The sequence below is a fragment of the Trematomus bernacchii genome, unplaced genomic scaffold, assembly GCF_902827165.1.
Source record: "Trematomus bernacchii unplaced genomic scaffold, fTreBer1.1, whole genome shotgun sequence".
In the NCBI taxonomy this organism is placed as follows: Eukaryota; Metazoa; Chordata; class Actinopteri; order Perciformes; family Nototheniidae; genus Trematomus; species Trematomus bernacchii.
Genome location: NW_022987714.1, coordinates 4,223,099 through 4,367,277, shown reverse-complemented (window position 1 = coordinate 4,367,277; position 144,179 = coordinate 4,223,099). Strand labels below are relative to the sequence as shown.

The 144,179-nt window shown below is 41.0% G+C and overlaps 4 protein-coding genes across 10 annotated transcripts; 3 read left to right on the top strand and 1 right to left on the bottom strand.

Annotated features, from left to right (window-relative positions):
- The first annotated feature begins 3,810 nt into the window (after nucleotides 1-3,810).
- synm (synemin, intermediate filament protein) lies at nucleotides 3,811-12,611 on the top strand. Its single transcript, XM_034141773.1, has 4 exons — nucleotides 3,811-4,718; nucleotides 5,837-5,961; nucleotides 8,368-8,447; nucleotides 8,683-12,611. Exons 1-4 carry the CDS (start codon nucleotides 3,924-3,926, stop codon nucleotides 10,707-10,709), a joined length of 3,027 nt encoding a protein of 1,008 aa, XP_033997664.1. The 5' UTR covers nucleotides 3,811-3,923; the 3' UTR covers nucleotides 10,710-12,611.
- ttc23 (tetratricopeptide repeat domain 23) lies at nucleotides 10,748-21,966 on the bottom strand. Its single transcript, XM_034141774.1, has 11 exons — nucleotides 21,579-21,966; nucleotides 21,148-21,325; nucleotides 20,518-20,641; nucleotides 20,008-20,164; nucleotides 19,788-19,913; nucleotides 15,773-15,944; nucleotides 15,538-15,643; nucleotides 15,068-15,195; nucleotides 14,774-14,923; nucleotides 13,101-13,183; nucleotides 10,748-12,952 (listed from the first exon to the last, which is right to left on the bottom strand). Exons 1-11 carry the CDS (start codon nucleotides 21,635-21,637, stop codon nucleotides 12,841-12,843), a joined length of 1,395 nt encoding a protein of 464 aa, XP_033997665.1. The 5' UTR covers nucleotides 21,638-21,966; the 3' UTR covers nucleotides 10,748-12,840.
- A 23,190-nt stretch (nucleotides 21,967-45,156) lies between these two features.
- On the top strand, nucleotides 45,157-104,805 carry mef2aa (myocyte enhancer factor 2aa). 6 transcript variants are annotated; one of them, XM_034141301.1, is made up of 11 exons: nucleotides 47,901-48,050; nucleotides 50,432-50,559; nucleotides 65,634-65,848; nucleotides 72,988-73,191; nucleotides 87,278-87,412; nucleotides 88,805-89,018; nucleotides 97,676-97,860; nucleotides 99,267-99,290; nucleotides 100,604-100,724; nucleotides 100,880-101,003; nucleotides 101,199-104,805. In XM_034141301.1, the coding sequence occupies exons 3-11, from the start codon at nucleotides 65,795-65,797 to the stop codon at nucleotides 101,539-101,541; spliced, it is 1,404 nt and encodes a 467-aa protein (XP_033997192.1). In that variant the 5' UTR covers nucleotides 47,901-48,050; nucleotides 50,432-50,559; nucleotides 65,634-65,794; the 3' UTR covers nucleotides 101,542-104,805. The 6 variants fall into 6 exon arrangements, with proteins under 6 accessions (XP_033997193.1, XP_033997192.1, XP_033997191.1 ...); XM_034141302.1 differs by lacking the exons at nucleotides 47,901-48,050; nucleotides 50,432-50,559 and adding an exon at nucleotides 45,157-45,372; XM_034141300.1 differs by lacking the exon at nucleotides 50,432-50,559.
- A 4,374-nt stretch (nucleotides 104,806-109,179) lies between these two features.
- mctp2a (multiple C2 domains, transmembrane 2a) lies at nucleotides 109,180-140,130 on the top strand. Of its 2 annotated transcripts, none has more exons than XM_034141586.1 (23): nucleotides 109,180-109,300; nucleotides 109,785-110,804; nucleotides 111,630-111,692; nucleotides 111,772-111,880; nucleotides 114,163-114,305; nucleotides 114,416-114,492; nucleotides 114,599-114,713; nucleotides 114,811-114,834; nucleotides 117,180-117,353; nucleotides 118,027-118,157; nucleotides 118,264-118,450; nucleotides 118,644-118,737; nucleotides 118,834-118,936; nucleotides 119,043-119,145; nucleotides 119,250-119,351; nucleotides 119,463-119,537; nucleotides 119,813-119,932; nucleotides 129,687-129,806; nucleotides 130,882-130,923; nucleotides 135,597-135,706; nucleotides 135,807-135,916; nucleotides 137,085-137,182; nucleotides 139,313-140,130. In XM_034141586.1, the coding sequence occupies exons 2-23, from the start codon at nucleotides 109,797-109,799 to the stop codon at nucleotides 139,370-139,372; spliced, it is 3,168 nt and encodes a 1,055-aa protein (XP_033997477.1). In that variant the 5' UTR covers nucleotides 109,180-109,300; nucleotides 109,785-109,796; the 3' UTR covers nucleotides 139,373-140,130. The 2 variants fall into 2 exon arrangements, with proteins under 2 accessions (XP_033997477.1, XP_033997476.1); XM_034141585.1 differs by having other exon boundaries at nucleotides 117,177-117,353.
- Nucleotides 140,131-144,179: the final 4,049 nt, after the last annotated feature.

Sequence of the window (144,179 nt, the reverse complement as noted above, 5' to 3'; positions counted from 1 at the left end):
AAAACACATTTGCTGTTTACCTGTAGCATGAAATGCTGCAAGGTTACAGCACCTCCTAAACATCCAGATTACAATTTTAAAACGTATATTTGGTTATGTATATGCCGCAGTGCTCTGAATGTAACGAGGAACTTTCCTGTACGCAAAACCACCTTTGTAGAGATGGCAGCAACATACACGTTTGTTCCTTCATTTCTAAATCAATGTACAATTTCAATCATTTATCAGTACATATCATGCCCCGCCCCCCCCCTGAACTCTGTTTACTAACACCATCACTTCCCCTGTCCAACTATATCTGCTCTGGAGATAGATCATTTCTACGTCTTGTGTTTTTTCTATCGTTAGGAAGTAAACTCAACACGCCTTTTCAGAACTATTTGTAGTGCTACTAACACTAATGCTGCTGTTTAAAACAACTCAGTGGATCTTATATTGTCATTAAAAATGTTGAGTGTGATGGTGGCAAAGAAGCTTTTACATCTCAAAACTTCTCATTAAAACTTCAGCTCTGCTTCCTCTCACATGGAGAATGGTGTCTCGGTGCAAGGGCTATGGGCTTGAGACAATTGAAGATTCAGGCTGAAAATATGACCCAAAAGCAATACAATTGAATTGTTCTTCTAAGTTGTTATTGAGCACTATATCTGTGCATGATTGAAGTGAATCAAGAAGTGAACCATATTTCTGATTGCTGCTGAATATCACTTTGGTACTGATATCACCACTTGCAAGCAGGCAGCTTGTGTAGTTACTTAACATATCTGTGCATTTATGTTCTTTCCATTCAGATTTATGTAATGATAAAATACAAACGTTTCAGTTCTGGGAGTAGGCATTACATTGACCTGGCGTGTGATGAATTACTGTTAAATAAATAGTTACGATTAGATCATAACTACAGCATTTAAATATACAAGTGGACGTGTAAAGAACAGGGAGTTTGTGTAGATTACGGGTAGTAATGGTACAGAGTAAACAATAGGATTAGGAAGTTAGGATAGGCCTTAGTTTACAGCTTCATACTAGCTGCTTTTTTGCATTACCAGATTTCAATGTAAACATACAGAAGCTAAAAAAAAAACATTAATAAACTTTAACTTTCATTCTCCTGAATGTTCTTCATGTAAACCTGAGGTTTATGAAGGATGCATAGGTGCATTCAAACTGCAATAATAAGTTTGAGGGTTATCATTATCATGCCTCTTTTTTTATGATTTGCATTCCTATACCTTCTGAGGGGGCCTTGGTTTAATGCTCTTATTTTATTACAATACTTTCACTAAATCTTTGTTCATTACCTGATCGGGGGAAAAAATAATCAAAAAACGTCACCAGACTGTCTTTTTTCAAGCTCTGTATCTGAGGCCTCAAGGTTTTTTCACACCTATAACTGAGATGGGGTATTTTTGACATGCCATCTCCAAATGTGTATCTGAGAATTTCTTGTATTTTCTTTTTTTTTCTGAAATTTTGAATAAATAAATGAATGAGAACTTTTACTGTTTTTTCTATTTAATTAATCCATGGCCACATTTTCTAAACAACATGGTTCAGCAATACAGTGTCTGTTTGTGGTGTGTAATGTCTTTATGACAAGATCATCAACATGCTGTTAACGCCTGCTTAATGAAGTCTGCATTCATCATCTCTTTATGCAGTTTCTGAAGGGGGCTCCAGCTGGTCCAGCATGGAATAAATGAGGGTCTGCAGCAGAGGAAGTAGTTGAGGTCAGGCTGCCAGATGAGGGTACATGGATGAGGGCTGCCCTCCTCTGACCGTGATACAGCGAACAGTGAAGTTAGATTGAATATCTCACAGACATTCCCTCTGTAGTTTCACAGACCACTGCAGCCAGAGGATGGTTAGTTCCCACAGGGTTTCATTTGTAAAAAATACAATAAAAAATAAGTCTCTGGTTCAGTTTAGTAATACTATATGTTAAAGATGGGAGTTAGTAGGTCACATGGAAGCTATTGAAAATACATTAGTATTTATAATTAACAAAATGTGTATCCATTACACAGGTGTTTATAGTTGAGCTAACGAGCTATGAAGAGATCAAAAGGAAATTTCAAAACGTGAAGCATGTCAAGGAAGTTGAGTATCTGAAGTGTAATTTTTGTGTACTTTCGGGTTAATAATGTGGCCTTTTTGGCAGTTTAACTAAAAGTGTGCGGCTGCTGCTGTGAGGAAATATCAGCCTGAAATTACAATGGGTTTTAATGGAGACATGTTGAACGTTTTTGTCACTTCATGCCCTCAAGAGGCATTTTGTTTAATTATTTTTGCTTAATTATTTGTCATTTTTCAAGCTACGAGATGTTTTCCTACGTTTGTCATGAAAAATTATGTCTCATGAATGTAGGGTTTAGGAATTATGGCAGTTTAAAAAAAATATATGAAGGCAAATTTCAAGATTTCCTACCCTCGAGCTGTGACATCACGCACTCTGCCTTAACGAGCTGCGCAATGTTAAAGTTAAAATGTTAATAATGTGATGAATTATGGGATGTATCTCTGGAATTAAGTTATGAATGATAAAAGTAATAGCCATCGATTCCCGACCGAGCTGAACGTTTTGATGTTTGAACGGAGTTTCTGCGATGTTGAATGTGGGAGGAGAAGACGGACAAAATAATTGGATGGAATAATAAGAATTTTGTCCGTAGCATAGTTGGAATGCTGTATCAGCATTCCCACTAAATAACATCCGTCCCTCCTTGTCTGAACTCTTTGGCGACCGCCTTCATGTTAACGATTGAGACAGTTTCTCACCTAATCCAACCAACTTCAAGCTCTTAAATAAAGATTATAAATGGTAGGCTAAGTATTTATGTCCCACAATAGTTATAAGACAAACCGGTAGTTTTCTGTTTTGTTTTTTATTACCTGGACTGCTTTCCAATTTGGGTTCACTAAAAACTGTCGAAAAGGTCCAAAGCCTTAATATTAGGGGATGAACAATCTAAATGAACGCCGGTTTGAAAACTTCGTGTAATCATGAGCAAACTTTTACTATTGTACCTGTAACCACCACGATTTCTTCTCGACTCATAATAACGCAGTGAGGTTGACAAAGTCAATAAGCAGAATATTTGCTACGCACTTCAGCACACTGAAAAACATCAGGGTTAAATTTAGCCTCTGCAGTTCACCTTTATGTCCGCTTGGGGGAGCTGTTTCCCGGAAAATAAACGGTGAAAAGTCTATGTGGAAGTGATGCATTCAGGGTCCTCCAGTTAGTTCTAACATCCAATTTACTGGTACCTAGTAGTCCCACGTTTAGCCAGATAATAAGACTGAACTGTCGTTGTTTTTCGACATTTAAATAACAGAACAAACATAGGCCTAGGTTTTATTAATGAGTTATTTCATAAACACAATTACTGAAAAATCATTGGTGTGTTAATTTTATTAAATGTTCACCAATATAATGCAGTTTTGAAGATAGAACATCATGAATCGCCAACATAGATATAAAACAATATATTTATTTCACATTTCAGAAAGCATAACAACTATAGGACTACAATACAACAAATGTATTTTCCATTTAATTAAATTAGACTATGTTTAATTTCCTCTTCGTATTATTTTAATTAAATTGTTCAGCATCCAGCCAGTCTCAACGATGTTTTCCCAACATTCTTGGTTATACTCATAGACTGTATATATAAAGGTTATACTGTAACAAGTATAATATTTCCGACAGCACTCAAACTCAGCATAACATCTGCCAGGGAAACGGACGCGCTCGGGGCGATCCTGAGGGAGGACACGCCCTCCTCCTGCACTTGTCAAAGGGCACTGATCGCAAAGTACATCACAGTGCACAAAGACGCTCACGCAAATGACACCGGGACACTTTGAGTAATATACAAACAGGACTTTAAACTCACTTTTTACTAATTACCAAAATTATGCCTTTTAAGAGAACTTTCGAGAGCGAGAAACACCAGCTGCAGGAGCTCAACAGCAGACTTTTCCAGTATCTCTCTCGAACGAAGCAGCTGGAGCAGGAAAATGTGCATCTTATTACTGAAATAAACAAACTGAGACAAGCAAAGACGACAGAATTGGAGCCCAAGTGCAAGGGCGAGATGCGGGATCTGAGGAGAATGGTGGAGCAGCTGTCGTTTGAAAAGTCCCAGGCTGAGATGGAGAGGGAGAAGCTATGGCGGGAGTTGCAGATGGTCCAGTCCCTGTGCAGCGAGCAGACTGGGGTGTGCAGGGACATCAGTGGCGAGCTGAAAGGCTGCGAGAAGGAGCTCCAGCACGCGCACAAGATCAACGTTGAACTCCAGCAGCGTTTGTGTCAACTAGAAAATGAGAGTAAAGGCTTGGAAGAAGTGCAGAGAAAGGAAAAGGTCCATCTGCGGCGTCAGGTGGACTCCCGCATGGTGCCCATCATCACGCAAACTTACCGCGGGCCTCCTGCAGCCACCATGGAGGAGGTGCAGGAGTATGCCCGCAGTCTGTCCGAAGGATGGATGGAGACCTTTGATATGTACCAGATGAAGGTGGAGGAGATGGAGCAGTCCATTAAAGAGGACCAGGAGAGGATGAGTGGTCTGCAGAGGGAGAAGATGATGTATGCCTCTGAGTTGGACAAATTACGCAGAGAGGGCGAAAAACAAGGGAAGATTCAGTTCCATCTTGAAGAAGAGCTGATGCACATGCAGGAGAAATTCAGGGTGGACTTCAGTGAATATCAGGTGAGGAAAGGTCAAACAGGCTAACAAAAGGGCAGCCCATATTCATATTACTGAGAGATTTGAGTGAAACCAAAGATTAGGAGATTTATTTTCTATTTTAAGAAGTCCCAAAATACATATAGATGTGATAGAACTATTAAATAATCAGACATATCTCCACTGAGCCATGGGAGAGGGGGAGGGTACTCCCTCCTGTCCCTGCCACACCCACTGTGCTTAAAGATGCAGCTGTCAGAGGCTGCTGCAAATGATCACCCTGTTTCTTAAGAATAAACACATTAAACAGCAATAGTTATATCAAGGCTTATATTTCTAACCTAAAATATATCATACCTCTGCCTTCAGCCTGTCCTGAAAGTATAATTAAATGTATGGCTTTGATTTAAATGTAATCCCCCCACCCTTATACATAATGACATAGTCAACATTACGTGGTGCCTGCCCAGTCTGTGTTCCTTTAACTGTTGAAAGCACGGTTGATCTCACGTGCAACATTTGACCTCAGTATAAAAGGATTGTAAAGCTTGAATATTTTACCTCCCTAGTACTTTATAGGTGCTAGATTACTCCAGCCACTTAAACCAATTAGCTTTCAGACTGACAAATCCGTTTTAGCCTCCTATAGATGGAGCACTAAGCAGGTCCGTGAATTACAAATGAACACATGGGTCATACATTTCTCCAGTTACAGCTCTGTGGTAACATTAAAAGTGAAAATGACATCCTTTGATTGATTTAAAATGTTCATGGACAAATGACAGAAGCAATAACTGGGTTAGGTGGTCCAAGTTTGTTGTGCAGTATGCTAGTGAGATCAGACCTAATTTTGACGATAACATTCAGCCAGTTTGCTTTATTTTGGCATTAGAATACAATTTTAAAAAAGTGGGGACTCAGAAACACAGATTTTCAAGTTGGCACAGTTTAGGCTGCAGTAAAATAAAATGTAGTCACAAACTTTGGTGGTCAGTGGTTAACAAGGCAGCACACTTACAGTAGTTTATAGTTAAATTACAGGGATAAACAAAACAGTATATAATACCCAATGGACAGACCACAGATTTGTAAAAGCAGCATGAAAACTTGAACTATGATTTTCTTCCCCTTTCCCCCTTCAGATGATTATTGAGCAGTTGGAGCATGACAGGAATTTGATGGCTGACACTATTGCAGAAAAGATGCGAGACCACCAGAACCTTCTGCAGGTCAGGATGGACCTGGGCATGGAGGTGGCTTCCTACAGGTAATACGCTCATGTGTTTTGTCTTATTTTTTACATTTGTATTTGTTATAGTAGGGAAAATTGTTAGGGCTGCTGAGATTGAACAATTAGTCATCAAAATAAATCTCAAACTATGTAAATAATTCATTAGTAGGTTTTAGTTTATGTTAAGAAAGGAAAATTCCAACATCTCTGATTTCAGCTTTTAAGATGTAAATATTGTCTGGTTTCTTTAATCCCAAAACATAATTAAAAAAAAACAATCAATCAATTGAAACAATTATATTTTGTTGTGTTTCTTGTATATATTTGCACATATATTCATTATTCATTTATTGTCATATATTCATCCGTTTTTGTCTACCAGACTGCTATTTTTATATAATTATTGTTTTGCCTTTTTTAAATATGTTTTAAATATTTTTCGTATGCATACACATTATATGTATATATTTTTTATATATTTTAATCTTTGGGATGGTGGGAAACGACACTTCGGTCTCCCTGTTTGTACGACACACTCAGAGATATTGAAGTTGACCTTGACAATAGCATTGACTGCATTCTGTTCAAGGGTCACAGTAAATAGGGACAGTGTGACAGGACCCTAAAACTCAAGCTGCTAAATGGAATTCAGCCCTCTTTATTTGTATTATTTATACAAGTGCTTTATTATAGATTCTGGAAATTAAATGTACTTTAAAGTGTGAGTATGAAAACCAAGCAAGCCCCCTCAGAAATGTTTTGTTTCAGTAGTTTTCTTTTTCCTTTTGTAAATTAAGAAATAACTAGTATATGAATAGTTACATCCTCCTTTTTAGTGATATTTCCATGCTTTTAAGAAGAGATTACTTAGTTTGACCAGCTGCCACTACTTGAAGTCAATCTTAGCTTAATTAGTGATTTCATTAAACACAAATAGAAAACGGCTGCCTGCGTCCGGCTGACCTTGGCACTAAGTAATCTGAACTTTACTTAGATAAACTGTAGTAGCTCTGACATTTTACAAATAGTTCCATGAGCTAACCATACAATTAATAAGTTGTTAAAAATGTCTCTCGTTTAAGTTTTAAAGTGGACCTATCATGCTATATTTGAATAATATATTGTAGGGCCATACCTATATAAGGTATATTTATACGTTTTATTTTTCAAAATACCAAACAGGCATTTTAGCCATGCCTCATTTCGCTCTATTTTGCTCTCCTCCACCCTGTCACGGCAACCTCTCATTCCCCTGATAGGTCAGCTCCTCCGTCCTGACGTCAGAGAAATGTTCAAATCTGGATCAGTCTGTATCAGATCTGTTGCAGCCCCGTTTTTAGAGATTTGGGTATGGAGGAAAAGAGAGAGGGTTGTGTTTTCTGACACTTGGTGAGTTCCCTGGAACACCGGGGACACATATTCATGTATAAAAGATGTACAAAAGTGCATTTTGCATGATAGGTCCCGTTTAAGTGTTTATTATGGGTTATTTATATCTGGCATTTTAAATCCTGTCTAGCCTTCTACTCCTAACACAGCCCAGTCACAGCGGGTCACATACTAACAGACAATTTTTACTTAAAGTTATTTATAAACAGTTTAAGCACCATAATGTAACATTCAGTAATTATGTAATTTAGCGCCCCTACAGTTTTAGAGTGCAATGTATTTATACACCGCTGTCGTTGTCCATTCACCCGCTACGGTTCTCGTATGTCACTGGCGCCAACTACTCCCCCATTCACACACAAATACATCATGACCTCTTACCTGATATTGTAAGACATCTTTACACGTTTGAATCCTTTTTCAGGAAACTACAATGCTAACAGTATTGAGCCATTCCCCACGTAGTGCTTAGGACTATCTGCTCCACTCTGTCTCTTTGTGGCAGACGATATGCAGGCAAACATGGTTTGTTATGAATTTTTGGAATAGACAGAATGTTTTCTCAGAGACGAGGCAGCGGTATGTGTTTTTGTGTGTGTCACAATTCGATTCGTGGGGAAGTGTGGACAGCCCCCGTTGTACTGTTATTTTTAGGTCAGTCTTTCGGAAGGTGGTCTCCGGAGAGGTTGTTCCTTTTCAAGGCACGTTGGTTTGCTGTTTTACATTTTTTTGAGGCATAGCCAAGGATAGGTAAGCTGCTAAAGCTAATTATTACAAGGTCTTTATCACATGACATTGGCTCTTTATGATTTTGATGATTACCACCCTATATGGCCAGGTCCTGGGTACTGTCTTGTAAGCCTGTTGCGTTTAGTTTGAGGGGGCTGAGATGGCAGATCTGAATGATGTACACCGTCTCGTGAGGTATTTGTCTTTGATCTTTTAAATACTATATTGGGTAAAAAATGTTGAATAGGAGGATAACCAGAGATACTGTATATAATGTCTTATTTACCCTCGTCTTTAAATATGTTTATTTTATTGTTTGTTCAGGGCTCTCCTGGAAGGTGAGAGAATGGATCTGCAAGACACTCATAGGAGGGTGACTCAACAGCAGCGAGAAAGAATAATAGGTAACGTATTTATTGTTGTTACATGTTGCTCACTTAACCTTATTGTCTAGAAATAGTTTGACATTTTAGCAATATACTCTTGCTAATAATTACATGAGAAGATCAATACCACTCTCACATGAGATTGGTTTGGATCTTCTTATCTCTTACCAAGAAAGCAAATAAGCGTATTTCCTAAATTGTCAAAGTATTCCTTTAAGTATCTACCTAAATATTCATTCATTTTCTGTCTCAGATATAAGGATGCCTGCCCAGCCCTACACTCAAAGAGCTTCCACCTCAACCAGCAGACAACATATAAATACCAGGTACACACCGCCAACTTCAAACCTGACAAGATCTCCTCTGCCTTCCTCTGGATCCACGAGTCCCTCCAGGGTCATTCCTATTTCAGTTGCAGCCAGAGCTCGGCATCAGAGTCCTGCATCTAGAAGGGACATGATCTCATTCACCAAATCTCGGGCTTCCACCCCTGCGACCACGACCACCTCTGTCACCAAAGATAAACCGACAAGCCAGAGTGAATACCAAATTAAACGACATGTCCAGAAAACAGAAGCAGAGGAAAACACTGATAAAATCAAAAAGATAGAGGATCAAGCCAGTCACAAGACTTCCTCTTCTACTGATACCAGATCAGTGAGAGTGGTGTCCCCGCAAATGATGAGCCTGAGCAAGACAACTGAGGCAGAAACCAAAAAGCAAGTGTCAGATGAAAAAGAGAAAGATGATGTGAATGAAGGGTATTTCAAAGACGAATGGAAAACAGTGTCTACAATTGTCCCTAGTGTGAGAAAGATTTTCAATTCTGTGTCTGTAGAGGAGATTATTGAGAAGGCGATGAGACCAGAAGGTTTGGAAGCTAGGGTTAGCTCCCCTGGAGAATCCAAGGTAAGGTACCATGTGGAGAAAACTGAGCAGGAAGATGGAACAACTAAGACACAGATTGTGTTGGAGTCCAAAATGGAAGAAGAGCTTGATTTGTCCGAGGACTCTGTACTGGAGGATTTACTGAGCCAAGGGGTTATGAAGGTGTCACTGGAAGATATCAAGGACACAGCAACAGGAAGCATGATCCAGAACTTGCTAAGTGGCCTGCAGGCAAGTGGAAACTTGGAAAATAAGTCTGTCAATGTGGAAATCATTGAGGAACCGGTGGAGTCTTACAATGATGAGGATCTTGAGTTTGAGTCGAGATCTACTTTTTATGAGCCCTCCTCAACATATTTTCAAATTGAAGAGCTAGAAAATATCCCTCATGAGGCTCAAGTTCAGAGAAGTGACCGTGAGGAGGTGACAGATCACTTCAAAGGTGGATTCGATGTCCGGGAGGTTTCTAGACAGAGTGAATCTTCATATTTCTCCCATGAAGAGCCAGATGAGTACTTTGTCTCCACACCAGATGATAATCTTTCTGAAATCGACGACGGTGGTGGCATCACCTCATATGGACATTATGGTATGGTAGATGACCTGTCAGATGAGAGGTATTATCAGGACGAAGGTCTTCCATCCAAAAGAGTGATTGTAGAGGAAAGTGACGAATACAAGTTCATGTCAGATGATCACTCATTTGTCAAGGATAGTTTTCCAGAGTGCATCATTGAAGAGGAGGTTTGCGTCTCCCCTGTAGTGCAGGAGTCAATGTTGGAGTTCCTGAGGGAGGACTCTTTGGAGCCCAGAGAGCAGCTAAAGGGAGCTCTGGAGAAGCTACAAAGCTCAGTGTCAGGTCCGCTGAAGGAGGAGTTGGCTTTCCTCTCAAAAGTGAATAGCGATGGTTCACAGAATGTGGAAGTCAAAAAGGTCACACAGTCAAGTGACAACGGCAACATGACTATAGTTGCAGAGCTCAACGTCTCGCAAAGTCTGGAAGACTCTGGGCTGCTGGAGGCAGAAGGTGATATGTCTGAAGAGCAGATCATGGCAGTGCTCAGATCTTCTAACCCGGGACTTGAGAAAGCCTTCCAGGGGGGGGCAAGAGGGGGATACAGCTTTAGAGTCTCCAAAGAAGAGGATGTTGTGACTGGTGAAGAGTTTGAAGGCTTTACTAGCGAAGGAGGCTTTTCATCTGAAGTCACTGAGAAACACATCAAACTGGGCCCATCAGAAAAGTCCTTCACCTTCCAGATGGACGTAGAGGGCAGCCATGCTGAGGCCACCTCAGAGCAGGAGCTGCTCTCTCAGGCCGTGCACAGCCCGGTGAAGATCTCTCATCAGAAAAGAGTTGCAACTGTCTACCTTGAAAGCCCGACAGATGATTAACAAACTAAGTGCTTACCAATGCTACTATTTAAAGTGCAGCGGTTGTTTTAACACAGCAGTCCACACACATAGCATTAATGCAGACACTATAATAATGATCTAAGGCTTTGCAGTTAAACATATATCCGATTGATTTTGGTGAGCTCTTATACTGATTAATTTCAATTATTTAGTAACAATGGCCGGACTTACACATGTTTTTATGGTAATACATTTTGCAATATTACTATAAAAAAACAGCATGGGGACTTAAATGGGCTGGTTTACGTTTGTTATAACATTCAACCATGCTGTTAAATACTGATCCTCTTCCGCATTGATATTTGTTAACAGTTAATACAGAATGCCGTTTATTATCAAAGATGTTCATTTATTCTCTCTAGATTTCTATATTTTTGTACTGACCCTTGCTGCACATCTTAAACTGCCCATTCTGCAGTTTACAACTCCCCACATCAAGCCAACAAAATGTTGGAGTTCTGAGTTGCTGTGAACTGTTTGCTGATTGAAGCTTTAATTCTTTTCTTTTTTACTTTGGCTCGGCTGCCAAATAAAATGGTTTTAGTATACTGCATCCTGGAACACAGTCGTTTGTTTTGAAGCAGTGGTCAGTGACGTGTACAGCATATAGTGAATGGTATATAGTGTTGAAAAAAAGAGGGTAACTTGTCTTAAGAAACTTTGCAAGTCTGAAAGCTGCGATTGAAGTGTGTTGTATGTAAATGTGACACTTAAAAGTGTCTTTGAATTAAATAACTCAGTTATTTTAAGAAGATTTAGCTTTACTCACAACTAATGGCAAATGTTGACTAATTAGAAAAAAAATGTTGCCTAATATACAACCAAAGCCTAGTTACATTATCAATGTAATCTTTGTGGAATGGGTTTGTGAAATGTGTCTTTACATGGTGTGTGTCAGTATCTTACATTACAACAGCAAACATGTAGTTAGGGAGCTGGGAACTTATAATGGCAAATCATACCATTTAGATTAGAACACTAAAATAGGGTTGTCAATTTTAGAAGGAAATACTAAGATGAAAGGACGGAGTAAAAGAAATGTAATTAATTCAAAGGAAACAGTGATAGTGTTGAACCTATAATCACATGTAGTTTGATGTACAGTATGTCTTGTCTGGACGCCTTTTGGCTCGTAAGCATTCGTTGGCGTCACAGTGTTGACAGGAAGGATTCACCTTTGCTCGTGCATACGTGTGTCCATGACCGTGAGTGACTATTTTTGGATCAGCAGCTTAGCGGCATTGACTGCTCATTAGATTTTGTTGTGCTGCGTACTAGTTGCAGAGGCAGAAATGGTCCACTATGATTACAGTTTAGTCGTGCACATTTGTCTAAGTGTCTGCAAAATGTACACTTTGTAACTATTTAGTAATTTCTTCACAGATTGGCTTCTTGGCACTATCATGTTAAAGAAATGTGCAAAAACACAAAGTTAAGCATGAATGCTTAATAATTAGAAATACTGTACTAAATACTATGAAACTTCAATTAAAAAGACTTGCATTTAAGTGCCCAGAGACAGCATATTTCCATACATTTTGCAAACTGCAGTAATTGAAATAAAATATGTACATCAGTGCACTTAACTTGTGGCTTGATTAGGAATATTTGCAAGGTTACTGTGCATCTATGTACAAAGTGTAATCTGGATAATGTGCCATTTCTTTGTATTAAAATGTTTTACATCAGCATACAGAACATGTATTGATATATAAAGAATGTTTAATGAGTCAAATGTTCAATATATGTTAGTCAAACATCATTGCTTTTATTGACATAATGATTTATATTTAACAATTGGCATTATTGCTTATTGGTGAAAAAGGTTGCAGCCCTTATTTGGAAATTGATTAACACAATTAAAATCTATTGTGAGTATGATTTCTGAGTGTGGGTATTTCTTCAAAGCTTACTTATATCACCAATGTTACTCAATATCACGTTATTCCAGTAGATATATCAAGTCACTAAAGCTCATTTTCAACATTGGTAGCTGCCTGTGTTATTATATACAGTAAAAGCAAGACAAACTTTTTAAATACAAATATCAGTAGACAAATATCCGTTCCAAACCTGCATTGTTCTGACAAAATAATCAACTATTTACATTTTAGGAGTCAGACATTGAGTGTCCATCATTGCCAGCGGATGGTGCAACTGACTGTGTCTGATTTGTTTTCCTTCTACCTCGCCTCTTCTGTCTCTCAGCCACCTCTGGGGCCCTGCAGAACATACATCAACATACTGAAACATGTGTCTGTTATTTCAATGCATTCCTCTAACCTACTGTAAAAGCATTCTCTTATTGTAAAATCAGTTAATAGGAAATGTATCACATGATTTAAACTCTAAATATTTCAGAAGATTTACCGGGCCAGCATGTCCACAGCTTTTTGTGTAGCTTTTGTCTTCTTGTGCTGAGAACCGTACAACAAACTCTGGATCTCCAGGCACTGAAATTTGAAATAAAAACAGTTACGACAGCAGATTAAGTGCTCAGTGGAAGTTCAGAAGTGAAACTCATACTTGAAGGGACTTAACACTTCCTTCCTAGCAACATTTAAATACACCAAACACCCCAAAATAACTACTGTTGCAGCCAAAGGTTTAGATAACACCTGTGCTGACACTCAACATGAGGGGGATCTGATAGATTTAGGAATCACCAACCCATGAACCTGAGGAAATTAACTCAACAACTTTAAGACTCACTATAAATCATTTTCCTCCTACTTTCTTCTGATCCAATCAAATACGAGGAAACTCAAGAACTTCTAATCTCTATGACATCAGAAAATATTGCGTTATTTAACAGAACTCAGAAAAGTTAATCACGAACACAGGCATTTAATAACATTGCGCTCAAATAATTGTGCAATGGACTTTAAAAAAGCCTGCTTGTCATTTCGCCATTTACCATAAATAACAAGATGTGAAGACAGTTTTATTAAAAATATGGAAAGAGAAAAGTTTCTCTCTTCACCAGGCAAAGTGAAAACACTCAGTAACCTGGAACAGATCCATTTGGCCTCCTGAATGTTTTTGCTGTTGCTAAGGTTGATGTAATGGAAGGTCTTTTTTTCTCCAAAGCACTACAGTTGAAGGGGAATATGTGAAGTGCGTGTCTGTGTGTGTGTGTGCCATTGTTCGCTGTGTTTTTTTAGTTGATCATATGTTCTGTATTTGCTGTACGAGCCAGGTTTCCTTTGGAAAAACAAAGTTTCTTAATCAGAGTGCAGATGGTTTCATGTTGACATATCTGCTCTGCGTCATGGTGCTTCAGAAAGGTTAGCAACATGGTGGGGTGTAGAGAGAGTCCTGATATACCCTGTCCAAGACCCCCCTGCACTGTCGTCTTAGATGTCAAAACAAAACAACATAGCAACCAGGCCCCTTTTACTTAGAGGCATGTTGTTACTAGTATCAAGAAACCCCCATTTACTGGTGTATTTTAGTATATTTGATGAGCGGCAGAACTGAGCTCATATGGAAAACATGTGCAGTGCTACAGTATGTGAAAAACAAAAAACACATTACATAAGGAATAAAGTAACAGAGGAGATACATGGTGAAAGGCTGCTGTGTTTTCAGTGCATGTGTGTTGAAATACATAGGAATGTCACTTTTGTTTCAAAGGACATAATGCCATGCCCTCACTAATTGGGGTCAGTGTCCCTTTAATTGACAGCAGTTAGCAAACAGCCAAAAGTTGTGTTGCCCATCTGTCCGTCTCTATCCAGACCGAGGAAACACAAAGTCCCTGTGTGTGATATTTTACACCAGAGACAGCAGCTCTGCACACTGCACTCTTCCAAGATTAGAACACCACTGATAGCACTGAGCTTCAGGGAGGACGTTAGAAATAGCTCATTTCAATATGACCGGGACTCTTTGTGAGTATATTTTGAACTGGCCTCTCACTGGTTTAGATGGACACACCTGCTGGGACAATGTCATGTTACCCCATGCAGTATTTATAATATGCACTTACAGGTTGTATCCAAGGCTAACATTAGTTTTTATGTTATGTAATTTGATATTACCTTTGTCATGGTCCTATGGGCCTGCTTCACCCTGCCCTCACTCATCTCCACACTTCCTATCAGCTGAAGGGTGTCTGCTACCTCAGCACTCAGATCACCAAAAGTAGATCTCTTTGTCGCAAGAGAAGCTCTCTGGATCTCCACACATCTCTGAAATGGTACATTGAAAATAGGTTAATCATCACTTTCCGGGTTAGCAGGTGGAATACATACCCTGACCTTAATACACTTTCCATTGTGTGGCTCTTTAAACATAGAGGTGTAATTGTAAGTGTGTGTATGATTGTGTGTAACCTCTTGCTGGTCACTGAGGAGGAGGAAACGACAGAAATCATCCTGGGCCGTGAGAAAGGCAGGATCCTGAGGGCCTGCACAGTGTTTGTACGCACTTAGACTCTGCTCAAAGTAGAGACCTGCAGAGTCTGAAACATCATAGGGAAGAACATGCAAAGTATGCAGGTTAACTTCAATGGTAGCAATATTTGAGAGAATAAATGAAAATATAATACTGCCATAGAATCCATGCAACAGGATTTTTTTTTAAATAGATTTTGTTACTTTTGAGATGCTTCACATTGCTACCATTAGCCAAGAAACAGTTGAAATGGGTAAATCATAATGACTTGAATGAACCTGGGTATGTGTTAAATGAGGCTATTATAAGTCGGGTTTCCTTAACATCAGCTTAAAGAATGTCACATAAGGGAAGACTAATTAACCCCTTGTTGCATATTGCCCAGGCCTACTGTTGAGCATAAACTCACCATTGTGACGGGGCTCTGCTGCAGCAGAAAGGAGGAGAGCCAGGCTGTGGCAGATCTGAGCCCCCTCCAGCTCCTCTGGGCTGTGACTCATAGCAATGGCATGAGCCTAGCAGAAACACCCACATGAAAAAAGATATCACATATCACCAAATAAGAGGTGTTGGAACATTACCTAACAACAAGAATTCTTCCTCTGTTTATATACATTGTGCTGTTTGAGTGATATGCCCCTTGCCTTGGAGAGATGCTCTATGGCTCGGTCCAAATGACCTTTGTCCTGTTCGATGGCAGCCATGTCCCTGTAGACGGAACATGTCTTCTCTGGCTTACCACAGTCCTTCAGCACTTGCAGAGACTTCTCACACTGCCTTAATGCATCCTCTGGTCTGTTCTGTCTCCTATAGACCCTATAGAGCAGAATGGACATACAAATGGAATGACTGTCAGATACTGAAAGACAAACACAATGACAGTGACCAGTTCAGCCCACTATAAAAGGCAGGAGGGCAGAGTTACGATAGATAAGGTACTCTTCAAGTAGTTAGACTGCATTCCTGTGTTTGAAAACACCTGCTCTGCCAAAGTGTACTTGACTGTTACACAGAAACATTACATATGCTATTTACAACACTCTGTATTTATTATTTAGTGTACAGTATATACCCACAAGCCTTTTACTTCATTATCCCAAGCCTGTTTTATATTATAACAAGTAACGGCTTGAGCTTCAGCCAAAACAGGGCTCTGCAGAGTGGTGAAGGCTTTTGGCTGATGGCTGCATTTGAAGCCTGTTGTACTGCAGACTATAAAAGGGAAAGCTTGCACATTGACCTTTTAATTGTATCCTTATATGTGTCTCTAACAGTCTCAACTAGTTCTTAACACCCTTACTTTACCTACATCTTCTCGGACTCTGACAAACAGCTCCTGCAGTGTTTAGAGTCTCAATGTCCAAATAAGGGGATGGGAACCACTAAAGCAAATCTGAAGATGAGAGCATGGTCCTTAATGGGACAACGGTTGCTCAGAGTTCTACATCTATAACAAGATCTGTTAGAACAACATGTTTTGAGTCTACAGAGTATCATGGTGAGAGAGGATGAGATGATGGCTGCAAGGACTCTGGATAGCATCAGGCTACTCTACTAACAGCTCAAACCATCTAATGGACTCTCACTCTGGATAGCATCAGGCTACTCTACTAACAGCTCAAACCATCTAATGGACTCTTAAATGTAATGTATCTCTCCAGTTGTGGGGGTGGTCTTTCTCAAAGGGCACACCACTCACTAAGTACAATCTCTAGCTACATTGTTGTCACACTGCAGAACAGGAAACCCCCTTCTCACAAATGTTTCTCCTGACATGCAAACTCCACTGAGTATAGTTGTATGTATTATCTGAATGGCTTATATGGGTTGCATGCAATTAGATTTAATTTTGTATCCAGCAGGCCCAGTACTGAGTGCATGCAGTATATTGAAGCTGGGCAGCCTACATGGGAACCTAAAGTCTAAGCTCGACCCTATGATGTCATGCTCACATCCCAAGCCCACATGAATCTGGGTATTCATGGGTAAATGTTTAAATGTCAGCAGCACAGGGTACACAAACACTGTGATGGCTCATTACTGAACATTTTCCATGAATCCATGATTATCCTAACATGCTATGATGGATGTCAGGACTCAGGAGTGCCCCACCTATATGTATTCATAGGGCAGTGCACTTGGGATCCTTTTTGGGCAGCACTGATGGCTGAATCGGAGCTGCATTAAACAATGGCTTCAGTCCTGCCATTCTGCCTGCATGGACAAACGGAGACAATCCCCCTCTATCCTCTCATTCACTTTGCATCCTTACGCATTTCCTGGCAGGAGGGGAATATGCCACATCCCACTGAAAATCTACTAAGAGTCAACAGGGCAGTGAATTCATATAATAGGGATTTGTACACGTGTTGCCAAGCTAGCCACACTGTTTTGTAAAAGTTTCCAGGACATAGTTGACGTAAGTTGCTCAGGGCTTTCACTGGGAAAAATCATACTGTAAGGCCAAGCCGAAGTAAAAAACAGAGAGACAGCTTGCTCCAAAAACAAATCTCTGTGGTATGCTGATGTGGTTAAAGGACTATAGAGAATATATGAAATAAAAAACTACCTGTTCAGTCTGGGGTAGTTACTGTCAATCACGCCATTTAAACCCCTGCTGGTTTTATTTCACCCACCTAATCAGAAACAATTGTAGAACTGAAGAAAAAAATACCTTTTTGGAAAGAATACAAGCAGATACTGGATCTCAAGCATAAGAATACCTCTGGAGTTTGGCTATTCTGTGTGTTAAAACCGTGTCTGTGAATCGTGGCAATGGCATACATTAACAGCAATGCAACAGCTTAAACAGAAACATTGGCACAAAGTTGGTTAACATAGAGTGTATTTCAATTTAAAGGATGTACGATAATTTAGGGTGGAGAGATTATTGGAAGATTTCCTTTATTTATCACTCTAAACATGTTTAATTCAATTAAAACTGTCAAGTGAGATGTAGATTTATGATAGCAGTTAGAAAGAGTTGAAGAGAATGACAACACAAAGAAACAAACACACAGACATACAAACACACACTCAACAGATCTAAACCTAACAATACATATTCCATCTGCAGCACCTTGAGTGTGAATCTAAAACTGAACTGGATGTTTGGACGAGGATCTATAGCAGAGTTGAGTTGGCTTTGGTAGGAACATTCCCCTCCATCACAACAGTGTTGACTGACGGAGCTTTAGACGCATGCCAAATTCTTAGTCATCCCCCAACAAAAGAGATTTAGCAAGCTTACACACCAGCCAGAGTTTGCACATTTTTTCAATTACACACATTATGTAAACAAACTATGACTCTCTGAAACAGAACAAGATGGCATAATTTACAAATTCCTATTTGTGTAGCTCACCTCAGCTGCTGATAGGGTTTGTTTACTCTAAATGCTACAGGAGTAATGCCCCAGTTTACCTAGCAACAGCATTTTCAAAACAATGGATCCTACTTACAAAGCTTACCTGTAAGATGGGGCCCCTGTATAAACACTGTCCTTACCACTGTTTTTGCTTGGATACTTGTTAAACAGTCTGAAAACATTGTTCTCCTCACAAAAAGAATAACTCTGACATTTAAGGTCATAGGGCTTTATAGCACAGTCATTGTAAGCTAATAAAATGTTTTATTTTTTGAGATAGGACTGTATTTTCAGTTTGACAGGTTTTGCAATTTCACAAAGGTTATAGTTACTATATATAACTTTCACATACAAGGCTTAACAGGATACAAATACATTCATGGGGTGACCTTAACCCAGGTAAGGTTATACTTAATTTCCTGGCCTAATTTTACACCCACAGTGATCTAAACTGCCAAGTGGCTGCTATTTTTATTTGCCAGGCTAAACAGTCTCTGAACAGATCACCAGCCTGTCCCACACTTGAGGTAAAGGTGTCCTCACCATGATCCACTAAGTCTTTAATCTTCTCCTGAGCATGTAGTATTACCCTTGAGACCTCTGTTGTCAATACCACAACTAGGTTACAAATGCATTTGTAAAATGGTGGACACAAATCAATAATATTGTAATGGTACTCGGTGTGAGGTAAACAAAGCAGCTTACATTTAACTGAGAATTTAAGGGCTATAGAAAAGATCAACCAGTCAACCAGACTGTTAATGCAATATCCAAGAGGGGTATGTGTGGTGAGGGGAGTTAATAATTAAAGAGGGAGAGAAAGGAAAAAAGGAAGAAAGAATAAGGAGAAATGCTTTTATAAAAGAGTGCCTCTAGTTGAGCAGTGACTGGCTGAGTGGATATGCAGAAACGTCTCCACCCAGCATCAACACACCCACGCTGACTGCTGAGTAGAATGGACAACCACAAGGGGAAATCCTGACTTTTAAATAATGTTGTTTTCACTAGCATGACTTAGTGAGGAAATAATACAAAAACCACGTAAAAGGTTGATTTTTTTGCAAAATACAGGAATGTGTCGCCATCTTGTGGCCATATTTAAAAGTAAAATGCTGCATTTGAGAATTATGAGTTTGTTATGAATCCCCTCTGTAGATATCAAGTTGTTTGGCTCAGCTTCTATTACATACAATAGGATGCAATGCATCTTTTAATCTAAAATTATCACTTTTCTATTTTTGCAAGATATCTGCTCGTCAGAAAAAGCTGAAATAAATGTAATGCTACTGTACCTGGATAGACCAGTGGAGATGTCCAGCTCAGTCCTCATCTTCTCTTCCTGGTTGATGCCACCCTGTGGATGAAGCTCCTCAAGAACTTGTTCTGCCTCAAGAAAAGAGGATTGTGCCTCCTCGAGAGTTGAAAAGAGTCAAGGAATTATTTCGTTTTATCCTGATATGATACTTCAGTCAATCGCATACATTATTGTAAAACCCTTCAGGGCAAGGATATTTGACTGTCAGCAGTGAAGCGCCTCCCTGAATGAGGTGTATGTTCAGAAGACACAGGAGAACCTCATGCTTTTCACCTCTGCCAGAGGAGATGGAGGAGCAGAAAGGAAGCAGATCTCTGGCCAGGGCCGAGTGCTCCTGGGCCTGCAGTCCCCAGCCTGAGGGAACAAAGCAACCATAAGGGATTGTAAATTGAACAGCATGCAAACTCTAAATCTCAACATTATCCACAATTAGCTAACATTAGATGGTCATATGAAACATGACTCATGTTTTACCCAACTCAATATAAAGCATGGGCATCTAAATAGATTCATAAGTCTGGTGTGATGTGTGTCATCTTGAAAAATGGTCTCCTATTTTGCCTTTTCAACCCAATATGTGTGGCACCTGTCTAAGGTAATATAGCAGGCGTATCTGCTGTTGTGTATCTGTATTAAGTGACAACTCTTTGAAAATCAATTTCATAATAAAACGTTAAATGTAGGCCTACTAACAGTATTAAAATTACCGTTGAATTGGAAATATGCTTGAGCCAGTCTGGCATGGGCCTGGGCTAGTTTCAGATGTCCATCCCCATAAACCAGCCTAGTCAAAGCCACACAACGCACCAGGTCCTGTATGCAAGCATCAAACTGAACAGATACAGTAAAACAACTGTTAATAAGCATCAAATCACTTCAATCACTGCATTTGAAACTATTTAAAAATATTTCTCTGTATCAAACATATTTTCAATTTTCAATCAAATCAATTTAAAAGTCAAGCTCAATATCAATATCAATATCAACTGTGAGTGCCGGTTGATGCATACGAGTATCCTGTTTTGTTGTTGTTTTGTTTCCCAGTTACATGTTGCCCCTAAACATCTTAATTATGTTAACTGCAAGTCCTTATCCTGGTTTTAAAAAACGTGAAACTCTGATAGAAACCAAGATGCTGCTAAATGTTTACATCTTAACCACCTTTCTGTTCATTCTCTACTGATAAATAAAATAATGCCTCATACACACTTGCACATACTGTATTTGGCCAGAAACACCTGGATACTTGTATTGTTGAATTGTTGTTGAATAATCAGGTTTCCCTTTGAAGAATGCCGGTGTGTGGTATAATTGACCCATTACTGTACTGTACCCACCTCTTGGTTGTCTTCACAGGCCTGAGCTCGTCTGTTGAAGTGTTTGAGCTTTTCTTCAGGTGCCATCATAATAAATTCCTTCTTAGCATATCCTGTTTGTGATGCGTTCAACACATCTGAGTAACAGGAAGGAGATGCATTCACCCCCCTGCTGGTGCTTCCCATGCTTTCAGGGGATCTACAAGTTTGGTCAGGTACAAATACAATACATTATTCAAAAGATGGACGAAAATGTGTGGGACACCGATGTGTATGGAATGAAAGCGGGGTCATGAAGCCCACAAAGTAACCCTCAACTAATTCATTCAGAAAAGCCTTACTGTTTTGGACTTGTTTGGAAGTAAGAAGCTAACGTTAGCCTACCATCAACATTTACCAGTGGTCATCAACAGAAGCACAAACGTTAGCTTAGCTAAGAAGAGATCACTTACTCAGCTGGAGACTCGAAGGAGTTGGGTCTTGTTTTTGTCATTGCGTTATAATCAGCCATATTTCACAACAATCGACGTAACGTTACCGCGCCATCAGCCGTTTGTGTATTTTCCGGTTTTTTGTTTCCTTGGTTACACTCTCTTTATACATCCATGGCTACATCGGCTAGCGTCAGTAGCGTGATTTACTGCAGCTGCTCTGCCACTTTAAATGTTTCATTATCATAGCATTAAAATGGTTGTGGCTAAAATAACCGAAAACACAATTTAAACCTACCTTACCTTACACTATGGTGCCTAAAAAGCAACTCTAAAAACATGTCACTAACACACAACAGACTGTGCTGAAGTGCCCGAGCACATTGAGGAAGTGGGGTGCGTTCAATAACCCTGCTCAACAATATAGTGATCTTTACGGTATGATACAAAATTATGACAAGAGTACTTAAACCGAGCTTGTTTCTGCTCGTGTTTAGCCCAGTGGTGTTTTAACTATTTATAATGCACAGAGGGGGGAAAAAAAAAAAGTGGCAATGACATTTTAACTTGTAAAAAAAGAATAGACGAATGAATTAAGTCAGAGTTGTTTTCATCTCATTAAGAGTGTTGTACAATTAATGGGAGAATCTTAAAATGTTTAGAACATATGTACATTGCAGTGTGATGCTACCTCCACCAGATGTCAGTATAGTTACACAATAGTAGTCGTCCCATATATGCTATAGATTTACAGTTGTGCTAGAGGGAGTATTACAATATTGTTGTGCTCTTCTAAGAAGTGTTGGCTTGGACTTGGCCTCTCCTAAAGGCATGCTCACTTCAAAGTGTTAAACTGGAAATATGTAAACCCCAGGGCCAATATTCTTTTATTAGTTTTATCCAAACTGCATCCTCAGCATTTATCAGATTACTTTTTGATGTTTTCTCAGTCTTCTGAAGATCTTGCTTATTTTTAGCTATCTGTAATTTTGTCATCTACACATGCCTATAGACTTACTAATAGTGAAACGTCTTAACAAGTATTTTATGATGTGATCAAAAGCATCATCATGAATAGAAGAAAGACTTGCAGCGCAGTGAATCAGAATATATAGAAACTAGTATCTGTGTCGTTATTGGTTAATATACTGCATAGAATTGACAATGTTAACAATGACCTTAAAGTAGTTGAAAGTCAGTTGCTAATAGCTCATTAGTTTTAATGGGTGGGTGCTAAATGGAGTGAAGTCACAGTAGTGCGCCCGGTTGAGGGGTGCCACTCAGGCAAATAATAAACAATAAACTTGAAAGATGTTCCTCTATGGTTTTATAACCTTTTGTAAAACAGCACAATTTCCTACATTAAAACAAAAATATTTGTGCTACTCTGAACACAGCCAGAGATAAAAAACATAATGTTATTTGCTAACAGGATATCCTTTGTCCAAATCCCCTGCAAATAAAACAGATTAAGAATTCTACAGAACACAATCCTTTCTCTTCTTTTTATTTATTTTATAACAAGCAGTTTAAAATGTATTTCAGTGCTGTACCATGATCCTCCATTTAATAATGAGAATCCAATTTTGTAGGAGTAGATTTAAATTGCTAGTGTTGAGGGGGATCAAGCACTGTAAGGTTTTTCCAGAATTGAAACAAATATATCTTTAAAAATACAAATAAAGAATTCCTATGTTTCACATAATTCTGCACTTTCATAGACATACTACATACCGATAGCAAGAAGAGGAAATGTACATTTCCTTGTGAAAATATCCTTTCTCACATCAGTGCCCAAAACCCATGCCAAGTAAACACGAAGTAAGGTCTCTGTGGCTGCTTTGAGAAATTGGTCTCTGGAGAGAGTTTTTTAGGTTAATTTATTCTTTATCGGGCTGGCAGTGTGTGTACTGTCACCACTTTTAAACTCAGGGCAGGGCACATTTTGTGTGCAAGACTGCCTAAGATAACTTCTTATGGCTCCTTGGGATGGCTGCTGCCGGTTGATTCTGGCAGGCCATGAGACAACCCGTTTATTTGTTTGTTTGTCCCGTGAGTTTCTGGCTGGCCGTTCAGGGCTCTGTTTGGCCCCAGTCCCTGTTGGGCTTCTATTCCTGAAGCCCAAGTGGCTCTTAATGAAGCTGGTAGGGTTGGCATGGTCCCTCAGCAAACCCAGGCCTGATCAGACCCTTCTTCTTCTGCCTTGGCAGCCACACTCCATTTGCTCCCTCTGGCTTCCTAATTTAGTAACGGTGGGTAAAAATATGCGCTAACGAACAAGGTCTGGTATGTCAGGCTGGCGTCCAGAGAAGAGGGAGAGAGGGGAGGGGGTGAGGAGACGAGGATGCGTGTGTGTGTGCTGTTTTCACAGCAGGCACCCAGTGACAGGGGTATAGTCACTCAGACCTCTCTGACATCTGTGTGTTTGCGAATATGTGTAGACATTCAAGGGAGTGTGTGGGGGTGGACGATGAGAGGTGGAGGGTGAGCACTTAACATTTTCTAACTCTTGCCAAACTCTGTTCAAACACCTCTAATCATTCTTCTGTTTTATTCCAACCAATGAGGCAGCGAGGTAAATGCTATAAAGTGCAAATGGACACATTTTCATGAGTCACATTTTCAGTGAAAGTTAAAATCGAATGGCCTCCCGCACACTGTCTGTGAGTCTGGCATAAGGAGGCTAGTATCTGTAAGTGACATGCTTTTAGAGTTGTATTCTAGGCACCATAGCGTATCACGGAAGGTGGTGTTTGTGGTTATATTTAGCCTAACTGTTAAATCGTCTCAATGAAACATTTAAGTGGAAGAGCAGCAGCAGTTGGTCAGGCTAGCATACGCAGTTTTCCAATATCCCCTCCATAGACCAGCACACATTTTTTTAAATAACTTTTGGATTGATGTGTTGTTTCATTATTTAGACATTGCATTATGTACATTACAATTGTGTTTATACAGACCCATAAACTGAGCAATAATTCAAATCTTTTGTTGTTTTGGGAGTGATTTTTGGCTGGTGTATATCCTCCAACAATATAACATGCTTTTTCTTTTCAACTCTTTTTAATTATTCAGGATGACCCATCCAATGTATGAGCACTGCACCAAATGCTTTCTGGATAAGAGCTTCAGAGAATCCAGATCATATTCCAGGTATTATTAAAAAAACTATGAAACCTATAAACTGTAACCCCTCTGTGAACATTTTGGCTTTTATGCATATGGTTTGAACCTGATGTATTGCTCGCGTCTTCAAGGGGATTCTGGAACTGAAGGGCAACCCTTTTACATGCGAGCCACAGAGCTTCCTGGTTCAACTCTGTATACTGTAGGTTTAGCTACAAATCATGCAGGCAGCGGAAGAAAAACATGTTTTTAATGTATGTTTACCCTTTAGACCTCAGACTTCCAAAGTTCTCCATTTTCCATGGACCTGCTCCAACAAACATCAACAGTGAATAACTTTATTGAGGCCATTTCCGTGAAAAGATACAGAAGTGGTGCCAGTGAATTTAGTTGTTATCATACAATGGCTCTAAAAATGTTATTTAGAAAAAAATAGTTTTCTTACTAAGATGATAGGCCTGCCTAGAAATGATAAAGTGTTTGCTTTAAAAAAAATCTTTTTAATAATATTATCTTAATAAGTGTTTTTATTTATGGTTTTATATCTTAAAGCACCCACTTCCAAGGCCTGTACTTGCAATTACTCCATTTTCATCTGTCAGGACACTCGACCATAGAATTCTGCCCTCAAGCACTTTAACACTTGCCCTTCCTGTTCACAGTTTAAGAGGCTCATGGCAACACTGTCAACTTCGCTTGTAAACCAAAGGCTTTAGATGAAAACAGAAAACCTCCTTGTCTGTTGCAAGGCAGTAAGAGAAGCTTTAAAAAAACTGAATAACAGCCATGTACTCTTACTGTTTCTTTACATCAACTAATCAAACAAGTAATAATCACATGATTAATTACAAAAACTGTGTCTGGCATCGAGTTGCACAGAGACTTCAGGTGAATTCCCTGAACTTTTGCCAAAACAGTGTGGTCACAGACAGGCTGGGTAACAGACCACACTTTCGACATGCAGCTTGATTCCGCCACCAGTTTATACATCGGCCTTACCTGATAAGAAATTAAAAGATATGTACAACACAATTTACATTTTCATTTTTTTATCTAATAGCCATGCATCATTATGTACATTATATAATTCATATTGTTTCAGATTGATAGGAGTCTTAATAAGTTAATAGAGCATATCATACAGTTGTAAAACTATCTCCATGGAGCTATTTTAGCAATTATAGAGAGACCATTTGTGTGTTTGATTGGGAAAATATAGTCCACTTAGTTGAAGGCTAACAAGGCAATTGAGACTAGATATTATTACTTCTTAATGAACAACTCTACCGAGCTAAATGCTTTACGTGTTAATACAGGACTGTTCCAGTGTTGCATAACAGGAAAACAGTTTAATGATGCTCTTCTCCAATAAACAAACTAACTCTGCCCTTTTTGGAGTGGTTTTAGCTTGACAAATATGTCACAGTTATTTGTTGAAACCACGAAGTAGCATCTACCTTTTTATACAGCTGTCCCCACTTCCTGTGCTAGTTAACCCACACACACCCACCCCCTAGCAATGAACACCAGTCATGCTGAGTAGGAACAGAAAGAGTAGAATATTCTATGTTAAACATTTTTATAGTCTCTAAGATAAATACAAAAAATAGCTATTTATCCCAGCTACTGGAGCTGTTCTGGAGTTAATACCTGTATGGTGCTCTGTAATACAGTGCATATATTTGCAAATCGAATCCCACATTTTGTGAGAATTGGCACAATTAAAGCTTAGTTGCACAAGTTGTTAACCACTTTAACAGTTGTAAGAGTTGTTCTATCCTGAATCGCAGAGAATATGCCAATGTCTTCACAGCTGCTGCACTTCAGATAAAGCATGTTATTCCCACATCGAATAAGAAATGTGTTTCAGTAGCGTAATCAATGTATTTGTGCAAGTAATGCCGCTGTAAAGAAGTAGAAACAAAGCTAGGCACTTAAGCCAGGCCCCCCTTCCTTTGAACTGACTGAAGCTGTCCACAGCAGAGACATGATAGCACCGTGCTATACGATAAGCTCTCTTTCCATGCAGCAGCATCCTTCCATGCCAGCGCTTTGTTTAATAGTTGCGTATTCAAATGTGAATTGTTCTCTGCTATGGCAAAGACTAAGAATGGATAAACTTGTGTTTATCCTTACCCAAACCGTGGCCTGATTTGAAGCATATGCAGAAAACAAATCTACTATTGTTTCACCACTAAATCTTCTTCTCTCCTTTCTATTCAATGTCAAAATCAAAGATTACTGAAAGCTTTGGAGGTGATATTGCCATTCTTTGTTAAGACAATGATGCACTAAACCAATAACTGTGTTTTGTGTGCTGACAGCGTGTACGTTCCTTTATAATTGCAGTTTTAGCAGCACTGTGACAGGGAGATATGTGTATGGGGGAGTTTCATCTTATTCCAATGGCCCTGCAATCAAGCTTTAGCTGCTCAAACATGGATCAGCAGGGGTTTGTCTGTATCTCTGCGGCCTCAAAACCAACACACTCTCTCTCACTCACACACACACACACACACACACACACACACACACACACACACACACACACACACACACACACACACACACACACACACACACACACACACACACACACACACACACACACACACACACTAGGCACAAGACAGCATTGCCAGGACATCCCTCTGTCCTCAGTGCACTGTGGTCTAGCCTTTTACTCCCATCACTTTGTTCTATCTAGTGGAAACATCTGCAAGTTGCCCATTTGCTCAATCAAAGTGCTGCCAGCAATTCATGGTTAATTGAGCTTATGCTACGGAAGGGACCAGAACAAACACCTTTACCTCATTTCCTAACTACATGTGTAAAATGTATGGCAAGTGTCCAGTTATGAACTTGATTTTTCTTCCATCTCACTTTATGTAACCTAAAATCCTTGATACACATTTAATGTGCGATGAGTCAGCTAGCTATACTTCAGAGGACTTTTTCCTGATATCGTAATGAGAAAACTTTTTTTTTTTTTAAGCAGGATCCTAAATTGATGCCTTCTGCTTAAAGCTGAAATGAATAACTCACACTAAAGACTTGACCAAACCACATATTTAAACCCCGCCCCCATAAAAATACTTCTAAAAGGAATAGAGGAACATCAAAAGGGGAGTTTTGTCACTTAGCTTTGACTGTGAATGTGAATGAGAGGCTAAATGTCTTCCTGTGGTTCTCTGACCTTTGTGGCTCCTCTGCTGACTTGGTTCAGATAAGTGCAGGTTGTGTGATGCAGTGGTATCAATAATGGAAGAAAGGCAACCCCCTCCCCCTGGCTGCTATGTGGGTCAGAGGAGGCTCTCGGTGGATGGGAGAGATTGATGAAGAGCACCAGGGAGAGCGTCGGAGCAACTACCTCACAGCGGTGCAACCCAAGCTGCTCCCCGTGCATTTGTTCCGAGGCCCCCCTCCTGAGCTGCACTGCCTGACGCTCTTTAAATGACCTTCAAATTAGCCTTATATTTCAGGGCTCCAAACCCCTTCAGGGTCCTTACTGGAAGGATGGTGGGTCTTGTTCTCACTCTCTTTCTCCACGTTTTCTTTCATTATCCTCCTGTTGACCACATATAGAGTAGAAAACAACAGAAAAGTGGCTTTGTGACTCAAAGGTGACTGATTTTCACTCCTGTTGTGTCTCTGATGTAATAAGACAACTGAGCTGTTATATGTCCCTGTTTGTGTAATTGCACACAAACAAACCCACACACACACACACACACACACACACATACACACACATACACACACACATCAAAACACACAGGATTTACAATCTTCCATTATAGCTTCTCTATCAAACATACCTTCGACATTCATGCTCATTGCAGTACCTGCAAACGATGATACATGGGGTGTTTTGAGAGGTTTGTGAGTGTGATGGTGGATGGGAGTCACAGTGGGATACTTCTGCCACAGAACAACACTCTGTCAAGCCAGCCATCCATCACTACAGCTGTGGTTTATGTACACACAGCAGGTTACGCTGGCCCTCTGTCCAGACCTGATGCAGGGCTCTTGATTATCCATTTGCATTAAGAGAAACACCCCTCGCTAATGGAACCAAATGACTCGGACGGTGTAATTTGTAACATGATGCTTTGCTTGTCATGGGTTTCAAGGCTTTGATTTATGATTGTTTTCTGAAGCTTTCAGGATGATTTGCTCACAATTTTGGTTTACAATGGTCAGACAAATGCATATCTCTCTACACCTGTAACATACTATTAAGGGTGAAGAAGCTAATTGCAAACTCACCTCAACAAATTGGCCACAATCTACAGCTAATGATAGAAAAAACATTTGTGTGATCACTCTGAAACTGTTAGTTGAGGCTTAGCTAAATGTACGTCTTAGCTGTGCGCACACTGCCTAGCAGCCTTAAAGGTGACCTTATACAGTACAGGCATATGTTGCATCCTGTTGGGAAAAGCTTTGACTTTTGTTTCATTTTTATTCCACCGAGGTGAAACCTTACCTCCAAGAAGACAATACACCTCCACACTGCATTTTAAATGGGATTTGCTGCACAAGTGGCAATTTGTCATAGAGAGCTTTTAACATCCTTTTTTTTTAACTGACCTTGTGAAGAATAGGGCATGGAAACTTTTAACTCGCCAAATAGAGATAATGCAGTGATTGTGCAGCAATTGTGCCCTCATTAGAAAACATTACTGCGTTTTTAAATAATAATAGATATTCCTTTTTATAATTTGTTTTTCTGATTTAACTGAAAAGTCAGAGAATTCCAAATTCAGAGCAATTTCTTTTCTTTCCAAGTTCCCTCTTGCTTGCTTTTGATGCTACGCTAAACATTCAGAGTTCATTCTAGAGCTATCGTGATGGAAAATCGACAGACGGGATTGTAACTCACAGGCAGCGAGAGAGTTAGAGAGCAAACATCAAGAGGAATCAAGTTTGAAAACATAATAAGTCATCGTGTTAGCTTTGTGAAGTAAAAGAGATGGTGTGAAATAGGCAAAAGGACAGCCAGAGGTGGGGCATGACTGATGGCTGGGTAGGATGGGGGGCTTGTTGCTCCAGAAGGGCAAACCTGACCTGATTGATTGGCTAGTGTTTGAGAAAGGCCCCGATGCCCATTTGCTTATGATGCTGGAATGCTCTGGTAGCATTTTGTAGAAGGGGAAAAAGACAAATGACGAAAAGCAGCCAATGTAAGATGTAAAACTATTGATTGTGAATTATAGTTTTGGCACTTTCATGGGACATAATGCAATATGGCAAATAAATGTTGTACTGTTCACAGAGAGGGAAATATTGTTGAGAAATATATACAAATTTGAAATGATGGATATGAGGAAAAGTTACAGATGTGTTATGAGTCAGTCGTACGTGCAGTGTTTGAAACACTACAAGTAAGGCTGGTCTACAGTCATGCAAGCAGCTGAGCTCTGTGTGACACAGATGCTCACATCAGCATGTGAACAATTGCAAAGTGGAGCTGTTTAATGTTTACCATACTAGTGGTACTAAAACTAATAACAAAAAAAAAGTGCAACACTTTAGCTGAATATGGTATCGGACAAATGTAAACAACATTTTTACCTGATGATGGTGTCAAGTGAAAAGGTTATGGATCAAAGTCATTATAATTTATCCTGCGGTTAAAATAATGTCACAGCAATCCACCAAATAGTTTTCAATGAGTCACAAAAAGATAAACGTTAACCTGCTGGTGGCGCTAGATATAAATTCAGTGGGTCACCAAAGGCAGTAGGATTCATCATCTGGGGATCATGAATGTCTCCTCGTAGCATCCATGTGATGCTGTTGAGACATTTCAGTCAGGAACAAAGTGGTGGACCAACCGGCCAATAGACAGTCTGACATAACTATAACTAGAGCCATGCCGCCAACATGACCAACAACCTTTATTTTTTTGTGTATTAAGCTTTGGATTTATCTTTTCTGCTTAATTTTTCTCAAGCTGCACTCCGTCATTACAGTATTATAATGAGAGGCTCAGCATTAAACTTCAAATCTAATCTCTCCAGTCTCTTGTCTCTCCTAAATAGTGTATGGCTTTGTTCCATGAACTACAACAGAGAGAAACACTTACTTTTGGAATGTGCTTCACTGAAGAGCTTTTCTCCATCTGGATAGTGGGATTGCTCTTTCCTGACTATCTAATATCTATCCAGAGAGGTTATTACAGAGAGAGGGATATCATGGTGCTTTATCCACAGACATGGTATAAAAACAATCATGGAAATGTACTGAACACTCTGTAAGAACATAGCCAGCTGTTTGGCTGTTTTAAAGGAGGAAAGAGGATACATGCTGCTTCCACGTTGCACTTTTCCTCTGCTTTTGCCTCTTTGAACTTACTTCAAACATTAGTCAGTGTGTGTTTAGTGTCATGCCAGCCATGTGGATGGCATATGCTAACATTGCAATGGGCTGGCTGGTTAAAGGTGTGTGTGTGCGGTGACCACTAGGTCTTGGTTATGTCTCTGAGGTGTAACTTTGATGTCAGGTGTTGGATGCCAATGGTTGAAAGGCGATGACTGAGGTAAACGTGTGCATGGAAACAATTCAGACGCAAGCAGTGTACAACAGTAGCCACATTAAAGGCCCCTTTGTGGGGCTCTGCTACCTTGCAGATGGTCAGCTTCCCTCATCCATTAAATAATAACAAAGCTCCAATCCCTCCCCGGGCCAGATGTGCTGAAGGTGCGACGCTAAATGGAAACAAATCAGCTAGACCTTACTCTTTAATTGAGCACTGGAGTGTTTATTTTCTTGAGACTGTCATAATAGACTGCAAAATTCCCATAAAACTCAACAGTGAGGGCAGATTAGCCCATTTAGCACCTCTAGACACTATTTTCCACATGAGACGAGTCTTAAGTGCAGTTCTGCTGGTGGCAAGACTTCCACACGGGACCGGCCACATCTTTAGTCACTCCTTATTTCTGCTCTGTGATCTTGCACTTAGAGGCACCCCTTGTAAAAGCAGCAGTCGCGGGGAGGTCGCCCTGACATCTTTATCATAATTGCCCTAAATACCCCCATTAGAGAAGCTAGCCAGTATCCTCAATAACACTAGTCATCCCTGGTAGCACTGGTGCATCTAATTGCCTGGGCCTTTTTGAAAGATTGCCTGACATCAGCACGGCTCCCTGTGGGCTGGCCCTCTTCATTCCCTGCCCAGCAAAGCATATCGTTATCGCAGCCAGTGAAGAGACCCGGCCTCCCTGCTCCTGGATAATTAACTGTCTGGCTTAACTGCATAATGGAAAAAAGGAACATTGGAGGTATGGTAGTTATTCAAGCAGGCCTTGGAGAGCAGAAGTATAAGACAATACTGGGGTCATCCATGTTCACCATTTTTCAGTGGGACGGGTAATAATGTAGAAGGATAGGAAGTCATATTCTAGGCTGGTGATGGGGGATTGGTTTCATATGATAATTAGGCCCATATGCTAATTACTGAGAAGCTTGATGAATTCTTTCAGCCCGGCTCTCCACTCCAGTGCTGGCTCTCATATCAGCTGTCCCCAACGTCCCCCACTTCAAAGGCTTAAACCTTTTTTACATAGAACTACATTCACTCTTTCTGCTTCACAATAACAGTCCCTATCAGTGTGTACCCCCCGCCAAAAACAAAGAAAAAGACAAGAGCGGCAACAGCAGGAGGGAAAGTAAAGGGGCGGCTGACAATGTTTGACATTTACAAGTCTCTTAGTGAAATGCATGATGCACATCCCTGTGAGTGCGTGTGCGATAGTGTAATTAGAACATGGCAGGCATGTGTTTGTCTTTGTGTTGTTGTATGGTGGAGGTATCAAGGACAAGTGCATTAATGAGCACCTGGAGAGGAACAGCTTGTGTCTCCTGGTTAGTGTGACCGCGAGCAGGGCGCAGACTCCTTCACTGACTCGGATGACGTGACTGATGGAGGGGGAGGTTTCTGTCAGATCTGGGGCACTCCCAGGAGCTGCAGTTTGTCTCCGCTGACAACAATGCTCACCAAAGGGGCTCCCACCCCACACATCAGCTGGAAAGGCGAAAGAAGATGTTGTCCTTCCCTCTGTTCTTAAAGTCCTACAGCTCAACAACATATGTATTTTCTTTGAAATGTGCATCTTCTCTTGTCCTTTTTATTCTCTAAAAGTATGACAAGTACAGCTAAAGTGACTAATTGTCAACATAAATACACATAACTTGCTACTGTATGTGTTCGTGACAAAGGATGTTTTATGAATGTAAAATGATCTAATCTAAACATTTTAAAATCTAGATTTCATTATAAAAAGCTCCTATCAAATCTATTCAAACACAGAAACATAACATGACATAACATTTTTGTTCTCATGACTTTATCATCAACACTAATTGTGCTTAGTTTTTCAGCAGTAAGAGTCAAACCCTGTGAAAAGTCTGGTCAAATAAGGATGAAATAAATATCTCCCGAATGTCATATTGATATTTTATGAATGGCAAAGGAACAAAGAACAAAGAACAAAGAATGATATCCTCAGTTATATATGGATTAAACAGGATGCATATGGAGAAAGCAGCTGGAGTTTGGCATTACTTTAAAGTGTGCTGAGAGACCACGTCCAGCCCACATTGATAACAAATAATCATTCACATACAGTACAGAGCCATCCATACCAATTAACAGTCATAACACTGTGTTTGTGCTGTGACATTGATACTAACCGTCTTATTAGATTTGCTGTGTGGCATTACATTGCACTACCAATAGAATTACATTTGGACTTCTAACTGCATTATATTCACTCAAGTGTCTCCCATCCTCATCAATGCACAACACAACCATGCGTTGTCTTGTTCCCAGCAGTAGCTCTGATAAAAATCACAAAAATGTACAAGTATGCGGAGCAGTATACAACCAGGGCTTAATGCATACCCCATTTAGAGCCCTTGTAGTTCTAAAACTAACTTTCATTAAACCCCCATGTTTGATGCATCTTTAATTATACTTATTGCCCCGGAAAAAGTAGTTGATGATCATATTCCACCATCTTCATCAGCAGATAGAGAATGTATTTTGTATACTTTGAGTGTCTTACATTTCATGAAAACTGGGCAACTCGATCTGCTAAAGAAGATCATATGATGATTGAAATGTCCAGAACATCTTATATTGGACCTTCTCATAGTAACAGTGTTTAGTCAACTACAAAATGTTTTCTCTAATTTGTGTGCTGTTATGGTACAGTAGTTGGCATGAGGAATAATGAGAGACACGTTAAAGTTAACAAGTTACATTCAGTGATGGGTTTTCCAGATTTCAGTCTGCTGGTGACAGAGCTGCTTGTTTTACAAGTACTGTACCATGGCCCCTCTACACCAGCTTAAAACACACGATAATCATCAAAGTAAAGCATCTCTTCCACTGTTAGGGAAAATAAAGCTCGGAAATTTGTGGCAGCATACCACGCAGTTTTTCTCTTCTCTGTGACTTCTTATTTCCTGCTTTTATCCATCACACTTGGCTTTGGTGAACTAAACACTAGACAGGAAGAAAGAGCTCAAGGTGTAGAGATTGGGCTCTGTTTTAACCAGAGACAGGCCTTTTTGAAGTATGTTTTCCATCCACTCAGACTTACTTAGAGGTTGGTAGTATGGTGTTTGAAATGTGCTCAACTGAAACTGGAGGTAGTACTAAATGTATGCTAAGGTTGTCCACAGACTTGATTAGGTTATTGATACAATGCTCCCTTCTAGCAGTTTCTTTATCCCCAGCCGAGCCCATGGGGACATTTGTGCTTGTGTTACAGCTGCCCATGTTTACCATCCTCCACCTCAGGCTCTTTCCACTGAGAGAAAGATGCTGGCTAGGGTGTAACTCAGCAAATCCCACCTGGATGTGGCATTTGTGACAAACAACCTAGGGGCATGGCTGCCATCCTTTCTCTTTGCACTCCCGGGCCCTGGTGCTCCTCCTCAAGCCCCCTCAACATTGCTTGTAAGCTAATCAAACAACCTCTCATTTGTGTCTTGATTAGTGCCATATAAATTGCTGTTGTCTCCCAAGTATCTTTAACATGTGACATGTTTGTGTTACTGCATGCTATCTTTTCCCTCTCTTTCACACACATGCACTCTTCATCAACGTGATAGCACATGAGGGGGAAGATATAGTTATTCAGGGAATTATCTGCCTCATTGGTGCCATATCTCATCTCATGCTTTTCTGCCAAATGGCCGTGTTTCCATGGAGCCTGCCTGTGTTTACTGTGACGTGCCATGGCAGAGCCCTTTCTTGTACAGAGGGACTTAGCACACAGCAGTGGAGGGTATTTCAGTCCCTGTTTGGAGTTTTGGGGCTTACTTCTCCAGCCCTCCCCTTCCTCCCACCTGCTCTCCTTGCTGTTCCTGCACTGGGTGCCTGTGTGGCTGTGTGTCGGTGCTCCTGGCCCTCTTCTTAGACAGACAAGGCTAATTGAAAGGGAAGGCTGCTCTCTGCTGATCAGCTCTGACAGCAGTGTCTTGCCAGAGGTGGGTGTGCCACCCCATGCTGAGAGTTTTCACAGCAAAATAACAGTGCTGTCGTGAAAAACACAGACCGTGCCTCGATTACTCGGGCAGCTTGCCAAAGAAGCCAGATGAATTTTGCGGACATAATAAAGAGGGAAAACCCATTTTGTCTGCTTTACGACTTTAGGGAGGAGAGCAGTGCCAGCATTTAGCAAAAAATCTAACAGGCATTCTGCCATTTCATCCAGGGTTAGAATGAAATAAAACCACATCTATTGTTGTCTTTGAAGAATGCAACAATTAATGATCCCGTTTGATCACAGATGTACAGTCTGTCCATTTTTTTTAGCTTTCCAACAATACAGAATAAAACTAATTCATATTAAACAATAACAGCTCGTCCCCTTTTCATCAAAACTCCACTAAAGTTATAACAAATTACAAACACAGGAATTTTCATCTGACTTTTCTACTTAACAATAAGGCTGGGAACAATTTTCAAGTCAAAATTCCAATATATGAACCTTAAATGGGTCTATATTTTCATGCTTATCTATTGACAAGGTGCGTGGTTTTTGTGATTGTTTCATGGAGCTGTAACAACATAAATGCTGATGGCTGAACTAGGATTTAGCATCCATAGAAATTGATATTGATGTATCATGACAAAATTGACATTTTCAGACGAACAGATGAAATCAGACATCAATCCAGCGGATCATTTTCATTTGCTTCAGGTTCTTGGATAAACAGAACCTTAAACTTTTGTGTTGTGTCTTACCCCGCTCGCAGGGCCTTCCCACTGCCCATATCAGAGGTGCCCTGACTTGATGCAGCAGGACAGGCTGGGACCCCTCAGCAGGCCCACTTTGGACAGCTGTGATTACTGCTGACAATAATTTATGGTCCCCCCTGATTGAAAACATGAGAGCTAGAGATAGAAAGGCTGGTGTGGAGTCAAGGCACCACCTTAAGATATAAAACTGAGGCCCCAGCTGCTGTCAGAAGCAGGGCTCCTGCCAAGCTCTGCAGGCCCTCTGCCCATCAAGACAAACACACACTCTCATTTTGCTCTCTTTTCTCTATCTTTACTTTTCCCCTCTCCTTTTCTTTGCTTGGTTAAAGGCCTCATTCACATTGCTGCTCTGATAATTTCTATAATGCTAACCCATCTCATGTATATTGCGTAATATCAACTGAATGTCCACCATAAAATGGAGGAATGCTATGTGTAATAATTGTCTAAAATGAAAAAGGAACACACTTATCCACGGTGGCTGATCAGGTGTCTCTTCAGTGAGTTTCTCCCAGGCCTGAGATTACCAATGCTAATCCTAACAATAGCGACGTGCAGCTGCTTTGAACAACTATCTGCACCATTGTTTATGTTGTCATCCCTGCTGGATTGCACTCATGAGGAGTAACCATTTGAGTGGATTTGCATTTACTATTTCAATGCCATATCCAGGGATGAAGATCTCTTCCTCTGAAAGGATGTATGTTCTGGGTATTATGTTCTATTTCTAAAAGAGGCCTTGAACTAAAGAGAAGGGGTAGCAAAGCTCTTGTGAATATGAAACTGGAATTAAACAATCCCTAGATTGAATTGAAAAGGTTTTAAATGGAATCAGATTGAATGAAATGTAAAAAACACTTGAGTAAAAACAGATTTGCTTTTCAGAGAGGTTACCTTGATTCCTCTCTTCAATATATTGTTAGCATTAATAGAAAACTGATTGTGTGTTTAATGCATGTTTATAATTATTTCTACTTCTAAAAATAATTAAAGCATTTAAAAAATATATTTATTTGAATTACATAGAGTTAAACAATATCATATGTTTGTTCCATAACTTTACAATAGTATTACTGTTGACCGGAATGACTATCTAATTGGTGCCATTTTTCTAAATAGTTTGAGTTTTACAATTGTGTTCTAGTAAAAGCTTTTTAAAATGTTCACACTTAAACAGCTACACGTCTGATGGCTACCTGTAAAAATAGTTTGCTAATCTTAGTACGGAATATGTTTCCTTTCAAAGCACAATGGTTTGCATCAGCCTCAGAGTCATGTCAACAAGAGAGGGAGTGGAATTCCCCCCAAAATTACAAATGGCGCACCACTTTGTTGTTCAAAACAAGATTCTTTATTCACATGACTACATGATTTACACACAAAGTAGTAAGACAAAAAAAATGTGCCACATCCCGTAAATCGAACAAAGTAACAATTACTTTTTTGTCCAATGCGTGGGTGAGGCACCGACCTCCCGTGACCCCGGGCAGAATCAGCAGGTATAGAAGTTGGATGGGTGATGAAGACATCATCACTAATAAAAAAGTTTTTTTATTATAGGGAAAGGTGGAACGCTATTCAACCTACAAAATGTTACTTTAAGTAATGTTTGATCACAATATGTGTGATTAAAGTCAATACAAATAAATGTATGTAAACGGTGCCATCAGTGCCGAGCCCATGTCACATTAACATCAAACACATTTAAATGTAGTTTTAGAGTATCTTCTGATAACTACCACAACTCAGCTGTACTGATGAAAAATACTATTTATTTTAAACTATGTCTTGCTATGATTTGGCAACAATGACTGCAACCTGGACTGATCTCTGGGGAGTGGGAGGAAAGCATAATACCAAGTTAGACCCAGGACCTTCGCCGTTAAAAGAATCAACTCAACCAGTGCTAGTTTCAAACTTAATAATATATTTCTATTAATTCATGTATTTTGTCCATTTACATTTCCATAGAAAACTCTGGAGAGGTCTGATTAAGTGAGTAATGGTAGTCCTTGAGGCACTGCATTTTTGTTTGTAAAATTATTCTTTATTTTTGAAGACATAGAGCATAAAGTACTGATGTTTAATGTAAGATATTTAGTGTGAGTATAAATACAGTACATATTGAGTATATTATCGTCCATGTAAATATTTGTTTGCCCATTTGGCTAACAGACCATATGCACTATTGCCAGAGGTAGACACAGTTTTTTGTATCATTCCAATGGCTGTTTACAAAATCTTTGCAATATGAATATGCTGTGTTATGAAACCCTATTTTCATTTTTTTTATTGAGACATAAGCCCTAATAAAATGGCTGCTGTTTGTACGTTTTTATCCTTGTGCACCTGATTACAGGGTCAGACGCTGCACCTTGTATGCCTGAAGATAGCTTTTTTTTTTTTTCTTAATCTCATATGATTACCCTTTGCCACTAGCCAGTGGTCTTTAATTCCTCCTGCTGTGACTGACGTTAATTCCTGCACTTTGTCCCAGAGAGAGCACAACCATTAATCACTTTGTCACCTCTCACAAGGGACTCAATGGTGTCCATTTATCCACTAGAAAAAAACAATACTGTATGTACATACCGACATCCATGGCCGTGTATGATAAGAAAAGGATAAAGCAGCGGATGAAAATCCACAAAAAGATAATATGGTATTTTTTTGCTTGTCAAAATGGTATACTTCTGTCTTAATCATACTTACGTTATTCAATTATTCTACTAGGGGAGAAGATGCAGAAAGTAAAGCCAATGTTATGGCAGGGTGTGCTGTTTTTTCATGGTGGTTGTTACTGTTTTTTTTGCTCACAGACGGCTTATACTATCAAGCGTGCTATCTCTTTTTCCCTCTCATCTCTCTTCCCCCCTCCGCCTTCCTCGCTTACATTTACTCTCTGCCACCTGCACACACTCTCATACGCACACATCGATGACATAAAAAGACTGCTTTCTGATGAATACATTTGTATATTTTAGAACCTTTCCCTGTTTCAGCAAGTATTCTCCAGAGGCCCTGCCTTCTCCTCTCCTGAGTTCCCCTGCAACCCAGTGGAGTCATTAGTCTGCTCGCTGTGTTGAACTCTTTAATCATCTGTGTGTTACATAAAAAGAGGACTATTCCTCAGTGACACACAACGGCATGCTCAGCTTGGTTGGGGCTTGCTTTGATGTGTATAGGCTGTTGTGTTGTGTCTGCTCTGTCGGCTTCTTCAGGCTCAGTTTTTCCATTTCTCTGTGGAGGTGAGATAAGATGTCAGTCTTCCTCTTGTTGCAGTAAAGACAGGACTGTGAGTGTATAGATTGCTACTAAATAGGAGCACTGGGCCTTCTAGACGTACACATTTTACAGTTAAGTCTCAGGTTTGTCTGTGGTTCCTGCATCCTGGCATTTTTTCCGTGTGATAGTGACCTAGCTGCATGGTTCTGGTTGCTTAAAGTCCCTTATTATAACTCACATATTTACATAACATTTTATCCACACTACGGTATAACAAGATAATAGTTATAATTTGTCTACGAGTACATTTTATTAAAATGTAATGTACACACACCCAGATGCACATATACTTTCTGAATCTGAGCTCCACAGGGACGGAGGCAGGCGCCTGCTGCCATGGTATCAGGTTGCAGGTTTGTCAGACACAATGGTGAGGAGTAGCCCGGCGGCTCGGCCTGAGAGGGCAGAACAATGGAGCCGCAGTGCAGACGGAGCAGCAGAGGGCACGAAGAGTCGATCTGTCAGACTGGCAGATCTGCAGGGGCTACTCCGGCCCCGGACCCTCTCCTCACACATACAATGGAGAGTGGGAGGTCAAGTGCAGACGGAAATGGAGGGGAATTCCCAGCATGCTATTATAAAATGGAGTCCTCTATTTTGGTGACTGAAGGAATAGTCAGGCTACACCCAGAATACATCATAACTTTCACCCGAATACAGTGAAGTCATTTCAGTGGGTCAGTGTGCAGCTGGAGATAATCAATTCACGGGTCAGTAGTTCACTGCCTTAGACCACTGCTCATTACTTTTGCATACAAACTAAATGGCTGGTCTGTTTGACAGCTGAACTTGTACCATGAGACCATTACCATACTCTCTTTATGGTTATCAGAACTTGTTACTGTAGAATAAATTACTTTTTCAGAGGGGGACATTTTTTTTTTTAACACAAGTCACTTTCTGAATTTTATTGTAATATTGTGAAGGATTTTGCGGTGCACATCTACAGTAAATTGGCAGCGCAATATGTTGAAAAATCCAATTGAATCACATCAAGCCATGACATCCAATAGAGCTGAGTGTATCTGATCTCCTACACCAGTTACAGGAAGAAGCATATCACTTTAGACCAATTCTGCTATGAGTTTATACACTGCCGCCTTAATATCTCCATTCTCGCCTTTTATCTGTCGAGCACATGTACTCTGTCCCAATCTGTTTAGGGGGACTAGGCGTTTAGATGGGGCTGTATACAAACCGAGGTCCTGAAGACTGCTGCCCTCAGAGTGGTGACTAAGGGGGGCTAGTGAAAGCCAGATTTCGTTAAAGCTCTTAATAAGGCACAGTGTGATATATAAGCCCGCAGGCGGCAAAGCTCTGTGTGCAAACACTTCAACAACTCGTGTGATAGGGCAATCTGTGTATGGAACAGCGGATGTCCTAACAACTCTGTTATTTCACACACAACCCTATTTGGCCTCTCTGATATCCTTAATTTGGGAGCAGAATTTGATATAGTGCTGCAAATATTTGCTTAGGCACACATTTACTCTGTTTGCCTGGTATGTTACAGTAAACAAACCGCAATGGTGTACTGAATGCAATAAATGTTAAACAGTGCATGCAATTATATACTTCACATTTCTGGCCCTGCACACTGAAAGCACGCTTTGTGGACGTGGGCTCTATTTTGACACATCGTTATTCCCCTTCCTGACCACCTAGGGTTACGTTCAGAAATGAACTGTTTATGAGATGCCCATATTTCAGTGTGAAGGGATATACAGGTTTAGACGTTAACATTTCACAGGTTCGGGGAGCAGAGAATACATTAAAATGCACAGAGAAAGCAGCTATCAGTTTCATGCAGATCTTACACGCATTAGATCCAAGAAAGTACTGTATCACTGGTAGTTTGTTATTATTTGTTTGTACTTTACTCTCTGTGCCAGCTCAATGTTTGCTATGTTTGTTATTTTTCTATACCATGACAAGTTTTATCTTGTGTTTTGGCTTTTTTCGCCCCTCATGTCTCATAAAAAAACCATACATATATTAAATGTAATACTTCTAGTGTGATTAATTACCTCAAACTCAAGCTCCAAGTGTGAGTAGTGAGTGTGTGAGATCAGTAGAAAGTGGGGCATCAGCGGTCAGCTGTATTTGGATTATAAGTCAACATGCTTTTAGCTGCACTGTTCGCTGAATCAGCTGTTTCTTGGTAAGGATAGTGGATGATCTTAATCCTGTATATCCAGGTAACCTTCTCTGAAGGAGGAACAAGAATAGTGCAGACATTAAAGTCAGGCAATGTCTAGACAAGGACCTCAACAAGATAATACTCATACATGAGTGAGGATCTTTTGGTTTTTCTTTTTTCTTTCAGTGACTGCAGATGTCGGCGTGCAACCTGCCACGCTGTGAAGAGGAAAAGGAGTAAAGGGTGCTGTTTTAGTGTTGTGACTTTATTTATTTCTCTGTTGGATACATACATACCCTGTAGTTTCAGAAAGGCACCAGCAGTTTCTTTTACTTCTTGAGAGTTGTTCTGAAGTAAGCTTTTCTCAGGATGGTGACAGCTCGCAGCGCTAGTGTGAAAGGAGGAGAAGACAAAGCACTCTGTACTCAGAGGCTGTGTGTGATTAATGACAGAGGTGTGTGTTGCAGTGGGCACCCTCGGAGCAGCTACAGATCAGTCTTCCTGTAAGACAAATCTGACACTCACCAACCCACCGCCCCACCTGCTACCCCCTCACCAGCATCAAACCCTCAGCTCCTCACAGCCAAGTGCACCGAGCACGACATCGCACTCATAAATCATCCCAAACAAAGCATGTTTAATCTGTGACGCGCAGGCCTGACACGCAAATGTATTACCTGTTGTAGGAAAACTGCATGTGCCCGACTGAGTCAAGCCTCTATTTACCTTTTGAGAAACCAGTAAAATACTGGAAAGACAAAGTCTACAACAAAGAAAGCTGATGATGGCAGTGTCTTTCAGGCTGAATTCAGGAGACAAAGCCCCGCTTTACTCAACCATCCCGCTGCCTTTTCATGGCGGATGACATGCTTGCAAGACTTTCCCGACTGCACTTGCCAAAAAGATTTAGGGATTTTTCTCAAGCACATTTGTAAAACATGAATACCAAATTATCTCTTGTGGATTAGAGTTGGATAGCTGCTATGCGCTGGTATGAGTCATAATGCTTAGTGAGAACTGGGCACCTACTACAATTGTGTGATAGGGTAGGTTTTTAGAAATCAGCCGTGCAGTAATAGAGTATTGTGAGATGATATGCTTGTAACATTGTGCTTGTGTTCAAAGGCAGCAGTGTAGAAGCAATTCAGAAAATATCATACCAAATAAATTGTTTAAGGAAATCTTTTCCGATGTTGTAACGTGTGCAATCCATTACTTTAAAGAGGTCGAAGTGAAAAAAACAACTGCATTTTGAGCATTTGGAACACTTTGTCTTACCTAAATGCTGCCTAAAGGTAAACAGCGACAGTATATTCAGACATTTTCTTGCTGTACAGTCTGACAGACTGAATTACAGTAGCATAAGCTTGATGTGGAATCGTTTCTAAAATGCCATGAAGAACTGGCTAAAAGGCAGAAATTATACAGCGGTCTCTCCCACACATTCATTTTGGCATTTTCCCTTGATCCTGCTCGTCCTCGACATGTCTTTGCACCGTAGATGGTGGCAATGAGAAGTGATGGCACCTGCTGACTGGCTTTGACGATGTCAGAAACTCACACGTACACTCGCAACAAGGTTTTTGCATGATGCAATCATCAAGTCAGAAAATCTGTGAAATTGAGAGTGAATGCTTCGTACATAATGATCATAACGCCTCACAGAACATCAACGTTTTATCCACTAAAAGTCAAAGGCTTTATTTAAAAAAAATTATTTTGTATAATCACAGAAATGTACAGAGGGCTATTACTTTTAAAATTAAGAGTGTCCCATTTAGCTCACTAAGAAATGTATGTTTGTAGGTATGGAAGCTGCTAATATCTTCCAGCAGCTCATGACATTGTGAATTATTTGAGTCATTCCAGGTGATTAATTAAGTAATACTTGAAATTAGGGACAAAATGAGTAATGGTAAGAGCAGTTTCATTCCTGACCTTGTTCAATTTTTAATGAGCTCAGTACGACGGAGACTACATTTTTATAAATGGAGCTATAGGCTCATGTGAATATTGGAGATAATTAAAGAGCTTGGATTTCTGTACATCTGCAGGGAAAAAAAAGGGGGCCCATCAAGCAAGCTACACCACCTTGCAGTTGATAAGCATTCAGCGGTGTGATAAACAGAGAAGAATACTTTAGGAAACCCAAGAGACTGTAATCTCAAGAGAGATCATCAGCTCATCATAAAGGACCTTTGTATGCTGTCGTTCTCTGCCTCAGGAAGAGCACAGACGCTTCATAAAACCTACTGCAGAGTGTCAAAGTTGAACAGAAGTGAGATTCACATAAACAAGATGAGAAACATCACAGAACACTTGACAAGTCGTTCCTATCATTAAACCTGTATAACAAATACACAGAAACCGCATTGTATGAAAGTTTGCCTGCAATTGACTGACCAACCTAACTGGACACTTCTCGTGAGTCCCACATTCACACGAGATCTCATATCCCCGTGTTATCTGCTCCACTTTCTTTAGCTAACTGATATCATGAGGGTTTTCATTTCAAGTGTCATTCCCTCACATTAACAGTTGTGTGCTATTCTTTGCTATTTGGAGCCGGCAGGCCTTGGTTACTTTTAATTACAGTGGGTAATGAGAGAAGAGATCCAAACTGTGAGACACAGAGTATTTTTAGATCTTGAACTTGATTATCTAACACAACGCTGCGGTCTCCTCAGACTTTGTTGAGAGAGTTTTGTGCCATTAATATGATTAAAATCACTGTGGATGGAGGGTTTTAGCTGTTTTAAATGATCAATTAAATCATTCAACTCATGCTTAAGCAGTTTACTGTAACAACCCCTTTCAACTTCATTTATTTTTACAACTACTTGATTATTTGTTTGTTATCCGAACTATTGGTTATGTATGTAACTCACACTGCAGACTATATCTTTATATTTCAGCGACGTTAACTCAAAAGTCACTGAAACCGCAGTCAGGTATATCAGAGTTTAACAGTGGAGGACCAGGGATTGTTGAATGGTGTTGTATGCTTTTCAGGAAGGCTGTTTTAATGAGCTTCAGATAATTGAGTGTTATTTTAATGCTTGGTGGTCAGATTGTCTGAGGAAATTGTGACTCAGTGATCTGTTTGTGCCTCTCTCATTTAAAAAATAAACATGTATTTCTTTCCTCACTATTGCTCTGTAGATCAAACTTGACTTATATAGCCTAATAAAGCTCTCTGCATGAGGCGCGTGTTTTAGTCGCTTTTTTAATTGGAGAGAAAGAGTGTCTGGGTCTATTTGTGGTCTGGTGCAATGTTGAAAATGCCAGCTGTCGAGCATCAAAGCCTTGCTGGAACAAACCGTTATTTGGCATGTCCCTGCAACTTGTTGAAATGCATCACTTTTTATGTTATACAAAATAAGTTTTTCGACATTGTTTAAAAAACAAACAACTTATACATTTAATTCAAAATTCAAAATTCAAAAATCTAATTATGTACTGCAAACCAACAAGAATCACACATAAACATGTAAGCATTATTTCTTTAAAACGTTGTGCTATATTGTAGAAAATTACACTTTTACATTCCTCCCAGCCGTCTGTGGGAGGAAGGAAAAATCTTCAACACCTTCTGGAGTTATGACTGACAGCTGTGGCTGGTCCAGAGAGCCGTGAGCCAAGCCCTGTCACATAACGCATGCCCGACATGTCTATGTCCATCTGGGGTCCTACCTTTCAAACCACTGCCACCCCTGCTCTCTGCCTGCAGAGAGACCAAGGGACAAGAGGAGGAACAGCGTGTGAAGACGGCCTCTTAGGGCTCTGAGGGAAGCATCCAAAGCCAGCTGGTCTGGCTTTGAGGTAAATCAATGGGCAGAGGGGAACAAAGGCAGCCGAAAGAAGAGGAAGTGTTGTAGACAGAAAGAAGGGAAGACATAAAGAAAGCCAAAACTTGTAGAGTGGAGAAGTGGCGATTGGAACAGCAGGTTCTGTGAAGGTGTTTGTGCAACAACAGCAAACAGGTGAGACACAGATGTCAGGACGGGTCTGACTCCTTGTGCATGACGGAAATGTGATGCAAATTAACACTTTGGGAGAGGCTCAGTAAAAAAAAAACGGAATGCAATGCAAAGTTGTATCTCTTATGTGATTGTGGATTTGAGAAATTATCTTATTCTACACATTATGTTGAAGTGAAACTTAACAAACTGATGTAAATACTGTGTGTTTTTGTGTTTTTGCTGACATTGTTGTTATTTGGTGCTGTTATCACTTTGGGAAGATGGGAGGCCTGAATGTTGACAGAAAAGTGCAGCCAAAAGAGATGCTGAGAGCAATTTGGATCCACCCTGTTGTCTGTTGACATCAGCCTGAACTCACTAACAAAGGTTGCACAGCAGAAACTTTACTGATTGAAAACACTCCAAGAAACCAGCTGGGGACTGCTTCTTTACTTATCGTGACTGTCATTCCTCGCAATGCAGAGGAAAGAGCAACAAAACATAAACACACAACACAGTTGTTTTATTAAAAATAATTTTCATCTTACAGTATTCAACATTTTGTGGTACATTTGGGATAGTTAATTTTTACAGCACAAAGTGTTTTTTGCCAAGGAATGCAATTTGAGCCCTTCAGAATAAAAAAAGGCAATTAATTCGCCATAATTTTAACACAATATAATTACCATATGCATTACAGATATGATTTAAAAAAAGTATATTCTCAATGAAAAGTTGCAAAATCTTCAATTTGGTAGTGGTGAATACACCATAAACTGAAACATAGACAACACATTTTATTCCAAAGCTATCAAACCAACAAATAAAAGGACTACATTGCCCTACAATGTGGCTGGACTGGTGTGGGTGTGAGAAGCAGAAGGGAGTACTACAAAATCAAGCATCACTGTGATAACAATAAGAACAATAACAATGCCTTTTTGATACTTTAAATGGGCATGCATGTGTGATGCATACTTGTTTTACTTGTATTGTTCAGTTATCCTCAGGAGATTATAATGGGCAAAGTGAATCTTATGTCTCAACCAGCCTGTTAAAAACCTGGCAGGTGTTTTGTTTTTTCTTTTGGAACCTGAGTTTGCAAAGTAAAACAGAAGTGGAGGCTTAGGCAAACTGCAGGAAGAGTCATTTATCCTGAACCGTGCATGGCAAATAGCCATGGGCACAATCTAGTGGAATACATTTGAAAAAAAGTTTGTTGTGAATTGGGCATTTCATTTAATAAATATTGTGCTTTTATTGGCTACACAGGTACTGTGTTGAATGTGAATTAAAAGTCATTAAGGACAGTTGAGACTCCTTGGCCTAGAGCCCTGAGGAAACAGTAGGGATGAGGAAGACCAGACACAGCCTTCTCCTATGGGACCGGGACTAACTGGTGAAAAAGGTAGCACAATACACTAGGGGCCAGGCTATACTAGACTAATACAAATGAGCTACACACAACAGCATGCAGCCATGCTTGTGAAAAGCCTGTCCCTTCATTAGTGAGCATGCGATAAAACAGGATGCCATTAGAGGAGGATGTCAAAATAATCACACACTGTTTTATTTAGCTGGGCAAATCACGGATTCTGTTTGCAGGGAAGTCAGATTGCTTTGAATGGTAATTCTAAATAATATTATGATGTGGGTATAGTTCACAAAAAATAAAAGTCCTGCATTTGAAATGTTACTTCAGTAAACTTAATAATTATCTGCAAAATGTATCAAAAGAAAAATAACTAATTATGAAGACAATATAACACAGTGTTTTTTTTGTCATATTTGTTGTTGATACTATATATCAATATAATAAAAACAGTTGATTATTCTTGTGGTCAATTTTAACACACCTGCTTCCAAACGCCAGTAAAAACAGCCGTATAGGCCACGCACCACACCTCCTGTGATCCTGCACGTACACGTGACATGCTCATATGCGAGTCCACCAGGTCCCGCCTCCTCCTCTAATTGGCTGATCAACAGACGCTGCAGATTCTCATTGGCTGCGAGGAGTGCCCTTTACACCAAATTCCATTGCTGTTGTCTTAGAGATATGACGTCAAAGGCACCTAATGTGATGAGGCCGAGCCGAGTAATTTGGGAAAGTAGTCAAAATATAAAGTCATTCTTGAAGAAAAACAGATTGTACTTCAGTAATTATGTTCTCTCATTTAGAAAGTTGTACTTTTGTTTTGTTAGTTTCCATACGTTTGGTCTGTTTTATGCTTTAACTGACTCACTTTAAAGACTTTTAAGTAGAAAGTTGTTTAAAGAGTAAAACAACCGTTAAACAACAGCAATAACATTGAAAACAATAATTAGTTAAAAGAGTCATAATCAGAAAGATATAACACAATACAACATGTAGTGGATAAACAGAGACTTTTAATACTTATTTATTTTAATGTTTTGCGGCTGTTTGTGTGTGTATGAGTGCGTGCGTGTGTGTGTTTGTGTGGGAGAGAGAGGGAGAGAGAGAGGGGGAGAGAGAGGGAGAGAGAGGGAGAGAGAGGGAGGCAGTTCGTCAGAAAAGGGGAGGAGTCTCTCGCTGACAAGAGGGAGACAGGCTTTTCTGAGTTTGTCAGCTCCCCCTAAAATAGCAGTCAGCGTGTAAATGTGAACTGAAATTACGTTTATCCACTGGAGCCACCGATATAGAGTGTCTATACACGGCGACTGACTTGGGAGTAAAGGTGAGTAACGGAAATAGAAACAATGTTGCGGAGTGTGGCGGCGATACAGTGAGTGAGAGTAGAAAAGCGCAAGAGGGAGACGTAGAGAGGATTTTGGAAACGGAGACGTGAACTGTAGATATCTATCTATCTGTTTATCTGTCTGCCCCTGGGTACGCTCAGAATTCAACATACACAGTTTAAAACCAGTATCGAGTGACTTAACATCAGTCATGTTGATTATCAGTAAGGTTTTGATGCCGCGAAACGTCCAAGTGTGGATTTAAAGGGTGCAGTCAGACGCGCGCTGTTGATATCAGTCATTGCGAGAAACTTTTACAGGATTCATCGTCAACAATATTGCGCCGGGAACAAGTCTTACTGTATGTGCTTCTTGAGTGTTTATTCGTGTATTAAGAGTGTTAAAACACTCAGTCGCAGTTAAACCTGGGATCGAAAGTTTGACATGTCATACTGTACTTTGTAAAACAGGCGCAACGTTTGGGAAACATAGTAATCATAACACTGTTGAGCAATCAACACAACAGCAGATAGTTAACAGTGAATAACCCGGTAGAAGTGCTGATATTATATAAGGTTTTTAGCTATGTTTAGCTATGTAAGGTAGCTTACTTACTTTTAAATATTGAGAGAATTGTTTTTTTGGCGCTGAAGCTTGCCAGTTTTCAACATTTGCCTAATTCTGGTACTGCAATCTATATGGTGCCGTTCAGCCCGTGCACGGTGACATTCATGTTGTTATTGGTGTTGTCTTTATATTTACACACTCAATTCGACAAGAGGATACTTTTTGCCAAGCACAAGTTAAATGACAGCAAGCCTAAACTCAGTTTATTTTGGCACTTTAACATGACATACAGTAATTGAGGTCCTTGTACCTCATGGTATATTTCCTGATGATAAGTAAAGCTCTCTAGGTTAGTCATTACTATATTTAGGAGAGATTATGGGGGTTAAAGCTAACATGTTTTAGAGGTAATTGTTGTCTTTATAGACTACTTTTATATCACACTTTTTATTATTTAAAGTGATTATATTTCACATATTATTTTTTGCTCAGTTTGGTGCATGAGCTTGTGAGAGAGGATCTTAGCTGTGGTTCTTTGAATCTCTGTGACCTTAACCCCTCGCCAGAGTGGGCAATGGCCAACAGTAACCTGACCTTCTCAAATGTTTTCTAGTCTATACCTACATCGGCACATCTCATTAATATTGTACGGAAGGAATGGATTTTATTTAGTTGGAGCAGAAAATACTATGAGCTGAAAATTGTGCTCTATTTAATCCTCGTTTACAACCAAATATACGAGTTATTTAAAAAATGTGTCATTGCTTGGTTAAAATCCAGCATATTTTGTAAATCAGCAAATTCCAACCATGTATAAGCATCCTTAGAAGCAATCTATTTGTTGTATTGTTTTCTCTAATATACATGAACAAATATTACTTTGCCTTAATATTTTAGTTCTTAAAGTATATCCCTCAGTTACCAGGATGGACCAATGACACGTTTTTTATTGTTAAAGTATTTCTTCATGGACAAGAGTTGTTGCAGGAGTATTGAAGCATACTTTTTCACTGTCCATTTAATGTTACTGCTGTACTTACGGCGTGTGCATTACCATACCAGCTGGTTGCCAGTGATTTCTAAAGCAAAGCAGTAAAGCACCCTTCAATCTGCAGTCATTAGCTTGTGTGCTGCCCCAGGCCTCGCCAGTAATGGGCCTTGTTGCTCATGATCCACATCACGTGAGCTCTTATGTCTAATGTGTGGATGAGGGATCCTTTCAACGCTGCTGAAATGAATATCATTTTAACAATTTATGTTGTGTATTAGTCAAAGGAATGAATATGATGTCTGTGAAGGCACAGATAGAGCTATCACAAATATGTCTCTCATGCATGTGGTGAACTAACCTCATAGACCCCGTATCTTTTACCTTTTCCATTACGCAAACACGGTTTGATAATATGCCTGCTCGATTCCAGTGTCATTTAGTTGTAGTAAATAAAATAGATATTCCACGATTACTTCCACTGCTAAATGTTTTAGCCTTGTTACATGTTATGGTTGTGTGCCCCTGCATGTCTCTGTAAATGTGAGTAAGTGCGTGTTAGCGTCCTCACACAAGTTGTCAGTGGAAAGGGAGAAATGAGAGGTGGTGACGGTGTGAGGAACGGGCAGCTGCAGCATCTTTTACTGCACTCCTCATCCCACTTCAATCTCAGTGTCTCAGCTTCTCCTTCCAGGAGAAATGTGGAGTGTGTGGGCGAGTCGGATCTGCAATTAACGCTGGTTGTCAGAAAGAGAATGCTGGCGTTTACACGATGCCTCTGAATCACTGAGTGAAAGTCTTTCTCCTCCACTCTCCTCCTCCCAGGACATTTTTTTCAAGAAGGACAAAAACACCAAAAAGCTGAAAGCCAAGGATGTACTGAGTGAAAAATACGAGGCAGAAGCTGAGCATTCTTGGTCCAATAAAGAGGATAGTGTTTCTTTGATTGTTTGGTAAGCCAAGCTATTTTGTTATACTGCATATTGAGCTTAAACAATACAGCAATTGTAGTCACAGTTGTTTTAGAATTGTTTTCTATATTTAATTATTTTAAATGACTGCGAATACAATTTTTAAATCATTTGGCTTTTATGTTTTATATTAAATTGGTATCAATACAGGGCTGGTTGTATTTTCAAAGCTTTAAAGTTAAAATCGTTTCTCTTTGGTGACACCTATCGTGGTAAGTAGTAATTACAGGTTATATTTTGTAGCTTACTTGTCAGAGATGGTCATTGCTATTTTGTTGTTTGTTTGGCCTTAGTTACCGTTTACTCGCAACGCTAGCAGAGCCTGGAAAAACAATACGCTACTCACACGCAAGTGAGTTCAAGAGGGTTGCGTTAGCTCCACCTACCCTATTTGCCAGACTGCTGTACAGCTCTACATGAAAACGTGTCGCTCTCTCTGTACAGATTGTGATTTTTCTCAGGAATGTCGCACACACACCTGGTTCATAATACTGAAAGTGTAAGGGCTTTCATTGGAGGGCCATGGGTTTAATAACGTTAAGTTGTTCAATCAGATTATGATTTAACAGAAATGTTATTTTAGGAAAATCTTTGAAATTATTTAAAAGTAGTGATGAGCTATCTAGTAAAGTGCACAATAATTACATGATTGTTGAAACTGGCTACAATAAGGTACTGAAACATCCAAACGCTTATTTATTCAATATAGACTTACATTTTTCATTGTGCAGTTAATTTTAAATGCAAGATATGTTTTAAAGACCACTAAAAAGATTGGCAATCCTCAATCACATTGTAACTGTTCCATGTCTGTTTGACTAACAAAAGCACCTTAGTAAGATGATTCATTGTTTATTGGAGCTCTATCATCAATATGGAGATTCCAGCGTTTTCCTGTGAGACCTGGAGGTTAGATGCAGAATCTTGAGCCTGGCAGATAATGTGTTCGAGCGCAGTTAACTGTGTACCGTCCCCTGTACTGTAGACTGAAAAGAAAAGGCTTTTACAAACAATTACTTGGCTGTTGGTGTTCAGAAAACCAACTATCAGACATGTTTTATTTAAAACAAAAACTATACATCATTTGATTTCAATTTAAGAGCCACTTTACAATATATATATATATATAAATATGTTATTCTTTCTAGGTTAGTTCTAAGCTTTATAGATCACTGTTGGCCTTTGGTTAGCACTACTTCACTGCAAAGAGATTTTGGGTCCATCCTGACCTTCTCTCTCTCTCTGTCTGTGTGTGTGTGTGTGTGTGTGTGTGTGTGTGTGTGTGTGTGTGTGTGTGTGTGTGTGTGTGTGTGTGTGTGTGTGTGTGTGTGTGTGTGTGTGTGTGTGTGTGTGTGTGTGTGTGTGTGTGTGTGTGTGTGTGTGTGTGTGTGGTGTGTGTGTGTGTGTGTGTGTGTGTGTGTGTGTGTGTGTGTGTGTGTGTGTGTGTGGTGTGTGTGTGTGTGTGTGTGTGTGTGTGTGTGTGTGTGTGTGTGTGTGTGTGTGTGTGTGTGTTGTGTGTGTGTGTGTGTGTGTGTGTGTGTGTGTGTGTGTGTGTGTGTGTGTGTGTGTGTGTGTGTGTGTGTGTGTGTGTGTGTGTGTGTGTGTGTGTGTGTGTGTGTGTGTGTGTGTGTGTGTTCAAGCGCTGCCTGTTTTACACAAGATCTTCATGTGCTGTGATCATGAGTCTTTGTTCCGGGTGTGAACCAGCCCTCGGGTGTCAGTGACATCAACTTGCTGAATCTTACTTGTCATTTGACATGGTGGGGTTGATTCAAAGTTTATGACATTTTTATTTAAACATTCAAATACACTGCAAACTATTTAATAGTTTTAAAATACCATTCATATTGTACTCTAAATTTACTAGGAATAGTAGTAAATCACTTGGTTATCACTTACAAATTAAGGCACTTTTCTCTTTTCAAATATCTATAAATGATAAAAGCAATAATAGAAAATATGGCTCTTAGATTACACAACTGAACAACAGTGCCTGTCAGAATAATATCCAGTATTGTTCAGGCCCTCTAATAGCCTGAGGTAAGCTCAGAGGGTGAATGTGTTACTCACTGAGGCACTGTTTGTATAGCAAGACAGAGAGCAGTGACCTTTCAACTGTCCTGCCCTTGACTGAGACCTCTGCTGGTAAGCCACCCTGTTTGGCTCACTCAGCACATGTGCTGCTGAGCAGGGCAGAGCAGCTTAAGTCCGCACTGTCTTTTCCTGTCTTTGCTGCTCTTCCAAATCAGGCCTGACTGGAGGTCTCTTCACCTCTTCAACCTGGACCACACAGCAGAAGCAGCAGGAACAGCGCAAATCAGAGCCGCTCTCTAAAGCCGCTGCTGATCTGCTTTCGTCACTATGATCCTCGCCTCTCTCTCACTGCACTGGTCACTGTGACTATCAATTCAAACAACAGTAGTATCATCCTATTTTTTTAAATTTATTTAAATCAGTACATGTTCTCTAACGATCATAAATGACACATGCACATATGTGGTTTGGGGAGGGTAGACTGTGGAAGCATGCGGTGGGGGAAAGGTGACGACGACTTTGAGAAATAAAGTCATTTCGCACCTTTCTGAGGTGCCTCATCTTGCTTCTTTGGCTTTTGGAGTGCAATACAAACCACAGCATTGCACTGTGCACCATCTCAAAACACATTAATTGGGCAGATAACTTGAATGTGTGTCCTGTGGTTTGATTAGTCACTGTATGTTTTCTTATTGTTGTTTACACAAAATAGACATTTGCCTGCATGAAACAGAATTATAGTGAGTGACTGTGTTGCTACTTAATACTGTGGAGATGTTATAGTAAAACGTGTAAGGAGCAAAACTGATAGTTGAAAGGAAGTTAAGAAAGACATCTCTTTGCTGAATTGCATTTTAACTGAATTTTAATGAGACTCTGAAAAAAAAAACATAAATCAAAGGAATATATTATAATCTAATTTACTAGATCAAAAGATCTCCCATGATTGCTAATATACCCCACTGTATTGAATTCCTGATGTTCTACTGTAGATCTTAAAAAGCATCGCTCACTGGAGATTTAACTTCTCGGGCTTTGTATACTGTCGATTAAGTAGAAGCATCAGGAACAAACAATTGAATTATGTGCAAAGTAAACTTTCTTCAAAGTCTGGTAAGCTCTGTGTGATGAAACTGTTTATACTGTTGTTACCAAGCACTAAAATAGGCGTTTGGAACATTTAATGCAGCCTCCTTTTATACTACCCAATATAGAAGGACGTGTAGTCAATAGAAAAGTGTTTATCAATGGCTGGTGTAGTAAATACAGCTGTGAGACTTGGGTGTCACATCTCCTACTGCGAGCACGGAGTCTAAAAGTCCAGTAGCTGCTGGAAGGAAGATCTCCTGCAGCTGGAGACCCCGTGGCCTCCTGAGCCGCAGGAAGGAGGTCTGGTCTGCGATATCGTTGTTTTTCTGTTTGTCTGAGAAGCCTGAACAAGGACAGCTGGGGGGGGATGTGATTCCTCCCATTATTCTGCAGCACACACAGCAGCCATATGAACAGGGAAGGGAAGTGACCCAGCCCCCTCCCGTCTCTGGAAGCTGCCCCGGCCCACCGCAGGGCTCTGACTTGCAGTTCAAAGTTGTCTTCCTCTCTGCTGTTAGGGCTTAGCTCTAGCAGCATGAACGCTGCAGCGCCTCATGCGAGTCATCTTTTAGCTGGAGCACAAGTTTTCAAACTACTTTACATAACACCAAGGTACAGTTTGTCGTGTTTATTTGGTATGTGCAGTTTTAGGTTGACTTCGCCCCCTTTAGGGTCAGGTATGAGTTTAAAGCCATGCTGTCATCTTCATGCTTGTGCAGTTCAAACAGCATAATAAACATTGCTTCTTTTTACCCTTTCAATGGACACACTCTCAAAATCTCTGGCAATCAATATTTATTTTTAAAAACTCAGTCATTTTAAATAATAATGGCATCATAAAAGCTCCTCCAGGTCTATATCCCAGCTCTCTGTAGTGTGACTGTGATTGTGAGTGAGGTGTTGAGTCTGCCCGCTGTTTGTGCGTCTGCCCGTCTGTCCTCTCCCTCTCTCCCAGTCCACTTTCCATCTGTGTGCTGTGGGCTGCAGATCTAGTAGAAAATGGTGTAGTGTTTCCACCAGTGAGCTGTGGCCAGCCTGTATTCATGTCAGACTTTGTTGTTCTTGATTTTGTTTCCATCCTCCCCTCAACCTCTGTTGCCGATCAAACTGCCAGAGGTATTCACAATGTATATAAGGGTTGAGATGGAGGATGGGGGGGGGGCTCCATCACAAGCCACTGGCCATGGGACTCAGCACCAGAGGCTATGAGCAAACAGTTTGACTGAGAAGGTTCCTGGAGAGGCATGCAGCAGAAGGGCCTGGGGTCTCTCTCCTTTCTCTCTGTCTTTCTCTTTCCTCTCTTTCTCTCTTCTGTCTGACTCTCTCTCTATCACACTGTTTGCACACAGTGTTCATGTGACAGCTAGAAAACATCATCTGATTCGGGAGAAACTGTGGGCTATAGCTGCAGAAATGCCCCTTAGATTATTTGCTCAATGCCATTCATTGATGTCAATACCTTTTCAAATTGAGAAGACAAGAGAAAGAAATGTATCAGATTGAAGTCAGTTTACCAACTTGTATCAGTGAAAAAGATATTATTCACATGTTTGGGTCCCATACGGCCTGTAAAAGAAAAGGGCTTTCAGGAATAGTCTGCTATTGAAACGACTGATTAAAAACATCATGATTCAGATTGTTCAAATTGAAAACTGCCTCCAGTGTACAGAAACCTAAACACATTAGAAACACGGTTGTTTTACACTTTCTAGCCTGTATGTGTCAGACAGTATTTTCAGAAATGAATGAGTAGTTGCTTTATTTGAAATGTTTTACATGAAATGTGTGAAAAACAGGCCTGTAGTAGGCTAATTCTATAACATGAAATTGTAAAAAAAAAAAAATCAATGCTACTTCAGCCGGCCCCTTTCCCTGTTGTTATGACTCATGGCCATCCTCACTGCTCAGATTGCATAAACCTTTTATGTAATGGAACACTGTGGGAAAGAGGCATCGAGTGGAGGATAAAAATGGGGGGAGAAAATGAAATATTTATTCCAAGCTTTTTAAATGTTTTCCATTAAAAGTAGACGTTCTGTGAAGGCTGACAGTAACTATAATCCTAAACAATAGGGACTACATGTATGTGCAAAGGAAAATAGTTTCCTTTCGCAGCGCTCAATATTTGTTTAGTTAAGTCTGCCTGCTGATCATCAAACACTGGGGAAGAGTTGAATATCTGGAATCTCGGAGTCTAATCTACATCCACAGTGTTTTCAAAGATGTGTTGAGATCGGGGTAAATGCGCTGCTGCTGAGACACATTATGCATGACGTCCCTAATATCCTTACACTGCGGATTCCCCCTGGAGGAAGATCTTGGTTCGTCTTCGCTGTTTACCATTTCTGAGTGCGGTTTGTGCAACATCAAAAGGCTGCCATGGCACTTAACTCAGCTCGCAGGGGTTCCTGGGAGGGGGGGGGGGGGGACTAATGCTCCCTATGGTGTTGGCATTAGTATGGTTCCCTTGCGAGAAGTCCATCTGATGATAGACAACCATGCAAATGGACACATGCCATCGCAGCACATCAGACCACAGCGCCACACTGTAATGCAATGCAAATGTATATACCTCTAAGACCATGCATGCATTAGTATTATTTGTGCGTGTGTGTTTACAGTATGTGTCTGTGTTAGAAAAGCGGAAGTTAAAACATCCTCTTCTAGATATTTTCTCCAAGTGTTTACAGCAAACTATCCCATAAAACAAAAGTAATGAAATAAAGAAACTAGAGATTCAGATTTGTAACATATCACTCAGCAGGAGCAAAGTGACACAGTGTTCACCCATAGAGAGCGCTGGATTCTGATGCTGCCATGTCAAGACATTGACTTGTTAAATTGACATACTGTCATAAGGAATGTTGGTGATGGAGGGCTTTTGCTCAGAGACAAAGTTTGTTAAACCAATGGTGTTAATATGAAGTGAGTAGCTAGCTATTAGTTTGTCAATTGCGTTTTACAAATATAGCATGACATACTGAAGATTGGCTGATCAGAAGTTATTGCTCAGGTTGAGAAGGTTAACTCAATAGAGAAGTTTCTCAATTTGCTGCTATGGGAAATACTGGAGCCTCATTAGTTTGAAACTCTACTTGTACACTAGATTGTGATGATCCTGTCTCGCTTTTACATCTGAGCCACAGTGCTAAGCATTCAAGCTTTCAAGCCTTTAACGACAGTTCAAGTTTTTTTTTCAACCCATTTTCCAAGTTGCATCTGTTCCTAATCTGGGGAACCAAAAATGACTTATACCTTTGCTCTTTTCTGCGAAATGGAAGAAGAGATTAACCCAATAAATTGTTTCTAAATCAATACAAACCAATATAAATAATATTATAAGAAATAGATGTGTGAGGAAATATGTCATTTCTGGCTCAAACCATTTTTGGATTAGAAACAAGATATGAAACTGGTAAAAAAAAAAAATGAACTTGATCTCCGGGATATTTTTCATCCAAATATTTTGAAGAGTCTTTAACCTCTAATTGTTGGAATACCTTCAGAACTTAAAGGTGGGGTAGGTAAGTTTGAGAAACCGGCTCGAGATACACTTTTTGTTATATTCCATGGAATGCTCTTAACATCCCGATAGCAATGAATATCTTAAGTGCTTTGACAAAAAATCCATACAAAAATGTAATCTGTGGAAGCCGTAGTACTGTAAAAAGCACGACCAATCATTTTAGCCGGCCTGGCTAAAATAACTGGATGGCCTACCTGCCTGTCAGCCTTCCATCTGTGCACAAACTTATCTCGTGCCCTCATTGGTCATGTGCGCGTTCGTGTGTGTTGGAGGAGGGGCTCTGTAAGGAAGTGGCAGATTTTTTCCGGTTGTGTATTTTCATATTCTTGCGCACTCGAGGTGGTTTCTCCAAAATTACCTACCCCACCTTTAAGTGTTGTTAAACAATCTAAAGGTTTTTCACATATTGCTTTGTAATTATTTTTGGGAAGCTTGGATGCTTAGCTCTGTTACTCAGATGTAACGGTAATACTAGAGGCCCAAACTATGGCAAGTTTGACACTATAGCAACTACTGCAATACTGTAATAAGATTTCTTAGTTGTCAAACACATACATTTTTAATGAGACATACATCATCACCCTATCCTAGCATTAAGGAAGTTCTCATCATTTTCTTTGTTCTTCAAAGTTTTACTCAAATATGCAGCAAGGGATTTACCTTGAGCAGGAGAGTAGCTTTTCGACATGAAATGGATATAACTGTTAGGAGAGGGTCATCTCTTTATCCTTGAGAAACTGAGAATCCATTCATTGGCTGGGCTCGAGAACCTGACTGACGCAAATGGATCATTGGGAATAGAAGTGTCCCAGCAGTAATTATGTTACAACGCCGCTGCCGCACACTACCACTGAGGTGGGATGGGATGGGCGCGGGTGCTTCTTTTAGTCTTGTTTCCCTTACATCTTTCCACATAGTTAACACAGTCATACTCTCCTCTCTCTGTCTGACTCTCCCTCACTTCCTCTCTTGTTTTCTTTCTGTCTCTTTTTCATACACACACCAGCTATCAAACCAAACAGACACAAGAGAAGTGCAGTGGAAAGTTTCTGACTAACGTTTATCCAGCAAAATATCTCCTCCCTCTGTCTAGTGGCTGTTAAAGTGATGGAAATGTTAGGAGCTGATCATGTCACCTATTTGTCACTTTTTGTCATGGATTCCCCCTGCCTGTGCCCCGAAGCTAAAGCAAAAAAATCTGTTTCATTTTTTTCCCTGGTATCCAGGGCTCTGTGGCACTAAGTCAGTTAAAAAAGAGACATGAAATTAATGTAATGTCAATGGCGTTTTCTCATGAAACCCCAAGGCACTTAGTCAAAGTCACCTTGCATAGTCCTCCTGACAGTACTGTGAGAGCGAGATGGAGGATGTCTGTCTGGTAATGCTGTCAGCCCATGATGTCCTTTGGTTATTGGTTGTTATATTCACTCATTGTCATTCAGACTTTTTAGATTGGATACATGTCTCATGTATTTATCTGAAGAGCGACATAACTCCATTCAATTGTCTGTGTAACGTGGCCCACAGTAAAACATTTTCTCAGTGAGAGCCGGTCCATCCTGAGGGGTTTTCTTTCCTTTTGATGTCATTTTGGAGGTGATAAGTAGCTTTCCGTCTCCTGGTCCCCGTCTTACAGCACCATCCCCCAGCCCGAGCAAGGTGCTAGCAGCATGGAGGATTGTTTGAACTTGCATCGATCCAATGTGGGATTACAGCTGGGTCATTGGAGAGTTGGGCTGAGCCACCAGTCATCAGGGCAGATTAACCACTCGCTGTCTGCTTGGATGCAGTTTGGGTGCAGGCTCTCAGTGCTGTCTTTGTCACTGTCTCCTTTTGAACAATGCATTTTCTTATATACCTCAATTGAGTTAGGCTCAGACTGATTTAATATTCAGAGGAAACATATTGCTTAATGAAATGAGGGCAAAGATGCTTGACAACCTTCTTACATGGCTTTAAACAGTAAGCAGTTTATGAAACATTTGCCAGTCTTAATTTTACAATCCTACCATTTTGGCCCGCAGGTTTTTCTTTTGTGCGCGCCACGTACACGTGTTAGATTTTCATTCAACACCTTCAGGGTATTCCTATCATAACCATTTTAATAATGTCTTGAAATGGTATTTAAATTGTTCTCCGGTATGAAACATGTCACCCCAAGCAATGCTTTACAGAGAAAGGGATAGAGCTGTAGAAAGTCCATATTTTGACTGCCCCACCTCTATCTACATTTCTCAAAGCCTCCTTTTTCACTTTTCTGTTCGCATGCCCTTGCAATAGCTCTTATTAATTATATCTCATTAGTTGCCTTGGAAACTGAGGTGAGGGAATGTATAACATGAGTTCAAAGAACAAGAGAAAGAAAGCAAGGAATCATTAGAAAATGCCAGAAAGAAGAAAGAAGGGGGAGGGTTGAAACGAGGGTGTTGAGAAAGTGGTTGTTGAGGGATCAGCCGTGTGTCAGATTAGCATCAGGAGACATTAACACTAGTGATGCTGCTGGGGCCACAATCCTGCCTTTCACTGCTGGAGAGGGAGATAAGCGTGCTCTCACAAAAGGGAAACGGGAGAGAGAGGGCTGGCTTGCCTCCACTCCCCTCAGGCCAACAGCCCTATTTACAGGTACAGCACCTCCTGATGAAAGCAAGAACAAAGAGGTGGATGTTCATTTCCTACTGCGCTGGTGTCAAGGCTCCATTGAAACAAATCGGTAAAACTGTGGATTTAGGCTGCTCCGCTTTATGTCTCCAGTCCGCCAGAAGCTAATCACAACTGAGCCAGTGTGTTGACACTTTGAGTTCGATACACTTAAGAACGTTGTCATGGATTATTACACAGAATCCCTGTATCAATGCACATCAGATTACTGCGTGAAGCTGTTTCATTCTATCTGAAATGTAGTCAAAATCATGTTGTTTTATGCATATGTACTAGTATTGTGAGGGCCGTGATTCATTCTTATGTAACCGTTGGAGTGTTTGAATAACAAGGAAAGGTCTCTGCCTACTAATTGTAAAGCGAGTGGCTGAGAGCGCGCACGTCGTCCAGTCTGTGTAATGATCCTTCCAGTAAACATAATAAGCACACAGAGTGAAGCCACAGGAGATGAGCCTCTGTTGTTGTTTAGTCTCAGACTCACAGTCAGAACAGTAATAAGGGAAGGTTCAGAGGGGAAGGGTGTCCCCAAGGTGGTCCCTCCCTTTCTTCCTCCTCTCCATCTACGACCGGCTCCCTCTGACTCCCCCGCAGACAGCATGTAGAGGGGTCCTGAATAACAGGAAGTGGAGGGGCAGGAAGTTGAGACTTGTCTGCTACGGCCTGTGGTAGGATACTGAGACTAACGCTGCTTTACACAGGAAACACAACTGTCACGGCTATGCTCGAGACTTTGGCCTCTGTCCATCACCTTCAAAGAAGAAGTGGAGGCATGATTGCAGCATATATATAGGGTACTTCTTCAACACAAGTCTGAATGAACTCATGAATAACCTTTAATGTATTCATTTGAGATGTTCAATGGTGGTAGGTGATTCAGTTTGATTAACCTATATTACAAACATGCAGAAGAACACTGGCCTCTTTTTTCTTCATTAGACAAACTCTCTAACATACAGCTTCTACGTAGTCTTATCTTTTATATAGGACAACAGTTGAGGGAGTAATGCCTCAACTTTGTGGAGTGAACTCAGCCTTACAAGTAGCAAGGGAGGAGGACGTGCTGGATCCAGTAATTACTCTGGGAATTGAGCATGTTTTATTGATTGTGAAAGGGCCAGGCCTGTCACCAAGCCTCCCAGTGTCTCCGTGGTCTGTCTTTAGGGAAGAGGGGACAGACTGGACCACCTGTCACTTGACCGGTCTTACACCTCGTCATGGAATATCAAATCAACTCTGGTAAGAAACGGTCATAAAGCTTGGTTTCTTTTATACATACAGCGTGCATGTGTATTTAACAGAAGCTACAGTAAGGCATGTACTCATTCTGTTAGACATGTCATATTGACTTTGTGTCAAGCTGTGGCCGTTCCTATGGCGACAAATACTCTACGCATTGATTTATGTGATACAAATGGTTAGTAAGCAACTTTGAGAAGTGCTGGACTGGTTTATATCAAAGTGGTCCAGGTGTATAATATCAAGGTCTTTTAGAAGAGATACAAAGCGATGCTGTGTGTGTGTGTGTGTGTGTGTGTGTGTGTGTGTGTGTGTGTGTGTGTGTGTGTGTGTGTGTGTGTGTGTGTGTGTGTGTGTGTGTGTGTGTGTGTGTGTGTGTGTGTGTGTGTGTGTGTGTGTGTGTGTGTGTGTGTGTGTGTGTGTGTGTGTGTGTGTGTGTGTGTGTGTGTTTGTGTGTGTGTGTGTGTGTGTGTGTGTGTGTGTGTGTGTGTGTGTGTGGTGTGTGTGTGTGTGTGTGTGTGTGTGTGTGTGGTGTGTGTGTGTGTGTGTGTGTGTGTGTGTGTGTGTGTGTGTGTGTGTGTGTGTGTGTGTGTGTGTGTGTGTGTGTGTGTGTGTGTGTGTGTGTGTGTGTGTGTGTGTGTGTGTGTGTGTGCAGATTTCACCTTCACACCAATCCAAATCCGATGCATGTGTTGGTTAGAAGTTTTATGACCTTTTTACATTAAATATTCCCTTACATGGTTCTCCATCCATTTTGCCAGATCAAAATCAACTTGCAGCTCAACCATCAGTTCTTTTTAACGTCAGTCTCTGAAGGGGTTTTGCTAATAAGTTGTAACATCTGTTATGTTTCTTGCGCTTTGTTAAAGATGTAATAGATGTTTTGCTAAACCTACTGTAAGCATGTTAGATTACTGCTGTAAATGTTTACAGTCATAACTATGTATACTGGTAATGACTGAAGACATTTTTCTGCCTATCATTATGAGCCAAATTGTATGATTTATTGCGTTGGGACTTTTGTAGTAGGGTTCCTGTTTACATCGAGTACACAAGACACAACCATGTGGCTGTACTTCCAGGCTCAGTTGTCCCCTTTCATATTCTCTTGCCTTTGCACCAGCAAACAGCCTTGGCTTTATGTTCGTTTATTGTTTATATATATTATTATTATAATTTTTCAGAATTTTTTGAGCAACCATTGTGACCATATTTACAATTTGGTCGGGTATTGAATTGATGACACTCATTTTTGGAGATCTTAAACTGTAGTGACTGTATGCATCTTCTATGTTGCCAGGACGAAGATGTGTTTGAAGCACTAACATTTTCAGATGTGTAGTTTTTTCGCAACCAAGCATGTTTGTGAACACATTTGGACCCCGAGGTACTTGTTTGAGTCCACCCCCTTCCTCTCCTTGGATGAGGGCCTCCTGTCCTCTCATAGTCCACCACAGGCTCATAGGTTTTGCTGATATTGGGCTTCAGGTGATTTTTGTTGCACCATGTAACAAAGCTCTCTATCAGTCCTCTGTACTCCTCTGTAAAAATAGTCTCTAAGTGTAGACAGCATGTTTCTCTGTGGAATTATACATATCAAAAAGTGATAACTCCTTTTGCCAAAAATACACTTAACACATTTGATTAAATTCCTTAAAAGTCTACACTGTATACATTTGAAAAGTCTGGACAGTCAAACTGCAACTTGACTTGTTGGCAGTGGCATACAAGTCAAGGCGGTAATTGTAGCTATGTTTATCTCTTCGTCTCTGTTTCTTACACATGCACGCGCACACACACGTATGCACAAAGAGCACATGACTCTGTCCCCTCCTAACACTCGAGAAGTCAGAGTGTCACGCACAAACATGTCCTCGGCTACAGTGCAGGCTTTGTTCTGCTTTGTAATCTGACCATCTTCTGACATGTCTATCTGGGTAGAAGAAGAAGAAGAAGAAGATGGACCTTTATTAATGCCCGAGGGGGAAATTCAGTAGTGGTGCCGGCCGAACATTTCCCACTTAGTTCTAAAGATTTAAATGTCTTTATTTGAAGTATGTTGTGAAATGATCAACCACAGCATTAGATGGAGTGATCATTGATATCCCGAAATGTTTTGTTTTTTCGCAAGTAGTTCTAGCTATCTAAACACTTTTGATGAATGTGGACACGAAGTTGGCAGCGCGGCACACCTGCAGTCTGAAGTCCCTCTCAGCTTGTCATTTCATATCTGTGTAAGAGAAATGTCATGACACAGTGTATTATGTCTCTAGACTTGAACTGTCCTGCTGTGACAGCTTCTCTGCATACAGAGAGGGAAAGATGTGCTTATACGTGTGTTTCACACTTAGATTACATAGATAAACACATTCACAAACAGAACTTACTGTGGTTAATTCAGACCAGCCTCAACAGATGATTACAGATAAGGCCACCTCAGATAAACTTCTCTAAACCTTCACCAAGATCGTAAGAAGGCACACAGATAAACTGTTGAATACTGTAAAGTAGGGCTGTTCAGGGTAATCAACTGTTAAAAACATACTGTTCACATTTTTTTTTTTTTTCAATAAATGGATGTTTTCAAAGTAAATGGATAATCGTTTTTAATAATCGTGATATCAATTATTGACCCAAATAATCGAGATTATGATTTTTGCCATAATCGAGCAGCCCTACTGTAAAGTAGTGCATTGAAATTCAAAGGCAACCAACTTTCTCCAACTATCAATAAAAGCAGAGTGTATAAACTGTCTTAACATCTACTGATCGCATACAAACGCAAACATAAAGTAAGAATAATATTATCTCCCTAACTCTACTCAGATAAAATACACCACAATTGTCGGTCAAGTTTATAAATAGCTGGTAATTTGTTTTACTTAATTGTAAAACCAAAAGGTGTTTATTACACCGTGTCGTGTAATCTGATGTAATGCATCTCCATTATCCAAAATAAAAGAAAGAAAAAATCTGATATTGCTGGAAAATTTCAGATTGTGGTCATTATATGAATTATTTAAATACACAATTAATTCACCAGAATAGATCCCTGAACACCCCTGATCTCCCTCTTCCTCGAACCTCATAATCAGAATGTGTGTGTGTGTGTGTGTGTGAGAGTATGTTAGTGTGTGTGAAATAGTGAATGAACAAGAACATAGTCACTCTCCATGGCCTGTTGTGATGTGGTTTGGGGAAATTCTTTGTGCGGGTTCAGGCGGTTTCTTTCCTGGCTCAGACAGCCGTGCGTGGGTAGTTTAGCGAGGTGATCTCAGTCAGGTTTGCCTACAGCGGAGCCCCGATTCAGACAGCCAGACACCATAATGCCAGTCCATCTGTAACCCATAATGACTGTGTGCCACTGGAACTGGTCATTTTCGTTTTCACTGCCAATTCGGCCCCTGGCGTCCTCGCCGCACAACTGCTGACTGCATGTTATGGCCTGAGTTGTTAACCTTTTCACATTTGTATTCATAGGGGAAATGTAGTTGTTTAGACATTTTCTATTTGCTGGGTGTAAGTGATGGATGCACCTCCAGGGAGTGGGCTATATCTCTTCTCTCAGAGACAGGACAGAGTTTACATTTTCTCTGGGGAACAGTGCGATCTGAATCACTGGCCAGGTTACACGCTCATGTGGGAATATAAGCCCCTCCCCCTATGACTTCTCCTACAGCTCAGGAGATTTCAACCACTGCCACCCCAGACTAGGTGCTCTCTCAATCATCTTTAGACCAAAGCTGGCATCAGGATGGGTCAGCTCAGACAGAGCAAGGGAATGTTGTTCTGGAAAATATAGACAAACTAGTTCTCCTACGGTGAACATATCTTTGTAAAACTCTATCAAAACATGTCTCTACAGTAAAATTGAAGCAGCCTGCAGCAGTTAAGCTTATCTTAGCAGACAGACTGAAAACAAAGGGTATCCACGTTTAGATGCCAACTCTGTAGAAGCACTTTGTAACTGATTAAATGAAAGCATCAAATAAATTAAATGTTATGCAAAAAAAGATATATACCGTTTATGAAATCAGTAATGTGAATATAATTGGTTAAGTGGATAAAAGCAAATAATATATCAGCTAGATTCTATATCGGGTAAATACAGAAATGACATAGCCTTTAGAATGACCAAATGACTCATCATTAATGGTTCCAACCAGTGGTGAAGGTATTTTAATGTGTGTCACCAGCTCCATTGCCATTACTGTGAGTCTACTGTGAATGTGTAAAAAACACATAACAGTTCAGTGCGGCTAGCCAGTGAGTGTTGTGTAGCCGCTACCCTGTAAGTGTGAGGTTGTCTTTCATTGACTTCAGCTGTGGTTCAAGAGCAGCAGCAGAAGAGATAAGGGTACACCATGTGGGTCTCATACTTTCTGAATGTGCTTGAGAACAGAAAGCAGAGCCCTCCGGTGCTTTGAAGTGCTTAAGGAGACATTACTGAGTGTCAAGTTTAACTTTGTACCCCCCCCCCCCCCCCTCTCTCTCTCTTTCTGTCTTCTCGTAGATTGTGGTGCAGCCTGTTGAGGGCTTTGCGAAGGCAGAAGAAAGAGTGTTGTGTATACAAGAAGAGAGACCGTTGCACAATGTGCTAAAAGAGAAGCAGAAGAAATCGTGTTGTTTTTCTGATATTGTTGAGGTGTCAGAGAGACCGGAAAGGACGCAGCCATGGGGCGGAAGAAGATACAGATTGCCAGGATCATGGATGAGAGGAACAGGCAGGTAAGTGTCAGAATCTATCTATCCATACATCTATACATCTATACATCCATACATCCATACATCCATACATCCATACATCCATACATCCATACATTTATATATCTACAACAAGTGCAGATCTCAAGTTTGATCACAATACACAATTATAACGATTCTTTGGACAACAATAGGCTAGTGAGAAAGGTCCTAAAGATGATGACATGTATCAATGTTTTCTTTTAATATAAGGGTTAAAATACAGTTAATGTACAGTTTTATAATATTTTCCCTTATGTCTTAGCTTTTTCTTTTCTAAATATACTACTGTATCCTTCCTTTGTGTCTCAGAACACAGTCTTCTCACTACCTGCTTGAAGGTTACAGTCTTCTTGTATTTTCCTTTCCACCTCGGACCAGAGTTCAGCAGCTGTCATGGTGCTCATGGATCTAAACAGACAAACGTCCCTCCCTAATGTCCCAGCCAGCTGAAGAGGGACCATGACATTTCTTTGTCAGTGCGGTCGTATTTACAGACATGATTCCCATGCCACCCTGCAATTTCAGCCAGAGAAGTTGATGAGGCAGCAGGAGCGCTGGGCTGCAGCGGGGGCCTCATGGCGTGGGAGTGAGCTGAGGCTAGCGAGGAACACAGCGGGCCGCCTGTGGCCTCCCCACACTGTAGGGCTTGTCCCTTGGCCTGGCAGTATGGCTGGCCCCTTCGCTGTAGCCCTATGTGTTTGCAGCTGTTTGGTAGTAATTAGGAGCAGCCACTGCACCACAGCACCCTCTCATTTGCAGGGTGGGTCAGCAGGACACACAGCACCCTTCTCTGATTCGGCTACACTGGTCCCAGCAAGCCGCAGAAAGGGAGAGAGCTGGAATTCTGTCTGCTCATGTTAAATATAAACTCCTAAACACTGTAGAAAACAACCAAGGTCTGTTTGGAACAAGAATAACAGGCTTGGATATGTATAGCAGGAAGGCTGTGTCCATTGCTTTTTTTCTCTTTGATTTAAGAGCTAAGTTGAGGTAGCTTGAGCACAGTTTTTGATGAATTACACCAATTAATGAAGATGCATAAGTTTCCCATAGCCAAGTAGAACACATGTTGTGTTACCCTCAAAATATAATTTGCGTTTCTTCACAGGTGGAGCAACTTTTTGCTGTGCTCACAGAAATCTCACAGAGCTACATTGGTGATTCATTTCCTGGGGGTATTAAAATGATACGAGTACTAGCCAATCGGTTCTCTGACCGTGTGTCTGACTGTTACTGTGAGGCTAGCAGTTCAGCCAAGTGCAAAACAAAAATCCACACTGTGGGCCAATTATAAGTATAACACCTGGCTCTGGTTAGATCCAAGCAGGAATCACCCCGGGCTCATTGCTGGTATCTACACTGTATGCAATGACCTGTGACATCAGTGAGAAAAAGAAAGAGAAGAAAATGACATGAAAACAGGTTGTCAAATGTTCGCTAGGGCAGCAGGTTAACCCTTCAGAAGATGCTTTTTTATATTGCCTGTGTGGAGGAAGTGAGGGAAGACATTTAGCTGCATTGTTTCACAGAAGCTGCAGAGAGAGCAGTTACTCATTGTTAATGTGTCTCCCAAAGTCGAGTGTTTGCATCAGATTTTAAATGTCTCACTGTATATTTTGTGAGAAAGTTTATCAGCAGAATGCAGGCATTTCAGCTTTTGCTTTTAGTTGATTTTTAGCTGGCTCGGCAGAGAAATCTGCTGTGATAATAGGCCACTGTGCTAAAATAAGGCTTGGGTAGAAAGTGATGTATACGTGTGTATCTCTCTATTTCTTCACCCTGTGGGCCATGCAACGCACAATGCCATCTCCCCAGGGCGTGCTCTTAACCGAGGGGGAATATCTATTAGCATACGGTCCCATTGGTCGGGAGACAATTTGAATCTTTATCTACGCCTCTCTGCTGCTAGCTATCCATACTCAGGCGTTCAAATTAAAGAAGTCCTTAAGTGGGCTAATTAGATATTATTGCTATACAAAATGTTTTGAGGGGACGTGGCTCCCTTTCAATATCATACAAGTGCTTTAGGAGGGCTGTTAACCTTTCAGGATTTATAACACATAATGTGGCTAAGGCTGGGAAGGTTTGTTATTGCGCAGTATATCAAGAATTGTGAGTGCAGAGTTGGGGCAGGCTGTGAGCTTAGCTGATATTTAGCTTCAAGTCATAGAGTGTATAATGACAACACAGTTTTTTAATTCTGAGAAATTAAGTGTAATATGAAAAATTGACAAGTAATATAAGGTAGTTAAATATTGTGTCAAGTGAAAGTGGGACCTTTTGTGCAGCTCTACTGTGTGTCTCTACTGTGTGGCCTTGCAGAGGCGTACAGGATGAGACGCGAAGGCAGCAGAGGTCCTGTCATGCATACTGTAGGATGTTAAGAGCCAGTTCCTGAGCCATTCACTGCATAAGTGATGGTCCTACATTGCACAGAAGCACAGTCATCAGCCAAACTGACACGCTGATTGCAAATGAATGCTAGATAACAACCATACGACAGCACCGCCCTGGTTCATTCTCCTCATTTACAGTATTCACAGCAAGTATTACAGTTTGAGTCACAGACTCACATGCATTTTTTTAAACACTATTATCTAACATTCACATTTTAATCATGTTTCTTTTTGTATCATACCCACACATACAATGCTTTACAGTAAAGTAATCTGTGACATCTGGCTCTTAAATCTGTTGTGTTCTTTCTAGGCAGGTTTGAAACTTATGAACCACAGGAAATAACAACAGCAGAGCCGGTGGCACTCAATGTGTATTTTCAGGGTCTTTCACCTACTGAGCAGCTGTCATGGTGTGCATGAACTGCAGGAGGGGTGATGGTGGATAAGCGAGGGTACACATTAGTGTTGTAGGTTAGTGTAAGGAGCTTAGTGTATCCCAGTGAGCAGTGTATTGTGACATCCTATGAATGCCATTAAGCAGGCTCACTGGGGGTAATTGCCCAAGTCATTAAAAGTTTGATGATGGTTGCTGATGGGTGGAGGGTTGCCTGCCCTTGCTGTGGCTCATTTTGGAATCTTGCTCTGGCACTTCAGATGCCTGTAGGCACAGGGTAGCTCTCTCTCTCTTACACTATCTCTCCAGGGAACAACACAGCGCAGAACTCCAATTTTTCAGCCTTAGCCAATTCCTGAAGTTCTGAGCGGCCATCATTATTTTTTTGACAGGTGAAGAAGTTGTTGATAGACCATGGACAGAACAGAGGGACACTGTTACATTTGACAGGTTATGTCAATATAATATTATATATTATCATTGCTCAAGATGATATGTAGTTTCCATAAAAACTGCGCTGAAGAGGCAAAACATGAAGTCTGGTGATGTTGATTTTTTGTCCCGTTGGGGTACACCTTGTAATGCATCCCCGAAAAGTCCACAAGTGTTTATTTACTCTGTAAACACAACAAAGCACACTTTGGCAATTACAGTTTCAATACATTTAACAGTACATTTGCCTTTAAACAGGGTCAATCTGGTTATTGATTAGAGCAATTTCTAGGAAACCTACTCACGTTTAGTATGTTTTAGCATGTCACGTCTCCAATGAAGAGGATCAGTCACGGCTACTGTAGGTTTCAAGGTCAATCCCACCCAGTAAACGAAGCTTTGCGCCCTCAGTTGCCCACATGGTGATCCTGGGGCTGTCCTCTCTACCAGTTAGAGTTGATGCAGGCAGACAGTCGTGGTGGCCCTGGCTTGTCTCCCAGGCCGGCACACTCCGGCACCACGTAGCCAGGGCAGCAGCCACAGGGCCTGGGTCACTCTGCCAGCTGGTGCCAGACCTCTCTGACTCTCAAGCCCACTGTCATGTCTGCCACGGGGGCCATCAGAGGTGACATGAGGTTTTAATAAGGCCTCTAGCTCGTCACCCCTCTGAAGGTGTTAGTGACTCAGGCAGCTCCTGCCATGCCCCAGTCACAGCTGCACTCCGAGCCCCAGATGTCTTGTTTGTCATCTTGGCACCGCTGCCTGAGGACAGACATTGATAGACCTTTGGATTGACACATCAACTCTGCGTGGATGTCTGTCGGGCTTTTGTAGTAGCATATGTTCTTATATACCATATTTATGTGCAGAGTATGTCTCAGGATAGAGGAAAAAATACGGAATAAAGCTAAATTAGATGCATTTGTCTCAGGAGTTGTACATATTGATAGAATAAAGAAAAAATATTCACTTGTGAGTATTTGATTTGAAGCCCAGTTTCTCCAAACTGTCTCTTATAGCAGCTTCAGCACTCTTTTACAGAAACATCTTAAACAATGCACCTTAAAATGATTTTGTAGATACCAGTTAGCTTGCACATAAAACTTGTACCCAAAGTATAAAAAGTATCTATTTAATTACCAAGCTCAATTAAAGCTAAGTAAAAAGTGGTGAAGCACTTGGGAAGAAGTTTGAAAATGCCAAAAAAGGGAGAGCAGAATTACCACCTCATCCTGACATAGTGAAAGCTTATTAAAAGGTCAGGGTTTTCAGCTGAATGCTAGTAGTTGTTTTTCGGTCTGGTGTTGTATGAGCTGTTGTAATGACCTTATCACAAGCAGAGAAAGTTGGAATAACTCCAGTTTATTGAAAGTTTAAAAGTGGCCTCCCTTCTCTCTGGCCCTGACATTTGATTTCTCAGAACATGCTTAAGATGTATATTTACTAAAAAAGCATTGCAGCACTGAGGCTCATCCTGTCATTGTGAATTACATGAATTAGTCAGGGACCCAGACAACATGTGCACCACATCTTACTATATGAGCGACCCAAATGTATGAAACCACATTGACAGTCTTTGTGGGTGTCTTTTACTTTGTGAACCATAGGAAAGCTCCGCCAGTAAACCTCCCACTTGACCTCAAGGATCGCTGTGGTTTCTACTGTCTCACCAGTCACCCCAGAAAAGATGTGGGTGTAAGGAGGTTATATTTGTGTATCTTGGTCTTTCTGCACGGAGCTGTTCTGTGTCATGACTTAAGATACGTATCAAAAGGAGCAAAATATGGGCCAAACTTCCATCATTCCCTATTAAAGGGAACTGTATAAGTACAAAAGAGTAATGTGATCGTCATCTTTAATGGCGGTGTGAGCAGCAGCTGGCTTTTGTAGAGGTACTGTGTTTGGGGCCGGGGCACGGACCAAGTCTCAGTGCTGCAGCTGAGGTTGAAATGAAGCAATGCCTGGGTCAGCAGCCCTGCACTCAGCACTCTGCCATGCATCCAGGTGGAACAAAGTCCTCGCTCAGCGTCTCATCCGTGGCTTCCTGCTGAAAGGTGACATCTCCATGGCTTAACAGCCACATTCATCTGCTAAAGAGCATACAATTTGTTAATCATTTTCCCACATGAGAGTCTCTGCTTGCCTGTACAAGTGCAGACAGGCAAATGAGCGGGAACGAGGCCCTAGTTTCTGATCAGAGGACACAAGTATCAGCTGGTTAGGAAAGCAAGTGCTGTAAGAGGGTAAAAAAAAAGACCTGAGATTGGTCACATCATATCCCCTTATCTACCTTCATGATGGGATCCTCTTGAGAGAAGCATCCGGAAACCAAAACCAATAAATGGTTTTTTTCTGTTCCGCCATACTCACTCAAAGTCTTTATATGTCTGCCATTTGCGAGTAAACATGTTATTTGGTTCAGTTTGAGTACAAACCTTGTAATTTCAAGAAGATTCATTTAGGAATTTGGTTTGAGCAAATTGGTGTATTCAATGAAAAATATCACAAGGACAGGACCCCCATGTCTAGAGAGAGTATAATATTCCTGTGTAATTACTTGTAGTGTAGAAGATTTGAAATTCATTTATCACAGTTTGATTGACCCCACAGCCTGAGCTTTACGTAGACACTATGAAACATAGGATTATACAGCATCATACCAGTTAAAATGAGGTTATAGCCGTAAGCTGTGTCCAATTAAAGTTGAACAAAGCCACCTCATCTGCTCAACTCCTCTCTTAGTAGGTCAGTGAAACTGATGGAGAATACAGACACATGCTCTTCTCTGTGGCTCCGAGCGCAGCTTTCCCTAGCACACTCACAAGCCACGTTGTATAATGTGACAAGACCCATGTGCATGATCAAATATACACACTTTAAAAGTATTTTCTGCAAAAAACAATTAGAAAACCGAAGGAGACAACAGCTGCATCCTTGAGAACGATGTTTTTTAACTTGAGAAATGACTGTAGCGTACTGCAAAGAGGTGGTGTAACATAATGACATGTGTGTGTAGGTCTGAAGCGACCACAGAGACAGAGCTGCAGAGATACAGGACATAAAGTCACTTTGCAGAGAGAGTTGCGTTACCATTGGAGTGATGTATGACCCCAAGTCCCATCTGAGGGCTCATGTTACAAGGCTTATGCTGCACTACCGAGATAGCTTTCCCTATATGGAGTCAGGGGCTACAGTAATGTATGGACCCCGGTTGTTGCCAAAGCTCTGACTCAGCTCGCTGACTCGTGCCTCTAACCCTGACCTCTGTCCTGATAACTAGACATTTCAGCCGTGTACTATGTCATTGTATTCAATCCTATAGGAGGAATGGTCTTGTTAACTGTCACCTTGGTAACAGTAACATTGTTGTAATATAATGAGAATGTCAATACTTTTATTTTACTGACTTAGCCTATATAGACCTTTTCAAATTGGACAGAGCTCTTTTCTCAGAAATGTTCTACATATTTGAAAAGTATATATTTTATATATACCACAGTATTATAGCAAGTTTCAACAACAATATGCAATGCTGGAAGTGCATTTACTGCATTACTGTAAGTATTTTTAAGTACCTGTAGTTGTAGTACTTTCATTTTGTGCTACTTTTTACTTAGTGGCTTACTCTCACTTAGTGGTATTGCTATTTGTAGTTAAGTAAAACATGTGCATACTGTACAACCCTAACAATCTCGCCACTGTAAATTGTTTAATAAACATGGAATTTGAAAACAAACCACGTGTTACAGTAAGAATCCTAAATCAACATTTACACTTGTGCAAATTGCATGTAGATGTACACATTTTGGTTTCGCTCACTTGACTTTAATCTCCTTTTTAATTTAGAAAAGTTTTCCTTTGTAATTCATGGGTTTGTTTTTCTGTGTGCTCCTCAGGTTACCTTCACAAAGAGGAAGTTTGGCCTGATGAAAAAGGCCTATGAGCTCAGCGTGCTCTGTGACTGTGAGATAGCCCTCATCATTTTCAACAGCTCTAACAAACTGTTCCAGTATGCCAGCACAGACATGGACAAAGTGTTGCTGAAATACACAGAGTACAACGAGCCCCACGAGAGCAGAACCAACTCTGACATTGTCGAGGTGAGTGAGCGCCGCCTTCTCACTTTGTGTGGAAAAACCTATTTCAAATATTTTCTTTTTCTTATTTTCTATTCTTTGTGGTTGTTCTACAGTACATATCTTATGTTCAGTTTTAGGTTTAATTTATTATTTTTGTTCTTCATGCAGACTATAAAGTATATCTTCTGTGAGAAAGGCTTAAACACTCTTGCCCCAAAGGTTATGTTTTACACAAACAAGAGGAACAAGTAACAGTTTCCTTCTGGTCACCATTCAGATAGGGCACAGGAGGTCTGCTCTCCCTGATAAGTTCAGCGTCTCTGGTGCCCATCAACTGATGTGGAAAACCTATCTCTGCACATGCATGCACACATTAGCTACTGACCACCATTTCTATTCCTGTTTCCCATAGATATTGTACCTGCAGGTCTCAGTTCTCTGCCTCCTCCTCATCACAGACCATTAACGTATATTGCTGCAGTGAAAATACAGTGTTTAGTACATTCCACGCTGCTCCATAAAACTCAACAAGCACTTGGGTTTCCTGGCAGCTCCTGCATGCCCGGCGACTATCGGAAGAGTAAACCTCTTGTTATGCCAGTCTACAAAACTGTCTGCCAAAAGTGAAGAAGCCAAAGTAAATGAGAATGATTAGAGATACATCCTCTTCCAAACATCTTTCATCGGCACATGTGTGGTTTCTCAGCGCATTCATGTTCTGCTTTAAGAAGCTGGTATCTTCATTCTGACTCAATGAAAGCATATACAATGTATGTTAATGCCTATTGATAAAATCCCAATACTGCTAATATATAGTTGCCCATTCATTTTTTGAAAGCGCTTTTTTTTTTAATACACTTAGATTCGTTTTTCTGTACAAAGGATACTTTTAATTAGACAATGCACCCTGCCTCCTCTCGAACCTCTGTTGTTTTTACTGCCACCTGCCCACTAAAACATACAGCATTTTTATTACTGATGCCCAATTAGGAGACATTAATGGTTTAAGATGGGTGAGATTGAAACATTTCAAGAATCCTAGCTTTAGAAAAGACTTTCACTTGGGAGGAATTAGAGAAATGACATGCAGCATAAAGGAGTCAGCTGTGGCCCATTATCTTTTATTCATGCTGCTGCTGCTGCTTGTGAATTACCTGCTTGGCAGAGCTGCAGAAGAGTGCTCTGGCATCCAGCAGACTCATGCAGTCACTCCTCCATCAGGGGCCCTTACAGCAGAGCAGGGGCTCACCTGCATAAAAAATACATGGATACATTCCTTACTTACGTAACTGTCACCACACATCTGTTCTTGCTGTGACTCTGGAAGCTGTCTTATTTTAAACGGTTAAAAGCAACAACATCTCATAACCCTGATGGGGTTATTCACTGTAAGTTGGGTTATTCTCTTTACAGTATGTCACATATCTGTATTCTACCGGTGTATGTTTATGTTGGCAGCGTGGTCCAATTGCAATGTACATTTTACATAGTATAGCACCAGTTCTGATTTCCCACTTAGCCCTCCTGGCTACCTTTAAGGAAGCTGCCCCTTCGCACAAAAGACGAGAACAAACCCCTTTTGTCCCTGTTCACTCGGCCAGCATCTTTGCAGATATGTGCGGATCTCCCTCTGCCTGTTGGCTACGCGGTCAAGGTTCAGAAGTGAGGAAGCAGAGCAGAAGTAACCAACCCAGTCCACTTCACAGCATCACCACACAACCCCGCTATTCACTTGGCCAGGGAGCAGGGTGTCGGAGGTGGTTGATAATCTATGAAGGCTGTGATTTGATCATATTTTAAGAATATCCTATCTGGGTGCATAGTGTTTTTCAGCATTTGCTCTTGTCCACAGCTGCACAGATTGTTGTACACCACATGGACGAGCCGATGCCTCTGTATTGATGGCAAGAGTCCACCCCTCCCTGATTATCTAGTGAAATGGGCCTCACATGAGGGCACTTACGCGGGACACTTATCTAAATGTCTTAATTGTGTTAAACCAATCTTTGCCATGCAAACAATCATGTGCTCATTTGTTCCCAGTTTGGGAGGTCAGAAAAACCCTTTCCAACTTTTCATTGGGAAGCTTGTTCCGTGTGAGAAACTAAATCAAAGGTCACATTCCTGCTCAGTAGTACCATCTGTAGATAAAGGCTGAGCTGTGCAGTGTGGGAGAACAGTCGCCATGTTTTCCACAGATGGATGCATGCCTGGGCCACAGTTTGATAACGCAGTGGAGGGCTATGGACTTTGTCTCAAACTTGGCTCGCGGACTGTTTGCGTCTGCATGTGTTGATGGTCTTAACCTTACCAGCACTGCAGGCAGCATGTGAGCTGTTGTGATGTGAACCTGTGTGTCATTTTTTAGACAGTTATGAATTGGTATGGTAAAGTGGAATGTCAATGTTTGAGTTTTTGTTAGAGGCTCTTATTTAGGTAGGAAAAATTCATATTGGAACATATCACAGTGCTCACTCCTGGTTGCTTTGTGCTTAAAAAAACACTCAGAGTTAAAAATGTGTCTTTGGAGCGTCTCATTTGCCGTATCTTTCTCCTCGTAATGCAGAACAGTAAAACACTCCGGTCTCAAGATCATACTCATCAAGACATGAAGTCATTTCTCCCTGGAAACAAACACGCTTTTCAATAAGGTTGTATCATTGTAACCGAGCAGAGTTATCATGACTCAAGGTTTAATGGTGTTGTTCCTATTGTGTTTCTTATTGAATTCAGTTTATGCCACAAATCCAAATGCTGCCGTTAGTCATTAGATTAATCTAATAATATTTACTCTTCCTCCCCTCTCCGCTAGTGAAGCTAATGAGATTTTGCTCATGGTCCGCTATTACCTCACACCGTGCACAGAGCGATCCTGTGTCTGCAGCAGAAACCTTGAAATCAGAAAGTAACTTCACAGGCATCATTCAGCATTTATCTGTCCTCTCTTTGAACAATTTATTATAATTAAGGTATATAGTGTAGATTAGGATTAATCAGGTTTGGAGGCATTAAGTCAACACTTAACTTTAATCCTATAAAATCAGGGCTGTGAATAGGCTTTAACCTTATTTGAGAATGAAATGTTGGTCAAATACCGATGCCTTGTTATTGTAAATAACTGGACTGCACCATATGCAAAACATTGACTTTTCACTTTTATTTTTCCCTGATGATTTGTGGGAGTAAACAACCTAAGATCATTCATAGGGAAATTCTGCTTATCTTCCTCATAACAAAGCGTGGGGGCCATTGTTAATGTGACTGGGGAAAAACAGACAATTCCCTCTCTATTTATGAAGAAACGTCTTCTCTCACAAGATCTCTACAGTGAAGGGAAATGAGCATAAAATGATCAGGTAATTTCCATTAGGCTTCATCTCATGATCTCTCTCTGTTGTTATAAATGGGGCTGTATTAATCGTTCAATGGGACATGTTAATTTTGACCATTACTGAATGTCAAGCCCTGTGTTTTCATATTAAGCTATTTTGTTTATGAATTTCACGACTGCCCTTTGCAGATTTTAAATTGACTAAAGCTTCACCACAAATAAGGGGTGAATTTGCCATAATTCTTCATATTTGATTATTTATTCATTAGTGTACCGATGGAGAAACTCATGCCGCTGTGCTTCAAGAGTGCATTTTCGATGACTTACAGTACAGCTAAAAAAGGAATACATTTTATTTCTCGTTATGGAACGAACCCCTTGCAGTGCTTTGGGCTGAATGGGCACCAGGAGTTTCAACAGGGGATGTTTATGTTGTCAATCAAAGGCTGAGCAGTGATTAAGACTCATTTCTATCTTAATGAATGCAAATTGGCACATCTGCTATGGTGGGCTAGCTGTCCAGACTCTTCAATTAGCATGATTGATCAATTATCCTCCTGCTGGTGGCTCACTGCAAATGGAGGCTGGGAAGAGAGATGAAAGAGCATGAGAAGAAAAATGAACAGAAAACTGTCCAAAACTGAATAAATCAGATGCTTTATTTGATTAAGAGAATAATGGAATTTCATTTGAACCATGAAGGCGCTATACTTTACAGTTCTTTAAAAAAAATAGATAGCTATTAAATATATATATTTAAAAAGCTATAATTATATAGCTGTTTTTTTTACTTAATGACACAGATACATACTTCCGAGTTTGTACATAATAAGACAACTCAAAAGTTGATATTTCTTATATTAAAACGGATACTTGCATACACTACTGCAACTAACTATGTTTTTGATCAAATCTGGCTCTGAATCTGTAAACAGTACTTTTTCACGCTTCTTTTTTTGTGTTGGCATTCCCATTGTGATACATCAACATGAAACAAATACATAATTTGCATTTTAAATAATAACATTTGTGATCAAATATTCCTGTGAGAAATGAGCTCCAGCCATGCAAATATTAAGTAGATCAGTACTCTTTCAACTCCAAAGTCTGTCGAGGATAGTGTGGTGCGTGTCTTGTTTGTGTTTTTTTTTAACAGTAAGCGTAGATCATTGAATATCAAAGCACACTGGTGAGACTGCTCTGAGTAGCAGAGTGTGTATTTATAATTGTGGCTCAGAAACAGGACGGTCAAATGAGGCTCCGGCTGGCACACAAGGAAACTGCCACTGCCACCATGTTCTCTAATGCAATACACAGTATTACAGCACAGCAGTATAGCTATGGAGGCGATGAAACACATTTACCATGACATTTGCCAACACATTGTCACATTGATTGTAAATGAATTTAAGTATAACAACAAAGATATCTACCAAAATGGATTTGGGTAATTCAATGAAGTAGTAAAGAAATTGTATTATTATTTACCCATCAAGCTGTTTGTTATTCTTGGCCGTTTTTAAATCATTGTGCTGTAGTGTAACACAGCTGTGCACCAGATATTTGTTTTCTCTATCTTTGCAGACCAACTATCTGTGAATCGTTTTTCAAAACATTCATCAGTATTACATCATTCTACATGAGGTATATCTAACTATCATTGGGAAAACAAATGACCTACTAGCACTTTACAGTACACATAAACAGATGTGTCATTTATCCCACTCACCTACAAAGTAGTAATTCTTTAAAACGTTGAATACATTGTTGTTGATGATTAAATATAATCTTAGTTGTGTGGGACAGTTATAATGTGATTTAATGCTGGTAAAATCATCATTGTGCATAGTTCCAAAAATTGAATTAGGTTGAGCATTTTGCAGCAGTTTTAGAATTTGTGCTCTTTTTGTGAACTTTTCGACTTCTTTTTTTTTTGTCCTTGAATTTTAAGCTTGTTTAAAAAATATGTGATCTACAGGATTCAGTGTTTGGGCTAACCACTCCAGTAGATGTCTTGAGTGGATGTTTATAATATTGGTTGGATAACTACAGGAATTACACCCATGTTATTGTTATTGTTATTGGGTTTGAGCCGAACTGTAGTTTTGATAATTATATGGAGACCAGTGAAGGTTGAGAGTCTTAATGCTGTTTCTTAATACTGCAGCAGTTTGGTGCCTCCGATGCTATTGTCTGATGTCTTTTTTTAATTTATTCTGTAGAAACTGACGAGCTGTTGACAGAAAACTAAATGACATCACTTCCTTTGCGACAGAAAGACGAAATTCAATACCTATTGTTGAGGCTACCTTACTCAGTGTTGATGTTAACAGTCAAAATCTATACAAGGCAGCTCTGTGTATTTGTCCATATGTCAAAAGGAAAACAGTGTTAAAAGGTTAAGTGTTATAAGTCTTCTCTTCCTACTTACATTGTTGTCTGACTCATGGCTATACATCTGATGTCTCCTATTATCTTAATGTGAAGTCAACACAGAATAATGCAAATGGTCAAATCTATAATACTCTCTTTCAGTTTCTGGTTAGCGTTTCAGGTATTCAGAGAAACCTGTTTATGTTCCCAGTGCTTCATTTTCTCTTTTTATCTCTATAATGCAGTGAACCGCCATTTCTAGAAACATTGAATAGAAAACAAATTAAACATTTTTATGTGATAAGGATCACACTCATTATTGTAGATGGAAATATCCATGATTTCTTATTGTCTGACCGGGTAAATTGCTCATTTTTTGCATATAATTATCTACATCATTATATATAATTTGACGGGCTATTTACAGTGGCGCAGAAAGGGAGACCAGCTGTTTAGACGAGACAACAAAATCTGAAGTTCGAGCTCCTTTTTAATATTTCAATAAAGCATCAGATGTAAAATCTTTGAATAGATGGTCTCTTCTTCTGGTCCGTATCACATTAAAGGTGTAAGTAAGTAAGTTTAAACTAAATTAATATATTGATTCAGTGACTTAAATGTCAACTCTTTATCCCCACCTCAACCTCATATCCATTATCTATCTGCTTCAGTTTCTCTCTTCACCATGCCATCATCATATATTACTATATTCTCCTTTTTGATATTTCACCGTAGAGCCCACAGCAGCAGTGATGAGAAATCCTTTTTAAGCTAAATCAAATGTCATTGCTGTTGACATAGACTTATTGGGTTGATGTGGATTGCTCAGGTCTTTTCAATATACTGTATGTGACATTTTCTGCCAGCCCATTTTTTATATTACAAAAAAATGTGTACTTTTGGCCTCCTGTGATTTATTGGAGTGATATTAAAATTATTTTCTATATTTTTATTTTGAGTCTAGGTAGGTTACACAATGCTGCAGATTGTAATAACTATGATGGCATTACTGTACCTAAAGCTTCAGTATTTTATTTAAAATAATGGATATTTATTCTCCTGCTTTCTCATTATGAATAGTTTCTGCTTTATCTTATGTATATTGCTACATAAAAACTAAGCCTATCAGTGAATCCGTCTGGGAGACGACGGGGCATTTATGTGTGTCTGTACTCCTACTACCACCTCTTCATTGGGGGCTCTTATAAACACATGAGCAACTTCCTATTTCCTGTGCGCATAGTGTTTTGTACACCTGCAAGCAGTCATGTAACCTTTGGGCCTGTGTCTCGAGTGTTAACTTGTGTTTTTAGACAAAACAAACACTGGCTGTCCGTACAACACCAGGGTCTATTTGCAGACTACTGTAGTAGGACAAGTTAAAAATAAATATCACACAAATGTTTGACAGAAAACAGAGAGCCACGTATTACTTTATTACATGCTTTTATTTTATACATTTAGGGACCTAGTTTTGTAAATTCTTCAGGCAATTTAATGTGTAATAATGTTCCTCTTGACATACAGCATCCCATCTTAACATCTCTTATCTTATAAAGCATCATTACTGGGGAGAGTTGTCTGAAAAGTCTTCTCTCACCACGGCGAGTAAAGCAATATTAATGGTTCTGTTTCAAGCTACATGCTGGGTTTCAAAGCGCCCCTTTTTGTAGGACAAGGACTCCTTTTCCTCTGGGCTTTTAGTGAAAAAGGGTCACCAGCCCTCATTTGTAGTTTTCTGAGTGAAATGAAACAGTTGTGGTAATGTTCATGTGAGTATTTCACAAATGCTCAATGTCCTCTAGTATGGATTAGATACACAGTAATTATTTCCTAATGGTCAAGAAATGGCCTTTGAGATTTCAAAATGTAGTTTCCCTGCTCTTTATATGGTATGTGTCCTTAAGGGGTATTCAACAGTTATCCATTGAATTGCTGAATGGCTTGCTCCATTATCAAGTAATGGTTTTCTGCTCATTTTGAACCGTACATTTTGTACAGTATTACCTCACTGTTTTATCCTTTCCCCGATTTGGGATGCTTGTTACCAGGTTACCACTAAGAGTTTTGCTTTTAGCACATGTCGTACTTCACCGACGTCAGAGCTCTTTTCCACTCTCTCAACAATATTGCGTATGTCTCATTTCAATTCAAGGGTCCCTTAGAGCAGATAATAAAAAGAGACACTATAACAAAAGACCACAAGCCATCGTGCCTTTTACCAAAATGAGTTTCCCCTGACACATTTTTTTATTTAGGTTAAATTAAAAACATGTTTCATATTGACCTTTAGATAAATGAGTCATTATGATTCTCTCTGTTGTCCAATTGCTGTAATATTTGTTGTTATTCCTGAAAGTAATTTGGGTTTACTTTATTTATAGTATAGCTAAACATGAGATGGGCAGGGTGTAACACAAAAGCAATGCAATGAAATTGCTTGTAACAGCTAATTAACTTGAGAAAAAATAACTATGTGTTACCCTTCTGAAGTAATAATGTGTTGGACGGCATGTACCAATGCGCTTTCTAAAACTCAGCTCAAACCACATACCTGTCATAAACTGTGGTTCGAACCACATGAAATAGGTCAGACATTGAGCTGACCTAATTTGGTTTGATCCAGTTCGTAGCAACAGTGATACTAGTTATGTTAAAGATCATTAGAAGCTCATGCCATGAGTCCCCCCCCCCCCCCCTCTGTGTTCTTCAATGACCTTGCGGGCTGAGCGGCTGAAAGGAGACCTTGCTATCGTGCACAGCGGCTTCTGCGAGTTAGCTCGTGCTACAATCAGCTTGCCCTTGTGCCCCCCTCCTCCCACTGAGCGTGCTGTGCGGCCAACCCCTCCAGCCCAGGGGCGAGGACAGAGCAAAGCCTGCTGGGATTAGGGGGGTGGGGGGACTGGGGGTTAGCTGGCACCATGCCACCTTCCCCTGACTGCCTGGCCTGACTGGGGGCAAAGAGGGAGGCTGCTGTGTCTCAGATTGATGAGGACAGGTCTGTGGTCTGGGTATAGAGTGTTGCAGAACAGACGTCCTGCTGGCACATCCTGCCCTCTCTGCCGCACGCCCCCCAGCCCTCCGTACTCGCCTTATCGGAACTCCTAATTGTCCTTATGAATATTTTAGAGGCGAGCAGGAATGGGAGTTCAGGGTTGGGGGTATGGTTTCAAGGGCCCTGACAGCTAATGATCCACTCAATGACCAGAGAGAGAGAGAGAACGAGAGAGAGTGGAAGACAGAGAGACAGTGAGCAGCAATGGTTGGAAAGATTTTCAATAATCTGGAAGTTAATGTTTCTCTATGGATCGTAACTCCTTGTGATCAGTGTTGTGCTACCTTTTCTTTATGTGGAGTGGGAACAGAGACTGTGCTCTCGTTCTTTTTAATCTGTAGATAATGATAAAATTGGTTTGCCTTTATCTTCAATTTGTTATTGAGTTCCCTCTTGTCTATACTGAAAATATGCAGTTGGCTGATTGAGACGCTTCCCTTTCTGAATGTGGCGGCTAATAACTTCGTCACATCAGTCATTCACCACAGTGACAGTGAACATAACTCTGCTCGCTGCAAAGCAGTTGTCTCATATTCAGTCAAATGGATGGGCTTTATATATACAATATAACATATGATCAGTTTGTGCTTATATGTATCGCTCGCTGGTTTGGATTCAATGAGCATGACTCACTTTGGAAAAATATCTCTGGTGTACTTTGAGCCCTCAGTTCATTGTGGTCCGTCCAGTGCCATGTGTGATTGAATCTCATAATGTAAATACAGCTAGAAGACAATAATATCCAAATAAAATACAGACGGTCGAGTTGCCGCCTCCCGCTGCTCTTCCTGTCCACTGTGTAACTAGACAATGGAGTGAGCCACAGGAAGGACATGAATCCAGCCTCATATCCTCATATCAGCCACTAATGTGTAATGGTCATGAGATTAAACAAGATATGTCTGGGAATTACAGACGTCTCCTTATTTTATAGCCCCTTACTCCAAACTCCCAATATGTGGTGGGAATCGGCAAAAGAGAAGATGGCTTTCTACATTACTGTAACCTACAGTAGTGCTGAGCCGTGGCATGCAGTGCCTAAAGACCTACCAAAAGAGGCTTTTATTCCCCTCAAGTGAAGACTACATCACCACAGGGGAAAAGTGAACATGATGGTAGAGAAAGTCCCTTAAGATGTTATATAAGAGCAGAGATATTCCTCAGCAGATAAAAGCCTTCCTATCAGCCGCCTCCCCATGCTGATTTCCTAGTGCGTTCACACTCAAAGAAGCCCTTTGATAAGCACATTAGATGGAACGGCCTGGACACAATGGTGATGTCATGAGGATTAGCACGCTACCTTGCTTAGTGTAGCGACGGGCACAAGGGCCAATTCAAAGCACTGCAGGGCGAGAGACTGGGAGACCGGGCTGCAATGAGACCAAGAAGGGCTGCAGCACAACCAGTGGTTAAAACACAGCCTCTGTGTACTTTACGGACGGCTGGAATAAACAGCATGTATTAAACATTCATGTCGCACTCCACTTTTGGAGCATTTTGTGTAATTTTCCTGCAGTTTCGCCGTTACATCACAAACTGTCTTGCTGTTAAAGGGGCCTGTAATCAGAGCAGTCATAGGTCAGATGGTGCTCTATAGTGAGAGCTACTGTAAGTGAAAGCTGTTGTGATTCAGGCACAACGGAAGAAACAGCCTCTTCATGCTCTCCTTTCAGCCATCTCCCCCACAATTTTGAAGTTCAGCTTTTATACCGAACCACTATCTTTCTCCTTTCACCCTGCCTTCTATTCACGTACAGTACTGTACAGGACATGAATAAGTTAAATGCAGAAAGCTCTCTTGACACAAGAGAGAACATCCAAGTGAAATTGTTTTCCAAGACTCGCAGCAGCACAGTACGCAGTTTGGACCCATTTCACTGAAAGTACTTCTCAAGAAACAGGTGATGTAGGTGGCTTATGCAATGGTTTTATTTTTATTTTTATTCCAAGGAATAGTGCTTAAATGTTCCAATACAAAAGCGGAATATGGAGCCTGAAAGTAAATGTAAGGTCCAGAATTGAGCAGGCAAAACAATCTTCTTTATTTGTGATTAATGTAACTTTTGGGAAGAATGTCATCAAAAAAGTAATTCACATAGATATTAAATCAGAGTAGCATGCCAGGTTGCTTTTCATAGCACACTATAGCCTTGTGTTCTGAACATACTGTATAGTGCAAATCTGGAGAGGCAATTACTGAGCTGAATGTTCCCCATGGTTACAGCTAGGTTAATAGTCAGGCCTCAGGTGGAGATGACGGATAGATGTTTTCGTCAGTATAAGGAAGCTTCAAGGCCTCCTGCAACGGAAATGTTTTTTTAAAAGAAGTTCAAGTATCACACAAGCAAACTGACAGACACACACACACACACACACATGCACACACAGACAATGGTGCCCAGTTGGTTTGACGTCAGCCACTCACAGTCTCATTTTTATTTGAAGAGCCAAATTTCTATCAATACAGGTTTGGACTGCTGTGAGAAAATAGCAGCTGGCCTCGTTCCCTCTCATCTTTGTGAGCCTCTCAGGACACTGTGAATAGATTACACAAGTTCCCTTGTCCATACTCCTTCCAGCCCTCCTCTCGCAACAAACAGCACATATCTTTCATTAGAAATGCTACTGAAAATCCCAACCTCAGCTGTATTCACATCCAGCCAACTTGGCTTTCCAAGTTACAAACCAAACAATTTGATTCAACATAGTAAAAAGGCAATTTGAACCGGCTTTATATCAAGCTATTCACAATGCAAAAAGAAGCTATCTTTTCTTTCTTGCATCCTGATTGTCTCGTAGGTTTTTCAGCTTTTTCTAGGTCAGAACACTGTAGTGTCTCTGGAGCAGTCTGCAGCATTGAGATGTAAGAGCAAAGTTGATCTCGGGTCAGGTGGCCTTTAGGGCTCCATGTGGTCCCTTCTACGGCCATATCTCTGCGCGGCTGCCTCTGATTGGCCAGTGTGGGGAGCCAGGTCTTGACAGGTGTTTGAAAGAGAGACACCTGTTTGGCCATGTGCTAATTTAGTGATCCATTTACTGAAAGCAGTGGGCAGTGTCTGTGGGGTGCCCAAAACATTCCAAGTAATTTAACAAAGTATTACAGCCATGCATTCCAAAGCCTTAAATGTTATAGGACGCCATAGAGATAAATACCTCTTAATATACGACAAACACACCTTCACTGTATCTTTTTGAAGACGATATGAATTGTAGTGATGTGTAATGGAACAGATCTGGTTGCTGCCTGCCCTTGTCTGCTGCTATCTGGTTCCCGCTCACCCACTGTGCTGCAACCCCTCCCTAAATGGCTTGGGCCAGTGGGTGCGGCGTACCGAAGGCTGGCCAGGCTTGTTGTGAAAGTAGAGCAGCCCTGCCCGACTCACGCAGCCGTGCCCGACCAGCCCAACCAAGATATTCCCATAATGAGCAGGTTGGAACCAAAATGTGCAGGTTGAGATCAGATCTTTGGCTCAGTGGTGGAGAAAGTGCATAGTTTAACCCCAGTAAACACAGGCCTTTCAGGACCCTAACTAAAGAGGGTTCGTTCAGTAAACAGGAAATGAAGCAGCAAGGCGTTTTCGTAGAATGAGAAGAATGCCACTGCTCTGTACCGCACCAAACAGTAATGCATCTGTGGTACAGTACTGGCCATTCATTATCCAGAGAATGTTTCTCTCCCTCTCTCTCTCTATCTTTTTCTCTTTTCCTCTCTCTCTGTTTCCCTTTAGCATTGTGGACACTTGTGTTTGAAGAATTGTGGGTGCTTTTCTGAACTTCCTTATTTCTGAGGTGCCCCGTCATGTACTTCCCTTAAAAACATGTGAAGGCTAGTTTAAGTTTAAGTGAGAAATTCGAAATTAAGCATCATCGGGGTTTTTAATGAGCAATGATATTACGCATGCCTTATCATAGGTTTTAGGAAATGTAACTTACACTGAGGTTGTGGTGAGCAGCGCGGGGTTAGCCGCATTGTCTTGGCATAGACCTAAACGTACTGTCACATCGCTGTCAGAGGATGTAGCAGCTGTAGAAATACACCTCCCCCCCTCCGCACACACAGATTGCACATATGCACCACACACACTCCTACTCATATAGCCACTCTTTCACACACACATTTTCCACTTTCTTGCGTGAAGAGCAGAGACAGAGAGTAAGGTCTCATTAGTGTGTGGGTTCCTCTCCTCTTGCTCACACTCTGACCCCAGAATCCACAGGAGTCAGTGACCTTCCTGTAGACATGAGGCCTCCGAGGCAGCCCACAGACAGGGCAGGGCGCTGCTGTGGACCTGCAGCAGTCTGATAGAGGCACCTCGAGAGCCACACATAAATCATGTTTTGATGTACACTGTCTTGATATCACATGCTGTCACATGCTGTCAGCAAGTCTTGTTAACACCGCTATTCAGAGCTGTGATGAGGAGCAGAGAACAGCCTCTAAGAAAGTGAGCAAAAAGGGACAGCGTTGCATTTATTTGTTTAGTTTTATGATGTGTTTTTCTTGAAGTAAGAATAGACTCTTTATAACACCACCACTCACCATCCTATGCACTTATGAGCGCTTTGCTTTTACAATAATTGCTCAATTTCACGCTCAAATAAGCATCTTTGACCACATTTGATTATCCATTTTATTCTTCACATGCATTAGGTTTGATAGGATTCCACGAGTGACAGCCATACTGAATTACAGGCTGGGGCAGTCTTAAAGTGCTCGGATGTAGGATCTTCTTATGCAGGGTTTTCTTCCAGCTGGGTGGCTTATGATAACTGAAACATGATGAAAAATGCAAAGAGACACAAGAGAAGGAAGAACAGGGAGAGATAGGGAGGGGGAAGAAGGAGAGAGAGAGATAGAGGAAAAGGGGGGAGGATAATATTTTGTTTCTCTGAACACTTTTGAAGGGTGAAAGGATATTTCAGTTTACCCTTGGCGCACAGTATTGAACTACATTTTAACCTTGCATTTGTATATCAGCTGTTTATGGTTTAATGTAACACATGAAAGAAATGAAAGGGCAATGTACAGTAGATGTTTAATGTTGTACATGTTTGATATATACTTTTTCAGTAGATATGTATATGTATATAAAGTAAGCAAAAACACTAGTATTATATTGTTTCTTGAAATTGTGCAATTTCCTTTCAGAAATTGAGAAACAAAGGCCATAATGACTGTGCTAGTCCTGATCCTGAAGACTGTTTTGGGCACAGCCCCCTCATGGACGACCATTTCGGCAAACTAAACGAAGAGAGTGATTTAATGTACAAGCGCTGTGGTGTAAGTACTTCCTTTGTCCCCTGCTGTTTTGTGTTGATTCCTGTCTTTATGTTGATGTTCACTACAGGCGCTAAACAAGAAAGAACACAGAGGTTGTGATAGCCCGGACCCCGATGCCTCATATGTCCTCACTCCTCACACAGAAGAAAAGTATAAAAAAATTAATGAGGAGTTTGATAATATGATGAGAAATCATAAAATCGTAAGTACTGTAAATGCAACGTTTTTGCTTGGCTTTGTGGCACAAAGGATTTTCACTCTTTTTTCATTTAACTTTTTCCTCTTTTTGTTACCCCCAGAACCTCTGTCAACTTCTTTCAGAACTACTCTAGCTTAATATGAATGCCCCTTCACTGGGTGTGCATTTGTTTCTTATGATGATTTGTTTTGCAACTGATATTTTGGCACACCCTGATAAGATCACATTTCATGTGAACAGGTGAAATGTTGCATGCTTCTGCTGGAAAGATTACACCCTAGTATCATGGTCATGTTATCATAAATCAAACAGCAGTTGCTATTTAGAACCATTGGGAATGTACAATAAATACTTTCTCACTTGTCGTGAGTATTTATCATAAGGCTATGCAGGTTCTGTGATATAAGGTTTTTTTCTCCAACCTAATTTATATTTTTACAAGTGACAGGCATAACCGAAAACAAGATAAAAAAACGTTAACAGTTCCTTGATAATGTAATGTTTGAAATGTCCCCTTTATAATCCTTCTATTACCTCTCTTTAGATGCCTTCTAGCATAAAATAAATCTTACTCCTGAATGGCTCCAGCATAAAAGTGTTCCCAGAGCACACTAACACTACGCTATCATTTAGCATCTTCCCTCTCCTTCATCAAATACCACACTGGCTCACACTCTAAATTACCACAAATCTTTTGTGATCTTATCATGCGGGACAATATTAGAACTGTGCAAGAACATAGTGCTTACTAAGCAGTCGTTTTCTCTATTTTCCTGACATGAAGAGCATCACATTGCCATTAACAAACTAATGATAACACCCGACCGGCTCACTGGATAATGCTATGATGAAACGTTCTCACCGCCACCTGTCATTCTCACTTAAGCTTTGCACAGTCAGCACTTTTTAGGTAAATGCAAGTGAGTCACGATTCTTGTAGTTGTGAATCCCTGCCATCCCTCTCTGCTGTGCTGAGAAACACGTAACACAGTGGTGTTTGAAAAGGTGAAAGTACGTCTGTAGTGCTGACTGCTGCAATGCCAAAGTGATCACCTGAGCGCATGTTTTTTTGTGATTTTTCTGTGTGTTGTGTTATACTGAAGACTTGTGTGTATACTTAATGTATGATGTAAATCAGAATAAACTTTTGTGATGATCTTATGGTGTTACCCAATAGCCCTCATGTTGGGTATAAAGTGTCTTAAAACATTTTGTGATGAAGAAACAGTCAAGTTTAAAATGCACAGTATGTCCTTGTTTATTAAAGCAAACCCTCAAGGGTGGCTCTCTGTTAATGATGCCATGACAATCACTGACCCATCAGACTCATCATTAGACTTGGTCTTGAGTGTGTTTATGTGTAAACCTCTGCTTGTGTTTGTCTCCCTCTTGTAGCCCACAGCATTGCCTCAGCAGAACTTCTCCATGCATGTGGCAGTGCCTGTGTCCAATCATAATGCCATGTACCAGACAGGAGGGACTCTGGGCAGCCAGGCGCTGGCGGCCGCCGCGGCCTCTCTCATTGACAGTGGGATGCTGTCCCCTCCACAGGCCTCTATGCACAGGAATGTGGGCTCCAGTGGAGGACCCCAGAGGCCCACCAGTGCAGGTTAGTACACAAAAACCCCAGTTAATTGGTCAAAGTGGTGCACAAAGGATGCAGAACACTCAGAGCAGGATTTATTTAGTTGATTAAAGCCCCTTTGTGAGTGTAGTATGTGATTACAGTATATTATTGTTATAATTCTGCTGGCATACATTTTTTGTTGGAACAATTTGACAGTTCTGATGAGAAACTGATGGAAGTCATTAAGTCATTAAGATAAGATTCTATCTTATCTTATCTTATCTTATTAGCCTAGACACTAAGGCTGCAGCCACACAAGAACGGTAACGGTCGTATCCGCTACAGTTCTCTATCATATAGACGGTTCGGCCACACGAGGCTGACAGGGAAACGCAGATAACGATAACGGGTCCCAAGGTGGGTAGATCTGGGGACGCAATGCGCTGGGGGGCCAAACGGCTCCGTGTCTACGCCCTATACAATCATTTTTGTCACTCACTTCTTCCACCTCAAAAACATCGCCCGTCTACGTCCATCCCTCTCCCCCACTGCTGCAGAAACCCTTATCCACGCCTTCATCACCTCCCGTCTGGACTATTGCAACAGCCTCCTCTATGGTTCACCTGCAAAAATCCTCAAAAAACTTCAATACATCCAGAACTCCGCCGCCCGTCTACTCACCCACACCCGAATCCGTGAACACATTACACCCGTCCTCATCAAGCTCCACTGGCTCCCCATCCCCCAGAGAATTAAGTACAAAATCCTCCTAATGACATACAAAGCCCTCCATAACCTGGCCCCATCCTACCTGACTGACCTCCTCCACAGCCACACTCCCACTCGCTCCCTCCGCTCTGCTGCTGCCAACCTCCTGTCCCTCCCCACCCGGACCAACCTCAAGTCCTGGGGCGGCAGAGCCTTCTCCGTTGCTGCACCCACCCTCTGGAACTCACTACCCCAATCCATCAGAGATTCTTCCTCCCTCACCGCATTCAAAACATCACTCAAAACCCACCTGTTCAACACTGCATTCAACCACTGACCACCCCCCCCCCTGTTTTCTGTTTTGTTTATCTCTTTTTGTATTTTTTTTTTTTTTGTTTTGTTTTTGTAAATAATTTTTTATTCTCTGTCAAAGCGTCTTTGAGTTTCTAGAAAAGCGCTATACAAGTCTCATGTATTATTATTATTTTCTGATAACGATGAAGCAATAGCCCCGCCTCTCCCCACCTCTCCTGCTCAGAGATCAGCTGCTGGGCTGTCAGAAGAGGGGGAGGAAAAGAGAGGCTCCATTTATTATTCTTATATTATTATATAGAGTCGTTATCAATTTGTTTTAAAGCTCAATACCGTTAACAAAGAAGACCTCTGACCGGCATTTTTCTAATTTTGTCCGGAAGATTTAAACTTTAACGGACATGTTGACCGGCGAAAAAACGGAAACTCTCCCTTGGAAGAGGCGGAGAGGTGGGTGTTTTTCATCTGCTGGTGGACTACCGGAGAGATTTACAGCAGGAGCACACGCTTGCCTCGGGGAGGGAGAAAAAGAGCCAGAGCGTCCACCGCGGAGAATAAACAGAAGGGCAACCATGGCAACCATGCACGGGAAGTCTTCTTCGCTGCTTTTGGTGTATTTTGTGGCAGAAATACAGCGCCACTTACAGGCCCGGCATATGTACTACAGCGTCTCCAGCGCTTTCGAGCGGGCTCGTGTGAACGGACACGTTTCTGGTGCCTATTGCGGTGTGGACGGAAGACTTTTTTGATATCGAATTTGGTTCGTTTGCGTTACCGTTCTCGTGTGGCTCCAGTCTCAAAGCAGGGGGTAACACCTAGCCTGGTTGTCTCCAAACAAAAACAATGACTAACTGCTCCACATTATATCTTGTTTGTTTGACAAGAAATTATGAAAATGGGCTTTGATGGGATAACATGCTGTACTGTTCTTAACTATTTTTGGATGAACTACAGTTAATATGTGTGTCGGGCACGTCTCTCAGAGTCTATGCTGGTCTCCCCAATGTAAACCACAATGCATTAAAAGCAGATTTCTTAACTTTAGTTGGAGCCAGGCTAGTTGTTTCTCTTGCTTCTCCCCCTTTTTTTTTCTTCTTCAAGATGGATGTGGATGCAAGGGGCCTCAGATCAAGCAATAATATCACTCTGCACCATTTAGCTGGTGTTTCTGTCATGTATTTATATTTGTACACTCTCTTAAATGCTTATCATCACACCTTTTACTGTATCAGCGTTGTGGAAAAATAATGTCAGTGTACACTAGTTCTTGAATGAGAGGCTTGACAAAGTCATTCCAGATGGCTTTTGCAAGATGCAGCTACACTGCACAAGATAGAGGTGCAAGCAATAAGGTGTGAAATACCTCATTCAAAATTAACCACATACCAGAATTGGACAACACCTACTCATACACAGGGGGTTTACATATTGATTGTGTTTTGAGATAACTACTCGTTCCTGATAATTCAATGCTTTATTTGCATTGTTTTTGTTTGTTATGATTCATTTCGGATCAGCCTTTATAAAAAGCTTAAAAATAAAGTGCCCCGGCCCATATAAGTGGACGTAGCCAATGTGACATCACCCAGAAGTGGGCATATTTAGATAAGATGTTGAAGCCAGGCAAATGTTGCACCTCTTTCTTTTTTTAATCACAATGTAGACATCCCATAACCATACCCTGCTTAATCGTGTTTTTACTCTAAATGGGAAATGGGTTTACGAAATGAACATGTTGTATTTAAAGAAGACTTGTAACTAGCTATTGAATCTAAATCTTATAAATTAGTTTACTCAGATTATAAATCAAATTACAAGTAGAGTTATTTTTCTTATGGACTTCTATACATCGGGATTCTTTTTGCAACTAGTGGAGTTGCCCCCAGTTGTAAATGAGAAAGAATACAGGTTTAGGGCAATCCTGCATTGGCTTCACTTTTCAGACCCTTCTTTTATAAAGTCTGTGTCCAAGGCTCACGTGGCAGACCTGCTGTTGTGTGCTAGATAATGATGGTTTCTACTTGTTAGAACTTCAATGAGAGGATCCAGTAGATTCAGAAATAGAATAATGTATTGTTGCAGCAGGTGCTTCTTCATTGTGGAATTCTGCAATCATCACTTCCAACTTTATAAACATAACAAAACACCATGCTGAATACGGCTTGATGTTGCTCTCTTTAATCATAAATTGAAAATGTCCCCACCATGAGGACACTGGCGAGAGCACACACCTCCCTTTCGTGAGCTGTGAAGATGGATCTACATGAAATGTTCATGTCTGGTCTGGCATCTCCATCACATGCTCTGCTAGCTTGCAGAAGGATGCAGATGGTTAATCATATCACTCTGTGCATCTCATTAGGTGGTATGCTGGATACCACAGACCTTTCAGTGCCAAGTGGTGTGGGCTCCGGCCCAGCGGGTAAGTCCTCCCGGAGAGATTCATTAGCTCTCTGTAGCTCTGCCCAATTGGCCTCCTGCTTAGCACGCGAGCTGGATAGTTGCATATCCATCTGTGAGTGCTTCAAGACGGTTGTCACTGTCATTGACTGATAGTGCCTTTGACCGACTATTTTCACTGCATGCAAAGGGAATACAAGTATTGTTCCTCTCAACAGAGGAAATGTATGTTATGCTTGTTAAATGCATGTGTGAGTAATGGCTCAGCAGCATTCACACAGTGTGGTGTTTGTGTGAGTATAACCAGTTGAGGCAATTAGCTGTCCGACTGACTTTGGCAGGTAAATAAACGCAGCGTTTCCTTTAAACTTGTCACCTCTATGGAGCCCTCCCTCATCCTGTTTCCTTCCCTCTATTGACAGGTGCATCTGTTTTGCCCCACTACTCAGGCAGCCCTTATAAGGCTGGAGCGGGTCTGTAAGATGCCTAGACCTGCATAACCCTTTAGGTATTCGGGCCATGACACCCCACTAAGTCCTCGGTACACAATGACCGGACAGCTTGTCATGGCTGCAATGTGCTGTGTGAGAGGCGAAAGCAGGTGGAGTTTAACTCCTTCCCTATCACTAAGCTCGCTGCACTCCATATAGTATTTCTAACAAAATGCAATATAGTGTTTCAAAATTGTACGATATTTGACGTTCATAGCAAGGGGACAACCACTAGAATATAGGCTTACAATGGGGTATTTGGCTAGGTATTGATTAGAAGGTATGCATAGCACTTTGGATCAGTTTACAACATTTCAAGAGGGTGTTGGGTATAAGTTTAGGGTGTGGTACCAGGTCGGGTAGAGTCAGGGTCCTCTGCCAGGGGGCGTCAGCGTTTGGCACAGAGTGAGCATGCTGCAGCTGTTGTTTGTACCAAGAGTGTAGAACAGCAGATAGTACAGGGTGAAGAAACCTCTCCAAGCCCTGCTGTCAGATGACCATTCCTGACATAGCTCAGATTTTTCACAAGTAGCAGCTATGACCACAGCAGAAACATTTCAAAGTGGCCAGATGGATTAGTGTGATATCTTCTCTCTTCTTCTTCAGTATCACCATAGAGAGAACTTTCAAGGCCAAAAACCCTGGATTTTTTGATAAAAGGGATCTCATATTGGGATCTGGAAGAGTTATTCTTTACTTATTAGGTGAATATGAAAATAGCCTGACTTGCAAGAACACACATGTTGATAAAAGAGGTTTTCTCTAGCAAAAGATTATTATTAAAAGCCATCTGTTATTGTTGTAGTCTAATCTTTGGTTAAAAAAAGTGTTCTACAGCTACTGCGCCTTCAAAAACAATCTATTTATGTCTGTAGTTCTAGACTGGTGAGCATAAAAAAATCAAAGTTGTTGTGATCGGAGAGAATTTAAGTCTGCAAGCTGTACACAACACAGCATTACAAGCTATTGAAACACAGTGCCATTGCACATTTGTTTAATCAGCAGAAAATATTGGGTAATGGAATAAATGATATGTAGCTGCACCTAGTTTGTTCTGGTGCGAATTTCAGTTTTTTTATTGATGGGTGATTAAAGGTTATACATGCATTCAAAATTGGAGAATAATGCTGTCAAAAACAAAAAAACAAGAACAATTATTAACCTGATAGCCTTGTGCCTTTAGGTTTAACTAGTCACTAGTCTGCTCATAGTTTTCTGAGACACAACAACACAACTGCATGGAATCTATTATTAGAAAAGTGTTTTTGGAGACCTTGATTCACATCTATTATTCCTTTTCATTTATCAAGACATTTTCTCTTTTCCTGAACCTCACGCAAGTGGGATATTGAGCTCAAGTCTCTCTGTTTTATTTCCCTGGACTTCAAATGAAAACTGAATGTCTCAGTTGTAAACACAAGGCCTTATGTAAGTCCCCTTCCCAGACCGTGTTAATAATTCAGGACAATGAACAGAAACCAAACAGCCTTCCACATGCACAGGTTTCAGTCAGATGATTTATTGGCCGAACCAAGCCATTACAGAAGTCTGAGTATGGAGTGAGGATAGACTTTAGAAGAAAACCTGAAATGTCCCTGCTTGAAGGCTGGGTCTTAACTTGTGGCTGTTACGTTGGCTCAAAATGATCTTTGTGGTCCGAGTACTTGTTCAGACATGTGTTCCCTTCTTGGCATTTATGTGAAACAAGTGTGGGAATTATTAATCATCAGACATCTGAAGTCATAATCATAGGAAGTTACAACAAATGCAACTCAGGTTGGTTAACCCAACATTAAATAAGGCAGTGAACACCACACTGAGCTTCTGTCTGTCTTTGCCTGATGATGCACTAGCAATGTGTCAAGTTGTTATCATCCCAGCATATGTCGGTATACAAGTGAACAAAGATATCTTGAAATGGTAACAGAAACAGTTTGAGTGAAAAAAAATGCAGTCATACATTTTATACCAATATATGTTATAATTGTACAACAACAGCAACAGCTTTTCTTAACAAATTCATATTTTAGATGTGCTTTTGAGGACCACTGAAGGCATTTATTATCCTTGCCTCTATTACAGTAACATTTCTTTGGAAAAACAGTATAAAGGACAATAAACAATGCTAGTGGGAAGCTGACACAAGTGTATTTGATTGAATAAATAAATAGCCAGGAAGCAGCTATTGTCTAAATGACACAAAAGAGAAGGGAAAAAGCCCCTTTTCAGGGTACACTCAAAGCCTGTTACTTTTCTTGGCAATAGAGTATATGTTCATTTCAGGTACAAAAATATAAAGTAATAGGGATGTGTTGTTATATCTTTGTTGTTCGATATACAATGGTGTTTTGAAGTGGAATGGGCCAATTATTAGTGACCAACTTGATGCCTTTTTCATTTTTAAGCCTTTGTTAATGCTATAAGTTTTAACTGTGTTTTTTTCTGCTATGACACTCTTTAATATTTTCCTCAGAATCACTGTTACAGTATCACTATCACAGCTCACTGATTTTTAGGGATTCTCCGATCGATCGGCCGCCGATCGATATCTGCCGATACTCACTCTCTGCCGATCGATCGGTGCTCTCTAAAAATGCCGATCGCGAGAGCCGATCGTATGACGTAAAATGATGACGTAAAATACACGACACTTTTCTCTGTGCGCGGCAAAACAAGCTCGCCAAAATGGCTTCACCAGTCTGTCAGTATTTTATGGTGTCCGAAAATGACAATAAAATAGCGGTATGCAACGTGTGTGTGAAGCAGAAATCCTGCAGCTCCACCCGCTGTGACGGACCGGTGAGCGGAGCAGAACACACACTAAGAGTTAGACCTAACACACTTAGCTATTTTATCTACCTCTGGAGCTAACTAAACTAGTTATAAATATCTTTATTCTTCACTGTCGGGTCACTCATTACTGGATCAGCGAGCTGCATGAGATACTGACAGGCTGTCAGGAGAGAGAGAGAGGGAGAGAGAGGAAAAGAGAGCGCTTCCGCTCATTTCTCCCGTGTTATTTTCCAAAGTTAATGTAAACTTGAATAATGTACTTCATTTGAATGTAATAATTATGTTGGTTGTTGTTTGTGGAAGCGCCAGTGAATGAGCCCCATTAACTGAGTTGTAAACATCACTTTAAATGGAAAATCCCCATAGGCCCCGCCCACTCGATCGGATCGGCGATCGGTATCGGCCGATACTGATTCCGGCGATCGGCCCCAACATTGGCGATCTGAGCATCCCTACTGATTTTGATTAGAACATTTTTACTTGCAAAGCTGCAACCAATTCCCTCACATGAAAGTCTATTTGCGCTAATATATAATTCGCACTGAATGACATCTTCACTGCTTTTAATCAGGTTTGCTATTTTTAGGGCCTTGGACATTTACTCAGCTAATTCTGTAAACATTGTGTTCTTGCTGCAGCCAAGTGTTGTATGATCAAAGCCAGAACTGACGCTGATAGCTGCTTGTATACTGTTGATTCAGCTGTAAGATACAATTGTCGGCTTCATAACTGTTTATTTGACCCTGAATTGTTACTGTCCTTATCTGCAGTCAGAGGGGCTATTGTTCCATTATGTTCATACACAAGAGCCTACTCATTGTGCACACACTGTGTTTCACTGGGATACACTGAACACAATAGAGTCAACATGTTGAAGTGCTACTGATCTGTTGATGCAGTGCTAAACACCATTTATTCTTTCTTCCCCTTGTTCACAGGATTACGACATGTATTTATAGTAAAGGTTTATGGTTGAAACTTTAACTCAGATGATATAAATTAAATATAAATGTCAAGCATACATGACACATCGCTTTTGTTCACTTGTTTTTTCACAACATTTCAGTGCTTTAATAAAGTTTGCAACATCTATGTTGTTCTAATGAGTCATACAGTTTGTTGCAATTCATAAAAGGGTACTGAAGGTCAGGAAAAAGATATGGAAAATGTATTGGTTTTGAATTTTTTTATAATACAAATACTATATGAAGCTAGTTTACAGTTTAATTTTTCAATGTGTTTTTGAATGAATTATTTTTCTTTATTATTCATTCTATTCTCAAATGTGTCAGCTTTGTCGCAAATGTACTTAGACACATACTGTAGAGGCAGATTTTCTTTGTGCTGGTATTCTGGAGATACATTTCATATAATTTAGAATAAGCCAAATGCAGAGTATTTAAAAAAGATATCTATATTGTGTTACAAAATGTAAAACATACGGTATATACAGTGTGTATCATTTTTACCCTTTAAAGGGGATGGTTGTCCAGCGAGTGTGACGCTTAAAAAAGAAAGAAAAGGAAATAACTAATGACAATGACATGCCACCAACATTTAGGTGTGAATGTGGAAGGAAGATTGTAACACTTTGCTATTGTTTGTGTGCACCATGTACAAAAACAACATCAAGCGATCTTTTACTGTTTTTTTATTCAACTGTAATGGCTTCATCTATTTCTTTTAAGCAGTCACAGTACATTTGTCAGTGAACTGCTCCTCATCCCAAGATGAAGAAAGAATTGACTTTGATTTAATCATTCACAATAAAAATAAAAGGCTCATCAATTTTGAAATGGACATTTTATTTTTGTAAATGTGCAGGATAATTATCCAAGTCTATTAAAACTTCCCAGAGGGTTGGAAACACTTAACGCTGCGTGCTGCAGCAGGCTGCGAAACAGCGCTGTGTGAGAGCTTTCTTGATGACTGGGAGTGTTGTCAGTCACAGTCTGTGGTTTGATGATGTGTTTCTGTTGCTGTGCACCTCTGCAGGGAACGGTTTTGTGAACTCCAGGGGCTCTCCGGGCATCCACAGCTCACCCAGCGGCAATGGCCTGGGTAAAGTCATGCCCACCAAGTCTCCACCACCCCCCGGAGGGAACATGGGAATGGGAGGCCGTAAGCCAGACCTTAGGGTTGTTATCCCTCCGTCTAGCAAAGGGATGATGCCCCCACTGGTGAGTACAGCACTCCACTGCACACAAGCATCACCAGCTAAAGGGTCTTTAAGTACCTCTGCTGCAGGGCAGACCAGAGCTTTGTTCAGTGCCATCCAGACTTTCATAGAACAATCTTGCTGGGATTTTGCCACAACTATTTTTGACATTATCACATCGATATAGCATGCAAAACACTGTGTTTATCTGCCAACTGGGACTCATTGTGCAGCGTTATTATTGTGCTGCATACTCCCTCTATTAACATGTGGGCAGAGCCAAGAATCTGCAGCCCAGGTGTCATAACTCGCACTCAATTATTCTCATTTAAGAGGCTTTCTCTAATTATATTAATGAAGGTGCAGAGAGCTCTGACCACAGCGAACACCTGAGGCTAAACTAAATTCTCCTGGTCATAAATCAACATGAAGCAACAAATATTACATGGGGGATTTTTTTCAGCCTGTGGCCAGCAAATATTCTATTTTCAACATTGCGAGTTGCTGATGTTGTCAGCAACAGGAGCCACTCCAGGAAAATGATTGTGTTTGGTAAATAAACCAAGGGTTACTGTGGGTGCTCCTCCTTTTGCAGAACATAGCCTGGAGCAGTTTTTAAACAACTGTGTGTTACCATGTCGGCATGTGGAATCAGCGGAGCAGGACAGGAAGTGTTGTAAGAGGTCTGAAACAGGTTAGGCGGTGGTGGGAGGAAGGCTCTGTTGGAGTGGTAGAGGCTGTGGCAGGTCTGCAGACAGCCTGTCATTAGGCCATAATGGTATTAAATTAATCACATCTCAGTGTGACAGAGTGTAGATGAAGACTTAATCAGGGGCCCAGGGTGTGAGCCAGATAATATCTTGTCGCCCTTGTCGTGTCTTCCTGCCGCTATTGATTGAGTGTGGGTATTAAGACAGACCCGGCCTGGTCGCAGTATGTCCCACAGCACAAAGAAGATGGAAGATGGGCCGCTGGTTGCTCTCTCAGGAAAGAGAGGATTTGAAATACTCTGCTAAGTATCATGCAGTCATTGTTGGTACCAGTGAAGTTACTTCATGTCATTTCTGATGACTATGAGATGATTGCAGTTTCACATTCAGAGTTATGTTAGTGTCGGTCAATATATATAACAATTATTTACTCTCTGTTCTTAATTCTGTTCGTAATTTGTCTGCTTCTTCTTCATTATCACAAGATCAAGACAGGTTACATTCTGGCCAATGCTTTGGAAAGTATGGTTCAGTTAAGAATAAAACAACGGACATAAAATGTCGGAATTCAAAATGACTGCAGAAGTCATCCACTCTTTTATATTCCGTAATGTCCCTTTTACTGTAAAATCTAGATAGCCGTTGCTATTTTCCAGAGCGATTTCCAGGTGCTTTTTTCTGTAACCTCGCCTCTCTTCTTCTCTTCTGTTGAGGGCAGTCGGAGGAGGAGGAAATGGATTTGGTGAGTTTTGACAAATGCCTGGGCAAATGGCTGATATTTGAACATGCTCCAGGAAATCACACAAGCAAGACTGAATGCAGTGCTCCAAAAGGAGATTGGTTCTCTGAACTGCCAGAAATAATAAGTTTACATTTTTTTTTGTCACTGCATGTTTTGGGTCGGCCTGTGAAAATTGCCTCAGCCTGTTTAATTGGCTCCCCCATTGCCAACACGTCAATGTTAGTCACCTCCAGGAGTTTGAGAGAAAAGGAAAGGGAAAGCGTAGCACAAATAATGTTACATTTTTTAACTATTATAGTGTAGCCACAATCTGGAGGGGTTTACAAGTTATATCATTTAACAAACCAAAATCATTTCATATTTTTTCTAAGGAAAGGAAGATTACATCATCTTAAATGACATCATGCTGTGAGATACTTAGGGTTTGGTGAAGTCATCTGGCTGGAGAGTGTTGGAACAATGCAAGGAAGCCATCAACTCGATCCTGATGCAATGCTGCTTCAAACGTAACCGCTGGCAGCTGCACATTGTATTTGAGGATTTGTTACAGTATTGTTCGAAGCTATGTCTGCATTTGATTAGTGGAGTTGGAGTGTCTGCATCTGTAGCTCACAGCGTAGTTTGCTGCATGACCACACAGTGCTGTGTAGGTGTGTTTGAGTGGACTGCATGTCGGTCACTGCACTTAAAAAAAACACTGAAGCTCTACTGTACGTCTCTCTGGAAGAATCATTTCTCTGCCGCTCAGTTAAGAGATGTTTGTTTGATTGTAAAACTAATCACTTGACTCACTTACTTTGCCTCATTCTTAATGTCTTTTCACAAGGCAATAGAGATGCTGTGGAATGTTGCTCGCACTTTAACAGCATCCTTTTTTCATGTCTAACAAAGTACATTTCATTAAAAAGATTGTAGGAAATGGGATTTATAATTAGTTTTGCCTGTTGCTGCATGTTGATTCTTGATGTGACACAATTCATATTTCTGATTAATGATTTTTTAAATGTTGTATGTATGACTATATGACAATCCCTGTTCACCACATGAAATATGTATCTTTTGCTGACATATTTTGAAAAATATGGTGAGGAGTGAATCAGAAAGATCAGACATCCACAAAGCTACACCACCATCTAGTGGTCACACTTGTTATTACCCCCATAACCTTATTTACAACGATATATATTTTTACAAAGGATCTCAATTAAATGTCTTCAATGACAATAAAATATGTCCAATTCTTAGTATAAGAGTTAGGAATTTTTAGCAGTAGATTTTGGGCTTATGCTGTTTTTTGTGTTTTTTGTGTGTAGAACAACCAGAGGATAAGCAGCTCCCAGCAGCTGGCAACTCCGGTGGTGTCTGTCACCACCCCCAGCTTACCCCCCCAGGGCCTGCTCTACTCGGGCATGCCCACCTCCTACAACCCTGCTGGTGAGTCCGTCCTGGCTCTCCTCTCAGACTGAAAAGAACGGGCTCAGCCGCGCTGTTTGCACAACACACTGTTGGTTCTTGCTCTTTTCACAGAGGCACATGGTGTTGTATCTGAAATGAGTTCTCACTGTGTGTGGCTGCTTTTGTTTTCACAGAGTTCTCCCTCAGCAGTGCGGAGATCTCCTCCCTACAGGGCTTCAGCTCTCCTGGGCTCTCACTGGGCTCCATGTCGGCATGGCAACAGCATCAACTGGGCCAGGCAGCTCTTAATTCTTTGGTGTGAGTAACATAACACACGTCCAAACAAAGGCACACTCTCCAGACGCCCTCGCATAAATGCAACACCCACTGTGCTCTGTGATATCATGCTGAATCACACATCTACATATTCCTGGCTCTCCACAGTGCTGTGCCTCACATTTGTTGTCTCATTTTTATTCTGAACACAAAATGTCATGCTTCTCTTCTCTGTAGTGGTGGAGGTCACCTACCTCACGGCTCCAACCTCTCTATCAACACCAGCCAGAGCTTGAACATCAAATCCGAGCCCATTTCGCCGCCACGGGAGCGTGTCACCCCATCTGGCTTCCCCCTTCAGCAGCAGCAGCAGCAGCAAGGGTCCAGCCGACAGGAAGTCCTGGGACGTTCACCCGCCGACAGCCTCAGCTCCTCCTGTAGCTCTTACGACGGCAGCGACCGTGAGGACCACCGGCCAGACTTCCACTCCCCACTGGGTCTGGGCAGGCCCCCTGCTGGCTCCGAGGACAGGGAGGGCCCCTCGGTCAAGCGCCTGCGCATGGACACATGGGTGACATAAAGAGCCCCTATCACGCCTCCAGTCACCAGCCAGTCAGAGAGCGGGAGGGGTTAGACATGGAGATAAAAGAAAGAGCAAGGGTCCTAGTGCTATTATTATGATACTATTATTCAACTCCTTTCAATTTGTAAGACTGAGTGGCAAATGTTATAAAACGTGTCAGGACATATCTAAAGTAAATTCACAAGCTGATACAGTAGGATTAAAAACAATCTCAGTTAGCTGGACTGAATTACATGCACAGGCAGGTGATAACAGGTACTTGGTGCAATTCAGATGATGTTTGCAGAAGGAAGATGTTCAAAAGAAAATTGTTAAACAATAGGCGGTAGATTATTGTAAGCACTGGTCTAGTCAGACACTTACATGTAGTTGCTGTATTGCTGTTGTGCTCGCAAGTTGCAAACAATCAGAGAAAGTTGTGTTGCTTTCAGGCTAAGGACCCGTACATATGATGTTCAATGCAAGAACTATCTTTTAAAATCATGCTGTAACCACAGAAGACCTTTTATCTCAAGTGGCCTCTTGTAATTTATTGATTCATTCGATAAGGGGTACAGAGACCACGAGTTAATTAAGACTATACAGGACTTTTCACCACACAGTTAACAACAGTTGAGACAACCTTAGTTAATAAATGAAACAATACTGTTGGAGGTAAAAACAAAAGAGCATCAAAATGAATTGCAATAATGACATATTATTCATTTTTAAATTGAAAAGAGTAGGTTATATAAATGTGCAATTAAGATAATGCGAACCTGTCCAGTTGAACTGGTGCAAAAATCAACACATTTATGTAACAGTTCATCAGTAATATAAGCCAAAGCTGTTCTTTTGTGTCGTTTTGTACAGTTGCTACGGTTTCCTAACAATTCACTCAAACACACCATCTCTTTCATCATAGTTTTATTTTTTATTGTGCTTTATTGCAAACAGTGTAAAGTCGTGTAAACAAGATCTTGAATTGATATCTAAAGCCATGAACATTTGCTGTTCTGTTTGTAAAATGGATAATTTGAGCCAAACCTTTTCTTTTGTTGTGTAAATAGCGACTTTAATATATATCACCAGGGTGTGAGTACGTGCTGAATGTACTGTACTGTATGATCACCGTTTTCAAGAAAAGTATATTTTTGTGGATTACAGCCAAGTTTACAAGAGTAGACCCTTAAGAAGTAGATCATTCACTGGTCAATATTTGCTATTATGTTCCTTTTACTGTAATTTCCTCTAAATTGAATTATCCACATAACCTCCTGTGTGTTTTGGTTCCAGATGGCCAATTGTTTTTTTCTCTCTTTATTAGTGATGACTGTTTGTCCTATAGACATTGTTGTAACAATGCTGTGAGATTGAAGTTCCACTATTTTCAGATTTGTAAAGGATAATCACAAGGCTAGGGGAAATTGTTTTTTTTTCTTCCCTCCTATTGTAGTTGTATACCAGCAGCTGCTGAATACACTGCCAACATTCAAACCCAAGGTCCCTGCCCCACATTGAAGAATAATCTATTGTTATTGCATGTAGCTCAACAGTAATACACGCCATCTCCCAAGCCCTTTCCACTATCCTGTTATTGGCCCAAGCAGAAGACATAAACATGGCTGTTGAACTTCACCCAAAAGTGATTAGCCTGTGTTCATATGTGGTTGTAAATATCGCAGTCAGTCATGATTATGTACAAAAACCCTTGTGTGTTTCCCTAATTGGCCCCAGAAATTGTACCTTTTATCAATGCCCTATTACTAGTACTACTTTAGGCTTAGGAACCTTAGGAGCCAGAAGAGTGAAAATCTGAAGGCATTGAAGTCATTTATGCGTAAGGTGTTTTGATGCTGACCGTGACAGAGGGGGGGAAAAGGGGCTGTGACTTGTTTTCTTCTCCATCATCACACACACAAATAATACAGCAGCTAATTCATGATAACAGGATGCCATTGACTCCAATCTCACTGCTGGATGCACACATTTGTATGAGAAGTTTGCTGTATGCGAAAGACATCGCTCTGCATTCACCGTGACATATCTTGTGTGTTTCTGCGGTCTCTCCGCCCCATCATCAGCTCCATGGTAGTTTTCAATATAAAAAAGTACTGATCTATGCAGTTTACGCCCCAATTCACACGACATATACAGATTATGATGTCATTACAGGTGGCATTTAGTCCACAAAGCATCAGGAAGAAGCGCATTTATAGATTGACTGTTAGCCTCTTATCCTGAAGTGCCACAGCAGTACTACCAGTTACATATAATACATTTTATTAAATGATTGATTTGGATACCCCGGGGCAATCTCTTCATGTTCATATACATTGGTAGATATACATTTCATAATGTATAGTAATCCATTATGTAATCTAGTTTAACAAAGCAGGTGAAAATAGCAATAATAAATGACCACAACAACAAAAATAGTCTGCCTCTCGGCAGCATCACCTCGTAGTTGAGCACATACTTTAGCACTTGATCACATATCAGGGAATTTTGTAGTTTGTCTAACTATATGCACAGTGAGGAAATGCCTTATCCCAAAGAGAATGATATATATCATTTTTATTTTATTATCTCTCTGTAAAAAAAACACACAATGCAGATATCATTCAAACTTGACCAGACCTGCCTCTTCTTACAAAAGACCCACACAAGAAAATGCACAGTGAATGCATCGTGATACACTTTGCTCTTTTGGTCCATGTCCAAATTGTGCACAAATAATGAATGTGAAAAGAAAGGGTAATCGATGAACCTTTGTAGAAGACTTTCTTCACTTTGCTGTGTAAGAGTACACTGCTTCGCTTCATGGCTTTTATAAACAGAACTACGTGTTTGGTAAGTGTTTGTAGTTGATAGTTCACTTAACAAAAGAAGCTGTTTTCGGTTTGAATGCTCAGACCGTTTGGCGGCACAAGCTGGACTTTGTTGCCAATAATGAAATTATTTGTTTCAAAAATCGAAAGAGATTTTAAGTTAATCTACATTTTCTTTCCCTTGAATGTGTTATTTTATTTTCATCATACAATAAATATTCAAGTGAACTTTTTCTTAAACAATTAAGATACTATGCTAGATATTGTTGTACAAAATGTGTATTCTTCACAAAAGTACAAATATTGGCTTTTAATGTGTAATTTAGGTTATCTCTCTTATTCTGTATAAAATGAAGTAAACAACTCTTACATAGAATTTGTTCTCCTGTGAAGTTCCAAACAGTACCAACTGTCAACTTTATTAAACACCTCAGTGTATGCTCAGTCTGAACTCAATGTCTATTCATCTTTGAATCTTGCCAAGATTGCATCTCATTCACTGCATGCAGTAGCTGGTACACTGAGGCTGCTTCCATGGTCTATCATACATACAGTTATACAAACTGCAGGGTAAGGTGTGTATCTCACTGACTTCATGTTAAAACATTCTCTGACATTATCCTTATTGAAATCACCAGATTGATAATGTTTATTTAAAAATTATGCTGCTGATATCCAACTAATTTTACACATGCTGAATAAAGGGTGCATGCAGTATGGCAGCCAGTGGTGGGAGAGGTTCTCAGATCTTAAAGTACTACCATGTTAAATCATTACAACTTTGAGCTACATCTACTTTACTTGAGTATTTCAATTGTCTGCTACTTTGTACTTCTATTCCATATACAATTCAGAGGTAAATCGTGTACTTTTACTCCACTACATGTATACGTTTAATACTTTTACTTACTTTGTAGATTTGGATAGATGATATGAAATATAAAACAAAACCTAAATAAGACTTTAGTTACACCTGGAGTAAATTCACAAGCTACCCTGCAGCACACCAAGTAATTACAATTAGCTGCACCTTTACCAGCTTTGATAAACACTTTAATTCATCATTGTAATAAAAACAAATCATACAATGAGTACTTTTGGTACTTTAAGTATAATTTGATGCTAATACATTTGTACTTTTACTTGAGTTACATTTTGATTGCAGGATGTTTACTTGTAACAGAGTATTGCTACACAATTTACTACTTTAGTATGTTTAGTACTTTACTTTTACTCGAGTACAAGATCTACTTCTTCCACCTCTGTGTCTTCAGCTGATTTTGAAATAACTTCAACAGTGCTGAATCAGTATTTGTGCTTTTTTAGCTTCTTTGTGGGCTTCACGTAGCCTACTATGGATACTTACACAGATCAAACATAAACTGTTTCACATCGAACAGTTTTAAAAGGGGACCTCGTGCATTTCCATAGTATCTCCAGCAGGAGGAACTGTAACACAGCATTACACAGAACAATAGGTTACTGGTCTGCATCGTTAGCTGAGTTAAGGTAAGTTGGTTAACCACTGAAGCTAACACCTCACAACAACATTAGTCTACAACATGAACTATAATACAGGTTACTAAGCTAACAACACATTTATCTTCACTATCCGTTGGTCAGGGTTGCCAACTCTCACGCATCTGGCGTGTGACACACGCTTTCACTCTCAATCTCACGCTCTCACGCTGCCCAAACTATTCTCACGCCAAAAACAAGAATACCGAAGACTAGAAACGGTTTTGAAAACTTTTGTCACGTAGTGATCATCTTCTAAATAAAACATCTTTGATAATGTCTTCTGGCCAATCAGAATCACGATAACGGCGTGGTGTTGTTGCAGGAAGTCCCGACGGAGAATACTTTTGCGGTAGTACATCTCTATACATCGATACAACATTACGTGTTGATAGAAATCAACACGTAATGAAATAAGACCCCACGGTTTGATGATTGATAGGTGTGTGGGCTGTCTTTCATTTTGACACACAGAACAATGGGGGCTATCCACCCTTATCCACAATGTAAAGTAATTCACACAGCCTCTTCCCTCTTCTCTCTGTGAGGAGCAGCAGGTTCAGCTTTCAGAACAAAGTCACAAAAAACTAAAATTAATTAATTTGTTTAAATATGTTGTGTAGTAATAGATTTATTTATTTTTCTTCTCAAGAGAGTACCAGAATGTGTATTTTATGTTAGTATTTCAAAAAATCTCCTGGGGGAGAATCCCCCCAGACCCCCCTGCAGGGGTTGGGTCTTCAGCATGTCAACTCTTTCACCTGTGGGGAAATTGCAGGATTGGCTCCAGGTCGCCCTTTTTATTTACTGCAAGACAAATGTGCCTTTTTATTTCATACAGTTCAATTTGGATTGAGACAGGGAAATGATCTAAACCTCACGCGTGGCGTTTCACTGTCGGGGGGAGCGTGTATGTAATTACATTGCAAATACTGACTTGAGCCCCACCACTGTATGGGTTAGCCCTACCATAGATTACCCAACAAAAATACTCTGGAGCCGCAACTGCCGACCCGTATTGCGCATGCGCAGATCTAAAATCCAGTAGAAATGATAAAAAAGTAAAAGTCTGCTGCTTATTGTTCTACTAGGCCAAAATAGAGTCAAAGAGTATATGAGAGTGAGAGTGTGTTAATTAATATATTTGGCAGTTTGGAGTAAGTCTGTAGATTTGTTTGTGTGTGTGCATTTTTATTTATCGTACGATAAGTCAATTAATTGCTTATCGCGACAGGCACACAATAAAACAGTGTAAACAAACATGTTTGACTTTCATTAGTGAATGAAACTGTGTGCCCTTTATAGTCTGTGTCCATTATTGTGTATTTGTATATATTGTATATATATCCTATATGCTAAGGTCCCGCTGCTGACACGATAGCAGTCATTTCGTGCGCATATGTGTAATTAAACCGAATTAAACCCATGATATCAAAATCTCACTCCAGCCAGGTACCCAAAGTTGGCAACCCTGCGTTGGTTGAGTAACGTAGACGTAAAGTAAATTAAAATAGGCCTATGTTGAAATTCAAGATGAGGAACATCGCTAATGTTCATTAAAATATGATGCTTAGCTAACTTATAGTGGAAACGGTCTAGTTGACGCTATAGTTACATCTCTTTAACGCTTGATGTTAAAGTAGGCAGGCTTTTACTACAATGTTTGCTTAATCCTCAACTGAACACTGACTAATTAACTAGAATTACAGTGAGAAACATCCATCATAGCAAAATGTTCTCTTATTATGTTATCAAAACATTGTTAGTTTTGTTATGAATTTAATCAGAAAATAAAACATGGCAAACTCAATAGATAGTTAAAAACGGCATAGACGGATTTGGGTGATATTGACTAGGGTCCCCTCAGGACCCAAACAAGAAGAATAAAAAAACTAAAACAGAAAACAATTAAATTAATTAATTATTAACAGTTTGATTGAGTCGTTAAATATTTGCATGATAGAATAAAGCACCTGTGAGATTTGCTCCATTGTGGTAGGCCTATAGCTACTCAAATAACTAAATTAAATTGAGCAGCAAAACAAAGAAGTGAGAGACAAACAGGGGTTTGAGGTTAACTGTGTAGTTGACAAGTTCAATCTTTCATTCATGGTTGTGTTCAGTGAGAAGGCTTGCATGTGCATCACTCAGTATATTTGTCCCCAGTGCATGTTCTTGGCTTCCCCTCCATCAGACCAGCTGTGCTGCAGGCTGGAGCCGGTCCAGTGTGCATGTGTAGAGTAACCAAGCAGGGTTTTAGGCTGTTTGAGTTGTGTGAGAAGGAGGGCGACAGGCCACCTGCCATAGGGGCTTGCCCTGTTCAGATCCCCAGCCCTGCCTTTCAACTGGGAGCCAAGTTAGGGTTCTTTCATGTGGGCCTGATCTCCTTAAGACGTCAGCAAATATTGAACAAGACTCAGTCCAGACTCAAACACATCTGTTGTCATATAGTCTCTACTGTTAGGCACAGACATGGAGAGAGAGAGAGAGAGTGAACATCAGTGGGTCTGTTGCATTAGCTTCCATGTGTGGACAGAAAGCTATACTTTATACTTTGCAAACACAAATGCTCACTCTCGACGAGCTTAGGCTAAACCATGTTCCACTGTAAACAAATATGGGGCTGTGTGAAATAGTTTGAGTTTGGTATGACAAGGCGGCCACTGACTGCCAGATTCGTGCTGAAGATCAGACATGAGATAAGACGAACAGATAGCCAACATTTCATATGCCTCAGTCATGTTGTAGAATCCATCAACAGTATTTTGGGAGCGTTTTGGACAGATAAGAAGGCCAGTTGTATTGTAGAATTAGCATGGATTATGGAATTAAGAGTTTTTCTCAAATACTTGGAGCCTTAAGAGAATACATATTAGAGGAAGTGTAAGGCATGTCAAACTTGAAACAGACAAAAGCCCCAGAAATGCAAATACATATTCAAATCAACAATAAACAGATTCACAGGAAGGGAATAAACAGTCTGTAAAACTTAGTCTACTGTTAGCTCGTCTGTTTTAGCATAGTTTCGGTTCTTCAGTGTGCATTTAATGTCATGCAACTGTGTCATGGTATCATTTATTTTTTTCTGATCCCACATAATAGAAGTAATGCTCTATTACCCACCACAAAAAGACTTGGCTAGGACTCATCCCTAGACTGTGCCATTCTCATAGTCGTTGAAACTCGTCCTTGTGTGACTGGTATGGCTGGTTTTACCATGTTTTGCCTCTCCACCAATCAGCTGCCTTCAAAATTCTCCTGAAGAAGAAAAGGACACTGACTACAGGTTGTATTGCCTGAAGTACTTCCTCTTTGACCTCATAGTTGGGATGGTTGTGCTGCCTCCTTACAAATGTGTTGTTGCTCTCGGTGGAGACTGATTCAGTGTGTTGGTTTTTCAAGCTGTACGGCAGTGGTCGACTGAGCAGGTATAGTACTTGTTATTATTATACTGCAATGTAGTATTACTTGGGTCAAGTAGTTTATTCAGAAATGTTTGTGTTATCAGATATTAGGCCTCAGCACTATTGGTAAGATAGCCTCTCACCTTTGTTTTGTTTTGCTGATTTATTGTAGTTTAGATAAGCATTGTTTGTGTATGCTGACAAATCCTTGTGCTTAATCTGACATTGTGTTGATACTTCTTGACCTAAAGTCCCCTCTACAGTAATAAAGAGCCTTTTTGATATTTTATTTGAATAAAAGTGTTAAGCTAAGGAAGAAAAAAATGGGAAAATATTGTTTTTAGATTTGTTTATTACCTTAATCAGTTACGAACTCTGGTACATTTAACATTTGACTGTTGTAGTTTACATACATTTTCATTGACTGAATCTTCTTTATATAGTACTTTACTGCATTGTCTTTGGCCTGTTTGTATGTAACCTTATTCTATTTATTTTTATTTTCAAGTCATTGCTCAAGATGGAGGTCAAGAAAAAGAACTTCTTGGGGAACCTGCGTCTGAAAACTAAGCTGGTCAACCTGAAGAAGCCTGGGAGAAAGAAACTAGCCCAGCAAGGAAGAAAGCTGGCCCATCGGCGCAGTATTTCTGTACCAGACCTCAGGTTTGTGCCAGACGAATCATTTCCTGCTGACAACCCCGATGGGTCCACTCCCTCTGATGCCATCTTTTTTGGCCACTCCCCTAGTCAAAGTGATTCTGATTCTGTTGCAAGTGGCTCGATCGTTGATGGACAACACATCACAGACAAACCATACGATACAGTCTCAGAAAATCGACTCAGAGTTCCCAGAGAACGCACGGGTGCTGCTGCTTTAAAAAGAATAAGCGCACCATCGGGGTCACAGAGTCTTTATGATGAAATTGATCAAATGTCATATACAGGCTCAGAGATCAAGCTGAATATTGCTCGAGAAGGCTTGTACGCTAAAGTCAACAAAGGAGCCAAGGGGAATGCACCTAAATTCCCCTTTGACCCTATTCCTCAACCAAAATCTCCTTTCCCAAAGGCACTTTCACCAAGACCAGACCTGGTAGAGAGAGAGAGTGTCTCTGGTGAAGACGCCATAGCAGACAGATGGCCGGCAAGTGCTGTCGCTGCAGTTTTGGCCAGAGCAAGCTCAATGGGAGACCAAATTAACCCTTACAAAGATAAGAGGCCCGGATCAGTTGAGTATAAAAAGTCCTCCTCTGAGAAAGGAACTCCGCCACAAACCAGAGTAGCTCGTGCGGATACAATGTCTCTGATGTTAGATACTCTGGGTACTCCTTTGGAGAGGTCAGATGGAACCTCTCAGGGCTCTACCTGTGGCTCTCCCAATGACGAACAAGGCAATATGCCCTGGACAACAGATTCGGATGACCTGGACCGAGAACTTTGCTCTCCCTTTCTGATGGGAGACTTCACCAACGAAGAGATTCTGCTAGAAGAAATCCGAAATGAGGAGGCCCTGGAAGAAACCGCAGAGGTCAGTTTTATTACAAGTTTATTTAACTACATGTATAAGAGGACGACCCTGTTCTTAATTAAAGGCAGAATGTAGGCCAATGTACACCATGATATGTTTGTATTCAGATTTAAAATGAGTGATTTCCTTTCGTGATGATGAATCAATCTGGACAGCCATCCCCTTCTTTGTAGATACTATACAGTCATTTGTAGTGTCCCTTCTCTTGTAAGAACTTAGATTTCAGCTCTTATGAAAGAGTAATCTTCAGCCCGACGAACGCCATGACATCGGTATTTTCTAAACTTTAGCTCAGGCTTTAGGTTGTCGCACTTTATCATTACCTACAGACATATTGTACGATCATTTAAATGTGACGGTTACTGTCATCTAACTGGTGCTAAATATGAAAGCAACTCATATGATGGGTGTAAAACACAAAGTGACCACATGGAATTTTACTTTATACAACCCTGAAACAAAAGCTATTGTAACTACCTACTGTAAGATACCAGTCAAAAACCTGTGTTACCAGTTAGAAATATGTGTGTACCTCGGAGAGCTCTAGTAAACTTTAACAAAGAGACTGATAATATCTTACTGTTACTTTACTGTTGTGAGGAAGTATTTACATAGTGTAATCACCAAGCAATCAATGTTTGGTTCCCTAAAACACGTATCTATTGCCAGGACGAATAAATGAGTATGTCTCGAAATGAATAAAGACATTTTTGTTTAAAATTAAAGCAGTAACACAGTAGACATCTCAGCTTGAGTGAACTTTTTATTAAGTGTTTGCATTCAGATGATTCAAAATATATGTAATTACAACCTTTTTTCATGTAGATGTCCAGTGAAACATGCGATTTATTTGACGAAAACATGCAAGATATTCTGGAAAGCTCTTCTGTGAGTATTAACTGCACTTAAATTAAGTCAAGCAAATGGTATGAGAAAGAATATAAATGTGAATGGTTCTCTGGAGCAGGTTGCAACTGGGGGGACGGACATCCAGGGACCCCTACCGTGCCAGCGATACCTCCTGAGCATCAACCTGAAGCAGGGAAGGAACCTGGTCGCCCGAGCCAAACGGTCTGGTAGGTCAACAACAAGCAGGTCATCAATAAGTAATTTTTTACTTGACAATATTTACAAACTTTTTTTTTTAGAAACAAAAACTGTTCTTCTAAATGTAGGATTCTTTTCTCTTTTTTTTGCATCAGTACACAATAAAAGATGCCAAATCAGATTTCTTGCAGCAACATTAAAGGTTGAGCCTCATATTAAAAGGTGCAGGAACATACAACTTGTATTTATGAGCCAACCAGACAGTGAAAAGTAGTTAATAGGTACAAGGTATTTTTGTATAAGGAACATGGGCTGTGTTCAGTTAATGCAATTGTTTACCTGTAAGAAGGAAGCAACATGTCACCTTGTAAGGAAGAAAATTCACTGGAGAAGTATGCAGTCAGACCAGTAGGACAGACAGACCGAAAGGGATACAACAATTAGGCTGTTTTTAAAGAGAACACATCATCTGAACATGAAACTACTGGCGTTCCCACATTTAAATACCTGAAACATTTAAATCGTGTCTTAGGCGTGTATGGTGGAGTCATTATTTAATTGACATTTAAATGGACATCATTTATTGCTTCATGGCTGGTAATCTCTCTTAATACAAAGCCTGTGAATTATACGAACATGTTGTTATATCATAGATAGACATTTTAAATCTATTAAGAATATTGCAGGCCAGATCAGTTTTTCTTCTAAATGATTTTGCTGATGTCTTTAGTTTTGATTTTGAAATCAGTTTTCAAATGTTCTGTAAGAGTGTTAAGATGTGGGATATTCTATTAATGTTTACATCCTAATGCAGTCCATTTTGTCCTTGGCTATTATTAATTGTCATATCCATGTATAGAAATTCTGAAGGATAATTCAGATTTTACACATTGAAATGAATTGATTTCATAACTGATTTATCTAGTGACCATAATAATCTGTGAGAGAGAAAGACTTTGGGAAAGCAGCGCCCTCAGGTGGCCGGACGTGGAACTACAACATGAACAATTCATGTGTGGCCTAAAAAAGTTTAGGCCAATATAAATATATGCTTAAAATATAAGTTCAGCAATTTATATAGTAATTGGTTTACTTTAAGTATAGTTCAAGACAATTGTTAAAATTGGCAATTTAAGATTGATAAAAGCATTTCATAAATCTTATTTAATTGAAATGTAATTGCTTAGGATATTCTGTACTTTTAACCAAATTACAGTATGTGTTGCGTGATCCCTGTAGCTTTTGGAAAGACCTTACAGCAAAAAGATAAAAGGACTTGCTCAACTTTTTTTCACCATCCTGGTGGCAGAAGACCCTCCTAGCCCAGTGCCCTTCTCCCTTCTAGTTGAGACCTTACTTTCCCTGACAAGATGGCACCGTGATGATGCAATCCCCACACGCCCCCTGTCTGTCCGCTGTTTGCCCAACAATCAACACTGTGCCAAAGGCTCACCAATGGCATACATTGTCATTACATATTCTGAAAGGACCCACGCCACCAGCCCCCGCTCCTAGGTTTTTGTTCTCCTCTTTTTTTTCCCATTAATTTCCATCGTCACCGTTCTCAGTCATGCCAGAGCTTTTCTCCTTGCTAGCTGCCACATTCTCCTCCTGTCAAGTTGCCTGGAGGTTTCCCTGTCACAGGCTGGCAGGGTGGAGCTGCTGTGGGTCCTGCCTGCCTTTGCGAGATGTTCATTTGGAGTGGGGAGCTGACAGGCCTGACAGCCCATCCCCACAGGGCCTTTGTCATGTGATTCAAGCCTCCCTGCAGGCTCTCTCAAGCACCCCTTTATTCCCCTATACAAATGAAGGCATGGGACTGGCTTTCATTTTTTGGCCAATCTGCATGCAATTGCAGAAACAAAGAAGTCCCATACCCCCACCCCACTCGCAGACAGACTTTCTTAACAGGCTTGGGAGATTAACACTGGTTGCTTCTAGATTTTGGTTCCTGGTTGCCTCATGCTGGCGAGTGTTTCTACTCTTTCACAATTAAACAGCTACATCCCTCTGATTTTGCCATGTGTGGGGTGCACCTCCTCCTCACATATTTCAGTCTCTCACACAACCAGCATGGGGGAAGGGTATGTAAGTGCGTGTGGTCATGTGTGTTTTCATACACAGTGTACATTTTTTGACAATATGTTCTACAAGCAGTAAACATAGTTTGCGTTAAATTATTAACTTCCACCATAGATTGCTATGTTATTCAGTGTTATGTTGTTTATATAATAACTTAAAACGTAAGGTAATTATCACTTGTGTCACACAACACTATCTTGCTGATTTGTTTTTCGTTTTTTCATTTTAGGGACCAGTGATCCTTATGTGAAGTTCAAACTTGAAGGAAAACAGTTTTGTAAAAGCAAAGTGGTTTACAAAAGCCTAAATCCGCGGTGGAATGAGACCTTCTTCCACGCTCTTCGAGACAGAGAGCATGACGTGGAAGTTCGGGTAGGTGTTTGTTTGAATAGAGGGCCGAATCTTGCGCGACAACAGTGATCCTGTACTGGAGCACACCATTTCTGTTAATAATCTGAATGATGTTTGTTATATTGTTGCAGGTCTATGATAAAAATAGAACTGCTGATGAGTTCATGGGTTCCAGCACTATTTCCTTGAAAAGTCTTGAATTGTACAAGTAAGGAATATATTTTATATTTATATTTTAGGGCATAGATTATCAAAAGGATACCAGTAGGTGGTCTTAAGTTTTAAATTGCCATGTCTTTTGTGTCTCGTCACAGAACATATGAAATGGAGTTGCGTCTTGATGATCCAAAAAGTAAAGAAGATGACATGGGAGTTATTATTGTTGACGTCTGCTTGATGTTTAGAGATGCCACGATCAAAAGAAGCCCAGTAAGATAATTTTTCACAGTATTTTTTTTGTTGAAGTGCATTGGCCCCAGCCTTGCTTGAATGACTTGTACTGATTCATGTATTTTCCTTCCAATAGAGATGGCCACCGAAGAAGAATAAGGTATGGAATTTTATACCATTACATTTACTTTTTGATATAGTCATTTATAATTGAATCCAGAATGCCACCTTGAGTTCAACATTTTAATTTACATGGCAGTGTGGTTACGGTTACCCTGATCTATATCACTAGGGGGCAGTATCTCACTGTTCTATGGTGCAACAAAGAGTGAGGTGTATGCTCAGGATGAGGGCTTTTGTGTGTAACCTTGGTTTCAGCACAGCCTGTTTCTTTTGTGGTTTTATCGTGAACCTTTTTTGCAATACATATTATTTTGAGTGGCAACATTTGCTGAGAATAAAAAGTATGGAACAATATTACATTCTGATAAAAAAACAAAATAATAATATTGACTGAATACGCTGTCATGAAGGAGCCTTTAGATGGGTATTTTAGAGCAGTATTTGTCTCTGTAGTAAATAAAGTTCCATCTCCTCTCAAGTGGGTTTCAATATATTGCAGCTGTAATTAGATTTAGAGTGAAATAGGAGGGTTGCTGTTTGGGACTCACACTGCAGCGAGTGGGTTTATATTCACACCTATGTAGTCACTACATCTGCCACTGTTCAGTCTCTTGATGGTCCAGTAGACAATCTCAATTTAAAATTAGATAACAAAGGAATGAAGCCATTTTCATACACATTGCAGGTTATCCGCTACAGATGGTTAAAGATACTCAAAGGGAGACAGAAATGTGTGATGGGACTCTTCACAATGTTCTGCTGCCTAAATCACAGTGCTAATTTAACAACGTAACAATGCCATTTTTTTTCCCATTTCATTTTTGACAAACGTACAATATCTCATTGCATTTAACACCTATCCTGGAAGTGCTGAATACCCAGCTCTTACAGCTCCACTCCCCCTCTTACAGAACCTCGTTTCCTCCCTCTGTGTTACCACCACAGAGACAGGGAATGGCAAGTGCCTGAGTAATACTCTGCTGTGTGATAGTGTTTCAAACAGGAGGGGGCTGTATGGGAGAGGCGGGAGGGGGGCTCTGCTGTTCGAGGCATGTTGCCAGTGTGGGATGCCTAAGATCGGCAATGCTGATATTTCCCAGGCATAGCGGGCAATAACCCAGATGTTAGGATGTAATATCACAGCTGTGGACGGACAGTGCTGAGGTACCCGCCAAATGGACCTGGGTCTGAGCTCATCGTGCTTGTCCCCATGCTGTCCCACCATATGGAAGCAATCGCACGGCCCTTTTAGGACCAGGAATAGATTCTCTTTAGGGGCCACTTACAGTTAAGTGGAATTGTTTTATTGGCCGCTGAGATAGAAATGTGTCCAAGATAAACACTTGGGATGACTTGGCTCAGGCCTGTTTTATATCGCTCCTCCACTCCCTCTGTTCCTCTTCTTTTGAAGGGGCTGATATTTATAGGGCTGTGCCTGTGGTATTCCATGTTAATTCAGGTCCCTGAGATGTGCTTTGATCCCCTCCGGATTGGGTGGCAATGTGGGTTGTGACCCAGCAGTGAAGAGGAGGGGCCGGAGTGGCAGGGGAGTTGTAGTGGGGCTGTTTGAAGCAGCGTCGCCAGGGCAGTGGAAGGAGCTGGGCAATCAAAGAGGCGAGAGCAGATTACGGTCCTGCTCTTTAATTACAGTCCGCCCTACACAACCTCTCTGCTGTTTGTTTTTACAGCCCTGTTCTATTACCGCATGGCCTCACGGGAACTCTAACATGGAAACATATCAAGGCCTCTCTCTCTCACTCCCTCTGTGACACACGGCAGGAGAAGTCCATTATTTGCTGGGCTTGTCCTTGATTTCCAAAGAGTTCTCAAATGCACACCATCTACAGTATTTTAGTTTTGTAGAATCACTTGAGTAGGAACTATTTGTTATTTTGCTAGTTAAATAAATATTGGATGAATTTGCCAACATGCAGTAAACTCTGATGCAGGCCATACATACATACTGCATGTATGCATAATTTGCTGATGAGAGAGCTGTGCGGTGTGCATCATTACTCACTGCTGCCTGCTGTCTCTTGTGCAGTATGCCAAGTGTCCTGCCTCCCCACACTCAGTCTGGGAGCCAGTGATGAGTGGGACTGTCACAGCCAGGGACATCTGGCTGCTCGCTGACGTCCCTCTCTTCCTCGCTCTCCAGGAGCCTCCATGGTGTGGCTTACCTGTCAGTAGAGATGTGCTAATGTGCTCCAACAGAGATGTGCTGTATAGTGTGGACCTTTGTCCTACTTTCATGCACTCTGTGAACATGATGAGGTGCCAAGCTGAGGCAGGAGCTGGTATACTGAGGGGGAAGCAGAAAGCGTCCACACACAAGGAGCTTTTAGGAAAAAACGGTCTGTGTGTGTCTTTGCCCTGCAGCAGAACCCGGCCCCACCAACCCAGCGGCCGAGTGAGACGCAGAGAAATCCGCTGAAGAACCAGAAGTGGACAGGAGTGCTCGGTGTCACCTTGGTGGAGGGACTGGACCTGCCGCAGTATGGCGAAGGGGACATCTACGTCCGCTTTCGCCTTGGTGATCAGAAGTACAAAAGCAAGGTTGGACTTTATTTTGTTCTTAAAGTCTTTACCTCTCCTCTTTCCTTTTAATGTCTGCTCTTTATACTTCAAGTCTTCCCTCCCAGCCCCTATCTCTTACTTCCCCGCTTCCCTGTCTCAGCAGGTGCCTGTCAGTGACTCACCTCCACCTTGGCTCACTGGGCCATGGCAGAGGCAGCTCATTAGACTGGGCAAGGCTGCCACTCACTTCTCCCTATGCTTCGGGTGCTGGGCTTCATTGCTCTCATTTGCATACCCAGCATGCCCTGTTCATCTACCTGTACTTGTTGGCCTCCCCCCTGATGATTCTACGGTGCACTTGTCTTGTGTTGTCGTGTCATTTCTTTGTAAACCTCTCTGCTTTCCTCTCTGCTTGTTTGTTTGTTGGACAAAGCTGATTCTAATTGGAAGCTGTCAGTGTTTACAATCCCAGAGTGGCTACTGAGGTGTACACATACAAGCAGACACAAATAGAGACACATACACACAACACACCTCTCTTTCTCCTCTCCTGCTTCGTTCTGGTTGGACTGAATGAAGCCTTAATCCACCTGTCATGCAGGAGCTGCTCAGTCTGATAATGCATTAAAGCTGTCATTGATTCAAAGTGTGTGTGTCTGTGTGTGTTTCTGCGTTACTGTATGTGCTGAATATGTGTCTCGACTGCCCTCAGAACCTCTGCGTTCAGGCCAATCCCCAGTGGAGAGAGCAGTTTGACTTCAATCAGTTTGAAGATAACCAGGAACCTCTGCAGGTGGAGGTTTACTCAAAGAGAGGGAGGAAGGGTGAGGAATCATGGGGGATGTAAGTATTTCCATATGGGTAGTGTTAATTTTGCTCACATTGGCTCCTCCACAGAACTAATTGGCCTTATGTGTTTCTATGGTACTATTTTCCTTGTGTGTCTCAGGTTTGAGATTGCCCTATCGAGACTTCCACTTAATGAGAGGCAGCTCTACACTCATGTGCTGGACCCAGGAAAGGGCACGCTGGTGTTTCTGGTCACCCTGAGACCCTGCTGGGGAGTCTCCATCTCTGACATTGAAACAGCTACCTTGGAGAGCCCTGATGAGAGAGACACAGTAGAGGAAAAATTCGTAAGCAATTTTTTGTCTAAGTTTATGCAACAAAAAAAAAGCCCCCCAAATGTTGGCATTAAATCACACCACTATTACAGTTCAGTAAGAAATACAGATATGTCGTGAATTATATGTCATGTGTTAAGAATGCAGCTCAATCAATCATGCTCATAAATGGTGTTGAACAACTTTTATTATTGATCTTTTCCAGAGCCTTAAGAACACACACAAGTGTGTGGGAGAGGTTGGTTTCCTTCAGGTCAAAGTCGTAAAGGCAAATGATCTTCCTGCCACAGACCTCAATGGTAATTCTGTTACACTGATTCACTTCTCTGTTTTTCTATCATCACAATCAGGGCTTTTTGTTCACACAAATAAACACACTTTTTAATTATTTGCAGGCAAAAGCAACCCTTTTTGTGTTGTTGAGCTCAGAAACAGCAAACTTCAAACTCACACATTCTACAAGACCGTCAATCCAGAGTGGAACAAAGCCTTAACATTGTACGACATATGTGGGATACAAATTGTATCAACATTCATATTATTATGTTGTATATTGTTGTTTGTTTTATTGCGAATTACATGTTTCTTAATTGCAATGTTTCAGCCCAATAAAGGACATTCACGATGTGATAGAGTTGACTCTCCTCGATGAAAATGGAGACAAAGCCCCAAACTTTTTGGGGAAAGTAGACATTCCATTACTGACCGTAAGTGTGTTTAAGATTAGCCAATACATACTACTGTGACTGTTTTTAGTTTGTCTCGCGTAATAATATCTGTCACAAAATACACATTTTTGTTTATCTAAAAGGTTCAAAATGGGCAGCAGATATGTCTGTTGTTGAAGAAAGAAGACTTGGGAAGTGCATCAAAGGGAACAATCACACTGGTGCTGGATGTTATCTACAACAAAGTAAGGATGAAACTTTATTTGCTCAAGCTTGTTTGAAAATGCTGATGTTCCATATCATATAACTTGGAGTCATGAAGTAGTTTAATGGCAGTGTGTGTTTCTTGGTCCCAGGTCCGAGCTGGTATCAAAACCTTTAAACCAGAGGAGACAAAACTAATGGAGGAAAACCAGAAATTCTCCAAAAAGGTAATCTCTTAAAAAATGTAGCAGATGGATTAGAAAGACTTGCCAGTATGTTTCCCTCACATCCCAATAATAAAGTAGCAGCAACAAAGCTACACACGGTCGCAGTTTGGATCGGACATAGTCAAACTAATTTGTTTAATTGGCTTTAATCATCTAATTTCCCAAATAGCAAATAGGGGATTGTAAAGCTGATTGAAACTCATTGCAAAGTCATAAACATTATGTCCAGAATCAAAAGATACTAACAGTGTTTTTTTCCAATTATTTCCGATTAGGTTCTTGCCCGGAATATATATCGGGTTCGAAATATCAGCACAGCAGTTCTGTACACGTTACAGTACATTAAAAGCTGTTTTCAATGGGAGAGCACGCAACGGAGTCTAATAGCCTTTCTGGTAAGTCATTGCCTCACGTTAATGAACTCTCTTTAAGCCTTGGGGCGAACAAGTTTTGTCCCATTTCACTGCAACCCAGTTTTAACTCTTCCATTTTATGTGAATTAGATCTTGGGGAGAATCTTTGGTTTAGTCATTTTCTTTCCTCTGCTCATCTTTTTCCCATGAAAAACAATGGCTGCCTTCTGTTTTTATCCCATGCACATTTGATGGATGTGCTCTATCCTTTAAATCAAACCCCACTTGGCTTTCCTTCAGTTCTGATGACATTAGAGTATATTTGAAGGGGTGGGGTTTGGGCGTTTGTACATCTGACTTCTTAGTAAAGCCTCTTCGCCCCGGGGACGGTGTAAGAAGGATCACAGTCTCAGCTTCCTTGGGTGGAGGAGTGACAGTCTGCCTCCGAGATTTGAACCTTGTTTAAATGTCTCTGTTTAGCTGTTTTTAATGAGGGTATGTGATCTAAGGTCCTAAGCTTAAATAATCTTAAATCACCCTGTGAATCCCCCTCAGTACAGCACATGTGATGTCATGATTAAGAGTGTACACTTGCCATGAAAGCCCTGCCAGCGCCGTGTCAGGGTGAGGAAGCGGTCACAGACAGGGTGTGTGAAGAACTCTCCTTTCACCGCCTTTCTTCTGTCTACTCTGTCTCAGAATGACATGCAATTCATACCTGGTGTATTCTGTAAGCCCTTCTCACTGATCCTGAGGTGCAAATCCCCCCAGGCAATGGCCAGGCTCAATGTATCACTGCCTTTAGAACAGCACAGGCACACAGACAGGCCGGCGGACACACAGACAGGAAGACGGAGAACAATGCGGTTGATTGTATAAGGACAGAGTGGGAGGCAGGCTACTATCTGGGAAAGAAAGTTGGAGCACAGAGAGAGGAAGACAGTTGGGTAAGAGTGCGGTGTAGGAAGGCAGATAGCGAGAGACTTGGAGGCGGGGATATGGCCAGGAGAGCAGTAGGATAGGCAGGCTGACAGGTGACAGGTCAGCGGGACGGGGCCATCTTCCTCCACCTATAATTAGATCCTCCGCGGGCGATGGGTGTGTGTGGTAGCACTCTCTAATCTTTCATTTCCACTTCTGCTCCACCTGCTGTTTAGGAGTGCAGCTCACAAATGGAGATCTTAGAATGACGGGGAAAAAAGCCTCCCTCACTATTTTCATAAGGATCATCATTGTGACTTTAATGTAGTGCTTCCCAATCTTATTTTTGTCGACAAGGTATCATCCGCTCCCTGTCAGTGCGGATGGTAAATCCTGTGACATTAACTGTAGATGCTCTTCCTTTTGATCTGAAACAACTGCTCTGTATTCAGACACTCACACCAGCACACTGGTTGATAATTTTTTTTAAAAGCAGACAGTACTGCAAGTAGTCAGAGAACGCCTTTTGCCTGCCACGAGGTGCGCTTCAAATAGTGTAAGTGTCGAAGGTGCACGGCGAGATCCGCACAAACAGAATCTGCCACTGTGCATTCATCACCCACTCACCAGCAGACTGAGAGTTCAACGAGTGAAAAGTTATGTTTTTTTCAATGAGTTATTATATTCTCGAGCACACAGTAAAACATGCAAATCACATGTCTGTATTGCAAGTAATTGATAGTAGCCGGAAACACTCTGAACTTTGGTCAGCCAGGGAAACAACAAGGTCTTGACTGACAGTCATTACAAGCGTGGGGCCATGCCGCTATCTACACCCGTGCCCCTGCCCACTCCAAAGGTGGGTTCTGTACAGCCACTCCTCCTCCTCCTCCTCCTCCTCCTCCTCCAAGTCATCATTTGCAATTAAGTTAGTGTTTGGAGCTGTCCAAAGCAGCATGCCACCATGTGCCTTAATGAAAGCAGCTCCCACTCCTATCTTTATATCTTTAGGCAGTGGTAATAAGGTAACTGATTCAGACATTGACAGATGGCCTCTGCTTGCCTCTCAGATGTGCATAATTATACCACTAGTGTCTGCTCTTTTCCACTGTGGCAGGCAGCGCAGGGCTTCTCAGGGTATGCCGGTAGGAAACGCTGCAGTGGTGGGTCTAGCGTTAATATACATTACAATACATTATTTATCAAGCAGGCATACCGGTCCTACCCTTTTACACCATATACATCCTGTAATGCATTACCGCTGCTGTGGTTTCTACTGGGACTGCGGGATGCTCACGTAGTGCTTTACCAGGAATACTTAGCCATTATATCACTCAGTCCCACAGGCCATTTTTCTGACCTCCACACAGCATGCAGTCTACATTTGTATCCTGTTTATGTAGATTCATGTATGCATTATGAAGTGGTTGTTGGTGTGTGGTGTGTAAGGTATTCACATTTTCTATGAGGGATCACTGCTCTGTTTCACGTTAACTAAGTGGATGGGAATGGGGTAAAAAAGTGAGAAATCTTCTTTGTTCATATCAAGATAACTTTTCTCACATGAGTGGCAATCTGAAAGCTGCACATCCAGGAACATATAAAGGTAGCATTTACAGATTGACGGTTTATTTGGTGTATTTCTGCAACTGAGTGTTAGTATGTGAGGAATAGAAAGGTTTGCAGGATTGTCACTGTTTGCGAGTGCAGGAGGGTTACTTGTTTTGTTAGTGCAGTCTCATCAGCAGAGTCCGTATCGTTTGAAGTCGCCTTCGATTTTTCCACCAGTGTGTGTAGCAGTTTTAAAATAGGATCTCTCTAATTAGGTAATGTAACAAAGAAAAAAATATTTCTCACACATTTAAACAAAGTTCTGGCAAATCCTCATAAACATTTTCATCAGTGAACGGAAATATAAACAAGAATTTTGTCCCTCTCCTTGTTTATGCTACAGTAATGAGCCTAGGATCTGCGCTTTTCGAGAGTTTGACAACGGCATGTTTCTTTCTCTGAGAGAGAGGAAATGTGACAGCTAAAATCTTCATAAAATAACGGCCTTTAGATGTGCTTTTCACTAAGACTGAGATGAATGTGCTATACATCAGCAGTGACTGCAGAGGGGTCACCCAGAGTTCTTTGCTGCACACAAGAATAGGACCTGTAGATGGAGCTACAGCACTGCTGGAAATGTAAAAAGAGGCACCAAGTAGATCAGTTACTTTTCCCAACAGGAGCCATTCGTGGGAACAACTTGGAGTGAAATCCTCCATTCTGTGCATTACACTAAGACAGAAGTTTCTTGCACAAAAAAGAAGTACAAAAAAAAAACTATAAGAAGCTAAATGAGCATGTATTAGCCAGCCAAATTAATCTGTTTCAGAAGTTTAAAGTTGAGAGCAATTTTGATTTTGATGAAATGGATGAAAGAAAAAGGATAATTTACACTTGAAAGCTGATTTTGAGCTTTGCTGTCATTAGACCGCTTTAAGTATTTAAGTAGAATTAATATTTTAACTTATGAGGTACCTCATCTGTCAGGAGTTAGACTAGAAAGGAACCTGTATACCTCATGTGAGTATTTGAACCGTTTTCTTTTTGTAAGTGCCAGGTAGCAACCGCTTTAGACATCATTTGACAGCCTGTGAAATGCTGATTGCCTCACATCACACACTGTAAAGATGGCATTTGATGAATGTTTGATGCGATGCAGCTGTAAACACACTTGGCAGCTGCGACGGGCACTTTTTTTTTGGGGAGGCTGATAAAATCATCGTCTCTCCCGATGAGGGCAGGACAGGGTCAGATCTGGCTCCAGAGGTCTCCGGAGACCACCTGTGTGGAGCCGCAGCAGTGGGGGCCATTAACCAGAACACCAGCCCGGCCGAGATCAAAGCTATAATCAGAGTTGTCATAATTGTTCTTGTTAACACTGTCCCTGAAAATGAGATGCTTTGTGAGTCTTGGATCTGCCTATTTGTGGTTTACTGCATTGCAGTGTGGCCGAGCTTTTGTGAGAACAGCGAGAGGACTGCACGCCTGTGAATCGTCTCCTTGTTTTCGCTCTGCATCTGTTTTCTCTCTGTTTGAAAAAGTTTGAGGTTCTAAAGGAGTGGGTTTCTTCAGTCTCATGGGGGTTACACTCTCCATCTCTGTGGCAGTGGGAGTTCTCACAGACTGGGTAGTGGGAATGTGTCTAGTAAAAAAAGAAAGTGACAGTGATGGGGATGTGTGTATTCATTGTTTTGAGTCTATTCTATTCATATTTAATGTAAGTCGATGGCTACTTGCAAACTGCTCAGCAGTGTCTTAAAGTTTATCACAACATTATCATTTATCTGCACTGAATGGCTGTGTGTCAGTGGACAGCTCTTGAGGTTGGCTGTATGCAGCGTGTAACCTTGAAACATGTCCCCTTATTAGTGGGAATAATAAGCTTTCTGTGTTAATATTCACTTCATTAGGGCTGGAAATGGTTCCTGTTTTTTAAATGTTTTGGGACATTGATTTCAGTTTTAAGAAATCATTTGATGCAATTTAAACTGACCAAATTCATCATTTTTATTTAGCGTTTATAAAAAGCATGAAGGTTTTATTTAGTACAAACAAGAAAAGCGTTCCTTAGATGTATAAAAGCTGACTGCACTGAATAATCGTCTAGAGGTTTTATCTGTGCATCTGCTGTACTAAGGCGTTTCATATTATGCGTGTTTTCATGTATGCTTTGTGTTTAACCCCTTTGTGTGTGCCATATTATAATGACTGCCTTTAACATACTCGCCACCTTCCTAGTCACAGAGGACACTTTTCCCCAGGCAGCTGAGGCAGCGACCTGTCGGCCCCTGTGTGTGGCTGTTTCGGGGCCGGTCTTGGCCCCGGCGCGTTAATGTGCGTGTGAGCTGAGCTGACAGGGAGAGAGAGTCCATGCCACTCCCTCCCCACCTCCTCAGGGGGAAAGGCTCGCATGGCAGATCTGTCACCCAGGAGGTCGCTTAGTGTTAACGCTCCCGACACGGATTAAACACTAGTGGCCAGTGCCGGAGTGCAGGGTCAGTGCAGCCACCACTGACAGGCACCACGGGGCCCCGCTGACTGCCCTGCTCCAGCCTCGTACCGGCGCTACTCTGGCCCTGGCATGTGTCAGACAGGCGGGGAGACAACGGCCAGAGCTGCCCTGTGAGCACATGCTAATGCTCTGCCTCACACGGCTCCTCTAACTCAGAGCGCTGATAAAGAGCCGCTATATCTATCGTACTGCTCTCTGCATGCAGCCTTAAAAAGGGAGGCATTTTATTCAGTTGCCTCTTCAAAATTATAAGAACAAATGTGTGACCACTGAAATAACTGAAATAAGACCATGACACAATTTTCATAATTTAATTTTAGTTTTGAATTTAACCACGGAATATAAATCTTAATGCTTATTTATAGCTATGGTTTCATAGAAACAAATATGCAGTTTTGTTGCTATTTATTGAGCTATGATTTAACAAAATAATAGTAATAATTGTTAACAAATTCAAAACTGACTTGAGCTGTAAATATCTACGTACTGTACGCTCTACTGTATTTGATTTAAGAATTGAATCGTGAATTGCATCACACTCCAGTACTGTTATGACTGATTTCATCCCGCTGAAGAGGGACATGAGATTTCCTATTTTATTGCCCTCACTCCGGTCTTTCTCCCCCTCTTGCTATGTCTCCCTCTTTCTCTCCCCCCCCCAGTCGATAAGGCTTGAGCTGAGCGTATGTGAAATATTTATTCAGCGTTAGCTCAGAGCACCATGGCTGCCTACACACTCTACCTGCCCTGAAGAGAAATCTTATCTGTGCTTCCTCTGCCTCCGACACCCCCTGAAAGCCTGTCCCCACACTGGCCCAAGCTCAACACAAATTACATGTCTCATTGCTCTGCGTTTACAGCTACTTTAAAGCCTGCCGTTCCTGTCCCCAACATAAGCCCTCAGCCAGACTCTGTTTCAGGCGGGCTGAGAAAAAAAGAGACCTGCATGTGCTGAGCTGCTGCTTGTGCCTTTGATTCATTATTAATCTCCTTTTTTGTATTTTAATTGAGGAAGTAATGCAGATTAATTTTACTGCCCTTGACTTCACCCAGAAAAAGACCATCTCTATCAGGTTATTCAAGGTTTTGTAGAGGTTCCTATTTTCTATTCAAATAATCATTTTAATTTATTTTCTTAATATTTCTAAATCACATGTTTGCACAAAGTCACGCATGCAGATTAAGGCCTTTTTCTGTCCATAAAACACACTTACCGGCACAGACAACCACGCACAAACCCTGCAGCCTGTAGTCATTCTTGTTAAACTCTTTCAGTATATGTTCATGTAATTTGGCATCCGTCCATGGCCCCCATGACTGACCCTCATAATGCTGCCTGGCGCTCTCCTCGCTTTGTTTAGCTTTCCAAGTGGAGTGCATCGAAAGGGAGTAGTGAAGACACAGCCAAGATTAAATCTTTCGTGTTTTTGGATTGCACAAAGTCTTAAAAAATAAGGGTATTTTTGAAATGGAGTACACTAAACAAATAGCTGTTTTTAGTTGTTGGCTTGGTACAGTTGTGATAGTGGATGACCACACGTGCTGTAACATTAAATTAATTTGGCTCATCAACAGTATTATGTGTGTAATACTGATGTGATGTCTATATTTACAGCCTGTTATCTGCTGTAGTGTATAGGAAGATCTTTTGGCAGCCTTGCAGTCTGGTGGTACGTCTGCCACTCAGTGGTTTGGGTTGTTAAACTGGGCAACCCCCTCCTCTGTTAATCAATTTACAGGATGGTAGAAACTCTTTTAGAGGGTGTCTTTGTCCCTTTGTTCCTGCTACGATCCCCTTTCCTCTCCTGGGAGAGTGTGGGTGGTGGGAGCTGCCATGCTTGCTCAGCTTTAAGTTATTTTATTCACACTTTTAATCGCTGAGTGCTTTATTATTAGGTCCTAGATTCTGCTGGCCAGGGGATCTGCATGAGAAGGCGAAGAATGCATTTAGTGGAATCATATTAATGGCACTATAAAACAAATCTGTCAGGCTGTTCTTAACCCTGCTGGCAGAATTGCTCTGCCCAGGGTTGCCCCCTTCTCCAAGCGCTTACAGGTGGCTAAGGAGAGTGCATCTCCATCATCTACTCCACCGCGTGCTAATAGTTTTATTAATTCATTCTTTTTTTCTCCCTAGGCACCCAGTGCATAATCATACGGACATTTTTCAGCTAAATGGTGTTTGTCAAGGGAGTTTTCCTACATTAGAGACACTCCTCCCAGACATACACACTAACACTTGTTCAATTACAAGTCGTTCGTTATCCAATTCTGCTGTGTGTACACCTAAATGCTCAGGTATATCATTCATTATTACCTCACTTGCTTTTGTTTGTTGCTTTATGGCCTTTTTGGTTAAATAAATGACTGTCTTACCACTCGTGCAACATATTATTAGCATTGTCGTCTTTAAAAAGTTCAAGGTTTTACTTGTCATGCGTAATTTGTTGAAGGATAAACAAATACGCCCTTAAAACTGAAACAGAGCCTCTTTGATGACAATTAAAATGTGGATTATTTTTCATACAAATTTACACTCACGCCTGAAAGGTTGCACTTTGTCCAACACGTCCTTTAATCACCCAGCTGCTTGCTAATAAAACATAAACCACTTAGTGGGGAATTAGTTCTGTCTCCATTTCACAGAAACTCTGGAGAATGTGGGGAGACGAGGGGAAGGTTTAGTCCTGCCTCTGCTCATTACTGCGGGATGTCTGACGGTAAAGTCTCAGTCTGTGCACCTGAGTGAAGGAATCTGAGAGATTTTCCCAGATGTTTCTCTCCCATCTTTTTTATTGGTGTTAAAAAAGCATGTAAATCCCGAACACATGGGCTGACATACCATGAGGGAGGAATTGAGAAGATATTTCTGACAGTTTTGGTTTATACCCTCATTTAAGCACTCAGTTTAGACACAAGGCATTGTATTTCTGTAGGCTTTTATCTTGTCCACTGAGCCAGAACGCGGTGAGCAGAAATTTGCATTAGTGGGCGATTATGAATACCTGTGACAGATTCTCTCTGCCGGCTCCCTGGGCGGAAATGAATTGGCTCCCTCTGTTGACTTGCACAGGAAGACAGAGACCAAGCAATTAGACTTTAGTGGTTAATGTAGCAGCTTTTGCAGGGAGGGCAAGGAGGTTCAACATTCCTGCTGGGCTCATGTCAGTTTCCAGGCACATTCTCCCCCCTTCTCTTACCTCTTTTTTATAAGAATACTGGGAATATGACAAGCTACCTGTCCGCCAGCCAGCTGAATTCCTCGGGGGTGAGGGGAGCGTCGCTTTAGAATTGCCTCATGGGAGCTGAGGTGACAACACATGACGTAGGTTATTCATAACAGAGAGGAGATGTACTGCAGCTACCTCTGCACATCATGCATATTCATTGTTTACCTTTTTATTTTTTTTGTATCCCCCACTAGCTCCAGTTTGTTGCTGCATATGTAATTCAAATGAGCCTTTATAAAAAAATAACTACTGTATAACATTTGTTAAATTCTGTATTCCTTGGTCATCCCGCTGTGTTTCCGCATGTCGCTTCGGTTCATCCACTATCTCCCAGGTTGTATTGGGGGATAATAGGCAGAACGGTGGTGAAGCCTAGGGCAGTAACACCACAGTGTTGTCGGCATTACTCATGGTTCACGTTTCCCTGGTGGCCGTTTGAACCGAGGCCTGGTGTTGCAGTAGGTAGACCGGCCCCCAGAGCTACGTACAGGGACTCTGTATGGTCGCTTTGACAGGAGCAGTCTGCTGTTTACAGGCCTGCTATTGAAGCCTGAAGGCCCCAATGGTTCACATCCTGTCTCAGGCTTAACTCGAACATATTGTTCATAGTCGAGGCAGCCTCAAGCTTTTAGAGCCTAGACTGCACATTGCTGCTATCGTGTGAGTACCGCTTAGCAGTTATACTCAACCTTTGAAATAAACTTGTAAAAATTAAAAACTTGTTAGGAAATTAGCATGTTGGAAAGTATGCACTCGTTTTAGAAAACATATGTAAAGCGTGAGGACAAATGTACATTGTTAAAGACGTCTGTGGTAAATAAAAGCGCACCATATGTCTGCTCGAAATCACACTATAATAGATTTTAAGATTCCACTTGCTGTGGGGGACATTTTTATTTCATCCTTGTCAACTGGCTGGTGTGATCCTCCTCACATTTCCTGATACTTTCAGTTGGAGACAGACTCATTAGGCTGTCACTAAATGGTTTTAAATGCAGCCGTCCAATTAGTGCTCTGCTGTGAAATGCAGTGGGTGTTGTGCAACGTGCTTAGCACCACTCCTTTACTGAATTATGAGGGATTACTCATTCAGTGTGATCCATCTTATTTCTACCAGGGGTCTTGGCTTTTCTCAGTATCAGCGCCACGGAGGGGGTAAATGTTGCAAATGCTTCTCCAGTTGTCATATGCGTCTCATCGGAGAGTCTCGCTGCCTCCGAATCTAAGAGGATTTGATGTGCTAGTTAAAAGACAGCATACCATGCCTATCCATGTCATACTTCCTGTTCTGCCGTAAGGCGCTCTGCCAGCGCTGTGTTATTGGTGTATATAAATAGGATTTCAACGTATTAAAAGTTGTCCCTCAATGTCTGTTACTTTCAAACCACTAAGAGTAAAATCTGTTGCCATCGACTGTAAATCTCAGAGGCTTTACAGTCTGTAGTACTTATCATGAGACTTAGGACGTGCTTAAATCTATTATATATTTTGTTTCGGGAACATGCTTGCTGAGATTTGAAAGCTGAGCTCCTGCTACAGTGTGATTGGCTTTGCGTTATACTGTCATGTCCTGTCTTCTCAGATCTTCCTTGTGACGGTGTGGCACTGGGAGCTTTTCATGCTGCCCCTCTTCCTGCTGCTGCTCATTGGCTGGCACTACTTCCAGATCTCTGCAGGGAAGGCCAGCTCCAACCAGGACCTGGTGAGTGATGAGGACTCTTCAGTATTCATCCTTACACATCTGTTGATGCATGCTGTTACAGTGCAAATTCAATCTGTATGGTAACCCACCTCTGGTCAACCCCTGAGGGAATCAAATCCTTTTGGCACACGTTGGGCAAATAGCAGTTTTACAGTAATGTCAATTAACACTTGCATGTACACTGGATAATACTTGGCAATAAAAAGCACCTCGCAGTGCAGCCAGTTGAAGCAGTATTCCATATGTTTTATAGCTAGTTTCTACATTTTCTCCAGAGGCCTATTAAATCACCAAGCAGTAAGACGCCACTAAAATGATATCACTGTAAATGTATGTTTAGCCTATAGTCTGTTGAGTCTCATCACATCTGTAAATGCAGGACTATAGTTCTCTACAAACGTACAACTATCTCTATCTACTGTTGTGTAAATGCTGGTCGCCCTACACTTGTCTGTGAAGGTTAATGCTGTTCACACTTCTGACTGCCCCCCAATTTCACTGTGTTGTAAAGCCTCCTCACCGGCCGGCCGCGGGCCTGGCCTGCTCACACCCCCTCCCCAAAACAACATCCCCAGCCCGGTGATTGTGTTTATGGCTGCTGGCAAAGATGCCTTCCCCGGGCAATGTTAAAGCCCAGGCTCACCCTCATATCCAGTGTTGAGACACGGCCACCCCTCTGTGACCCTCTGGCCGGCAGTGACACAGCTCTGTTCCCAGGCAATGTCACAGTGTGCACCACATTGGGGTCAGGGATGACTTGATATAAAGTGATCTAGGCAACAGCATCCAAATTAAATGTGTTTTTTTTTTGTCCTCTTTCTGTTTTTCTGTGTGCTTATGTTGTGGAGAAATGAGATTGCTTTGGTGTGACAGTGCTCTTGTGAGGAAGGCCCTCTTTCACCTCTGCTTTTGTGTGAGGTCACCCCTGTGATGCAGTCTCTATGGAAACAAGCCTCTCCCAATAGGGGTGAATGTACTCAAAGAAAATTTCATTACTAGGTGTTTGTTAAAAATGCTCCAGTGCCCACATGTCCCGTTCGTTTGAAATCACCCTCTACCCTTTATTTTCTCTTAGGTGAACATGAGCATGGGTGACGAAGAAGAGGAAGACGAGAAGGTATTTTATTTTGTATTTTTTAAACATTTGAAGGGATAATATGTTTTGGTGGAATGTTATCGCTTTTCAGTTTTCAATTTTTACAAAAATATATATTTTTATGGATTTCCATAAACACAGAGGGTTGGAAACTTTACTCAAAAGCTTGTGGGCAAAATCAATTAAAGCGTGGACCCTGCTAATATTTATTTCTGAATCATGAATCAAGGTTAAATCTAATTGCATTACCTTTGGTGGCTACAAATACCCGGTTCAGAATAGTTTTTATTATTCTTATACAAATTAAGAAAATGTTTTTCTTAAAATTGTTATACCAAAGAGCCATACTGATTCTATTCAGTCTTTTAGCATTGTCACTATGAAAGTTACTTCTCAGAAGCTATTTTCAGACTGAGAATAGAAATATTTCATGCATCCTAAATGAGGGCAACATCTTTGAAGCATTTGTAGCGTGTAGATCTTTATCCTGTTCCTCTGGGTATTCAGAGTCACTTTATAAATTCACTCCGGAGAGATACTACTTTGAAAATCTTTAAATCCAAACAGCACCGTCAATTAGATTTTGCACGGTTGTTGCGGCTAAAATCTATAGATTCTTTTTTTTTGTATTATCATTTTCTAAATAGGATAGTTGTGTTGAGAATAACCTTTTACTACCAGAACAAATTAACAAAGTAAAATAACAGCAGTTAACTTTGCTCCAAAAAGTTATCAGTCATTCTAACGTGTTCGTTTGTGAGAAGTCATAAATGATAATGTTTATTAATGTATCTCTCTAGCGTCTCTCTTGAAAAACAAAACAACAGGAAAGCTTTAAGTAGCCTGAAAATTATACTTCCCCGCAGCACATAATATTCAATTACACTCATCCCACTGTTTTTCTGTAAAGAAGGAAGAGTTAACAGGGATGTGTATTATTGCTTTATGGCAATGAAGTGTGGAGCTAACGCAAAGCCTCCAAGCAATGACCCTTGTGCTGCGTGTCTAGGCCCAGGATTCATATCCATAATGCGCTCAATATATTCTGTTGTGATGACCTGAGGCTATGAAAAAAGCCAGCTTCTTTTAAAAACACAGGCACATCCACCAAATCCTGTCTGAAAGGATGGGCTAATTCACAGATGAAACCCGCATGATATGTCTGCACAGAGTGGGAAGCCGCCTTGCTATCATTGCTTGGAACGGGCAAACTGGTGCTTAAACAAACAACAGTGACACCGAATATCTGTGTATTTATGAATATTGAATCGAGCAGGATTACATTTATGCACTGCATTTAATATCATTGCTATACAGACTGTTTTTGCATTTGTCTTTACCTTGACACCTCAATATATAATAGAGGAATGTTTACTTTTTAGTTCAGAAGATGGCAGTGTCTTTAGAGAGGTTTAAGAGTCTCTCAATATGCTGCATGTGTTTCTGAACTCTTAAAGCTTTTTGAAAGGTTTTCCATGAGCCTCCCTAAGCCCTTTCACACTCAGAGGAAATGAAATATCTCCTTTCATTTGCTAATTAACCAGTCACCCATGTTTGTTTTAAGCTGTCAGCTTTAATTTAAAGTGGCTTTTTTGAAAGTCTTGTTATGGTCTCGCTGTCACTTGAATGTGAGATCATGCAGTTAGATCAAGCAGTGTAGCTTTACACCTCCTATCAAAGTCTTCTTTACAAATATTTGGGGTTAAAGAGTGATCAGTGTTAAATGTGATGACTTCAAAGCTTTTCCTTTTTTACCCTAGTCTTCCCTCTAACATGTGAATAAAGGCTTTTCCTCTGAGAAGGTTATGATTACCACTCAAATGTGTTTTTATCCCCCTTTTCCCCCTTGAGGAAGGAAATATTTAAACCTTAGACAGAGCGGCAAAAATGTGAAAGCATGACGTTAAAGAGACACGAAAGGCAAGGCAGTGTTACACCAGGATAATACAGAACAGATTCTCTGCCTGTGAACAAATCTGTCCTCGGGGAAGGAGGCAGCTTACAAATTATGTGTGGGCAAAGTGACTTCCCTTTGGCCTTAGGTATCAATTGTGCAGATAGACAATATTTAATCATAACATAAAGAAACAGAGAGGCAAAACAAGTCCATAGATCTCCAATAGAAATGAAAAGGGAAGATGAAACGGCCCCTTCAGTGCCCCCCGGCTGCCAGTGTGGGTCTGGGGTTGACTTGCTCCGAGAGCCTAGCCCTGGGGAGTTTTGGGGGAGGGGAGGGAGAGGATGTAGTTGTGGGGGTGCTAGACTGGGCTAGGGGGTTACTCCATCTCTCACCCGATAGTCCACTGTCACCGCTGGGTCTCCTTGAACACACCAGTCGGACAGACTGTCCATGTCATGATCTGCGGTGTGCCGAACATGCCCCCCCCCCCCACCCCAAACACATTCAAGCCTCTGAGAGCTTTCCTGTGTTTTATGCTTGCAAATTGTTTAGTATCTTATTTTAGCTGCATGTGAGATAATTTGCCTGGAACACAGGTGTTTTTCATTTAGATGCACTTCTTATCTTTGTCAAAAAAGTCACTAGAAAAAAAAATCTAGTCAGAGAATTCAAATTTGGCAGCGTTTATTCTAATTAGAGCGATGCTAAATGAGCTTTTTTCCTCCAGCCTTTGATAACAGCCCACATGTCTGTGAGAGTATGTTTACCTTTTGTGGAGGAGATCAAATTGGTTCTCCATTACCGCACCTTAAAAGCAAGCTTTGACAATTTTATTGGAAATGAGAATATGATTTCACACAGGGTTTCTAATCAGCAGACATTTAGCATTCATTTAGTCCATCTCCAGCTCACTCATCCTGTTCCATTTCAGAAGGAGATCTTTTATTTATTTTTATTTTCTCTGCACTCATGTTCTTGCTGAAAGAGAAATGAACAAAGATAAAGAATATCATCAAATGATTAATGTAAGAAGGAATTTAGTTTTGGTCGCTAAGGATGAGTTCAAGAATCTTAAAGCACATGAATAATGATAATCACGAGAGCTCTGCCTCTCGATGTGTACTTCAGAGTACATCTATTTGTCTGTTTTCCCTTTAGAAATGAAAGCCAAAATGGTTTCTCTTTTCTCCTGCTGGAGCTTTATTTCTGGCTAAATTTACCTTGCATGTGTATTCAGTGCATTTAGAAAATGCTTCATATCTCTTATTAGATTTGAATTCTAAATCATGTAATTTGGTCGTGTTTAAATGGAAATGTAAAAAGGAATGTGAGCCTCACTGATGAGGCTCCATATGCAGTGAGCTATCATTTCTCAAAGTGTGGCTCTGTGCGTCCATCAGGTGCTCGCTGGCACGGATTGTAATGGCTTTTAGCAGACTCTAACAGTGTTCCCCGCTTTCAAACTAAACTTTGGATAAAGAGCTCAATTAACACCTGATGTGGAGTAAAGGACACGCATGAAGGCTTGCTCAGCCCCCCCAAAGCTGCAGAGTGCAGGATGATGATGTATAAACACAGATAGTCCTCTTTCCCCACGATCAGACCATGAGATGTTAATCTCAAAAGGAGCATATTTGTGATCGTTTTTCCTTTTTTGGACAGTGCTGGGCCTCCAGTGTCTGTCCAGATCCGAGCCCAGTGGGGGAGGCACTGCGAGTGTGGGAATTGCTCTCTTCCTGCGCCTTTCGTGGAGAAGAGTGGGCCTGACAGTGGGGAGTCTCTCTGTGCTGGCAGTGCATGTTTTCCCAGGGGCCGCCTCATGAAGCTCTGATAAAGGCATTCTGTCTGGACCCTGTCAATGCACACAGGCTGCGGCTTCGGCTGACTTGTAACATAAACATATAGACATCCCCAAGCCTCCTGCTAGGGTCCATCAGAGCGCCCTCCCCCAACACTCTCATCCCCCCTCTCCCACTCACTCTTCCTCTCCCGCCCTCTGTCATCATTCCTGTCATTATTTCCTCCTTTTGATGTGAGGCCTCTCAGCCCTCTTTAGCTTGTGTTACTTGTGTTATCTCGAGTCACTCCTCTGCCGTTGGAAGGCTTCACAATTCTTGCCTTGATGTGATCACATTTATTTCATTTTGAGACCCTCCAACCCCCTCAAATGTTGACTTATTGCTTTGCTACACACAGTCATTATTATCTAAGTGCATTAAAAGCAAATAATAACTCATGTGTAAGGAGGGCTAGAGTCATGAGAGGGAAAGAGTTTACACATCCAACCGGCGTTCTATTCAACGTGACGTTTTTTTCTAAGGCAGGGAAAGTGTTTGAGTAGGTAAGAAAGCCTGGCCTGACAGATCTGAAAAAACATGTTCAAACTTGTCCTGTGCGGGGCTGCTGGATAGGAATCTTTCCTGCGTTTCGAGGCCCCTGCTCTTCTTGTCTAGGTCGTCTAATCCGCCTGATTGCGGTTGGCCATTTTGTGTACTTTTCATCTACCGGAGAGTCTTGATTGTGCGGCACTTGTGCAACAGCTCTATTGTGTGTGGCGGACAAAAGCAAAAATCTCTCAGCCGTCCACAGAACAGCTTCTGAGCACTGAGTCTGTCTCATCTTCAAACGCATAGTCTGAAGATGTACAGTGTTTGCTCATTATGGGCCATTCAATAGATAAATCACACATAATAGCAGAGCTTAGATAAACTGCTCTTTGTCTACCCTGCCCAACAATTGACATACAGCGTACCTCATCAGTGTCTGTGCATTTTTTTTTTGGCTCCTTTTTCAGGAATCTGGGAAGAAAGGTTTGATGGATAAGATACATATGGTGCAGGAAGTAGTGCTGGTTGTCCAGAACGTTTTGGAGGAAATCGCAAACATCGGAGAGAGAATCAAGAAGTAATTTCACATTTCATATTAATCATACTTCTTTTTGAATTAATTAATTTTGTTTGTTTATATAATTTCGCATGAATCTGACACCATTATTCTCTTAAAGCATATTCAACTGGTCTGTCCCATTCCTGTCGTGCATGGCCTTCCTGATGCTGTTTGTGACAACAGCACTGTTGTATTATATCCCTTTTCGATATATCGTGCTGATATGGGGTAAGTTCAACATCTAAAAACTCTTAGTTATTTCTTACAATTCTGAATGAAAACATAAAATATGTTTTGCAAAACTAAAATCGTATTGGGCAATACAAACTCCCACCATTTGTTTCTTGATAAATGCTTCATTACTGTGACTAAACTCTCCTCACAAATTGTATTAAAATTGACGCCCTTAGCATAGTAGCAAAAATACAACACTTATTCAATCTTCCTTACTGCACATCTTTGATTTAATGAAGTGCAGTAATTTAAGAACTGTGCCATGCCTACACCTCTGCAGAAGCACAGGGATCAGACAGCTGAGCGGATTTCTCTGCTCAGTGTGGGCTGATGTAGCAGAGGCGAGGCCTAAGGTTTGTGTGCAAACAAAGCAGAGGTAGAGTAGCAAGCTGTATATAATACATGATGTCCTTGGGCAGTCTGTAGGCTCCTGGTCTAGCCTCTCATTATCTGCTGTAGTCATACAGAATAGACAGCCATCTCAGTGGTCAGGGAGATATGCTGCCCTTAACAGGCTCTCCTCCTCCAGCTGTAAGCCCACAACCACTGTACTTCCACACTGCCTTCAACACAATCAATACCAAAAAACCATCATATCAAACAAAAAACACACAGTCGGAGACACTCCTCTGCCTCCCCAGTTAACCCCCATCTCAGTGGTTGCAAGGCAAGCCTTTCAAGTTGCTTGCACATATTTAAGTCCTTAGGTTCTTTGTCTGCATGTTGAGGTACAGGCAGTACCAAGCTGTGAATATAATGGTCCCATTACAGGACCCCAGAGATGTTGTTTTTTTCTCTGTGGTGTGCAGCCATGTGCAAAGTAAATATAGATGTGCTATAAATGATCAGATTGAAGCAAACAAAAGTGAAGAAACATTTTCTTATGAATCTTTGGCTCTTTTTCAAACTAGAGCTATCATTATTTGTCTTCTGTAATTGATTACGTACTGCTGTATCCATATCCATCTCTATTGGATTGGTCTGGCTTTAATTCAGTTTGACTGAAATGGATCAATTGAAACGGCATCATATAATGCAGTTACTAAACTTTATACCTAGATAAGGTTACAAAACTCTTTTCATTAGTGTAACTTTTTACGCTGTCATTAATGCTGGTTGTTATGACACCTTTTTATTTATTAATGTGTTCTTGTTTTCACAGGCGTTAATAAATTTACCAAGAGGCTGCGCAACCCACATACTATTGACAATAATGAAATACTGGATTTCCTCAAGAGGGTGCCTTCTGATGTTCAAAAGGTAAGGGTCCAATTTTACATACAGATAGGGAAGGAATTCCCTGAAGATGGCCGCATTATTTGCTGTACCAGAATTCCCAAGTGTTGCAGAAATATATCCTCTGGCTTTGTTTGATTATTAATGGACTCTCGCCTTTAAAGCAGCCCCGGCCCAATTATTCCTCAGTTCAGCTCCATGTTGTCGTCGCATTGCCTGAGTGAGGAGATGCTCAGATCCGTCCTCAGCCATATTGCTGCAGCCTCGCCCGTTATTAGCAATTTTGCCTGTCTGATTGAAGCGCTGTGACATTAAATGTGGTGATTGGCCGAGGGCCGGCGGAGGGCTCCTGACGTCTCTGGCTGTTGTGTCAGCGCAGAAACTCTGATGTGGCCTCAGTCACTTCTGGGTGGTGGAGTCAATTAATGTAGACGTGAGCCCCAGTCCTCTTGCCGGGTGCCATATGTGATTACATATTAGCCATGGCTGATATGTCATTTGCATTTACATCACAGAGCTGAGGAGAGCTGTCAGGCTGTTGTAAGTGGTGCTGGGCGCTCGCTGTTCTCTGACTGAGGATTTTGCTCGGCCAGGAAATGAAGTGCCACACAGCGCCTTCATCTCCCAGGTAACTCGCCAGACTGAATTCAGCGAGAAACCCTGACAGTCTGGATCTGGAAAGACACTCTCACCCCAGTCTGTTTCTCTGCTGCACCCTTGATGTCCTCCTGCAGCAAGCCGTTGCTGACTCCTCTGTGATGTTGGAGGGAGCCTGTGTTGTTTGAGATTTGGCTGACTGAGTTGGCAAAACAAGGTGGTGAATACATTTTGATTCAGAATCCTTTGTATGTCTTCTTCCCCGTTGGGATACGATGTTTGAGCTTTGAAAATGACTCACTTTCAAATCTCATGGAAACAATACTTTTTAGCCTGGTTTAAAAGAGAAACTACATCTTGAAAATAGCTCCAATCATGAAAAAACAAAACACCCTTAAGATTCATCATAAGTACGTTTCATTATGTACTGAGAAAAATAACCTTAACATCATATACACAGGAGACCCAAAACAATAGTCCACATATTTTGTTTTTGTTGACTTAGAACTTCAATCCTCAGATAGGTGTGGACACAAAAACAACACAAAGGCTGAAAATTGACTCCTGTCTTTCTTGCAAATGTGACTTGGCAATTAGTGCCTGTGCACATCTACAAAGTGTGCCTCAAACGGGGACTTCTGACAACACTGTGTCTGTCCTGAAATAAGAAGCATCTGTCAGTTCTGAGGACAGTTTCATGTTCTGATGCAGGAGGCAGTCACTTTGTTCCGACATTCCATCTCCCATTCTAATAATGGAGACCGGCTAATTAGCATAGAGTCCTTACCTTTAGTCAACAGATTCACCGTATTGTTTGAGCTCAGCAAGCATGCTTCAAAAGCAAGTTTTCAAATTCCAGCTCTTCTCCTTTGAGTTCACCCTATGATCAGTCGTCTTTGGATTATGGTGGCAGTTTTGGGAGAAAAAAATATGGACAGTTGAATCTAATTTTTTGAATGTCAAAGAAAACATGATTCTACAACATACAACATCAAGACATTTCTGGGAGAAAAAACATGACAGAAACTACTGCATCATGAGCTTAATTCTACACATGTAACCAGCAGAAGAAAGAGAGGTTGAAAGCTCAAATGTCACATTTCAGGTCCCATTTTTCATCAAAGTCACACCTAGGTCTGTAAAGCTGCGAACAAAGTTACGCGTCTGCTGATGTAACTTAAACAACTCTCGCTTTATAGCCTACGATTCTCAGGCTTGAACAAAGTTTTCTTCAGGGGACATAACTTGCAGTGAGTGATTATGCAGTTTGCAACTCCTTCACTGGCCTGGCAGGTCATCTCAACAGTTGATGTCTGTTTATAATATTGTGATTGTGGTGCAGAATGAGGGGGGCGTATGCTGGTACGGAACCCTTGACTCTTCAAATCCTTCCTCCCTGTGATTAATCCCCTCTGCTCCTGTGTTTAAAAAATGATTCATTACAGCCGAGCCCGCCTCGCTTTCCCCTGCACCAGCTCTCCTCAGGGGAGCCATTACCGTGCGCTCCACTGAGCTCGGATTACCTGCCTCTGACCAAACTCCTGTTTGTTTTTACAGGTGCAGCACAGCGCGATCAGAGCGCCCACCAGCCAGAACCAGCCGCGGAAGAAAAGGTAAGCTTGGCGGACACGCTGGATGAAAGGCTGCTCTTCTTTTTGAATACGGTACAACGCGGCCCACCTGACAACAATGCCTCAGTGCCAGCAGAGCCTGAGCCCCTCCCCCCCCCCACACCACCCTAACTCTGCCCCCTGCTGCTGAGGGGCAGCCGGCCGCTCTCTGGCTTGTGTGTTTGCCACCCCCCTGACAGAGGCTGTGAACTGCAGCAGCGAGGAGGCCAGCACATGGCACTGTCAATCACGAGCCTGGAGGTAAAGAAAAGAGAGCGCTGCGAGGCTGAGCCTTCATCTTCGGATATCATTTAGAAAAGGAATGAAAAGCGTCGGGCTCGGCTTACCTTAGACCTCCACTGTTTTTTTTGGGACTTTGGTGAAACTAAGAAATATGCCTTCAGGTTAAGTTAATACAGGCCTAGCAGTTTATCAAAAACAATCCATGGATCTTTTTTTCTTTAACCATGTTAATATAATTAAAGGACATTTTGCAATAGATTTTTTGAATAATCATCAAAATAATATGTTTAGTTGCACATTAAAAATATTAGGACAGAGTACTGAATTTATTTTTGTGGAATGGATTTCCTGTATATAATATATTGCTTTCTTAATTCTCTCTTTGAACCAAATATATATTTATGTACTGCAAGTGTATTATTACCAGCTTCCTTTATGTGTATATATTTTTACTGAGTATATGTCTGCATCATCAAATGGAGAATTAGCAGAAATGCTGAATAAAGAGTGTGATCAGTTTTGCTCTTGTTTTTGCTCTTGCTTTTTCAATAACTGCACTCCAGCGAGGATGGATTACACCACTTCTTTACTTGAATACACAGTAAACACATCTGATTACACAGCACAGCCATTGGAACAGAGCTCACACACCGGCCACCGCTGCGCCTTGGTTACCGAGCTCACATCAAAGCTGTGTGGCTCCAGTGTGCTTCCTAATGCATTGCTTTGTTGCCTTCTCACAATAACAGGGTCCAGATGAGAGAGAAAGAGCTCATCTCACAGAGAGTACTCTCCATCCTCAGCACTTAGTGCTTTACATTTCCACTAAAATCACCTGGCCTATCTAATGGTTACACACACATACTCTGCTTTTTCCATCAGTCTCCCCACAATAGTATTTCCAAGAAGAGGGTTGAAGTATATCCTCTAACAATTCTCTCATCCATATTTAGTTTACGTATAAAATGTTTTTATTGACACCTTTGGCCATTGTGATTTTTGCAAATCTGTTCTACACAATTTCTGATTATTCTCTCAAAGAGAAAAAAAACGAGTTCCTTTTTAAAATGTTATCAATTCATACTGCACTAATTCAACATAATGGCTAGACTATATTAAAGCCCGTTTACAATGCTAATATGTTTGCATCAAAAAGAAGATTGCTCCTTTTACCTGCTTTCTGTCTTTTTGATAGTAGACAAATATTTCTCTTTCGAAATATTCATAGTTGGGACTGAAGTTGGGCTGAACTGAGGCTTGGACCCCACCAATGGGAGTTTGTTCTGACTGATTGGGGGACTGAGCATCGCGGCCGGGTGCCCCCCTCCTCAGCAGTATAGCACGCTGGTGAAAGAGCATCCATCTGTGCTTTGTGAGGAGTTTGATTGGCTCAGGGGGACCTGGTGGAGCCCCGGGCTATCTCTTTTGACAGGCTGATAGAGACATCACTGGGATCTCCCAGGAGCTGCCACCAGGGGTCCATTTCAAAGTGAGAGGGTGTGGAGGTGACCCTGAGCTTCTGACGAGCTAAATCCCACACACTGGCTGTAACCCTTCTACATTCTTGGCTCCATTGGGGCTTGGGGGCTGGTTTTGGCTGTGCTGGGAGGAGGGCAGCGCTGCGGAGGGAGGGGTGTGGGGTACACAGATCACTGGCAAGACCCGATGAAGTGTCCCCAAGAGGTGAAACCAATTAAGCAAAACTCCCAGGGCAGTTTTTTATTAGACATTTCAGCAAACATACACATTGCAGCGCTGGCCATCTATATCTCATAAAGCCAAATTCAACTAAAAGGAACTCACTTTAGGGAAAAGCCATTTTGAGTTGAAATATTATTGTGTCAGATATATCATTGAGGCAAATGCTGGCTCTGACATTACGAGAGGTCATATGGGAATACGGTTGCCTGCCTCCAAGCTGTCAGATCTTGGGATCTGTGGCACTGAGGTTGGACTTGGATGTTCCCTGTATCATTCATAGTCAATGGATCATACAGAGGAGGCTGTGCATGCACCAATGCTCATGATACCTACTCATACACACATTGGATACACACACAAAAACACACAAAGCTCAAAGAGGTGTAATCATATTTAAGGAATTATTCATCAATGTATTTTCTCCTGGGGAGGCTCGGAGTCTCAGCAGAGGAAGTCACTGTGCAATATGGTCCCTCAATGCAGTGGGGAAAATCCCTGGATGTTTTACAAGCTTGCTAATGAACATTTGAGCCACACAGCAGTTAACATTGTCTGATCACATTTTTTCTCCAGTAGTTGTTGTTGTTGTGCATGGTGTGGCAGTGATGTCTTCATCAGCCTGTCAAAAAGGAAGTGCCTGCAGCTGTGGCGGATCCCCCCAGAGCCTGTCACACTCCTTGTTTCCATGGCAGTCCTTCAGGCAGCACCACAGGCAGGCTGTGTGCAAGGACCCATACAACCTGTTTTTTCAGCAGCCGCTCCTCTGATGTTCAGCCCCGGAGCGGGCGTCAAACTACCAAGTGCAGAGAGAGAGAACACTGCACCCTTTCTCTGTGTCGGAGTTCTGTGCTGCTTTACAAGGAGATGCATAGCAAAAAAAACGTCCTCATTTGAATAAGCCACTATTCGCAGCACCTCCTTAGTAATTGTTACATGTGCAGTGCTGTTAAGGTTCTATGACCTCCTCTCTGAGAGACATAATGCTCACAGTAGGACAAAGTAAGGAAAGCACGACTCATCGTTGACTTACATGTGTTAAAGCTCTTATGCATGTGTTATTTGGTCCGCTTGTACCACCTGAGAAGCAGGTCATGGAGATCAGTAGCTGCGCTCCGAGTCCCAACTGGCCTAAATTAAAGGTGCAGAGGTTACGGTCTGCCTCCAGTCAGAATCTTGACACCAATAAAGAGCAGAATTTGCCGGGGAATTAACTTAGCGGAAACACAATCTAATGATATGAGTTTGCTACGGTTCAATTATTTTGCCTATGTGAGCATATCTACCTGAGGAGGCTGCATGCTTTAAAAATGATGCTGTAGCCCGCTTAAGCTGTTTGTTGCAGGTATTAACTTTACCAGTCGGCACATTGCTTTCATCTCTCCTGATGAAAGAATATATAAATCATGGTAACCAGGATTGATGTTGTCTCTGGGAATAAGATGGATTTAACAACTGAGAGAAAATGGTCGCTAATAGCAGCTGTTTTCAGTAGCTCCAGTTAGCTAATAATTCATTGTGTGGCCCACAGTACACACTGGTGTTAAGACATGGCAAAAGCCATAATTCTTTATAGCATCAAGAATAGAAGATGGCCTTTAAGAGCTGAAATTAAATCATTGGCCTTTAAAAGCATCCCTCTAAGGGGCAAGCTGCATTAATAAATTCAACTGATTCTGCTTTAATATTATTCAGAGTGCATTAAAATGAAGACAACAGCTGGGATCATGCCCAGTCTCAGGAGTATTGCCCGGGCCAATGAGTGCCGGCGAGATGCAAAGCATGTCTAAGCGCAGCCCTGCGTTGTGGACGGGGGGCACGAGGTCTCAGTGTTACAGGTGCAGGCCTGACAGTTGCTGTACTGGGATCAGAGGTTGTTGGGTACTGACACCGGCAACAGGACAGCGACTGCCTGCCTCAAAAACAATGTCACATGGGAACAGACACCCGGCCACCCAGCCACCCAGCCAATCAGAACCTTACTGCCACAGTCATGACTGAACTGCTTATGACAACCTTCAAACTATTAAATGCTTTTTTTGTAAAGCTATTGTATGGAATAGTTATGGGCTTACTTTGTTTTGTTGAAAAATTGATAAACTGTAGGAGAAAAAAAACTGCACTGTGGCTTTGAAAACAGGAGAGGGAATAAAGTGTTAAGCTTTCTAACATTTGGTGTTACATCAGTGATCTATAGTTAGCATGAGCACCCGCGTCAGGGAAAACAATACAAAGAATAATTGAACGGCATATTTCATTCTAATTAACAGTGATATAACGCAATGTGACTCTCAGCCTCCTGAGGAAAGAGCACCGTATTTTGTTTGATGAATCTGCTAAAGCCACAGCTAGTCTCGCCACTAACCCCTGGGGAATCAGGTATCATTAGAGATATGAACAGATCTGCTTTTTGTCTCTGAAAGAAGGGGAAAACACATTTCCTCTGTGCTGGCACATGTGTGAATGTGAAAGTGTTCAATATTAATAGCCTTTCATCAAGGACACAATTAGGACACCTCTATTTGACACATTCTATAGGTTCTGAATGAATATGGATATATGCTCCCAAGGAAGGAGCCACTGGCTGAATAACAAAGTGAAATCTGCGGCAAACCCAGCAGAATAAAGAATGCACAACATGACAATCGGGAGCTGATGTATTTTGATCCAATGTGAATTTAAAAGAAGCAAGAGACTCTAAGTGTATTATTATTAGCCCGATTTATAATTCACGGCCCAGGGCAAGTTGTATATTTATCCAAATTAGCATACATTCCGCCATACAAACACAAATGCAGCACACACATTTAAGGGGCCACATTTCTTTCATCTGGTACACTTGAAGTATTACTTCTCTTGCTTGGAAAACACAT

Bases quoted from the DNA above. Each gene is read 5' to 3' on its own strand.
- ttc23 (XM_034141774.1), bottom strand. From the start codon at position 21,637: ATGGCTGATTATAACGCAATGACAAAAACAAGACCCAACTCCTTCGAG. The intron at 20,165-20,517 runs GTAATTTTAATA...TTGTTCCCTCAG, and splicing joins AGCATATTTCCAATTCAACG to GCTGGGGACTGCAGGCCCAG. The intron at 15,196-15,537 runs GTGAGTTTATGC...ATGATGTTTCAG, and splicing joins AGCAGAGCCCCGTCACAATG to ACTCTGCAGGTCTCTACTTT.
- mef2aa (XM_034141302.1), top strand. From the start codon at position 65,795: ATGGGGCGGAAGAAGATACAGATTGCCAGGATCATGGATGAGAGGAAC. The intron at 65,849-72,987 runs GTAAGTGTCAGA...TGTGCTCCTCAG, and splicing joins TGGATGAGAGGAACAGGCAG to GTTACCTTCACAAAGAGGAA. The intron at 99,291-100,603 runs GTGAGTTTTGAC...TTTTGTGTGTAG, and splicing joins AGGAGGAGGAAATGGATTTG to AACAACCAGAGGATAAGCAG.
- mctp2a (XM_034141585.1), top strand. From the start codon at position 109,797: ATGGAGGTCAAGAAAAAGAACTTCTTGGGGAACCTGCGTCTGAAAACT. The intron at 117,354-118,026 runs GTTGGACTTTAT...GACTGCCCTCAG, and splicing joins ATCAGAAGTACAAAAGCAAG to AACCTCTGCGTTCAGGCCAA. The intron at 119,352-119,462 runs GTAAGGATGAAA...TCTTGGTCCCAG, and splicing joins TGGATGTTATCTACAACAAA to GTCCGAGCTGGTATCAAAAC.
- synm (XM_034141773.1), top strand. From the start codon at position 3,924: ATGCCTTTTAAGAGAACTTTCGAGAGCGAGAAACACCAGCTGCAGGAG. The intron at 5,962-8,367 runs GTAATACGCTCA...TTGTTTGTTCAG, and splicing joins ATGGAGGTGGCTTCCTACAG to GGCTCTCCTGGAAGGTGAGA. The intron at 8,448-8,682 runs GTAACGTATTTA...TTTCTGTCTCAG, and splicing joins GCAGCGAGAAAGAATAATAG to ATATAAGGATGCCTGCCCAG.